This window comes from Sceloporus occidentalis, unplaced genomic scaffold, assembly GCF_023333645.1.
Source record: "Sceloporus occidentalis isolate IW3139 unplaced genomic scaffold, rSceOcc1.0.p SCAF_41, whole genome shotgun sequence".
NCBI lineage: Eukaryota > Metazoa > Chordata > Lepidosauria > Squamata > Phrynosomatidae > Sceloporus > Sceloporus occidentalis.
This window is the reverse complement of record NW_028317021.1, coordinates 8,276,602-8,392,500: the sequence shown is the minus strand read 5'-3', so window position 1 is coordinate 8,392,500 and position 115,899 is coordinate 8,276,602. Positions and strand designations below refer to the sequence as shown.

Below are 115,899 nucleotides of genomic sequence, written 5' to 3'. Positions count from 1 at the left end.
AAAGAAATGATTATGGATACTAAATGGTATAGATATAGAGATGTATTGGAAGCAAATGGGGATAAATTAATTCTAACATCGAAAGAGAAACTTAACAAGGAGGGTTGGAAAATTAACTGGTTTGCATATAATCAAATTTTGGTGAGATATAAATATGATCTTAAAGAACAAAAGGTAGAGGTGTCCCAAGGAAATTCAGATTTAGGAAAAGTACTATTGGAAGACAATGGGAAACTAATTGGGAAAATTTATAAAATTTTATTAACCTATGAGATGGAACAGGAGGTCGTGAAAGTGATGAAGTGGGCGAGGGAGATAGGTCAACCAATTGAAATGCTTCAGTGGGAGAAAACATGGAAAAACAACTATGAACTCACAGTTTCTCAAAGTATAAGAGAAAACTTCTATAAGATATTTTATCACTGGTATATAACACCAGTAAAGATTGCAAAAAATTATAAACTCAACAATAATTTGTGCTGGAAATGCAAATGGTGGTCATGTAAAGAGGCCAAGAAATATTGGAAAATGATAAGTAGTCAAATCGATATCATTATAGGGAAGAAAATACAACTGAGACCGGAGATTTATTTGTTGGGTATTTTTGATGATTATATAAAGGGAAGTGAAAAGAAAATTTTATATTATTTAACTACACTTGCTCAAATCTGTTTTGCCCAAAAATGGAAGAGTGATAATTGTCCAAGTTTGGAAGATTGGTTAATGAAACTTTATGAAGCTATTATGATGGATAGCCTAACTCAAGCACTAGAAATGATGTAAAGAAACATACAAAAGACGAATAGAAGAAAGTCATTAAATTTCTGGAGACAAAATGGGGTGAAACAGCGGTGATGTCATTAAAATAATACTGAACTTAGGCTCGTTTAGAGATATGGGACCTGAATTACATATTAGAATAAGAGAAAACTTTGGTAACTGAGGAAAGTTGGATCCACTTTGGAAAATGTTTGTTAACAGAAAGTCAAACATATTGAAGAAGACTGAGGTAGGAGGAAGTCAGTATATATGTGTGTCGTTAGGAATGAAGTGGTGATGTGTATGTACCGAAACTATAGAAGAGCAAGGATAAAAGGATAGTAAAATAAGTAGCTGGAGGGACATTGTAGGTGAAGAATGTAAGAGTAGGTAGGTAGATTTACATTTAGGTATAGAAGCAAAGAGATACAGATTAGTTAGAAGGATTATGAGAGAAGAAGGAAGTAGAAAGATATATTAGAAAGGAAATAGGAAGGGATCGCTTAAAGGTAGCTCTTTAAATTGGATTGGCACAAGAAATTGTAGTACATAAAGGATAAGAATGTGAATGTGGTGTAAGAATGTATATTGTAGTTAATTGTAAGTATGTATGTACCTGTACGTCTATTTTTTGTTATAATTGTATATATTTTAATAGTAAAAATTTTAAAAAAGAAAAGAAAGAAAAAAAAGGAGAGAAGGAAGATAGGAAGGAAGGAAGGAAGGGAAAGAAAGAGGGAAGGAAGGAAGGAAGAAGGAAGGAGAGAAGGAAGGAAGGAAAGAAGGAGAGAAAGGGGGAATGAAAGGAAAGAGGGAAGGAGAGAAGAAAGGAAAGAAAGAAGGAAGGAAGGAAAGGAAAGAAAGGAGGCGGGAAGGAAAGGGAAGAAGGAGGGAAGGAGGGATGTTAGGATGATGAAGGAGGAATGGAAAGGGAGGAAGAGAGGAAGGATAGAAGGAAGGAAGGAAGGAAGGAAGGAAGGAAGGAAGGAAGGAAGGAAGGATAGAAAGAAGGAAGGAAGGGAAGAGGAACTCACCCAAAAACAAATGCAATGCCTACTATATATATAGTATAGTATAGTCAAGTGTGTGTGTGTGTTATTCTTCCTTGCTTTGAAATGGGAGCAATAATAAATTCCTTGTGAAACAGCGCCACCTGCTGCCCCAAAATATCATTTCTCTGATTTTATTTAATTATTTTTTAAAAATTAGTTTTTATTTAATTATTTATTTTTTAAATTTTTCTACATTTATTTTGGGTTCGAAAACACTTTTAAAAATTCCTTCTTAATAATAATATAATGAAAGGAGCCCTGGTGGCGCAGTGGTTAAATGCCTGTACTGCAGCCGTTCACTCAAAACCACAAGGTTGCAAGTTCAAGACCAGCAAAAGGGCCCAAGCTCGACTCAGGCTTGCATCCTTCCGAGGTCGCTAAAATGAGTACCCAGACTGTTGGGGGCAAATTAGCTTACTTGCTAATTAGCTTACTTGCTGTTCACCGCTATGATCTTTGGAATAGCGGTATATAAATAAAACAAATTACTATTCTTATTATTAATAATAATAAAAGGCATTATTATTAAATAATAATAATAATAATAATAATAATAATAATAATGGCTGATTTTATAAATATATTTATCTCCCTGAAAAAAAAGTGAGCAAAGTAATTTTGTTCCTGGGAATATTATTATTATTATTATTATTATTATTATTATATTTTAGTATTATATTTGTTTTATTATATTTGGCATTATTATTATTATATTTAATATTATTATATTTTAGAATAATAATAATAATAATAATAATAATAATAATAATAATAATAATAGGTTTTATTTATATACTGCCCAATCACTGGGAATCCGAGCGGTTTACAATAGAGGGGATAACCGACAGTTCCCTGCCCACAGGCTTACAATCTAAAAGACACGACACAAAAGGAGAAGGGAATGGTGAGGGGGGAGGGAATCAGGTCCAGCATTCTTCTCTCCCTCTGAGGCCTGGACCAAGGCAGATGGACCGGAGGGAGGGCTCTTCTTCTTCAGGCTAGCCCCTGATGGAACTGGGCCAGCCTACTCTCTCCCTCAGAGGCCGAAAGATGACAGTTAGGGAGGGAGGAGCCTCTTTCTTCAGGCCAGCCCTTGATGGTACTGGGCCAGCCTTCTCTCTCCCTCAGAGGCCGAAAGATGACAGTTAGGGAGGGAGGAGCCTCTTTATATATTTGATTTTATTATATTTGGCATTATTATTATTATTATTATTATTATTATATTTTAGTATTATATTTGTTTTTATTATATTTGTCATTATTATTATTATTATTATTATTATATTTATTATTATATTTGAGTATATTTCTTTTTATTATATTTGTCATTATTATTATTATTATTATTATTTAACGGAAAATTGCGCACGAGGAAATGCCGTTGCTGCCGATTGCGACAGCTTCGCCAACCGAATGGATCCAAAATGGAGGTTGTTGTTCTTGTCACTTTATTGCAAGCAGCCGTCGGAGATGATAATAATAACGTGACACACTAAAAGCGCGCAAATGCGCCAAAAGCATGCCAAAAACATGGGTAAAGAGAGAGATCGACGCACGATTTGCGCATTGTGCCTCATTGCTGTATGTGCCGGAGGGACTGCGCTTGGAAATTCGGCGCATGGGACCCCAGTTCGCGGAAACGCTTGTATTCACCGCCATGGCGGTCGCTCACCACGTACTGGTATCCGGGAAACTGGGAGCAGACCCAGCTGCGGGAAATAAGGAGGAAATGGGGAGGAAGTAGGAAGTAGGGAGGATGTAGGGGGAAATGGGGAGCAAATTTCTTTTTCTCCGCCCTCCACAACTGCCATCTGCCAGCCTGAGAGGGAGTTGGCCAGGCAAGTCCAGCTCCATCAGGACTAAGCCTGAAGGAAGGAGACTCCGCCCTCCACAACTGCCATCTGCCAGCCTGAGAGGGAGTTGGCCAGGCAAGTCCAGCTCCATCAGGACTAAGCCTGAAGGAAGGAGACTCCGCCCTCCACAACTGCCATCTGCCGGCCTGAGAGGGAGTTGGCCAGGCAAGTCCAGCTCCATCAGGACTAAGCCTGAAGGAAGGAGACTCCGCCCTCCACAACTGCCATCTGCCGGCCTGAGAGGGAGTTGGCCAGGCAAGTCCAGCTCCATCAGGACTAAACTGAGGTTCAAATTAAGCCAGTAATGCATCATCTAGGAGGAATTGGTGATGAATTAATGGATAAAATCTGAAAAATAAAAATTGAAATGAAGCTAGAAATGCATCTACTAGGAAGAATTGAAGAGGAATTAATGGATAAAATCTTAATAATAATAAAGATTCAAATTAAGATATAAATGCATCTACAGTGGTGCCTCGGGTTACGAAATTAATTCGTTCCGCTGTCAATTTCGTAACCCGAAAGGCTTTCGCAAGCCGAATCCCCATAGGCGCTAATGGGGAAAAGCCGCGATTTGGTGTGAAATCGCGCCGAAAAGCACCAAAAGTTTTTTCGTAACCCGAAAAAACTTTCTTAACCCGGAAAATTTTTTTTAAATTATTTTTTTTCGTATCCTGAAAATTTCGTAACCTGGGTATTTCGTATCCCGAGGTACCACTGTACTAGGAAGAATTGATGATGAATTAATGAATAAAATCTGAAAAATAAAAATTCAAATGAAGCTAGAAATGCATTTACTAGGACGAATTAATAATGAATTAATTGATAAAAATCTTTAAAATTAACATTCAAATAAAGCATGTACTTGGAAGAATTGACGAAGAATTAATAGATAATATCTTCAAAAATTAAGATTCAAATGAAGCCAGGAATGCACCTATTGGCAAGAATTGATGAGGAATTAATGGATAAAATCTATTAGTATTTTGGGGAGATTTTCATGGGATACAGAATAGAAACTGCAAAGCTCAGTGTTCACTTCAGCTTTGGGCTGTGGGTCATGGGTTCGAGAGTATTGTCTACTTAAAAAGGACATTGTTTACTATTAAGAAAGTGATGACTCTGGAAAAGCCACACATTCCTGTCCCCCTTTGTGTCCCGAACGGTATAAAACGCCGGAGGATTTGTTACTGCTCCGTTTGTATCTGTTTTGCAAGGCTTTGGACGGAGGCGGCCATGTCTGAACCCGGCCCCGGGTTCGAAAGGAAGGGGAAGAGCAGCCCCACGCCGTCTGCCGACTCTTCTTTGCCCAAATCCGACGGCCAAGGGGAAGAGGAATCACAATGGGGAGCTTTCAGGGTAACGATCAGGGTTCTATGTATTCCTGCATGGCAGAAAGTGGGTTTGCACCATAGGACCCTTAGTAGTCCCTTCCGACACTAGTTTTCTATGTATTCCTGCATGGCAGAAGAGGGTTGGACTCTATGGCCCTTAGCAGTCCCTTCCTAATGACCTTTCGTCTCTCTTCCTCTGTTCTGCCCCTTTTTCATTCCCTTCTTTCTCCAGATCATGGTCTTTGACCAGGAGAACTTCCAGGGGCAGCGGAGGGAATTCATGGGCGAATGTCCAAACTTGGGTGATCACGGGTTCGAATGAGTCCGGAGCATCATTGTCACCTCTGGACCGTAAGTGGACTCTGCCAGGAAGAAGGGAGGAATGAAAGAAAGAAGGGAAAGAAGAAAGGGGTGGAAAGGGAAGGAAGGAAGGAAGGAAGGAAGGAAGGAAGGAAGGAAGGAAGATAATAATAATAATAATAATAATAATAATAATAATAATAATGATATGTTTATTTTTATACCGCTTTTCCGAGGTGATCAAAGCAGTTCACAAAATCATTTAAAACTTACACATCATAAAAACAACCTCACAAAATCCAATAAAAATCAAACAACATGCAATAAAGACAAGCAAGATGGCGGTCGGGAGGAGGGCTTGTCTTCTTAGCAGGCAGAGGCCTGTTGTTGCTGGCCTGCTTCTCTCCCCCTCAAGATGGCGGTCGGAAGGAAGGAAGGAAGGAAGGAAGGAAGGAAGGAAGGAGGGAGGGAGGGAGGGAGGGAGGGAGGGAGGGAGGGAGGGAAGGAAGGAAGGAAGGAAGGAAGGAAGGAAGGAAGGAAGGAAGTCCATGAATCAGATGATGGATGGATGGAAGGGAGGGAGGGGAGGCGTCCGGCCATCTCCTGGATGACCGCCTCATTGCCCAGCGCTCCTCTTCCTCCGTAATCCTTTTGTCCTCCTTTTGTCCTCCTAGTTGGGTGGCCTTTGAACAGTCCGGTGTCCGCAGGGAGACGTTCGTCCTGGAGAAGGGGGGTGGGACGCTTGGTCCAGCAGTGGCCGCAGCGACTGCCTCCGGTCCCTCAGGCCCATCAGGATGGTAAGGCCGGCCATTGAGGATGACCATAGAGAAACGCCCCTGGAGGACCCACAGATTCCTAGAGAGGCCCCGTCTCTAGGCCAACCAGTGCAGCTCTATAGCCCACATTCACTACAATTAACCATAGCATTGTATTGGAGGGCCTACAAATGCCCAGAGAGGCCCTTTCCCCTATGGATCCCTCGGTCCTCCAGTGCAACTCTATGGTCCACATTCACTACAAATTGACCATAGATGTCTATTGGAGGGCCTACAAATGCCTAGAGAGGTGTCCTCTCTAGGGATATCTAGTTCCTCCAACGCAACTCTATGCTCCACATCTTACTTCCTGCCTGTCTTCCTTCCAGAAGGAAGCGCAAGAGAAGATGATCCTCCTCTTCGAAAGCTCTACGTTCAAGGGCAACAAGATGGAGGTCCAGGAAGACGACACGCTGAGTCTCTGGGTCTGCGGCTTCTGCGGCCGTGTCAGGAGCGTGAAAGTGACCAGCGGGACGTAGGTCGGGGTCCTATGTATTCCTGCAAGGCATAAAGTAGGTTGGACCTTATGGCCCTTAGTAGTCCTTTCTAATTCTAGTCTCCTATGTATTCCTGCATGTTAGAAAGTGGGTTTGCACTATAGGACCCTTAGTAGTCCCTTCCGACACTAGTTTTCTATGTATTCCTGCATGGCAGAAGAGGGTTGGACTCTATGGCCCTTAGCAGTCCCTTCCTAATGACCTTTCGTCTCTCTTCTTCTGTTCTGCCCCTTTTTCATTACCTTCTTTCTCCAGATCATGGTCTTTGACCAGGAGAACTTCCAGGGGCAGCGGAGGGAATTCATGGGCGAATGTCCAAACTTGGGTGATCACGGGTTCGAATGGGTCCGGAGCATCATTGTCACCTCTGGACCGTAAGTGGACTCTGCCAGGAAGAAGGGAGGAATGAAAGAAAGAAGGGAAAGAAGAAAGGGGTGGAAAGGGAAGGAAGGAAGGAAGGAAGGAAGGAAGGAAGATAATAATAATAATAATAATAATAATAATAATAATAATATGTTTATTTTTATATCGCTTTTCCGAGGTGATCAAAGCGGTTCACAAAATCATTTAAAACTTACACATCATAAAAACAACCTCACAAAATCCAATAAAAATCAAACAACATGCAATAAAGACAAGCAAGATGATGGTCGGGAGGAGGGCTTGTCGTCTTAGCAGGCAGAGGCCTGTTGTTGCTGGCCTGCTTCTCTCCCCCTCAAGATGGCAGTCGGGAGGAGGGCTTGTCTTCTTAGCAGGCAGAGGCCTGTTGTTGCTGGCCTGCTTCTCTCCCCCTCAAGATGGCGGTCGGAAGGAAGGAAGGAAGGAAGGAAGGAAGGAAGGAAGGAAGAAAGGAGGGAAGGAAGGAAGGAGGGAGGGAGGGAGGGAGGGAGGGAAGGAAGGAAGGAAGGAAGGAAGGAAGGAAGGAAGGAAGGAAGGAAGACCACTGATCAGAGGAAGGAAGGGAGAGAGGAAGGACGGATATAAAGAAGGACAGAAGGAAGAAAGAAAGAAAGAAAGAAAGAAAGAAAGAAAGAAAGAAAGAAAGAAAGAAAGGGAGAGAGAGAGAGAGGACCCCATGGCTAGTGTCCTATGTATTCCTGCAAGGCAGAAAGTAGGTTGGACCCTATGGCCTTTATTAGTCCTTTCTAATTCTAGTTTCCTATGTATTCCGGCATGGCAGAAGGAGGGTTAGACCCTATGGCCCTTAGTAGCCCTTTCTAATTCAAGTGTCCTAGGTATTCCGGGAGGGCAGAAATTTGGTTGGATCCTATGGCCCTTAGTAGGCCTTTCTAATTCTAGTGTTCTATGTATTCCTGGAGGGCAGACACTGGGTTGGACCCTATGGCCCTTAGTAGGCCTTTCTAATTCAAGTGTCCTAGGTATTCCTGGAGGGCAGAGACTGGGTTGGACCCTATGGCCCTAAGTAGGCCTTTCTAATTCTAGCGTGCTAGGTTTTCCTGCAGGGCAGAGAGTGGGTTGGACCCAATGGCCCTGAGTAGGCCTTTCTAATTCTAGTGTTCTATGTATTCCTGCAGGGCAGAAAGTGGGATGGACCCTATGGCCCTGAGTAGGCCTTTCTAATTCTAGTGTTCTATGTATTCCTGCAAAGCAGAAAGTGGGTTGGACCCTATGGCTTGTAGTAGGCCTTTCTAATTCGAGCGTCCTCTGTATTCCTGCAGGGCAGAAAGTGGGTTGGACCCTATGGCCCTTAGTAGCCCTTTGTAATTCTAGTGTTCTATGTATTCCTGCAGGACAGAAAGTGGGTTGGACCCTATGGCCCTAAATAGGCCTTTCTAATTCTAGCGTCCTAGGTTTTCCTGCTGGACAGAAAGTGGGTTGGACCCTATGGCACTGAGTAGGCCTTTCTAATTCTAGCGCCCTCTGTATTCCTGCAGGGCAGAAAGTGGGTTGGATCCTATGGCCCACAGGAAGCCCTTCTAATTCTAGCGTTCAATGTATTCCTGCAGGGCAGAAAGTGGGTTGGACCCTATGGCCCTTCGTAGCCCTTTCTAATACTAGTGTTCTATGTATTCCTGCAGGACAGAAAGTGGGTTGGAACCTATGGCCCTGAGTAGGCCTTTCTAATTCTAGTGTTCTATGTATTCCTGCAGGGCAGAAAGTGGGTTGCACCCTATAGCCCTGATTAGGCCTTTCTAATTCTAGTGTTCTATGTATTCCTGCAAGGCAGAAAGTGGGTTGGACCCTATGGCCCTGAGTAGGCCTTTCTAATTCTAGGGTCCTAGGTATTCCTGCAGGGCAGAAAGTGGGTTGGACCCTAGGATCCCTAATAGGCCTTTCTAATTCGAGCGTTCTAGGTATTCCTGCAGGGCAGAAAGTGGGTTGGACCCTATGTCCCTGAGAAGGCCTTTCTAATTCTAGCGTCTTAGGTATTCCTGCAGGGCAGAAAGTGGGTTGGACCCTATGGCCCTGAGAAGTCCTTTCTAATTCTAGCGTCTTAGGTATTCCTGCAGGCCAGAAATTCGGTTTGACCCTATGGCCCTTAGGAGGCCTTTCCAATTCAAGCGTCCTAGGTATTCCTGGAGGGCAGAGAGACTGGGTTGGACCCTATGGCCCTGAGTAGGCCTTTCTAATTCGAGCGTCCTAGGTATTCCTGGTAAGCAGAAATTGGGTTTGACCCTATGGCCCTGAGTAGGCCTTTCTAATTCTAGTGTTCTATGTATTCCTGCAGGGCAGAAAGTGGGTTGCATACTATGGCCCTGAGTAGGCCTTTCAAATTCTAGTGTTCTATGTATTCCTGCAGGGCAGAAATGGGTTGGACCCTATGGCCCTGAGGAGGCCTTTCTAATTCTGGTGTCTTAGGTATTGCTGCAGGGCAGAGAGTGTGGTGCAACCTATGGCCCTGACTAGGCCTTTCTAATTCGAGTGTCCTAGGTATTCCTGGTTGGCAGAAATTGGGTTTGACCCTATGGCCCTTAGTAGGCCTTTCCAATTGAAGCGTTCTATGTATTCCTGCAGGGCAGAAAGTGGGTTGGAACCTATGGCCCTGATTAGGCCTTTCTAATTCTAGTGTTCTATGTATTCCTGCAGGGCAGAAAGTGGGTTGGACCCTATGGCCTTGAGTAGGCCTTTCTAATTCTAGTGTTCTATCTATTCCTGCAGGGCAGAAAGTGGGTTGGACCCTATGGCCCTGAGTAGGCTTTTCTAATTCTAGTGTTCTATGTATTCCTGCAGGGCAGAAAGTGGGTTGGACCCTATGGCCCTGAGTAGGCCTTTCTAATTCAAGTGTCCTAGGTATTCCTGGAGGGCAGAGACTGGGTTGGACCCTATGGCCCTAAGTAGGCCTTTCTAATTCTAGCGTGCTAGGTTTTCCTGCAGGGCAGAAAGTGGGATGGACCCTATGGCCCTGAGTAGGCCTATCTAATTCTAGTGTTCTAAGTATTCCTGCAAAGCAGAAAGTGGGTTGGACCCTATGGCCCTGAGTACGCCTTTCTAATTCTAGCGCCCTCTGTATTCCTGCAGGGCAGAAAGTGGGTTGGATCCTATGGCCCACAGGAAGCCCTTCTAATTCTAGCGTTCAATGTATTCCTGCAGGGCAGAAAGTGGGTTGGACCCTATGGCCCTTCGTAGCCCTTTCTAATACTAGTGTTCTATGTATTCCTGCCGGGCAGAAAGTGGGTTGGAACCTATGGCCCTGAGTAGGCCTTTCTAATTCTAGCGCCCTCTGTATTCCTGCAGGGCAGAAAGTGGGTTGGATCCTATGGCCCACAGGAAGCCCTTCTAATTCTAGCGTTCAATGTATTCCTGCAGGGCAGAAAGTGGGTTGGACCCTATGGCCCTTCGTAGCCCTTTCTAATACTAGTGTTCTATGTATTCCTGCAGGGCAGAAAGTGGGTTGCACCCTATGGCCCTGATTAGGCCTTTCTAATTCTTGTGTTCTATGTATTCCTGCAGGGCAGAAAGTGGGTTGGACCCTATGGCCCTGAGTAGACCTTTCTAATTCTAGCGTTCTATGTATTCCTGCAGGGCAGAAAGTGGGTTGGACCCTATGGCCCTGAGTAGACCTTTCTAATTCTAGCGTTCTATGTATTCCTGCAGGGCAGAAAGTGGGTTGGAACCTATGGCCCTGAGTAGGCCTTTCTAATTCTAGTGTTCTATGTATTCCTGCAGGGCAGAAAGTGGGTTGCACCCTATGGCCCTGATTAGGCCTTTCTAATTCTAGTGTTCTATGTATTCCTGCAAGGCAGAAAGTGGGTTGGACCCTATGGCACTAAGTAGGCCTTTCTAATTCTAGTGTTCTATGTATTCCTGCAGGGCAGAAAGTGGGTTGCACCCTATGGCCCTGATTAGGCCTTTCTAATTCTTGTGTTCTATGTATTCCTGCAGGGCAGAAAGTGGGTTGGACCCTATGGCCCTGAGTAGACCTTTCTAATTCTAGCGTCCTAGGTATTCCTGCAGGGCAGAAAGTGGGTTGGACCCTATGATCCTTAATAGGCCTTTCTAATTCTAGCGTGCTAGGTTTTCCTGCAGGGCAGAAAGTGGGATGGACCCTATGGCCCTGAGTAGGCCTCTCTAATTCTAGCGTCTTAGGTATTCCTGCAGGGCAGAAAGTGGGTTGGACCCTATGGCCCTGAGTAGGCCTTTCTAATTCTAGTGTTCTATGTATTCCTGCAGGGCAGAAAGTGGGTTGCACCCTGTGGCCCTGATTAGGCCTTTCTAATTCTAGTGTTCTATGTATTCCTGCAAAGCAGAAATGGGTTGCCCTGAGGAGGCCTTTCTAATTCTGGTGTCTTAGGTATTGCTGCAGGGCAGAGACTGTGGTGCAACCTATGGCCTTGAGTAGGCCTTTCTAATTCGAGTGTCCTAGGTATTCCTGGTTGGCAGAAATTGGGTTTGACCCTATGGCCCTTAGTAGGCCTTTCCAATTGAAGTGTTCTATGTATCCCTGCAGGGCAGAAAGTGGGTTGGAACCTATGGCCCTGATTAGGCCTTTCTAATTCTAGTGTTCTATGTATTCCTGCAGGGCAGAAAGTGGGTTGGACCCTATGGCCTTGAGGAGGCCTTTCTAATTCTAGTGTTCTATGTATTCCTGCAGGGCAGAAAGTGGGTTGGACCCTATGGCCCTGAGTAGGCTTTTCTAATTCTAGTGTTCTATGTATTGCTGCAGGGCAGAGAGTGGGTTGGACCCTATGGCCCTAAGTAGGCCTTTCTAATTCTAGCGTGCTAGGTTTTCCTGCAGGGCAGAAAGTGGGATGGACCCTATGGCCCTGAGTAGGCCTTTCTAATTCTAGTGTTCTATGTATTCCTGCAAAGCAGAAAGTGGGTTGGACCCTATGGCTTGTAGTAGGCCTTTCTAATTCGAGCGTCCTCTGTATTCCTGCAGGGCAGAAAGTGGGTTGGACCCTATGGCCCTTAGGAGCCCTTTCTAATTCTAGTGTTCTATGTATTCCTGCAGGACAGAAAGTGGGTTGGACCCTATGGCCCTAAATAGGCCTTTCTAATTCTAGTGTCCTAGGTTTTCCTGCTGGACAGAAAGTGGGTTGGACCCTATGGCCCTGAGTAGGCCTTTCTAATTCTAGCGCCCTCTGTATTCCTGCAGGGCAGAAAGTGGGTTGGATCCTATGGCCCACAGGAAGCCCTTCTACTTCTAGCGTTCAATGTATTCCTGCAGGGCAGAAAGTGGCTTGGACCCTATGGCCCTTCGTAGCCCTTTCTAATACTAATGTTCTATGTATTCCTGCAGGGCAGAAAGTGGGTTGGAACCTATGGCCCTGAGTAGGCCTTTCTAATTCTAGTGTTCTATGTATTCCTGCAGGGCAAAAAGTGGGTTGGAAGCTATGGCCCTGATTAGGCCTTTCTAATTCTTGTGTTCTATGTATTCCTGCAGGGCAGAAAGTGGGTTGGACGCTATGGCCCTGAGTAGACCTTTCTAATTCTAGCGTTCTATGTATTCCTGCAGGGCAGAAAGTGGGTTGGAACCTAATGCCCTAAAGAGGCCTTTCTAATTGTAGTGTTCTATGTATTCCTGCAGGGCAGAAAGTGGGTTGCACCCTATGGCCCTGATTAGGCCTTTCTAATTCTAGTGTTCTATGTATTCCTGCAAGGCAGAAAGTGGGTTGGACCCTATGGCACTGAGTAGGCCTTTCTAATTCTAGCGTCCTAGGTATTCCTGCAGGGCAGAAAGTGGGTTGGACCCTATGATCCTTAATAGGCCTTTCTAATTCGAGCGTCCTAGGTATTCCTGCAGGGCAGAAAGTGGGTTGGACCCTATGTCCCTGAGAAGGCCTTTCTAATTCTAGTGTTCTATGTATTCCTGCAAGGCAGAAAGTGGGTTGGACCCTATGGCACTGAGTAGGCCTTTCTAATTCTAGCGTCCTAGGTATTCCTGCAGGGCAGAAAGTGGGTTGGACCCTATGATCCTTAATAGGCCTTTCTAATTCGAGCGTCCTAGGTATTCCTGCAGGGCAGAAAGTGGATTGGACCCTATGTCCCTGAGAAGGCCTTTCTAATTCTAGCGTCTTAGGTATTCCTGCAGGGCAGAAAGTAGGTTGCACCCTATCGCCCTGAATAGGCCTTTCTAATTCTGGTGTTCTATGTATTCCTGCAGGGCAGAAAGTGGGTTGCAATCTATGGCCCTGAGTAGGCCTTTCAAATTCTAGTGTTCTATGTATTCCTGCAGGGCACAAATGGGTTGGACGCTATGGCCCTGAGGAGGCCTTTCTAATTCTGGTGTCTTAGGTATTGCTGCAGGGCAGAGACTGTGGTGCAACCTATGGCCCTGAGTAGGCCTTTCTAATTCGAGTGTCCTAGGTGTTCCTGGTGGGCAGAAATTGGGTTTGACCCTATGGCCCTTAGTAGGCCTTTCCAAATGAAGCGTTCTATGTATTCCTGCAGGGCAAAAAGTGGGTTGGAAGCTATGGCCCTGATTAGGCCTTTCTAATTCTAGTGTTCTATGTATTCCTGCAGGGCAGAAAGTGGGTTGGACCCTATGGCCTTGAGTAGGCCTTTCTAATTCTAGTGTTCTATGTATTCCTGCAGGGCAGAAAGTGGGTTGGACCCTATGGCCCTGAGTAGGCTTTTCTAATTCTAGTGTTCTATGTATTCCTGCAGGGCAGAAAGTGGGTTGGACCCTATGGCCCTGAGTAGGCCTTTCTAATTCGAGTGTGCTAGGTATTCCTGCAGGGCAGAATGTGGGTTGGACCCCATGGCCCTTAATAGGCCTTTCTAATTCCAACGTCCTAGGTATTCCTGCAGGGCAGAAAGTGGGTTGGACCCTATGGCCCTGAGTAGGCCTTTCTAATTCTAGTGTTCTATGTATTCCTGCAGGGCAGAAAGTGGGTTGGACCCGATGTCCCTGAGAAGGCCTTTCTAATTCTAGCGTCTTAGGTATTCCTGCAGGGCAGAAAGTGGGTTGGACCCCATGGCCCTGAGAAGTCCTTTCTAGTTCTAGCGTCTTAGGTATTCCTGCAGGGCAGAAATTGGGTTTGACCCTATGGCCCTGAGTAGGCCTTTCCAATTCAAGCGTCCTAGGTATTCCAGGAGGGCAGAGAGACTAAGTTGGACGCTATGGCCCTGAGTAGGCCTTTCTAATTCTAGTGTTCTATGTATTCCTGCAAAGCAGAAAGTGGGTTGGACCCTATGGCTTGTAGTAGGCCTTTCTAATTCGAGCGTCTTCTGTATTCCTGCAGGGCAGAAAGTGGGTTGGACCCTATGGCCCTTAGGAGCCCTTTCTAATTCTAGTGTTCTATGTATTCCTGCAGGACAGAAAGTGGGTTGGACCCTATGGCCCTAAATAGGCCTTTCTAATTCTAGTGTCCTAGGTTTTCCTGCTGGACAGAAAGTGGGTTGGACCCTATGGCCCTGAGTACGCCTTTCTAATTCTAGCGCCCTCTGTATTCCTGCAGGGCAGAAAGTGGGTTGGATCCTATGGCCCACAGGAAGCCCTTCTAATTCTAGCGTTCAATGTATTCCTGCAGGGCAGAAAGTGGGTTGGACCCTATGGCCCTTAATAGGCCTTTCTAATACTAGCGTCCTTGGTATTCCTCCAGGGCAGAAAGTGGGTGGGAACCTATGGCCCTCAGTAGCCCTTTCTAATTCTAGCGTCCTAGGTATTCCTGCAGGGCAGAAAGTGGGTTGGACCCTATGGCCCTTAGTACCCCTTTCTAATTCTAGTGTTCTATGTACTCCTGCCGGGCAGAATGTGGGTGGGACCCTATGGCCCTTAGTAGGCCTTTCTACTTCGAGCGTCCTAGGTATTGCTGCAGGGCAGAGAGTGGGTTGGACTCCATGGCCCAAAGTAGCCCTTTCTAATTCTAGCGTTCTAGGTTTTCCTGCAGGGCAGAAAGTGGGTTGGACCCTATGGCCCTGAGTAGCCCTTTCTAATTCTAGCGTCCTAGGTTTTCCTGCAGGGCAGAAAGTGGATTCACCCTATGGCCCTGAGTAGGCCTTTCTAATTCTTGTGTTCTATGTATTCCTGCAGGGCAGAAAGTGGGTTACACCCTATGGTCCTGAGTAGGCCTTTCTAATTCTAGTGTTCTATGTATTCCTGCAGGGCAGAAAGTGGGTTAGACCCTATGGCCCTGAGTAGGCCTTTCTAATTCTAGTGTTCTATGTATTCCTGCAGGGCACAAAGTGGGTTGGACCCTATGGCCCTGAGTAGGCCTTTCTAATTCGAGCATCCTAGGTATTCCTGCAGGGCAGAGAGTGGTTTCGACCCTATGGCCCTGAGTAGCCCTTTCTAATTCTAGCGTCCTAGGTTGTCCTGCAGGGCAGAAAGTGCATTGGACCCTATGGCCCTGAGTAGGCCTTTCTAATTCTTCTGTTCTATGTATTCCTGCAGGGCAGAAAGTGGGTTGCACCCTATGGCCCTGAGTAGGCCTTTCTAATTCTAGTGTTCTATGTATTCCTGCAGGGCAGAAAGTGGGTTGGACCCTATGGCCCTGAGTAGGCCTTTCTAATTCTAGTGTTCTGTGTATTCCTGCAGGGCAGAAAGTGGGTTGCACCCTATGGCCCTTAGTAGGCCTTTCCAATTGAAGCGTCCTAGGAATTCCTGAAGGGCAGAGACTGGGTTGGACCCTATGGCCCTGAGTAGGCCTTTCTAATTCTAGCGTCCTAGGTATTCCTGGTGGGCAGAAATTGGGTTTGACCCTATGGCCCTGAGTAGGCCTTTCTAATTCTAGCATTCTATGTATTCCTGCAGGGCAGAAAGTGGGTTGGAACCTATGGCCCTGAGTAGGCCTTTCTAATTCTAGTGTTCTATGTATTCCTGCAGGGCAGAAAGTGGGTTGGACCCTATGGTCCTTAATAGGCCTTTCTAATTCTACCGTCCTAGGTATTCCTGCAGGGCAGAAAGTGGGTTGGACCCTATGTCCCTGAGAAGGCCTTTCTAATTTTAGCGTCTTAGGTATTCCTGCAGGGCAGAAAGTGGGTTGGACCCTATGTCCCTGAGAAGTCCTTTCTAATTCTAGCGTCTCAGGTATTCCTGCAGGGCAGAAGTTGGGTTTGACCCTATGGCCCTTAAGAGGCCTTTCCAATTCAAGCGTCCTAGGTATTCCTGGAGGGCAGAGACTGGGTTGGACACTATGGCCCTGAGTAGGCCTTTCTAATTCGAGCGTCCTAGGTATTCCTGGTGAGCAGAAATTGGGTTTGACCCTATGGGCCTTAGGAGGCCTTTCCAATTTAAGCGTCCTAGGTATTCCTGGAGGGCAGAGAGTGGGTTGGACCCTATGGCCCTGAGTAGGCCTTTCTAATTCTAGCGTCCTAGGTATTCCTGCAGGGCAGAAAGTGGGTTGCACCCTATGGCCCTGAATAGGCCTTTCTAATTCTAGTGTTCTATGTATTCCTGCAGGGCAGAAAGTGGGTTGGACCCTATGGCCCTTAGTAGGCCTTTCTCATTCTAGTGTTCTATGTATTCCTGCAGGGCAGAAAGTGGGTTGCATCCGATGGCCCTGAGTAGGCCTTTCTAATTCTAGTGTTCTATGTATTCCTGCAGGGCAGAAATGGGTTGGACCCTATGGCCCTGAGTAGGCCTTTCTAATTCTGGTGTCTTAGGTATTGCTGCAGTGCAGAGACTGTGGTGGAACCTATGGCCCTGAGTAGGCCTTTCTAATTCGAGTGTCCTAGGTATTCCTGCTGGCCAGAAATTAGCTTTGACCCTGTGGCCCTTAGTAGGCCTTTCCAATTGAAGCGTCCTAGGTAATCCTGGAGGGCAGAGACTGGGTTGGACCCTATGGCCCTGAGTAGGCCTTTCTAATTCTAGCGTGCTAGGTATTCCTGCAGGGCAGAGAGTGGGTTGGACCCTATGGCCCTGAGTAGGCCTTTCTAATTCTAGTGTTCTATGTATTCCTGCAGGGCAGAAAGTGGGTTGGACCCTATGGCCCTTAGTAGGCCTTTCTAATTCTAGTGTTCTGTGTATTCCTGCAGGGCAGAAAGTGGGTTGCATCCTATGGCCCTGAGTAGGCCTTTCAAATTCTAGTGTTCTATGTATTCCTGCAGGGCAGAAATGGGTTGCACCCTATGGCCCTGAGTAGGCCTTTCTAATTCTGGTGTCTTAGGTATTGCTGCAGGGCAGAGACTGTGGTGGAACCTATGGCCCTGAGTAGGCCTTTCTAATTCTAGCGTCCTAGGTATTCCTGCAGGGCAGAAAGTGGGTTGGACGCTATGGCCCTGAGAAGGCCTTTCTAATTCTAGCGTCTTAGGTATTCCTGCAGGGCAGAGACTGGGTTGGAACCTATGGCCCTTACTAGGCCTTTCTAATTCGAGTGTCCTAGGTATTACTGGTGGGCAGAAATTGGGTTTGACCCTATCACCCTGTGTAGGCGTTTCTAATTCTAGCATCTTAGGTATTACTGCAGGGCAGAAATTGGGTTTGACCCTGTGGCCCTTAGTAGGCCTTTCCAATTGAAGCGTCCTAGGTATTCCTGGAGGGCAGAGACTGGGTTGGACCCTATGGCCCTGAGTAGGCCTTTCTAATTCGAGCGTCCTAGGTATTCCTGGTGAGCAGAAATTGGGTTTGACCCTATGGCCCTTAGTAGGCCTTTCTAATTCGAGCGTCCTAGGTATTCCTGGTAAGCAGAAATTGGGTATGACCCTATGGCCCTTAGGAGGCCTTTCCAATTGAAGCGTCCTAGGTATTCCTGGAGAGCAGAGACTGGGTCGGACCCTATGGCCCTGAGTAGGCCTTTCTAATTCGAGCGTCCTAGGTATTCCTGGTAAGCAGAAATTGGGTTTGACCCTATGGCCCTTAGGAGGCCTTTCCAATTGAAGCGTCCTAGGTATTCCTGGAGAGCAGAGACTGGGTTGGACCCTATGGCCCTGAGTAGGCCTTTCTAATTCTAGCGTCCTAGGTATTCCTGCAGGGCAGAAAGTGGGTTGCACCCTATGGCCCTGAATACGCCTTTCTAATTCTAGTGTTCTATGTATTCCTTCAGGGCAGAAAGTGGGTTGGACCCTATGGCCCTTAGTAGGCCTTTCTAATTCTAGTGTTCTATGTATTCCTGCAGGGCAGAAAGTGGGTTGCATCCTATGGCCCTGAGTAGGCCTTTCAAATTCTAGTGTTCTATGTATTCCTGCAGGGCAGAAATGGGTTGGACCCTATGGCCCTGAGTAGGCCTTTCTAATTCTGGTGTCTTAGGTATTGCTGCAGGGCAGAGACTGTGGTGGAACCTATGGCCCTGAGTAGGCCTTTCTAATTCGAGTGTCCTAGGTATTCCTGCTGGGCAGAAATTAGGTTTGACCCTGTGGCCCTTAGTAGGCCTTTCCAATTGAAGCGTCCTAGGTATTCCTACAGGGCAGAGACTGGGTTGGACCCTATGGCCCTGAGTAGGCCTTTCTAATTCTAGCGTGCTAGGTATTCCTGCAGGGCAGAAAGTGAGTTGCACCCTATAGCCCTGAGTAGGCCTTTCTAATTCTAGTGTTCTATGTATTCCTGGAGGGCAGAAAGTGGGTTGTACCCTATGGCCCTGAGTAGGCCTTTCTAATTCTAGTGTTCTATGTATTCCTGCAGGGCAGAAAGTGGGTTGGACCCTATGGCCCTTAGTAGGCCTTTCTAATTCTAGTGTTCTGTGTATTCCTGCAGGGCAGAAAGTGGGTTGCATCCTATGGCCCTGAGTAGGCATTTCAAATTCTAGTGTTCTATGTATTCCTGCAGGGCAGAAATGGGTTGCACCCAATGGCCCTGAGTAGGCCTTTCTAATTCTGGTGTCTTAGGTATTGCTGCAGGGCAGAGACTGTGGTGGAACCTAAGGCCCTGAGTAGGCCTTTCTAATTCGAGTGTCCTAGGTATTCCTGCTGGTCAGAAATTGGGTTTGACCCTGTGGCCCTTAGTAGGCCTTTCCAATTGAAGCGTCCTAGGTATTCCTGGAGGGCAGAGACTGGGTTGGACCCTATGGCCCTGAGTAGGCCTTTCTAAATCTAGCTTCCTAGGTATTCCTGGAGGGCAGAGAGTGGGTTGGACCCTATGGCCCTGAGTAGGCCTTTCTAATTCTAGTGTTCTTTGTATTCCTGCAGGGCTGAAAGTGGGTTGCACCCTATGGCCCTGAGTAGGCCTTTCTAATTCTATTGTTCTATGTATTCCTGCAGGGCAGAAAGTGGGTTGGACCCTATGGCCCTGAGTAGGCCTTTCTAATTCTACTGTTCTGTGTATTCCTGCAGGGCAGAAAGTGGGTTGCACCCTATGGCCCTTAGTAGGCCTTTCCAATTGAAGCGTCCTAGGAATTCCTGAAGGGCAGAGACTGGGTTGGACCCTATGGCCCTGAGTAGGCCTTTCTAATTCTAGCGTCCTAGGTATTCCTGGTGGGCATAAATTGGGTTTGACCCTATGGCCCTGAGTAGGCCTTTCTAATTCTAGTGTTCTGTGTATTCCTGCAGGGCAGAAAGTGAGTTGCACCCTATAGCCCTGAGTAGGCGTTTCTAATTCTATTGTTCTATGTATTCCTGCAGGGCAGAAAGTGGGTTAGACCCTATGGCCCTGAGTAGGCCTTTCTAATTCTAGTGTTCTATGTATTCCTTCAGGGCAGAAGGTGGGTTGGACCCTATGGCCCTGAGTAGGCCTTTCTAATTCTAGTGTTCTATGTATTCCTGCAGGGCAGAAAGTGGGTTGGACCCTATGGCCCTGAGAAGTCCTTTCTAATTCTAGCGTCTTAGATATTCCTGCAGGGCAGAAATTGCGTTTTGACCCTATGGCCCTTAGGAGGCCTTTCTAATTCGAGCGTCCTAGGTATTCCTGGTGAGCAGAAATTGGGTTTGACCCTATGGCCCTTAGTAGGCCTTTCTAATTCGAGCGTCCTAGGTATTCCTGGTAAGCAGAAATTGGGTTTGACCCTATGGCCCTTAGGAGGCCTTTCTAATTGAAGCGTCCTAGGTATTGCTGGAGAGCAGAGACTGGGTTGGACCCTATGGCCCTGAGTAGGCCTTTCTAATTCTAGCGTCCTAGGTATTCCTGCAGGGCAGAAAGTGGGTTGCACCCTATGGCCCTTAGTAGGCCTTTCTAATTCTAGTGTTCTATGTATTCCTGCAGGGCAGAAAGTGGGTTGCATCCTATGGCCCTGAGTAGGCCTTTCAAAGTCTAGTGTTCTATGTATTCCTGCAGGGCAGAAATGGGTTGGACCCTATGGGCCTGAGTAGGCCTTTCTAATTCTGGTGTCTTAGGTATTGCTGCAGGGCAGAGACTGTGGTGGAACCTATGGCCCTTAGTAGGCCTTTCTAATTCGAGTGTCCTAGGTATTCCTGCTGGGCAGAAATTGGGTTTGACCCTGTGGCCCTTAGTAGGCCTTTCCAATTGAAGCGTCCTAGGTATTCCTGGAGGGCAGAGACTGGGTTGGACCCTATGGCCCTGAGTAGGCCTTTCAAATTCTAGTGTTCTATGTATTCCTGCAGGGCAGAAATGGGTTGGACCCTATGGCCCTGAGTAGGCCTTTCTAATTCTGGTGTCTTAGGTATTGCTGCAGGGCAGAGACTGTGGTGGAACCTATGGCCCTGAGTAGGCCTTTCTAATTCGAGTGTCCTAGGTATTCCTGCTGGGCAGAAATTAGGTTTGACCCTGTGGCCCTTAGTAGGCCTTTCCAATTGAAGCGTCCTAGGTATTCCTAGAGGGCAGAGACTGGGTTGGACCCTATGGCACTGAGTAGGCCTTTCTAATTGTAGCGTGCTAGGTATTCCTGCAGGGCAGAGAGTGGGTTGGACCCTATGGCCCTGAGTAGGCCTTTCTAATTCTAGTGTTCTATGTATTCCTGCAGGGCAGAAAGTGGGTTGCACCCTATGGCCCTGAGTAGGCTTTTCTAATTCTAGTGTTCTATGTATTCCTGCAGGGCAGAAAGTGGGTTGGACCCTATGGCCCTGAGTAGGCCTTTCTAATTCTAGTATTCTATGTATTCCTGCAGGGCAGAAAGTGGGTTGGACCCTATGGCCCTTAGTAGGCCTTTCTAATTCTAGTGTTCTGTGTATTCCTGCAGGGCAGAAAGTGGGTTGCATCCTATGGCCCTGAGTAGGCATTTCAAATTCTAGTGTTCTATGTATTCCTCCAGGGCAGAAATGGGTTGCACCCTATGGCCCTGAGTAGGCCTTTCTAATTCTGGTGTCTTAGGTATTGCTGCAGGGCAGAGACTGTGGTGGAACCTAAGGCCCTGAGCAGGCCTTTCTAATTCGAGTGTCCTAGGTATTCCTGCTGGGCAGAAATTGGGTTTGACCCTGTGGCCCTTAGTAGGCCTTTCCAATTGAAGCGTCCTAGGTATTCCTGGAGGGCAGAGACTGGTTTGGACCCTATGGCCCTGAGTAGGCCTTTCTAATTCTAGCGTCCTAGGTATTCCTGGTGGGCATAAATTGGGTTTGACCCTATGGCCCTGAGTAGGCCTTTCTAATTCTAGTGTTCTGTGTATTCCTGCAGGGCAGAAAGTGAGTTGCACCCTATAGCCCTGAGTAGGCGTTTCTAATTCTATTGTTCTATGTATTCCTGCAGGGCAGAAAGTGGGTTAGACCCTATGGCCCTGAGTAGGCCTTTCTAATTCTAGTGTTCTATGTATTCCTTCAGGGCAGAAAGTGGGTTGGACCCTATGGCCCTGAGTAGGCCTTTCTAATTCTAGTGTTCTATGTATTCCTGCAGGGCAGAAAGTGGGTTGGACCCTATGGTCCTTAATAGGCCTTTCTAATTCTACCGTCCTAGGTATTCCTGCAGGGCAGAAAGTGGGTTGGACCCTATGTCCCTGAGAAGGCCTTTCTAATTTTAGCGTCTTAGGTATTCCTGCAGGGCAGAAAGTGGGTTGGACCCTATGGCCCTGAGAAGTCCTTTCTAATTCTAGCGTCTTAGATATTCCTGCAGGGCAGAAATTGCGTTTTGACCCTATGGCCCTTAGGAGGCCTTTCTAATTCGAGCGTCCTAGGTATTCCTGGTGAGCAGAAATTGGCTTTGACCCTATGGCCCTTAGTAGGCCTTTCTAATTCGAGCGTCCTAGGTATTCCTGGTAAGCAGAAATTGGGTTTGACCCTATGGCCCTTAGGAGGCCTTTCTAATTGAAGCGTCCTAGGTATTCCTGGAGAGCAGAGACTGGGTTGGACCCTATGGCCCTGAGTAGGCCTTTCTAATTCTAGCGTCCTAGGTATTCCTGCAGGGCAGAAAGTGGGTTGCACCCTATGGCCCTGAATAGGCCTTTCTAATTCTAGTGTTCTATGTATTCCTGCAGGGCAGAAAGTGGGTTGGACCCTATGGCCCTTAGTAGGCCTTTCTAATTCTAGTGTTCTATGTATTCCTGCAGGGCAGAAAGTGGGTTGCATCCTATGGCCCTGAGTAGGCATTTCAAATTCTAGTGTTCTATGTATTCCTCCAGGGCAGAAAGTGGGTTGCATCCTATGGCCCTGAGTAGGCCTTTCAAAGTCTAGTGTTCTATGTATTCCTGCAGGGCAGAAATGGGTTGGACCCTATGGGCCTGAGTAGGCCTTTCTAATTCTGGTGTCTTAGGTATTGCTGCAGGGCAGAGACTGTGGTGGAACCTATGGCCCTTAGTAGGCCTTTCTAATTCGAGTGTCCTAGGTATTCCTGCTGGGCAGAAATTGGGTTTGACCCTGTGGCCCTTAGGAGGCCTTTCTAATTGAAGCGTCCTAGGTATTCCTGGAGAGCAGAGACTGGGTTGGACCCTATGGCCCTGAGTAGGCCTTTCTAATTCTAGCGTCCTAGGTATTCCTGCAGGGCAGAAAGTGGGTTGCACCCTATGGCCCTGAATAGGCCTTTCTAATTCTAGTGTTCTATGTATTCCTGCAGGGCAGAAAGTGGGTTGCACCCTATGGCCCTGAGTAGGCCTTTCTAATTCTAGTGTTCTATGTATTCCTGCAGGGCAGAAAGTGGGTTGGACCCTATGGCCCTGAGTAGGCCTTTCTAATTCTAGCGTCCTAGGTATTCCTGCAGGGCAGAAAGTGGGTTGGACCCTATGGTCCTTAATAGGCCTTTCTAATTCTAGCGTCCTAGGTATTCCTGCAGGGCAGAAAGTGGGTTGGACCCTATGTCCCTGAGAAGGCCTTTCTAATTCTAGCGCCTTAGGTATTCCTGCAGGGCAGAAAGTGTGTTGAACCCTACGGCCCTGAGAAGTCCTTTCTAATTCTAGCGTCTTAGGTATTCCTGCAGGGCAGAAATCGGGTTGGACCCTATGGCCCTTAGGAGGCCTTTCTAATTCGAGCGTCCTAGGTATTCCTGGAAAGCAGACATTGGGTTTGACCCTATGGCGCTTAGGAGCCCTTTCCAATTGAAGCGTCCTAGGTATTCCTGGAGGGCAGAGACTGTGTTGGACCCTATGGCCCTGAGTAGGCCTTTCTAATTCTAGCGTGTTAGGTATTCTTACAGGGCAGAAAGTGGGTTGGACCCTATGGCCCTGAGTAGGCCTTTCTAATTCTAGCGTGCTAGGTTTTCCTGCAGGGCAGAAAGTGGGTTGGACCCTATGGCCCCGAGTAGGCCTTTCTAATTCCAGTGTTCTATGTATTCCTGCAAGGCAGAAAGTGGGTTGCACCCTATGGCCCTGAATAGGCCTTTCTAATTCTAGTGTTCTATGTATTCCTGCAGGGCAGAAAGTGGGTTGCATCCTATGGCCCTGAGTAGGCCTTTCAAATTCTAGTGTTCTATGTATTCCTGCAGGGCAGAAATGGGTTGGACCCTATGGCCCTGAGTAGGCCTTTCTAATTCTGGTGTCTTAGGTATTGCTGCAGGGCAGAGACTGTGGTGGAACCTATGGCCCTTAGTAGGCCTTTCTAATTCGAGCGTCCTAGGTATTCCTGGTGAACAGAAATTCGGTTTGACCCTATGGCCCTTAGTAGGCCTTTCGAATTGAAGCGTCCTAGGTATTCCTGGAGGGCAGAGACTGGGTTAGACCCTTTGGCCCTGAGTAGGCCTTTCCAATTGAAGTTTCCTAGGTATTCCTGGAGGGCAGAGACTGGGTTAGACCCTATGGCCCTGAGTAGGCCTTTCTAATTCTAGTGTTCTATGTATTCCTGCAGGGCAAAAAGTGAGTTGCACCCTATAGCCCTGAGTAGGCGTTTCTAATTCTATTGTTCCATGTATTGCTGCAGGGCAGAAAGTGGGTTAGACCCTATGGCCCTGAGTAGGCCTTTCTAATTCTAGTGTTCTATGTTTTCCTGCAGGGCACAAAGTGGGTTGGACCCTATGGCCCTGAGTAGGCCTTTCTAATTCTAGTGTTCTATGTATTCCTGCAGGGCAGAAAGAAGGTTGGACCCTATGGCCCTGTGTAGGCCTTTCTAATTCTAGCGTGCTAGGTTTTCCTGCAGGGCAGAAAGTGGGTTGGACCCTATGGCACTGAGTAGGCCTTTCTAATTCTAGTGTTCTGTGTATTCCTGCAGGGCAGAAAGTGGGTTGCACCCTATGGCCCTGAGTAGGCCTTTCTAATTCTAGTGTTCTATGTATTCCTGCGGGGCAGAAAGTGGGTTGGACCCTATGGCCCTGAGTAGGCCTTTCTAATTCTAGCGTCCTAGGTATTCCTGCAGGGCAGAAAGTGGGTTGGACCCTATGGTCCTTAATAGGCCTTTCTAATTCTAGCGTCCTAGGTATTCCTGTAGGGCAGAAAGTGGGTTGGACCCTATGTCCCTGAGAAGGCCTTTCTAATTCTAGCGCCTTAGGTATTCCTGCAGGGCAGAAAGTGTGTTGAACCCTATGGCCCTGAGAAGTCCTTTCTAATTCTAGCGTCTTAGGTATTGCTGCAGGGCAGAGACTGTGTTGGAACCTATGGCCCTTAGTAGGCCTTTCTAATTCGAGTGTCCTAGGTATTCCTGCTGGGCAGAAATTGGGTTTGACCCTATGGCCCTGAGTAGGCCTTTCTAATTCTAGTGTTCTATGTATTCCTTCAGAGCAGAAAGTGGGTTGGACCCTATGGCCCTTAGGAGGCCTTTCCAATTGAAGCGTCCTAGGTATTCCTGGAGCGCAGAGACTGTGTTGGACCGTATGGCCCTGAGTAGGCCTTTCTAATTCTAGCGTGTTAGGTATTCTTACAGGGCAGAAAGTGGGTTGGACCCTATGGCCCTGAGTAGGCCTTTCTAATTCCAGGGTTCTATGTATTCCTGCTGGGCAGAAAGTGGGTTGCACCCTATGGCCCTGAATAGGCATTTCTAATTCCAGTGTTCTATGTATTCCTGTAGGGCAGAAAGTGGGTTGGACTCTATGGACTTGAGTAGGCCTTTCTAATTCTAGCGTCTTAGGTATTCCTGCAGGGTAGACAGTTGGTTGGACTATAGGACCCTTATTAGTCCCTTCTGACTGGTGTTATATGTGTTCCTGCATGCCCTTCTCCTACTTCCATAGGTGGGTGGGATACCAGTATCATGGCTACAGGGGCTACCAGTATCTCTTTGAACCCGGAGACTTCGGACACTGAAAGGAGTGGTCAGCCTTCCATCCAGAGGTCAAGTCCATCCGCCGCATCCGCGACATGCGCTGCGGACACGGGGGACGCTTCAACGTGACGGAGGCCTCCACCACTGCTGCCAACTGAGGACACGCCTTCACACGTCTGCGCCAAGAGGACTAGTGCAAGGAAGACGCTTGCACATTCGTCCTCGCACACTCGTTTCACGACTAGTAAAAATATGCCAAAGGACTTTGAAAAAACAAAGGTGTGTCTGTTTTATTATTCGTACGCACGTTTCACGTAGTGAAAATACGTTTAAAAGCATTTGTTATAATTTGCACACTTGTTCACTAATGGAAATATATATTAAAAAATAAAATAGCAAATATAAAATAAAGAATAAAATATAAAATATAGAATAATATAGAATATAGAATAAAATATATAATATAGAATAAAATACAAAAATATAGAATAAAATATAAAATACAGAACGTAGAATAAAATCTAAAAATATAGAATAAAATATAAATTTTATAAAAATATAGAATAAAATTTAAAATATAGAAAATATAAAACACAAAATATATCATGTCTGTTTACATATAAATATTTATTCATATTATATTTTATGTGTGTGTGTATATATATATATATAGAGAGAGTATAATTCTACAATTTTACAATAATCGATATATATATATATATAATATAATAATTTATATATAATTAAAATTATACAATATATATATATATATATACACACATAAAATATAATATAAATAAATATTATTTATATGTAAACATTATATATAATTAATAATATATATATAATGATACATTAAATATTACATGTATATTATTGTATGTGTGTATATATATATATATTATATATATATAAAACAAAAACACAAATATATTATATATAATTAATTATATATAAAATATATACATACTATATTAAATATAATATTTAATATTATATCGTTAATATAATATATTATATATATATATTATATACTTTTAATAATATATAATATATAAATACTATAGTATGTATAATATATGTATGTATGTATATGTGTGTGTGTGTGTATATATATATATATATATATGTATGTGTATATATCACAATACCTCAGTTCCCATCAATATATTTGCGCCACGTAATCCTTCCGTTGAGACACGGTGCCGTTGTGCAACTCAATTACTATTTTTGCACAATTAATTAATTAACCTCCAGCACATTAAGGACAACATTATTATGATGAGGACAACAGAACAAAGTCCCGGGTGCGAATTGCGCAAGAGGGGTAATTGAGTAACATGCCGGAACTCGACGGTAATTAATGGCGAATGGCGGACGGTGTCGAGGACGAAAAAGACGAGAGAAACCCGTCTTTCGTGCGTGGCAAACATTGCCATGGATGATGGGAATTGTAGCTTCCAAAAAGACTAATCAAAGGGTGCTTTGCGCACTTGCGCCACAAGATGGCGATGGAGGCTCTTACGTCCCTTTTCTCTACCTCCTTTTCTTCTGCCTCCTTCCTCCTCTTTTTTTGTTTCACTCCTCCTTTTTTACTCGTTCAGTGACGTTTCTGGGAGGGAAAGGAAGCGGCCGGAGAGATGGACAGATAGCCGGATAGCCCTGTCCAAGGCCACCCGGGTGGTCAGTTGTCCAGCCGGCTGACCGTCTCTAGGGAGCCCTGCTTCTTCTGGACCCCGAAAGGGGGCGGTAAGAGGATCTTTGGGGGGGTCCATTAGGGCCGCCCATGATGTCCCGGTTCGGTTTTTGGGGTCCTCCGAAACCCCTCGTTCTACTCGACACAACGCCCCCGTCCTCATTTTGCAGGGCCCGTCCTCCATTTTAGCTCCCTGTCCCTTCAGGGGTCCCAAAAGTGTCCTCCAGACGCCAGAGACCGAGGAGTAGGATGCTTCGGGCCACGTTCATGGTTGCAGACTGGACCCCCTTTTAGGTACTATCCCCTATATATATATATATATATATATATATGGAAACATAAGTGAATTTTGTATATTGGATCCTATCCCTAATATATGAATGTGTATATATATATATGTATATATATGGAAACATAAGGGAATTTTGTATTTTATATATTGGGTCCTATTTCTAATATATAAGATTTCAATATATATATATATATATATATATATATATATGGAAACATTATTATATTATATATTTAATATATATAAATGTATATATTATTATTAAATTAATTTTGTAGTTTGACATGTGGCATATATATATATATATATGTATCATATATAACATGTATATGTTATACATTATATACATATTTTATTATATATATATATATATTATAATACATATTTTTATATTTATTATAAAGAATTTTTTATATTTATATTTATCTATTATATCTAATGGAAATATTTATATTTATTTAATTGGTATATATGGGGAAACGCAGGATAAAAATAAAGAAGTAAATTATTTATTTGCCTGTTTGTTTATTTATTTTTATCCCGCGTTTCTCCCAAAAATATTTAATATTATTTAATTAATATTATACACATTATAGAAATATTATAAATATAACAAATTATATTTTAGTTATCTTTATTTATTTAATGAAATATTTATATTTATTTAATTAGAATATTAGGGAGAAATGTGGGATAAAAATAAATTATTATTATTATTATATTTTTATCCTGCTTTTGGGACCCAAATATTCTAGTTAAATAAATAGAAATAGTCTGTTAAATAAATATAAATATTCCAATTAAATAAACAGAAATATTGCAATTAAATAAATAGAAATATAACGTTAAATAAATATAAAATATAATTTTTAATATCTGGGTCTCACTTTGGAAGAAACACTGAATAAAAACAAACAAACAAACAAACAAATAATAAGTGGGATCCAGATAATATGAATTGTATTTTATATTTACATTTATTTAATGGAATATTTATATTCGTTTAATTCGAATATTTAGGTCCTGATCGCAGTATAAAAATGAAATGAAACAAAATAAATACTTAATAATAATAAAAATAATAATACGTAAATACATATTATTATTATTATGTATTTATTTTATTTTTAATTTTTATTAATAATTACTATTTTAAGGGACTGTTTTGTACTTTTGCAAAAGAGTGCTTTGATGAAATGGGAGTCAAAAAGCTTAATTATAGCTTTCAAAATGTGGGTTTTGAGGTTGCAAAATGGAGGCGCTTCAGCTTGCTTTCGCACACAGTTTCCTGTTTGCAAAACGCGCAACAGAAAGAAGGTTAAGAAACCATTGAAACGTTTGCTTATTTCAATTTCGGACTGGGACTCGGGTTCGAGTCTCATGTGGGGGGGGAATAAAACTCATGAACGGTTCCACTACAGGGTGAGTAATAAAAATTACAATTAAAATTAAAATTAATTAAAATTAAAATTAATTAAAATTAATTAACAAAAAGGAACATGAAAATTAATTAAAATTAAAAATAAAATTAATTAAAATTAAAACTAAATAATTAAAATTAAAATTAATTAAAATTAAAATTAATAAAAAGGAAAATGAAATAATAATTAAAATTAAAATAATGGTTGTTGTTTTTTTGCCTTGCTGTCTACGTTTTGTAATTTTTAATTAAAATTTAGAGTTAATAAAAATTAGTAAATATTTAAAAATAGCCTCTGGGAAAATACATATATACATTATATATTTATAATGTAATATATACTATTATATTATTAATATATTTAATACATAATAAATTATTAATAAATGTTAATAATATATATATTAATATATATACATACACACACACAGAGAGGCCATTTTGACTGGATGCTTATCAACCGCCAGAACGTTCTAGAACTATTCTAGAACCCCGGCCATTTTCTTCTCCGTTCCGGCCTTTCGTCCGAAACAACTGTTGGCGCCTCGGCTTTCTGACGGTACGGTGTTCACTCAAATTAATGAATAATATTAATTAGTATTAATAATGATAATATTAATAATTAAACGGAGCCTATTATTATTATTATTTAATAGAAGCAACTGAGAAAGAGGGAAATTGGAGCCAACAATTCATCATTCATGACTATTATAATATTATATATATATTATATTATTATAATTATATTATATATTTTATTATATAAACTTTTATATATACATATATATATATAAAATATGTGTGTATGTGTGTATATATATATATATATATATATATATTATATATAATATACTATGTATTCCATACCTAAATATATATATGATATACAGATAGTAATATATATATTATTAATATTGATATTAATAACCAAAGGACACATATAATTTATATTTTATAATACATAATATACAATATATTATGTGTAATATATACACATATATTCTATATATATATATATATATATTACATGATATATAATATAATAAAATATATGATATCTATAGTGTGTGTGTGTGTGTGTGTGTGTGTGTGTGTATACCTCCCTTGATGATAATAATAATAATAATAATAATATGTTTTATTTTTATACCGCTTTTCCGAGGTGATCAAAGCGGTTCACAGAATCATTTAAGAGCTTACACATCATAAAAACAACCTCACAAAAACCAATAAAAACCGAACAACATGCAATAAAGACAAGCAAGATGGCGGTCGGGAGGAGGGCTTGTCTTCTTAGCAGGCAGAGGCCTTCTGTTGCTGGCCTGCTTCTCTCCCCCTCAAGATGATGTATTCAAGAGGAATTTGAAGACCTTCCTATTCCACCAGGCTTTGCCCCATGTGCCTTAATGTTATCTTTTGTCTCCCTTTGATGATGTATACTGTTCAATCCAGCTATTTGTTATATTTTTAATGCTTTGTAATCATTGGTTTTAGATGCTGTATAGTTTTACAGTGGATCCTTGTTATACGCTGGGGTTTGGTTCCAAGATCCCCCGTGTATAACAAAATCCGTGTATGCTCAAGTCCCATTAAGTATAATTACATAGCAAAATGGTGTCCCTAATAAAAAATGGAACATCAAGGTAAATTTATACTTTTTTGGAACATTTTCAAACCGTGTATGCTTAAATCCGTGTATAAAAAATCCGTGTATAAGAAGGGCCGACTGTAATTGCTATGGGTGGTTGGTTTGTACACTGTTGGGGATATATGCTGCTTATAATTGTTTTTGTTGCAATTTGTTGTTGGAATCCGCTATGATATACACAGGAATAGCGGTATATAAATAAAATTATTATTATTATTATTATTATTATTATTATTATTATTATTATTTGTTTATATTATACATTATATACGTATTTTATAATATATATGTATATATAATTTTATGATATATATTAAAATATAGTATATATATATTATACATATTGTTTATTATATATTATATCATATATTATGTATACATATTATATTACATATTATATATGTTATAAAACATAATATATAATGTAGAATATATTGTGTATAATATATATATTATAGGCGGGTTATAGACCGCCAATTTGGGGCGGTCTGCACCCGCCCCTTTCCCAGGTGTATCGGGGCCTCAAGCGGCTAGAATGGCAGCCGCTGAGGCCCCGATCTGTCGCTTTTCAGGCTGCGGGGAAGCAGCAAAACGCCGCTTCCCCGCAGCCTGAAAAGGGGTGTCCTTGGGGCTTCAAGCCCCAAGGACACCCTGCGGCGGCAGGGAGGAGGAGAAAGGGGCCGCTTGGCCCCTTTCTCCATTGCTTCGCTGGGCGTAGCTGTCTGAAGGCTGCGCCCAGCGAAGCAAAGCTCCGCCGCAAACCAGGAAGGAGCTCCGAAATGGAGCTCCTTCCTGGTCCGCGGAAAGGGCGCCCTAGGCGCCCTGGCGCGGAGTGAGGACGTTACGTCCGCACTGCCCCGAGTAGAGGCGGCGCGGCCGTGACGTCCTCATGACGGCGGCCGTCTGGAACGGCCGCCGTCATTTTTACGTGCGGAGCGCGTATTAGGGTTAGGGAGGTGCGGAAGCACCGCACCTCCCTAACCCTAGTACGCGCTCCGCGCGTACTTTAATGGCGGTTTGTAACCCGCCATATATATATTTACATATAGTATATAATAATATTATATTCATAATATTAATATATATATATAGAATAAATGATGTATAAAATATTATATATATGTATATATAATTGTGTGTGTATTATATATATATATACAATATTATATAATAAATATGATAGATAGATAGATAGATAGATAGATAGATAGATAGATAGATAGATAGATTAAACATATTTACATAAAAATCAGTCTCACTGAACAGAATGGGATTCATTTGTTTTTGTTTTGTAAACAACCTTTAGGTATTATTATCTCCCTTGGTCCTGAACAAGGACTTTCATAGAGATATATATTGGTTTAATCTTTCTGCCGTCCTTGAAATATCTATGTCTCTATTTTGTTTTTCCCTAGCAATTCGGAAAGGTCTGGGTTGGTTATTTGGTCTTTCCTGCGTGGAAAACGCCACTTCCTGCACAGAAAACGCCACTTCCTGCGCAAACAACGACACTTCCTGAGCAGAAAATGGTCTTTCCTAGACAGATAATGCCATTTCTTTCCAGAAAATGGTCTTTCCTGTTCAGATAACGCCACTTCCTGTGCAGAGAATGCCACTTCCTGCGTAGAAAATGCAACTTCCTGCATGGAAAACACCACTTCCTGCGCAGAAATTGTCTTTCCTACACAGATAATGCCATTTTTGATCAGAAAATGGACTTTGAAAATAACGCCTCTTCCTGCACATAAAACATTTGTTCCTGCGCAATGAATGCCATTTCCTGCGCAGAATATGCCCTTTCCTGCGAAGAGAATCCCATTTCCTGCGCAACAATGCAATTTCCTGTGCAAAGATCGCCATTTGCCGCACAGGTAATGTTCTTTCCTGTAGAGAGAAAGGAATTTTCTGCGCAGGAAGTGGCGTTTTCTGCGCAGGAAGTGGCTTTTTTCACAACAAGTGGCACTTTCTGCGCAGGAAGTGGCCTTTTCTGCACATGAAGCGGCCTTTTCTGTGCAGGAAAAGGCGTTTTCTGCGCAGGAAGTGGCAACCATGCGCAACGACTTTCGTTTTCTTCTCTCCTCCTCCTCCTCCAGGTAGTAGCCCCGGCTGCGGATGCTGACAGTGCACGGCGGCGGCAGCGGCAGCAACCCCCCGGCGTGGATGGGGCGAGGATGCGGGTGACGATGCGACGGCTCCTTCTCGGGGCGGGCTTCGCGGTGGCGCTGATGGTCTCGGCGCACCTTGGCGCACAGATGCTGCAGTGCCATCATATGCTTCGGGGGTCTGGCCGCGCCGCGCAGATGCGCCCCGAGAACGAGGAGCTGGTCATGCTGGACACCAACCGTGTTGAGTACCGCTACAGCAAGGAGATGCCACTCATCTTCGTTGGCGGCGTCCCCCGCAGCGGCACAACTTTGATGCGCGCCATGTTGGACGCCCACCCGGAGGTGCGCTGCGGCGAGGAGACACGCATCATCCCCCGTGTCCTGGCCATGCGCCAAGCGTGGTCCAAATCCGGGCGCGAGAAGATGCGCCTGGACGAGGCTGGCGTGACCGACGCCGTCCTGGACGCTGCCATGACGGCGTTCATTTTAGAAGTTATCGCCAAACACGGCGAGCCGGCGCGGTTTCTTTGCAACAAGGACCCCTTTGCCTTGAAGTCGTCCGTCTACTTGGCGCGGCTTTTCCCGAATGCCAAGTTCCTCCTGATGCTGCGCGACGGCCGCGCATCGGTCCACTCCATGATCGCGCGCAAGGTGACTATTGCTGGGTTCGACCTGCGCAGTTACCGCGACTGTTTGGCAAAGTGGAACAAGGCCATCGAGGCGATGTACGCGCAGTGTGTCGAGGTTGGGCGCCGGCGCTGCCTCCCTGTGTTTTACGAACAGCTGGTCCTGCACCCGCGACGCTCCATGCGTGACGTCATGGCGTTCCTTGGAATCGCGTGGAGCGATGCAGTCCTCCACCACGAAGACCTCATCGGGAAACCCGGCGGCGTCTCGCTTTCGAAGTGCGTCCTGCAACGGCAACACTTTTATGATAGATAAAGCCTAACAATAGTGTTCTTCGCCTTTTTGTACCAATGCTAACCTTTACGCGTTTTCATTTTTCTCTCCGTCTTTTCCGCCCCCGTTTAGGATCGAGCGCTCGACGGACCAAGTGATCAAGCCGGTGAACACGGAGGCACTGACAAAATGGCTGGGGCACATCCCGGAGGACGTTGTCCGCGACATGGCGCAGCTGGCGCCCATGTTGTCGCGGCTCGGGTACGACCCTTACGCCAACCCTCCGAAGTACGGAGACCCCGACCCTTTGGTCATCAACAACACCCAACGCGTACGTAAACCGCTCGCGTTCGCTGGATCTGGCCGCCTGCGCAGTCTTCCTGCACCGCGGCTATATGGTAACCGTAGAGTTTCGCCGCTCATAGTGATGGTGATGGTTATTTCCTCCTCCTCTTCCTTTCTCAGGTCCTGAGCGGCGATTTTAAAACGCCAGCCAACCTGAAAGGACACTTCCAGGTGAGTGAGCGGGACATGGCCTTGGATCCAAGTCCCTACACTCCTTTTTTACTAACTTCTGCCTTTCTTCATCCTTCCTTCTTTCCTTCCTTCCCTCCCTCTTTCATTCCATCTCTCTTCTCACTATCCTTCCTTCAGTCACACTTTCAATTCCTTTCATCCCTCTTCTTTCTTCCTTCCTTAACTCAGTCTTTCATTTCCTCTCTTCCCTCCTTCTCTCCTTCCTTCCTTTCCCCTCTTTCTTTCATCCTCACTATCCCTCCTTATCTTTCCTTCCTTCCTTCCCTCTTTCATTTCATATCTTCTCACTATCCTTCCTTCCTTCCCTCCTTCACTAACCTTCCCTCAGTCTTTCATTTCCTCTCTTCCCTCTCCTTCCTTCCTTAACTCCCTCTTTCATTTCATATCTTCTCACTATCCCTCCTTATCTTTCCTTCCTTCCTGATCTCCTCCTTCCTTCTTTCTATCCTTCCATATCTTTCCTTCCTTCCCTCCTTCCTTTCTTCCCTCCCTCTTTCATTTAATCTCTTCTCACTCTCCTTCCTTCCCTCACTCTTTCATTTCCTCTCTTCCCTCCTTCCCTCCCTCCTTCCTTCCCTCTTTCATTTTATCTCTTCTCACTATGCTTCCTTCCTTCTTTCCTTCTGCTTCCCTTCCCTTCCTTCCTTTCATCTTTTCTCTTTCCGTATCCTTCCTTCCTTCCTTGCCTCAGTCTTTCATTTAATCTTTTCTCACTATCCTTCCTTCCTTCCTTTCATCTCTTCTCACTATCCTTCCTTATCTATCTTCTCACTATCCTTCCTTTGCTTTATTTCCTTCCTTATCTCCTCACTCCCTCGTTCATTTCCTCCCTCTTCATTCTATCCTTCCACAGCTCCTTTATCACCTTCCTTCCTTCCTTCCTTCCTTCCTTTACATATGAAATTATAGGTCGTTATCGATAAATTGAAATATGATTACCGATTATCGATCGTTATGTATAATTGCATATCAATCGAAAGAGATCGAATTATCAATCGTCATATATATCATGATATGTCAATCCAAATATATTGACTGTCAATCATGACATGTAAACCGGATGTATTGCATTATCAATCATTATTAATCATTATATATCAATCCGAATAGATAGAATTATCAATCCTTGATGTCTTTGGCATATCAATCAAAATATATTATATTATATTAAATTAAAATATTATGAATATGTATATATATGTATATAGTATAAATAACATAGATCGATAAATAAATATTGATTTATCATTATATATCATCTCAATAATTATAAATCATATATATATATATATTAAATTATTACATTATGTAAAGTATTATATATATATTTATACACCATAAATAAATAAATATTGATTTATCATAATATTTCAATAATTATAAATAATTATATATATATATAAAATATTATTTTTATATATATATATATATATATATACACACACCACATATATATATATATATACACACACCATAAATATATCTATATATCTATATCTATATATCTATATATATAGATAGATATATATATTAAAATACCATAAATAAATAAATATTGACTTATCATTATATATTATATATCATTTCAATAATTATAAATCATAATATATATACACACACACATACCATAAATATATCAATCAAAATATATTAAATTTTATATATATATATATATATATATATACACCATAAAAAATAAATATTGATTTATCATTATATATTATGTATCATTTCAATAATTATAAATCATTATATATATATCAATCAAAATATATTAAATTATTATATTATATTAATATATATATATATATTTATATATTTAAATACCATAAATAAATATTGATTTATCATTATGTATTATATATCATTTCAATAGTTATAAATTATATATATATATATATATATATATATATATATATATATTATATTAAATTATTATATTATATTATTTTATATTATATTAAAATTATACACACACACACACACACCATAAATAAATAAATATTGATTTATATATATATCAATCAAAATATATTATATTAAATTTTATATATATATATATATGTATATATAATATTGATTTATCATTATATATATCAAAAAATATTAAATTACTATGATATATATATATATATAAAATAAATATTGATTTATCATTATATATCAATTGAAAGATATCGAATTACCAATCCATCGATCAGCTTTAAAAATCAGAATAAAAGAACAAAATTATATTGCAAGGAAGTACATAACGAGATTAGGAAAATAGTTAAAATTAGAGGAAAAGCCAATCCCAAGGTATATCTCTTAAACATGACAGACACTTTAGATTCGGACAAAGGAAATGAGAAACTGCTTTTCTATCTGATTGTTGCGGCAAGAATGTCGTTCGCTAAATATTAGAAAATAGAGGAAATACCGTCTATAGAGGAATGGAGACTGAAAGTCATGGAATACTATGAAATGGACAAACTGACTACAATAAAGACTGGGAACCAAGGAAGATGTATATGCAGAAAGAAAGAAAAGAAATCATGTATACGGTGTTCGAAACATAATCAGGAAGAACAGGAATAGTTAGACACGGGGTGTGATAAAAGAAACATGGAAAGGTTAGATATGTTAGGATTCCCTAATACTGCATAATGGATTCTATGGAAAGTATATAAAGAAATCATATAAGAGTTAGTTTATAGATTAAATAGGTTTATTGGAGGAAAGTGGTTCGGCCTTAGGAAGGGTTAGGAAGAAGATATTAAAGAATAGAAGATGTTATAGTGTTTTAGGTATGGGTGATAATAGAATTTTTTGTTTCGGTTTGTGTATTGGTTGGTATATTTTTATGTATATATGTATAGAGAAACGGAATAAAGTTTTTTAAAAATCAGAATAATAGAACCGCAGATCGGACCAAATATCGAAACTTAATTTATCCTTTCTTGGTTTTGAATGGAAATAAATTAATAATCAACATATATATATATATATATATATATATATAGAATAGAATAGAAATTTATTGTTAAAAGCTAAAAGCTGTCACAATATAAAATATCCAAACAGTAAATACAAAAACAGTGTTTAAAAACAACAATACCAAAGCATAAAAATCACCAAAAACAACATGGTAAAGTTAATAAAAGAGATCCATCAACAAAAAACCAATAATACATCATAAATGATAAAATCATAAAACCTTAAAACTTGAATGGATCTAGCCGTCATTGCGATCAAGAAAGCTAATCCTAATCTTGCTAGCAGCTAAACCAAATTATGCTACCATAGAAGTAATATATATATATATATATATTTGGATTAATTGCAGGTTACTCAAAATACTACGGCTTTTCATTGATAAGAAAAACTTACGATTTCCAGGTAAGTAAATTCATACGAATTTGGCGCAAAAATGCTCATAATTTCGTCCTCCGCAGCTGCAAAAAAGCAAATTAAAAATTAAATAATTAAGTAAATATATTAATCTATCGGTTTGCAGTGATCAAAATAATAATAATAATAATAATAATAATAATAATAATAAACAAACCGTGGATTAATATGATTTTTTAAATTTTAATTTAATCTTTTAATTTAAATTTTGATTTAATTTTAATTTTACTTTTACTTTTAATTTAATTTAAAGTTAATTTAATGTAATGTAATTTAATTTTGATTTAATTTTAAACGTAATTTAATTTAATCTTTTAATTTTAATTTACTTTTTACTTTTACTTTGAATTTAATTTTAATTTAAAGTTAATGTAATGTAATTTTAATTTTTATTTATTGTAATTTAATTTTAATTTAGTTTGAATTTAATTTAATTTTAATTTAATTTTGATTTAATTTGATTTTAATTTTAATTTAAGGTAACTTAAATTTAATTTAATTTAAATGTCAATGTAATGTAATTTTAATCAAATGTAATTTTAATTTAATTTAAATTTAATTTTACTTTAATTAATTATTTTTTTCTCTCTTTCTAGATGCAAATCAGCTTCTCGTTTTATTCGGACGAAGAAACAGAAGAACGAACTTGCAATAAACAATCGTTTGCAAAATGTGGAAATCTGCAATCCAAGCATATTGCTTGCTTAACGGTTTCTTTGCCCAAATCCAAGTGCTTTATTTCGTTCGTTAGACTCTTTTTCACGTTCGTTTGCCAAATTAGGATTTAATTCCTTTATTTTCCCCCTCCTTTATGGTTAAAAAAAAAAAGAATTAATTAATTAAGAATTAATTAAATGAATTTGGGAAGATTTTTATCAAAGGGATTTTTTTCTTGGTTCCCCTGATTTGCAAAGACCTCAAAATATATTGGTTAATTAATATAGCCTTGTTAGGCTTAATGATCCGAAAACCTTTCTTTGTAAGTCGCAAATAAGGGGGGGGGGGGAATTAAATAAAATAAATCAATCTATAGATTTATTTATTAATTCTTAAATAAAACGGCTCCTTCTAAGGTTTGTCTCTCTTGGTTTTATTGCATTTATTAATAATTAATAATTAATTAATATTGTATATAAATTATATATATATATATATATATATATATATATATATATATTGCACTCCCTAAAGTGCATCCACATATTATATATATATATATATATATGAATGCATATATATATAATATATATAATTTTTAGCAATATGCATCTCTCTATATATTTATTTTATTTATTATTATTAATATTATATATATATATATATATAATATTTATTATATATGTATCTCTTTAGCTCTCTATATATTTATTTATTAAAATAAATATATATATATAGAGAGAGATAAAGAGATACATATTGCTAAAATTATATATATATATATATATATACACACACACATACTTATTTTTGCAATATGCATACATGTATGTGTGTGTGTGTGTGTGTGTGTGTGTATATATATATATATATATAATTATTTGCAGTATATATACATATACACATACGGCAAAAATATTGTATCTATATGCACACTGCCAAAATATTACACACACACATATATATATATTGCAGTATGCCGTATTTATATGTATACATATATATGAATATTACACACACACATACATACATATTTACTAATAATACTTATATATACATATATTGCATATACATATATGCAATATACATATATACAATATACATACATATATATATATATATACACATATATACATATACTGCATATTCATATATTGCATGTACATATATACAACATACAATAATACATACATATATATTGCGCATATATATATATATATATTCACATATACATATATATATATATATATATATATATATACACACACACACACACACATACATGAATATTACAATATACATCTAAACTTTTAATTCCATTCTCCAAGTTCTTTTAATGGGTTTATGGGGAGAAAGGCATATATATATATATATATATATATATAGTGTGAGTTTTTGTTTAGCTCTGTGTGTGTGTTTGTGTGTATAGTGTGTGTTTGTTTAGCTGTGTGTATATATAGTGTCTTTAACTCTGTGTGTGTGTACATATATATATAGTGTGTCTGTTTAGCTGTGTGTATATATATATAGTGTGTGTTTGTTTAGCTCCGTGTGTGTGTATATATAGTGTTTGTTTAGCTCTGTGTGTGTGTGTGTATATATATATATATATATATATATATATAGTGTGAGTGTCCCTTTAGCTCTGTGTGTGTGTGTGTGTGTGTATATATATATATATATAGTGTGAGTGTTTAGCTCTGTGTGTGTGTGTGTAGTGAGTGTTTGTTTAGCTCTGTGTGTGTGTGTAGTGTGTTTGTTGTAATCCAATGGAGAAGGAATGTAGTCACAGGGTTTTTTTACCTCAGCAACTTTTCACAGACATTTTTACTCTGGAAACCAACAAATTTAATGGCGTTTTGTGGCTCAAAAAATGCCCTCAGCTATCCCTCATCTTTAAATAACATCGTCTGCACATGCTCAGGGGCCTTCATTTTCTCACCTCACTCAATTCACCCCTTCATGATCATAGAGTCGCGGAGCCAGAGCGGCCAAAACTGCGGCTATTCCCCGCCCGCCATTTTGTTTTCCCTCTGTTACCTATTCATTCCCTCATAAACTTCAGTCCTCCTGGGTCACCGAGACGAAAACCAGAGCGGCCCTCAAGCCTATCGTTGCTTTTAACCACACACTGCTATTTGGTCCTCCATTATCATAGAGGCCGAGGGCTAGAGCGGCACTTTTTATCCGCCCGCCATTTTGCGTCTCCGTTTTCATCAATGGAGGTAACCGAGGGGAAAAAAACCAGAGCGGCAACGCATTTGCCGGAAGTTGCGCCTCAGCCAGGCGCCGTCGCCGCTGAGACGAACCGGAAGTAGCGCCATTGTACACGGAAGTAGTGTTTTGAGTGTGGTAAAAGCTTGCTTTCAACGCAGAAGGAAAGGAAAGGGGGGGAATAGTAAGTAAATAAAGGGGTAAATAAGAGTTTTGGGGAGGGTTAAGAGATTGCCATGACGACCCTGGGGCCGGGGCCATTGATTGGTATTAATTGGCATTAATTGCATTAATTATGATCTTCCTCATTGCTACTTTCATGAGGACTAAAGGGTCTATTTTTAAATAGGGGTACTATATAGTTAACTAATTGTATTTTAAATTACATTTTGTATTTAACATATTATATATTTACGAGCTAATTATACATATATATATATATGTATGTATAATTATAATAATAATTAATAATAATTAATAACAATTATGTCACTTTAAGGGCTTATGCCCTTAAAGTGACTTCATTATTATTAATTATTATTAATTATAATAATAATAATAACAATATAATAATTATTAAAATAATTATTTTAATTTTAATTAATTAATCAATCGATATAAATGAATTATAAACATTATGCATCGTGTGGTTATATAATAATAATATATTATCATTATATTTTAATTAATTATATTTTAAATTAACTTTCATTTTAAATTATATATAAAATTGTTTTATTAATTTTTGCTGTAATGAATAAAATGAGATAAATTGTATTTTAAATTGTATATAATTTTATTATATATTTTGTATATATTTATAGATAATTATAATTTAAATTGTGGGTCTTCTGGGTTGGAACGGTAGCTCGCTGGACGCAAACTCAGGGAGCTCCTGAGAGTTCGTCCGCCCTCACCGGTGGATTCCGCGCTCCGCTGATATCAACGTGGACCGGAAAAACCTCAAGCAAGGCATTGCTTGGGCGAAGAGGCTCTGCTTGCCTCCAGGACGCTGCTCCGCTGGGGAACCCTGGTCTCTCGGGTGCCCATAGGGGCAAAAGAAGAGGAGGTATTAGAGCAGTCGACGCCAGTGAGAGGAGCCTTTTTGGCACAAGAGCCGCCACCAATTTATTTTAAAATGTAAAACTACAAAGATAAAATAAGGAAACGACGAATTGTTGCTTGCTTTTTGAACTACAAGAATATCTTCATGAAGAACCCCCATAATAAGAAGCTAAAGAGCTGAAATGGAATACTAAAAGTGAGTGAACTGAACTAATTTTTGTTCTTAATAAGAAAAGAAAAGGAACTGTGGGGGAGAAATTAAAACATAATTTAAATTGAAAACAAACAGAACAAGGCAGGAGTTAAATTTAACTCCGGCAGCTGCTGCAAAGCATAAAGTGAAACAGCTGGGGAACTGTGAGGAGGGAGAGAACGCGGCTGGGTCTGGACGCTCTGAGAAGCAGTGAGAGAGACTGAGAGCAGGTTGGAAAAGAAAGGAGACCGGGTTGGAGGAAGGAAGACAAAATAGCAGGGAAGGCACAGCGGCAAAAGTCCGGAGAAATAAGGAAGACAGAAGAGAATAAAGTGCCTAAGGTTGAAGCTGTGACTGTGCTGAGAGAGAGAAGGAGATCAGGTCGAGGAAAGAAGAAAAGACAGCAGGAAAGGCACTGTAGCAAGGCACCGGAGCAACAAGGAGGACAGAGGAATAAAGTGCCCAAGGCTGAAGCTGTGATAGTGCCGAAAGGAGCGGAAGAGAAGGAGACTAGGTTGAAGAAGGAGGAAATTAATAGGAAAGGCACAGCAGCAAAGGCTTGGAGAAGCAAGGAGGACAGAAGGGAATAAAGAAATCAAGGTTGAAGAAGTACACAGTGCCGAAAGGAGCGGAAAGTGAGAAAGGAAACCAGGTCGAAGAAGGGAGAAAAGACAGCAGGAAAGGTACAGTAGCAAAGGGCTGCAGAAACAAGGAGGACAGAGGGGAATAAAGCGCCGTGAGAAGCAGTGAGAGAGACATAGAGTAAGCTGGAAAAGAAAGGAGACCTGGTTGGAGGTAAGAGGACAAAACAACAGGAAATGCACAGCGGCAAAGGTCCGGGGAATTAAGGAGAACAGAGGGGAATAAAGCGCCCAAAGTCGAAGCTGTGACTGTGGTGAGAGGAGCGGAAAGAGAGAAGGTGGCCAAGTCGGAGATAGAGAATCAGGCAGTAGAAAAGGCACAGCAGCAAAGGCCAGGAGAAACAGGAGGACAGAAGGGAATAGAATACTCAAGGTTGAAGCTGCGATAACGCTGTAAGGAGTGGAAAGAAAGAAGGTGACTAAGTTGAAGAAGAAGAGAAAAGAAAAGACAGCAGGAAAAGAAACAACAGCAAAAGACCCAGAGAAAGAAAGATATAAGCAAAATGAATACAAGGAGGGCAAAAGACTTAAACCAGCAAAGAAGAAACTCCACAGAGATTAACCCAAAAACCTCAGAACAAACAACATTATTAGAGGAACTAAAATCCTTATACACTGATATGAAAGAGGACATTAATGCAATGAAAAGAGACATGGCGGCGATGAGGAAGGAAATTAAACAAGAAATACGACAGGAGATCAGATCGGAATTAAAGGAGATCAAGGAGACATTAGGGGAAGCAACTGACGACATAAAGCAGATGGAGAAAAATGTACACAAAATAGAGGGGAAAACTGACAAAATTAATAAAAACGTGACTGAAATAGAAAAAAACTATGAAAAGGATCTCGATGAACGGGCCTTACAAGATTTGAAGCAAAGGGGAAATTGTATTAAAATCAGAGGCCTGAAAGAAAGGGAAAATGAGGATTTATATGAATATTTAACGTCTATATTGGCAAATTATATTGGAATGGATCAAGAAAAATTTCAGTGGGAAATCAATAAATTGTTTAGGATAAATTCAAAGAAGGCCGGACAAAAGAACCTTCCGAGGGACATGGTCGTTTATTTCACGAGAAAAAAGATAAGAGACGAGATAATACAGTTAAGCTACGAACAAAATTTAGAAGTGGAAGGACTGGACTTGATTATATACAAAGACATCCCAGTTAGAATTCTTAAAAAACGGTACGAATACAAACCACTGACTAATCTGTTGAAAGATAACGACATTATTTACAGTTGGGACAGATTGGAAGGCGTAATATTCAGATTTAAAAAGGAAATATTTAAAATAAACTCTATAATGAAAATGAAAGACTTCATCAAAAAATACAAAAGAGAGCTTAAAAAAAGTGATCCACAATCCGATGAAGAAGGAGAGGAAGAAGAGGAAGAAGGAAAAGAAGAGAGGCCGGGAAGCATAGAAATGTAAAGAAAATGGAGAATACAGTAAAGGCATATAAAGCGAAAATTAGAAACTGAGAGCAGTAGCCTATATGTGATAATTACTTATAGTTTTAAGTAAATAATGTGTAGAGATTAAAATAATAGAAGCAGATCCCCTATAGTGAAACATATAGAAGGTTTACCTAGAGAATTAAAACACGAAAGCTAAGCTAGTTAACTTAGTTTTAGATAATTAATATCTCTGAAATTTAAGCATGGTAATATGTTAGATAGAAAACACAGAATTATTTGTGAATAAAAATAGTTAACTTTTATGTTAGATGGGGGAACTTTGAGAGATAGGTTAAGATATTACAATACAAAATCATTAGGATCTTAAGAAAAATGCAAGTAGCAGGAAGTACTGGTTTTTATGTTAGTTGTGTTTTTAAAAAAAGTGTCAAGAGAGACAGTTTATGTTTTGTCTTATCTATATTCTTTTTCTGAAGTAACAGGACACAGGAACGAAGCAGTGGTATAAGGAGATAGTTTCAGATGAAACAAAGTTAAAAGAATACATAGAATGTAGTACAGTGGTGCCTCGGGTTACGAAATTAATTCGTTCCGCGGCGCCGTTCGTAACCCGATACATTTCGCAACCCGAAAAGGCTTTCCGTTAGCGCTGGAAGCCTATAGCATTTGAATTTCGCGCCGAAATTAATTTCGTAACCCGAAAAATATTTCGTAACCCGGAACAGTTTTTTCCAATCCAACTTTTTCGTATCCCGGAAATTTCGTAACGCGGTCATTTCGTATCCCGAGGCACCACTGTATTTGTCTGTCTGTGTGTAGGTGTAGACATGTCAATGTAGTGTAGGTGTATTGTGAATGTTAATGTGTTGTATTTATGTTGTGTTTATGGTGTGTTGTATAAAAGCTTATAAAAATTAATTTAAAAAATAATTTAAATTGTATTTAACTTAAAATATAATTGCATATAAATATATATAAAATATATAATAAAATTAAATATAGTTTTATTATATATTTTATATATTTATATGCAATTATAAATTAAATATAATTTTATTATATATATATATATATATATATATATATACACACAATTGTATTTTAAATTGTATATAATTTTTATATTTATTATATATATTTATACACATTTTAAATTATATGTAATTTTATTATCTATTTTATATATATTTATACACATATTTTAAATTACATATAATTTTATTATATATTTTATATATAATTTTATTATATATTTTATATATATTTATACATATATATATGACTTCCGGTGCGGGAGGCAACTGAGAAGGACATGGGGTAGATCAGCTCTCTGCCCTAACTATCACAGCAACAGTTCTAGGTGGAATGGGGTTGCAATTTACCCGTCCATATTCTTATTGTGATATAAGAATAACCTTGCAACTCAAGGCGGGGTCCAAAAGAAAACCCATAAGGGTGAATCTTTGGACTGCAGAGTTGTGGACTCCTGCTGCTGTAACCGTATTAATTACGGGGGAAGAAGCCTGCTGTACTTAGAAAAGCTACAACTGAGCTACATATGTAAGCAAATATACATTTGGATTTACTTACCTCTTTAGATACTCCTGGACTCTCATGGTTAAAAAACATTGTTCAGAAAAAGCTAAAAAAACAAAACTGAATCTGTTTTTGGAAGACTCCTTTAATCTTGATAATTGAAACAACCACCACCTGGTGAAAAGGACTAAAACGCTGAGCCTAGGACACAAGCCTCTGGTAATTGGACTGTAACTTACAGAGAGCGCTGAAAAGGCAGAGGCAATGGGAAAATATGGAATGGGCAATGGAATAAAAAAGGAGAGCTGAAGGAGCAAAAGCAGGAATAACATTAGAATTTGAAGCCAAAGCTACAGAGTAATAAATAGGTTTGGAGAACAATTGTGATAGACTGTTAAGCAAACTGATAAAACAACATTTTTGAGCAGTTTGTGGTAAGAGGGATAAAGGAAAGGTAAACAGCGCGCACATGCAGGTGAAGGACTGTGAAGTAAGGGGCAAGACGGGAGAACAAGGAGAGAAAAGTAACAGAGGTGCGCAGAGTGAAAAGGAGAGGCGTGTGCGACAAGGGCACACGCGGCGGAGGGAGGAAAGTGAGGGGTGACCTGGACACACGGAGAGAAAAGATGGAGATGGAGAGGAACGGAGACATGCAGAGAGGAAGGAGGGGGACGTGAGCAACGAAGTGCGGTAAAGGAGAAGTGAGAGGACACGCAAAGGAAAGGAGGGGACAGAAGGAACGCGCACTAAGAAAGATCAAAACGCGAGGTGGAATAGAGAACAGAAGGGGATTGAGAGGAAGCGAGAGAGGACAAAGAGCGCATGCGTAACAGGAGAGCTAAAAAACGGACAGAAGTGCAAAGAGAGTGGGAGACGCGGAAGGAGTGTAGGAAACGTGGAGCGAGAGGTGAGGAATAAAGAATAAAAAACCAAAGAGACAAAGTAAGACATTGAAGGAGTGTAAACACTGATGAAGGGGATACCAGAGGCAAGGAATAGAAGAAGACACACAAAAGGAAAGAAAGAGATACAGAAGGAAAGAGTGCAACAAGGAGTGCAACACGGAGTGAGAGACGATTGGTGAGAAACAAAGAACGGACTGAGATACACAGAAAGAAAAGAAGCATAGAACCTAGTGGTCTCATGACTTGATTACTGTAACGTCCTCCTGGCTGGGCTTCCTCTTTCTCACCTCTGTCCTTTAATTTCTGTCCAGCATTCAGCTGCACACATTATCACTTCCACCCACCGCTCTGACCACATCTCTCCTGTGTTGGCATCCTTTCACTGGCTCCCCCTCCCTTTCCGCATTCAGTATAAGCTCCTGCTGTCGACATTTAAAGCCCTCCATGGACTGGCCCCTCCTTACTTACCAGACCTTCTTTCTCCTCACCTTCCCACTCGGGCCCTCCTTTCTGGTAGTCAAGGTCGGCTATCCCTGCCCAGGATTTCCTCTGCCCCATCTCGGATTCGCCCCTTTTCACTCGCTGCCCCTCACTCCTGGAACCTTCTCCCCCCCCCCCCCCCCGAACAAGAGCCATCACTTCTTTAACCAGCTTCAAAACAGAGTTGAAGACCATCCTGTTCAGAGAAGTGTTCCTAGGCATTGCATAATTGTCGCTTGCTATTTGATGTTCTTTTGGTGCCTGTTTTATCAAACCATTTCCTGTATTGCTATGTACTTTATATGTACAGTGGAGCCTCGGGTTACAAAATTAATTCGTTCCGCGGCCGCTTTCGTAACCCGAACGGCTTTCGCAAGCCGAATCCCCATAGCCGCTAATGGGGAAAAGCCGCGATTTGGTGTAAAATCGCGCCGAAAAGCACCAAAAGTTTTTTCGGGACCCGAAAAAACTTTCGTAACCCGGATCAATAATTTCCTATGGGTTTTTTTCGGGTCCCGAAAAATTCGTAACCCGGGTATTTCGTATCCCGAGGTTCCACTGTATTAGCCTACTAGCCCCACCACCTTTCCCTTCTCCTTTTATGTCATGTCTTTTTAGATTGTAAGCCTGAGGGCAGGGAACCGTCTAATTAAAAAGATTGTATGTACAGTGCTGTGTACATTTACAGCGCTTTATAAATAAAGGTTAATAATAAATAATAATAATAAAGGAAAAGCATAACAGTGTATATAAAAGGGGAAATTATCAGAAGACTAAAATATAACAAACAAGTAATATAGCACAAGAAATAAAGACGTGGAATTGAAAAGCAGAAAGCTAAGGCTTGTTAAAATTCAGAGACTCGATACGTGGTATCAAGAATTTATAAGATCCTGTTAAACATTGAGTTAAATGAAGAAACTGTAAAAAAAACTGTATGATAAGGTGGATGAGAGACATTGGGGAACAAATACCCCTTAACACCTGGGAGAAAGCATGGGGGAAAACTCAGAAGTTTACCAAAAGTGCCCACTTGATAGAAAACTTTTATAAACTATTTTACAGGTGGCACTTGACACCAGCTGAACTGTCAAAGATGAAGAACAGTAATAAGCCCAATAACTGTTGGAGATGTGGGGAAGAAAATGCTAATTATTTCCATATGTGGTTGTTATGTAGGGAGATAAAGGAGTTCTGGGAAGCATTACACACTAAAATGCAGAATACACTGCAAACAAAATTTAAGATCAGCCCTAAATTGTTCTTACTGAACATTACAGATGATGTGGAAGGCAAATTAAATCAAGATCAAATTGGCACTTTGCTTTACATGGTCACGGCTGCTCGCTTAATTATTGCAAGATATTGGAAAGGTGGGAATACCCATATGCTGGAGGACTGGTCTCTAAAACTACATGATCTGATGATAATGGATAAACTGACAATGCTGATTAATGGGAAATCAGAGCAACACTTTCAAAAGAAATGGGGGAAAGTTAAGGAAATGTGGATTTACTGATAAGAGGCATATCAGAGGAATTTATTGGTGTAATTTGTAATGAGGAATAGCAGACTATTTATTGTGCTGTTGGTCGGCGTTGTTGAGTACACCAGCATATATTCTGTGTTTATGTGATTAATGATTAAGGAAAGATGCTGGTGGCCCGACTGTCTGTTTGTTTGTTTATTAAAGACATAATGCTGAACAGACAGAAATACAAACCCTTAACTTGACTTTTGAAAAATCTAAACATTGATTTTAGATAGGAAAGGATTGAAGGATTAACCTTTTTTTATCAACAGAAAAGACACAAAATAGATACTCTAGAAAAAGCTAACGAAATAGAGGCAAAGCTCAAAAAGGATTATGAAGACAGCAAAGGAAAAAGAACAGAAAGAGAGCATTCAAAGAAGGAATGTAAACCAAGCAAAAATAAAGACCCAGAAAAACAAACAAACAAAGAGCAAGAAGTGGGAAGATTTAATTCACTAGAAAGAACAGAAATTGACCTGTTGACTTGGAATCAAGAGCCAACAAAGTAAAAATCTATTTACTTGGCTAGAATTGTATTGATTATTGAGAAAATATTTGCACTAAGAGAAAAAATAAAAAAGGGGTGGAAGGGGTGGAACAATATTTAAAAATAATAATAATAACAATAAATAAATAAAAACCAGACAACCGCAATGACAACTAAAATAATTTCTTGGAACGTAAAAGGGATAAACTCCAAATATAAAAGAAGCATAATTTTTCATCAACTTGAAAAGCTCAAAGGAGATATCATATGTATTCAGGAAACAAAAATTAAAACAGAAGAAAAAAAATATTTAAGAAACCCGAAACTTGGAACATGTTACAACTAATAAGAGAAAAAAAGGGGTAGCATTATATATTAATAAAAAATTTAACTCCAGGGAAATCTTTTGCGACAACAATGGAACCTTTCTCGCTGTGGAAGTTAAATTAAGAAATTTAGTTATGTTAGTAATAGGAATATATGCACCCCACGAAAATAAAGAAAACTACTTCTCAAACATACATAAAAAAATCCAAGAATTTACATATGATAATATTTTCCTTCTGGGAGATTTTAATGCAGTAATAAATCCCAAAATCGACAGAAAATCCATGACAGAAAGAAATATTAAGAAAACTAAGGGAAAATTACAGAAGACCTTTTTTATATGATGGAAGAGTTAGCTCTCTCAGATGTTTGGAGACATAAATATGGACAAACAAGAGAATTTACTTTTTTCCCCCAGATGCACAAATTTTTTTTTCAAGAATTGATTTATTCTTAGCATCTAAATCTCTGCTTCCATACATACAATCTTCTGAAATTTTGGGAAAACCGATCTCTGATCACAATCCTATTGTTATGAATATACAAGAAAAGAAATTGACGTGGACATTAAATGCTGATCTATTAAATGATGAGAAAGTGATAAATAGAGTGAAAGAAGAAATGCGATGGTACTTCACGGAAAACATAACAGAGGCCTTATCAATAAACCCGATATGGGACACAAGTAAAGCGGTAGCCAGAGGTATATTTATCAAGATGAATGCAGAACAAAGAAAAGAAAAGAAACTAGAAGAATTGCAACTACAGACCAAGTTGAAACAAAAAGAGAAGGAATGGAAAGAAGAAGGGGACAAGAAAATAAAGCTGGAAGTGGAAATTTTACAAGAAAAACTGAAAACATTAGCTATTAAAGAAATAGCGACAAAATTGAGAATAATTAAGCAACGCAACTTTCAAAGTGGAAACAAAGGTGGAAAGTTATTGGCACAAAAGATTAAAAAAATTAAAGAGAAGAAAATCATTAACGTAATATAAAAGATAATACACTACGCAAAGTGAGATTATAGAAAAATTCATAAGCTACTACAAAGAACTATATGATGACAAAACAGAAATAGAAAGTAAGAAAATAAAAATTGCGCAATACTTAAACAGAACATTAAACCAATCAAGGATTATCATAAACAAGACTTAAATAAAGACATCTCAAATATAGAAATTTTGGAAGCGATCCAAAAACAAAAATTGGAGAAAGGTGCAGGTCCTGATGGATTATCGGCTATATACTATAAAAAATTAAAGGAAGTATCGACAGAACCACTTAAGCAAATTTTTAATGAGATACATAATAATGGGATTCCCGAAACATGGAAAGAAGCATTAATAACAGTTATCCCAAAAGGAGATAAAGACCCTTTGGAAATTAAAAACTATAGACCCATATCTCTCACAAAAATTAGCTTGTATTCTGCTCAACGCAGAAAAAGCCTTTGACCAAGTAGATTGGGAATTCCTATTTGCAACTATTAGAAGAGCTATACCAGGGGTAGGCAACCTTTTTGAGCTGGGGGCCAGGTTGCTGTCCCTCAGACAACTGGGGGGCCGAAGCCAAAAAATAAAAAATAAAAATTTAAATATATAAATAAACCAGGACAAATGTAGGACAAAATTTTCAAATGGAAGACACTTTTTAAAAAAAAATGGAGGACACGCCAAAAAAAATGCTGATTTTTTAAAAAATATTAATATAAATGCATGTTTCTGAGGCTTCTATAGACAATTGCCCCCCAAAGGCCCTGGTGGCAATCGGCGGCAGGACCAGGCTGGGGCCGGTCCCAAGGCCTTGCCGGGCCGCATCCGGCCCGCGGGCCGCAGGTTGCCTACCCCTGAGCTATACTATTATGCTACCTGTCTTAACTGGATAGAAGAATGTATTATGATGAAAGATGAGAATTTGCTGAACTTGGAAAGCTCTAATCTAAGTTTGGGAATTCATGCATATATGTGGTATATAAAGCCTAAAGACAATAATATTTTCAATCATCACATTGTAAGAAGATCATTATTAAAGGTGTGGTACAAAGTGAAACAACAATTTTATAAGTTGATTCCCCCATGGGTGTCTTTACAAGAAGCATACTATGGAAGAATAAAAAACAAAAATTCGCAATGGTTAAGATATGGAGAACTAATAAATCAGAAGGGAAATATACTATGAAAACGTACGAAGAACTAAATGAGAAAGGAAAAATGCTAGACTGGTTTTTATATAACCAACTAAAGAGTCGCTTTAAGATAGATAATGAAACACCTGGTCTGACCACAGACAACAATGAAATAGATAAAATAGTGATGGATAAACAAGGGAAACATATAGCCAAGTATTGTAAGCTATTAAAAGAGAGAGATCTTGAAAATGAAATCATTTAGCATAGTATGATAAGATGGGCACAGGATACAAAAAAAATGGGAGAAATTGTGGAAAGGAACCAATAAATTTATGCTTTGCCAACATTACAAAGAAAACTACCTTAAAATGTTATACAGGTGGTATCTAACCCCTCAAAAGATACATCAAATCTATAAAACTGGCAACATCAAGTGTTGGAAATGTGAGAAACCAGAGGGAAATTTCTACCGTATGGGTATGCGCTAAAGCTAGAGAATTTTGGCAAATGATCCATGAAACAATTGAACGCATTCTGGAAATAAACATCCCTTTCGAACTACATTTATTCTTATTGAACATGACCCACAATGTAAAAAATGCAAAGTACAATAGAATTATTTTATACATGGTTACATGTGCTAGAATATTATTTGCACAATATTGGAAAACACAGAAGAATGGCTGACTAGACTATATGAAGCCAGAAACATGGACATATTATCTGCTTTAGTAAAAGGAAAATCAAAAGAAAGTCTGGAAAAAGAGTGGTGTGTTTTAAAAACTTTTGAGGAAAAGGATATAATACATACTTAAATAACAGTAAAGATTGATACTAAATGGAAGAATTTAAAGATACCATGAGAACTTAGCATGTCAGGTCATATAATAGGAGTAAACAAGTAATTTACAACATGCAGTAATATCCAAATGTAAAGGAAGAAGAACTAGAAAGATAATGATATTGATGCTCTTATGTAAATATATGTTTGTCCATCAAGAGTTCGTTTGTATAGTTAATGTTTAGTATAATTATATGGTTTCTTATTCTTTCTTTATTCTTTATTTGTTATATCTTATTCTAAATAAACTTTAAATATATATATATATATATATATATATATATACACACATATATATTTTTATACATATAATTTTATTATATATTTTATGTATATTTATACACATATTTTAAATTACATATAATTTTTATATATTTTATATATATTTAGACAAATTTTAAATTACATATAATTTTATTATATATTTTATATATATTTATACACATATTTTAAATTACATATAATTTTATTATATATTTTATATATATTTATACACATATTTTATATATAATTTTATATATAATTGTATTTTTAATTATATATAATAATTTAAGAAGTTAAAGTTTTAATTTAAGAAGCTCAGGTTCATGAAAGGTGACTTAAATTATAGGATATATATATATATATATAATTAAATTATATATTGTAAATTACATTTTAAAGCATATATAAAATTATATTATAATATAATATTATAGTTTATATATAATTTATCTATAATTTAATTATATATGTGTGTGTGTGCATATAAATATTTAATTGTGCGTGTGTGTATATTATGATTTAATTATATAATTAAATGTAATTGTGTAATTTAAATTATATATAATTAAATTATATATGATTATAAATTATATTTTAAGTTAAATTGTATTTTAAAGTATATATAAAATTAAATTATAATGTAATTATAATATATATAATTGTAGTTTATATAAAATATATCATATATATACATATACATATACATATACATATATATATATATATATGCATATAAACAATTATAATTTAAATTTTAAACCATTAATCCTCTCTCTCCTCCTCGCTTTCAGCGTCTTCTTCCTCTGTTCCGGCACCATGTCGCTCTCGCACCTTTACGGGAAGAGTGACCCCGCGCTGTGTGAAGGCGTCTGTGGCGATGACGACGTGGAGATGGAGAAGTTCGAAATCACAGACTGGGACCTGCAGAACGAGTTCAACCCCAACCGCCAGCGCCATTGGCAGACCAAGGAGGAGGCCACCTACGGCGTGTGGGCTGAGCGCGACTCCGACGACGAGCGGCCCAGCTTTGGCGGCAAACGGTACACCATTTTGGGGGCCAGCATTACACTGGAGGACCAAATGAGATATATTCTCACTCTTTTTCATTTCCTTCCTTCCTTCCTTCCCTTCTTCTTTCATTTAATCTCGTCTCACTATTTCCTTATCTTTCCTTCCTTCCATCCATCCATCCATCCCTTTCATTTCCTCTTTTCTCACTATCCTTCCCTATCTTTCCTTCCTTCCCTCCCTCCCTTTTTCATTTCATCTCTTCTCGCTATCCTTCCTTCCTCATCTCTTTCCTCTCTCTTTCATTTCCTTCCTCCTTCCTTTTTATCTCCTTCCTTCCTTCCTTCCTTCCCTCCTTCACTATCCTTCCCTCACTCTTTCATTTCCTCTCTTCTCTCCTTCCTTCCTTCCTTCCTTCCTTCCTTCCTTCCTTCTCTCTTTGATTTCACTTTATCTCACTATTCTTCCTTCCCTCCCTCTTTCATTTCATCTCTTCTCACTATCCTTCCTTACCCTTCCTTCCCTCTCTTACTCTTTCATTTTCTGTCTTCTCTCCTTCCTTCCCTCATTCATTTTATCTCTTCTCACTATGCTTCCCCCTTCCTTCCTTCCTTCCTTCCTTCCTTCCTTCCTTCCATCTCTTCTCACTATTCTTCCCTTTCCCTCCTTCCTTCCTTCCTTCCTCTTTCATTTCCTCTCTTCCCTCTCCTTCCTTCCTTCCCTCCCTTTTTAATTTCATCTCTTCTCACTATCCTTCCTTATACTTCCTTCCCTCTCTCACTCTTTCATTTCCTCTCTTCTCTCCTTCCTTCCCTCCTTCATTTTAATAATAATAATAATAATAATAATATAGTTTATTTGTAACCCGCTTTTCCAAAATTTGATCAAAGCGGCGAACAATTATGTATAAGAACATTCCAATAAAATCAATTAAAAACAGCATTAAAAACATCATAATAATAGTAACAACAAAAGGGCCAGATAGAGGGGGAAGTCGATAGATACATTCCAGGGTCATCACTGAAAAGGGATAAGGGGAAAAGATTTTTCACGGTTGGAAGGCTTGGGAGAAGAAATACGTCTTCAGATTCTTTTTAAAAAGAGCTAAGGATGTGGTGGAGCGGAGCTCATCTGGGAGACTATTCCAAGATCTAGGGGCCACGATAGAGAATGCCCTCTGTGAGGTCCTCGCATAGCATGTCGCTGGGACCTCCAACAATTTCTTCCCTGTTGATCTGAGTGTGCGGGGCAGATTATATGGGGAGAGGCGGTCCTCTAAGTACCCTGGGCCCAAGCCATTTAGGGCTTTATAGGTCATTACCAACACCTTATATTGAACCCGGAAGCGAATAGGCAGCCAATGAAGATTTTTCAAGATGGGTGTTATATGGTCAGACCTGGAACAACCAGCGACCACTCTCGCTGCCATATTCTGCACTAACTGTAGCTTCCGGGTTTGGTACAAGGGTTGCCCCATGTAGAGCGCATTGCAGAAATCCAATCGAGAGGTTACCAGAGCATGTACTACAGTTTCAAGGTCTCTCCCGTCCAGGTAGGGACGCAGCTGGTGTATCAGCCGAAGCTGATAACGAGCGCTCCTGACCGTCGCATCCACCTGACATGTTAGCTGGAGCGACGAATCCAGGAGCACTCCCAAGCTGCGAACCGAGTCCTTCAAGGGGAGCGTGACCCCGTTCAGGACCGGGTGGCAAATCTCACCACCCAGACCCGGGGAACCTATCGCCAGTACTTCCGTTTTCTCTGGATTCATACTGAGTTTGTTTTCCCTCATCCAGCCCATTACCAACTCCAAGCAGGCATTTAGAGGAGAGATACCATCCCTAGTCACTGCATCAGTCGGGGACACAGAGAAACATATTTGGGTGTCCTCAGCGTAATGATAACACCGCGCCCCGTGTCTCCGGATGATCTCTCCCAGCGGTTTCATGTAAATGTTAAATAGCATGGGAGACAGAATGGCTCCTTGAGGGACGCCAGATGTAAATTCCCTCTTATCGGAGCAGACATCCCCCAGCTGCACCATCTGGAATCTACCCGAGAGGTAGGAACGGAACCACTGGAGCGCAGTGCCTCCGATACCTAACTCCCTCAGGCGTTCCAGAAGGATACCATGGTCAATGGTATTGAAGGCCGCTGAGATGTCCAAAAGCACTAACAGGGACACGCTTCCCCTGTCCATGCCCAGACGGAGATCATCAACTAAGGCGACCATGGCAGTCTCAACTCCATAGCCCGCCCGGAAGCCGGTTTGAAATGGGTCCAGAAAATCCGTTTCATCCAAGATCGATTGAAGCTGGAAGGCGACCACTCTCTCGATCACCTTCCCCAAAAATGGCAGCAGCGATATAGGCCGGTAGTTGTTATAAGTCAGGGGGTCTAGAGAGGGTTTTTTTTAGCAGGGGTTTAACCACTGCTAATTTTAATTTAGATCAGGGGTAGGCAACCTGCGGCCCGCGGGCCAGATGCGACCCGGCAAGGCCTTGGGACTGGTCCCAGGCTGGTCCTGCCGCTGATTGCTGCCGGAGCCTTTGGCCTATCAGGAGGAGGCAGGCAAGGGGGGGCAAGCGGCAGGCAAGGGGGACAACTGTCTATAGAAGCCTCCGAAACATGCATTTATATTAACATTTTTTAAAAATCAGCCAATTTTTTTGCGTGTCCCCCAATTTTTTAAAAAATGTGTCCTCCATTTGAAAATTTTATCCTACATCTGTCCTGGTTTATTTATTTATTTAATTATTTTTTAAAAAATTATTTATTTATTTTTTGGCTTTGGCCCCCCAGTTGTCTGAGGGACAGCAACCCGGCCCCCGGCTCAAAATGGTTGCCTACCCCTGATTTAGATGGAAATTGTCCCTCTCTTAAAGATGTATTAATTATGCGGTGCAACATAGTTAGCACCGCATCCCCCCCCCCGGGCCGCCAGCCACGAGGGACATGTCTTCTCACTATGCTTCCCCCTTCCTTCCTTCCTTCCTTCCTTCCTTCCTTCCTTCCTTCTTTCATTCCATCTCTTCTCACTATCCTTCCTTATCCTTCCCTCCTTCCTTCCTTCCTCTTTCATTTCCTCTCTTCCCTCTCCTTCTTTCCTTCCCTCCCTTTTTCATTTCATTTCTTCTCACTATCCTTCCTTATCCTTCCTTCCTTCCTTCCTTCCCTCCTTCCTTCCTCTTTCATTTCCTCTCTTCTCTCCTTCCTTCCTTCCTTCCTTCCTTCCTTCCCTCTCTCTTTCATTTCCTTTTATCTCACTATCTTTCCTAGGCATTTATAGACTCCGGTGCAACTCTATGGTCAGTTTGGGCCATAGAGTTGTGCCGGAGGACCTACAGATTCCTAGAGAGGACACTTCTCTAGGCATTTGCTAGTCCTCCGGCGCAACTCTATGGTTGATTTCTGTATCTATGAATCCAGGTCGCGCGATTACTCCGCCCCGGTGAACTTCATCAGCGCCGGGCTGAAGAAACCTGCGGTGGCCGCGGCAGATGAGACAACAGACGAGGACTCGGACGCGGGTGAGAAGCCGGCGAAACAGGAGGAGGCCGCTGCCAAGCCCTTCATCCCGAAGAAGCTGAAGACGGTGGGTATGGCTTTAGCAGTTTAGTGGGTCTTTTGTCGTACTGTTTTAGGGCCCAGTCCGAGGGAACCATAGAGTTGCCCTGGAGGACCGAGAGATTTCTAGAGAGGACACGCCTGGCGTGTCTCTGACCATAGAGTCTTTCTATTCCTCTCCCAGGGAGGCAACTTCAGGCCCAGCCAGAAGGGCTTCGTTGGAGGGACCAAGGGCTTCCTGGACTTCGGAAGCTGGGAACGCCACACGAAGGGCATCGGCCAGAAGCTGCTCCAGAAGATGGGCTACGTCCCTGGGAGGGGCCTGGGGAAGAATGCCCAAGGTAAGGAGTGACCGGTGGGGCGTCCAGTGGAGTCCTGTCCTGGGCCTAGTGTCCAGCAATAGCTCCTCTTCTCCTTCGTCCTGGAGAGGAGTGACAGGTGGGGTGTCCAGTGGGGTCCTGTCCTGGGCCCAGTGTCCAGCCATGGCTCCTCTTCTCCTTTCTCCTGGAGAGGAGTGACCGGTGGGGCGTTCAGTGGGGTCCCGTCCTGGGCCCAGTGTCCAGCCATGGCTCCTCTTTTCTTTCCTCCTGGAGAGGAGTGACCGGTGGGGCGTCTAGTGGGGTCCCGTCCTGGGCCCAGTGTCCAGCCATGGCTCCTCTTCTCCTTCCTCCTGGAGAAGAGTGACCGGTAGAGCGTCCAGTGGGGTCCCGTCCTGGGCCCATTGTCCAGCCATGGCTCCTGTTCTCCTTCCTCCTGGAGAGGAGTGACCGGTGGGGTGTCCAGCAAACGCGTGTTAACTGCCTCCGCTCTTTGCGCAGGGATCATCAACCCCATTGAGGCGAAGCAGAGGAAGGGCAAGGCAGCCATCGGCGCGTACGGATCGGAGCGGACTGCGCAGTCCCTGCAGGACTTTCCCGTCGCCGACTCGGACGAAGAGGCAGAAGAGGTACAGCTTAATAGTCCTCTATGGCCATCTGTCGGTCCTCCAGTGCAACTCTATGGTTGTCAACGCCTACCATAGAGTAGCGGCCATAGATTCCTAGAGAGGCGCCCTTGCCACATTTTCCCGGCGCTGACGCTCGTCTCTCTTGCACCCGGATCCTGCAGGACTTCCGGAAGGAGCTGAGCCAATGGCGCAAGGACCCTTCCGGCGGGAAGAAGAAGCCAAAGTACGCCTACAAGACGGTGGAGGAGCTCAAGGCGAAGGGCCGCGCCGGGAAGCAGCTCTCCGCGCCGCAGAAGGAAGCAGCACAAGTCAAGGTGAGGCAGCAATCTCCCGAAAAACACATGTTTAACGCAGGTTTAATGTTAAATGATAATGAAACATAGCCGGCAAATAAAAATATAAATATAATAAATTGTATATAAATAATTGATTTATATATTACGTTTGTAATATAAATATATAATTATAATTATATTTTATATAATTTTATTATATTTGTAATATAAATATAAATTTATGATTTATAATTATAATGTATAATTATAAATTATATATTATATTGTATTTATAATATAAGTATAAAGATATAATGTGTAATTACAATTTCTGTATGCTTTATTACATTTATAATATAAATAAATAATTATAATTGTATTTTATATTTTATTACATTTGTAATATAATTATATATAACTTTATAGTATAAATATACAATTATAATTATATTTTATATAATTTATTAGATTTATAATATAAATACACATATTTTATGTTATTTATTATATTTTAATATAAATATATTAAAATTTTATATAATTTATTAGATTTATAATATATTATTTTATATAATTTATTAAATTGTATAATATAAATATATAATAATTGTTTTATATAATTTTTTACATTTATAATATAAATATACGAGTATAATTATATTTTATATAACTTATTACAATATAAATATACGATCATAATTATATTTTCTACAATTTATTACATTATAATATAAATGTTCAATTATATTTTGCATAAGTTATTACAATATAAATATGCAATTATAAATATATTTTACATAATTTATTACATTTATAATGTAAATATTCAATTATAATTATATTTTATATAATTTATTATAAAATTATATAAAATATAATTGCATATTTTTATTATAAATATAATAAATTATATAAAAACAGGAGTGAAGCTGAGGGAGGAACAGCGGTCTTTTCCAGCCATTTCCTTCCTTCCGATGCCAATGCCGCTCGAAAACGCTCGCAGCTGGATGGAGGACGAGGACGAAAAATTTTCCCCCCGTTTTTTTCTTTCCGAAGGTGATTGACATGACCGGCCGCGAGCAGAAGGTCTACTACAGCTACAGCCAGATCAGCCAGAAGCACAACGTGCCGGACGACGGCGCACAGATGCCATCTGCGCCGGGCAAAGACGCCAAGTCAGTGCCACCGCCATGTTTTTCTTTGCCGGAGCTGGAGCACAACCTGCAGCTGCTGATCGACTTGACGGAGCAGGAGATCATCCAGAACGACCGCCAGCTGCAGTACGAGCGCGACGTGGTGGTGGCCCTGGGCCACGAGATCGAGAAGACATCGGCGTCCCTGGAGCGCGAAGAGGGCGAGATCCGCAACCTGAGCAAGGTGCTGTCGCTGGTGGAGGAGTGCGAGCGGCGCTCCCGGCCCTCCTGCGCCGACCCCCTGACGCTGGCGGAGTGCGCCCGTGTCTTCGAGACGCTCCAGGAGCGCTACTATGAAGAGTACCGCATGGCCGACCGCGTGGACCTGGCCGTCGCCATCGTCTTCCCCCTCGTCAGGGAGCACTTCCGCCAGTGGGACCCCCTCAAGGTAGGCCACACGTAACACTTCCTCTTCCTCTTCCCTCTCTTCCTCCTCTACCTGCTTTCCTTATTCCTTCTTTCATTCACTTTCCTCCTCCTTCCCCTTCCTCCTCCTCTTCTTCCTCTCCTCCTCCTTTCATCCTCTTCCACTTCCCCTTCTTTCTTCCTCTTCCCTCCCTCTTCCTCCTCCTCATCTTCCCCTCCTCTTCCTCTCTCACTCCCTCTTCTTCCTCCTCCTCTTCTTTCATCCTCTTCCCTCCTTCTTCCTCCTTCCCCTCTCACTTCCTCTTTGTCTTCCTCCTTTCATCCTCTTCTCCCCCTACTTTTGTCCTCTTCCTCTCTCATTCCCTCTTTCTCTTCCTTCTTTCATCCTCTTCTTCCCCTTCTTTCCTTTTCCCTTCCTCTTCCTCCTCCTCATCTTAACCTCCTCTCCCTCTCTCACTCCCTCTTTGTCTTCTTTCTTTCATCCTCTTCCTCCTTCCTCTCCCTCTCTCCCTCCCTCTTCCTCCTTTCATCCTCTTCTTCCACTCCCTTTCTTCCCTTCTTCTTTTCTCTTCTTCCCTCACTTCCTCTTTCTTTCCTCCTCTTCCTCCTTCTTCTCCCTCACTCCCTCTTCCTCCTTTCCTCTTCTTCTTCCTCTTCCCTCTTTCTTCCTTTCCCTTTCTTCCCTTCTTCTCTTCCCCTTTTCTCTCCTTCTCTCACTCCCTCCTTTCTGCCTGTTCTTCCTTCTCTTCCTCCTCTTCCTATTCCTTCCTTTCTCTCCTTCTCTCACTCCCTCCTTCTTTCAGCCCCTACTTCCTCCTCTTCCTATTCCTTCTTTTCTCTCCTCCTCTCACTCCCTCCTTCTTTCTTCTCTCTTCCTCTTCCTCTCTCACACCCTCTTCCTCCTTTCTTCCTCTTCTTCCTCTTCCCTCTTTCTTCCTCTCTTTTTCTTCCCTTCTTCTCTTCTCTCCTTCTCTCACTCCCTCCTTCTCTCTTCCTCTTCCTCTCACACCCTCTTCCTCCTTTCATCCCCTTCTTCCTCTTCCCTCTTTTCCCTCTCCCTTTCTTCCCTTCTTCTTTTCTCACCTTCTCTCACTCCTTCTTTCATCCACCTTTTCATTCTCTCTTCCTCCTCCCTCACTTCCTTTTCCTTCCTTCCTTCCTTCCTTCCAGGACTGTACCTACGGAACCGAAATCCTCTCAAAATGGAAGACCCTCCTGGAGAACGACCGGCTCCTCTCCCACGGCGGCCAGGACCTCTCTTCGGACGCCTTCCACAGGTGAGCCTGCTTGGCGTGACACTGTGGCGCAGGAGGCGAACACGATCCCGGCTTCCATTACTGAGAATTAAGTCTGCCAATGTCTTTCTCCTTCCTCCCCTGCGCAAGGTTGATGTGGGAGACGTGGATGCCCTGTGTGCGGAGCGTGGTGGCAGCCTGGCAGCCACGGAACTGCATCGCAATGGTGGACTTCTTGGACGCCTGGGCGCACATCATCCCTGTCTGGATCCTGGAGAACATCCTTGACCAGCTCATCTTCCCAAAGCTCCAGAAGGAGGTAGGAGGACCTATGGATTCCTAGAGAAGCCTTCGCGGCTCCTCCGGCGCAACTCTATGGTCAGTGTCTGTCGGACGTAGACCTTAGAGTTGCACTATGGAGTCCTAGAGAGGCATTTATAGCTCCTCCAGCACAACTCTATGGTCATATGTCTGGCAGATATTGACCATAGAGTTGCACTGGAGGACCTAGAGATTCCTAGAGGCCTTTGTAGTTCCTCCATTGCAGCTCTATGGTCAGTGTCTGTTGGATGTTGACCACAGAGATGCACTGGAGGACCTAGAGATTCCTAGAGAGGACACTCTGCTAGGCCTTTGTAGCTCCTCCAGGGCAACTCTATGGTCAACTTTAACTAAAAGTGGCACTGAAAGGCCTAGAGATTCCTAGAGAGGATGCTCTGCTAGGCCCTTGTGGCTCCTCCAGAGCAACTCTATGGTCAACCTTAACTAAAAGTGACACTGAAAGGCCTAGTGATTCCTATGGAGGTCTTGGAATCTCTGCTCCTATTTAATTCAGTACGGAATCGTATTGGCCTCATTTGCTGCAGAATCACGACCCATTCAACAGCGATTTCTCTCTTCTCTATGGTCTCGGAAGGTGGAGAGCTGGAACCCGCTGACGGACACGGTCCCGATCCACTCGTGGCTGCACCCGTGGCTGCCGCTGATGCGCTCACGCCTGGAGCCCCTCTACTCGCCCATCCGCAACAAGCTGGCCAACGCCCTCCAGAAGTGGCACCCCAGTGACGCCTCCGCCAAGCTCATCCTCCAGCCCTGGAAGGAGGTCTTTACCCCGGGGTCCTGGGAGGCCTTCATGGTCAAGAACATCGTCCCCAAGCTGGGTGAGTGGATGAAGGGATGGACGAAGCTCTGGGGTCAGCGGGGAGGCCATTTTGAGAACGGAGAGAGCTTTGTTTCTGCCGCTCCGGAGAATCGGAGGCCATTTTGAGGGACGGAGGGAGCTTCGGAGAACAGGAGGCCATTTTGAGGGACGGAAGGAGCTTCGGAGAACAGGAGGCCGTTTTGAGGGACGGAGCGAGCTTCAGAGAACAGGAGGCCGTTTTGAGGGGCGGAGCGAGCTTTGGAGAATAGGAGGCCATTTTGAGGGATAGAGAGAGCTTTATTTCTGCCACTCGAGAGAATAGGAGGCCATTTTGAGGGACGGAGGGAGCTTCGGAGAACTGGAGGCCGTTTTGAAAATACACATATACGTTTACAACAGGTCTGTGCCTGAACGAACTGGTCATCAACCCACACCAGCAGCACATGGATGCCTTCTTCTGGGTGACGGACTGGGAAGGCATGGTCTCGGCCTCCAGCCTGGTCTCCCTCCTGGAGAAGCACTTCTTCCCAAAATGGCTGCAGGTCCTCTGCTGCTGGCTGAGCAACAACCCCAACTACGAGGAGATCACAAAATGGTACCTCGGGTGGAAGTCCATGTTCTCGGACCAGGTCCTGGCGCACCCGTCCGTCAAGGAGAAGTTCAATGAGGCCCTGGACATCATGAACCGCGCAGTCTCCTCCAGCGTCGGTACGTAAACACGGTGGCAGCAGCGGCGAGCGGGGTTTCTCTATGGACCTCCATGTTTTAGAGTTCCTGCATGGCAGGGCATTGGAACAGACGGCCCTTCTTGGGCTCCCTCCCAACTCTGTGGTTCTCTATGGTTATATCAGGAAGGTTTGAACCCAATGTTGACTATAGTTGCCCTGGAGGACCTAGGCGTTCCTAGAGAGGACACTTCTCTAGGCATTGCTACGTCCTCCTTTAGAAGTCTGTGGTCAGTGTCTGGCCGATGCTGACCAGAGATGCTCTGGAGGACCTAGAGGGTCCTAGAAAGAACATCTGGCAGGTATTGACCATAGAGTTGAACTGGAGGACCTAGACATTCCTAGAGAGGAACCTGAATTTGTCTGTTCCCAGGGAGTTAGACAAGTGCTTTCTCTAATATCCTCTAGGCTTTCCAGTGCAACTCTGGTCAGTGTCCGACAGAGTGGCACAGGAAGACATAGATTCCTAGAGAGGGACCCAAACCTCTATATTCCCAGGGAATATTCTCTAGGCCCTCCAGCGCAAGTCTGTGGTCAGCTTGAACTAAAAGTGGCACTGAAAGGCCTAGAGATTCCTAGAGAGGACACTGCTAAGCCTTTGTAGCTCCTCCAGAGCAACTCTATGGTCAACCTTAACTAAAAGTGTCACTGAAAGACCTAGAGAGGACACTCTACTAGGCCTTTGTGGCTCCTCCAGGGCAACTCTCTGGTCAACTTTAACTAAAAGTGGCACTGAAAGACCTAGAGATTCCTAGAGAGGATGCTCTACTAGACCTTTATGGCTCCTCCAGCGCAACTCTTTGGTCTTTTCCAGGGGGCTACCTGCAGCCTGGTGCGAGGGAGAACATTGCCTACCTGACGCACACCGAGCGCCAGAAGGACTTCCAGTATGAGGCCATGCAGGAACGACGCGATGCAGAGAACATGGCACAGCGCGGCATCGGCATGGCGTCCGGCGGCAGCGGCGCGGTGCCCATGAACTTCAAAGACCTGATCCAGGCGAAGGCGGAGGAGCACAACATCGTCTTCATGCCGGTCATCGGCAAGCGCCACGAGGGCAAGCAACTCTACACCTTCGGGCGCATCGTCATCTACATCGACCGCGGCGTCGTTTTCGTGCAAGGCGAGAAGACCTGGGTCCCCACCTCCCTCCAGAGCCTCATCGACATGGCCAAGTGACCGGCGTCAACGCCGCCATGGTGCGGTATCGCCCGCGGAGGGGTTTCGTAAGGTGAATAAAGTGAGTGAGTGATGCAAACGTGACCTGGGTTCCTTCGCGTCAATTCGCAAAGATAGCAGCCACTCTCGCATTTTTCGTTTAGGGCTTTTATTTATTACATACATATGCACACATATATATGAGCGGCCCCTGACCCTTCTGGACCCTTCCCAGTCACACTGACCCTTTGATCTGCCCAATCATATTCTCCTTCGCCACCGCAGTGTCACACATTCGGTTTACAGTCATTTTCCGTATCTAGTATTCAGCACTAAGCCAAACGGCGATCGTATTCAGCTTCTCCGCCGCAGCATCACGCCTTCTTTCCACGCAAATATGGCGTCCGACCGGCCTCCGTCCCGCGCGCTTTTGGCAGGGAGGCGTCAGGGCTCCTTCCGGACGATCTCCAGGTCCTCCGTTTCATAAATGGGTTCCTCTGGTGACGTCCACGTTTCTGGCGGGAGGCCCCTCAGCTTCGATGCCGGGAAACAATGGACGGCGGTGTCGCTAAACACGTCCTGGAAGCGCGGGTCTGGCGGGAACACGGCTTCGTCGGTTGCGGGCGAAACCTGGAACGTGAAACCAGAAAGAGCAAGAAGGATCAGATGACAAACGCCAAGAGCGCAACGCTGTGGCACAAAAAAATTGACGTAACCCGTCGCAGCAGGTATACCTTCGCGATGTAGCCGTACTCCTTTTCGAACGTCCTTCTTGGCATCCTTTTGGGGAGAAAAAGGGGAAAAATATTTCAAAATGGCCGCCGTTTCGACGCCACGACATCCAGCGGCCATTTCGAGAATGTTTCAAAATGGCAGTGGCGGCAGCCATTTATTCCTAGTCTAAACAATCGAGGCCAAACAACTTGAGTTTTGCCATCTCAAAATGGCCGCCTTTAACGCCCGTTTACCTTTCCGCGACACTGCGGAAGCTGTTCCCGACGACAGCCATCTTGGCGAGGGCCTCCGGTCCCCAGTTGCGCCAGAGGAGGTTGTTGTACAAGGCCTTGCCACAGTGGATCATGTAGAACACGGTCGGGCTGTGTACGCGGCGCTTCCCTTCCTGCGGAAGGAAGGACGTCTGGGTCCTCCGGTGCAACTCTATGGTCAGCGTCTGAATTTGACCATAGAGTAACGCTGGAGGACCTACAAACGCCTAGAGGGGTGTCCTGTCTAGGAATCTAGGTCCTCCAGTGCAACTCTATGGTCAATGTCTGAATTTGACCACAGAGTAACTCTGGAAGACCTACAAACCCCTAGAGAGGCGTCCTGTCTAGGAATCTAGGTCCTCCAGTGCAACTCTATGGTCAACGTCTGCCAGAATCTGACTCTGGAGGACCTACAAACGCTCTCTAGGTCCTCCAGCGCAACTCTATGGTCAGATTTCCCTGTAATCAATCTCTTCTTACAACAAACCTCGTTTTCCGCGACGACGGCAAAACCGAGGCGTTCGAGGGCCCCGACTTCCGTGGCAGAGAACGCCGGGTCAAAGACGCGACAAAGATGGCGGGGGATCTGGAGTTCCTCCAAGAGCGCCATCAGGAAGGCCATCTGGTATCGCGCGGCGGCGCAAGAGGAGAAGCTGCCGGCGCCGTAACACACGCAATGCAAGCCGCGGCCTTCCTCGCTTTCCTGGGGTTCGGGTTGTGCGAGGTGCAGGTTTTCGAAGGTGGGGAGTGGCACCAGGTGATCCCTGATGCGCTTCAAGACGGTTCCTGGGAAAGAAGCATTTACGGATAAATGACTGTGTGGTTCCTTCGGTATTTGCGTGTTCCTAAACCCACAACAGATTCAAATTTCAAAATGGCTTACTTTTTGCCGAATCCCAGAAGTCTGATGTTTGCAGTTCTGTACTGAAAGATCAATAACATTTAAATTGATTATTGGTATTATTATTATTAGCAGTAAGTGAATATTTTTTTATTCATGGTTAATATTGATAATAATAATTAATAAATAAAATTAATTGATTTATTGTTAACATTGATCATCGTAACCAATAAAATAAATTGATTCAATACTGATATAATAAATAAAATAAATTTATTGATTACTGATATAATAAATAAACAAAATAAATTTATTTATTAAAATAAAATAAATTTATTGATTACTGATATAATAAATAAACAAAATAAATTTATTCGTTACTGATATAATAAATAAATTTATTTATTGTTGAAATTGATAATCATATTAAAACAAAATAAATTTAATTATCAATCACATAATTAATAAATAATATAAATTTATTTATTGTTAACGATAATCCTAATAAACCAATAAATAAATGTATTTATTATTTACATAATTAATAAATAATATAAATTTATTTATTAACATTGATAATCATAATAAACCAATATAAAATTTATTTATATACTAGTATAATAAATCAATAAAATAAATTATCAATAAAATGATTTTTATTTGTTGTTAATATTGATGATAATAATAATAATCATAAATAAATGAAATAAATTATCATAATAAAACCATAAAATAATTTTATTTATTATTGATATAATAAATAAATGAAATAAATGTATATATTGTTAATATTGATAGTCATAATAAAACAATAAAATAAAATAAATTTATTTATTACTGATGTAATAAATAAATCAATAAATAGATTTATTGTTAACATTTAGTCATAAGAAAACAATAACATAAATTTATTTATTATTGATATAATTAAAATAAATTTATTATTGATATAATAAAAAATAAAATGAATTTATTTATCGTTAACATTGATAATCATAATAAAAATAAATAATTAGTAATATAATAAATCAATAAAATAATTATAAAATATTTAAAGTTAATATTGATAACAATAATAAATAAAATAACATTGATACATAATAAAATAATAATAAATATATTTTATTATTAATATCAAAAACAATAATAAATGAATAAAATTTATTATTGATAATAACAAATAAAGTAAATTTAATAGTACTGTATAATGATAACTAATATTTAGTAACTAATTTATTGTTAATAATGATAATAAACAGATAAGATTTATTTATGTATTTTTAATATTGATAGTAATAATAAGAATATATCAATAAAATAAATTATTTTATTTAATATTGAGAAGAAATCAATTTTATTTATTTATTATTGATACTGGCAATAATAAATAAATGACATAAATTTATTTATTCATATTAATAGTAATAATATATATAAAGTTTATTATTAATCAATAAAACGAGGTAGACTGCTCTTGTAGCAGGAGGCTCCATTTTTAAGAGGTACCTCGCCTCCAGCAGCCTCTCTTCCACCACTTCCGGCCCCTTTTCCTCCTTTTCCTTCCTCTTCCTCCTCTTTTTCCTTCCTTTTCCCTGGGAAACCCAGCCAACGTCTCCTCCATTGGGCTCCATGCTGAAAAAGGAGAGAGGAAGAGCGGTTTGTGGGGAATTCAGTCCTTCCGGGGCTGCTGTAGGCCCGTTTTAGGAGGATGCAATAAGGTCTCTCCGCGGCCACCGTAGTGGGCCTGCTTTAATTTAAGGGCTGATTTAATATCAAGGCCTATCTGTTGTGGATAGGGAAGTCCTTTTGCGGCCACCGTAAGTCTTGTTTGCCTGAGAGGAACTCAATAGAAACGGACTACTTGGGCCTAGTAGTTTTATTTAGCGGAATGAAATGATAAAAGGCGTGTCTTTCCGCGGCCGCCGTAGGTCCATTTAGATGACCGGGAGGTAATAAAAACGGCCTTTTTGGGCACCGTAGGTGCGTTTAGCAAACGAAGGTAATGTAAATGCCCTTCCGCGACCACCCAAGAATGGGTTTCTTCGGCCGCCGTAGATTTATTTTGTCGAGCGGACATGGACAATAAAGGGTTTCTTCAGCCGCCGAAGATATAGTGTGTTGAAGCGTTATAGTATTGTCTTTCGGCGGCAACCGTAGACCCATTTAGACGAAAGACGCGTTATAAAATTGTTTCCCTTAGGCCACCGTAGTAGGTTATAGAGACGTAATAAGGCCGCTGTTGTATGCGGGTCAGGTGACGATGCGCACGCATGCGCAAAAGGACAACAATCCGGAAGTGGCCAAAGCCGGAAGGGCCTCGTTTGAAATAAACAAGGAGGGGGGAGCTAGAGATCCTCTGAGCGTGTGCAGAGTGCTTTCTATCCCAGGAGCCCCCGCCATATGGCAGCGGTGACAGAGCATCATGGGAGTTGTAGTCTTAATTATTAAAAAACCTTAATCCTGCTTAGTTGTTCCCTTCACAACAACCCTGCCAGGTAGGCCAGGACGAGACCAAAAATCTTAATTAGTTGAAATTAAAAATTAATTCCATTCTAATTTAATATATATATTATATATATTATTTAAATATTATATTTAAATAATATATATAATATAAATAATTATATACATTAAAAATTATATTTAATGTATTAATTTTAATATATTAAAATTAAACATATTATTGAATTATATGAATTTAACTAATTCCGATTAAATATATCATTTATATAATTTAACTAATTAAGACTAAATATATAATTAATAGTTAATTCTAATTTAATATATGTAATTTTACATATATATTCTAATTAAGGTTATATAATTTTATTATATAATTTAACTAATTAAGCTTAAATATATAATTAAAATTAATTTAACTCCAGTTTATTTTATATAATTTTATATGATGATAATGATGATCGTGATCTAGCTGCACATCTTTGCATAATTTGCCATAGGTTGGCAAACAACAGTTTAACAATTATCAGCAACATCTTGAGGGGAGAGAAGCAAAGTCATGATGTGCTATGTATTGTTAATCTGATATTGGAAACCGCTTTGATCATCCACGGAAAAGCGGTATACAAATAAAGCTTATTATTATTATTATTATTATTATTATACAGATTTTAATTAAGATGAAATATAGGTATATAAATTAACTAATTAAAATTAAATATATAATTTAATTATATAATTTGACTAATCTGGATTAAATATATAATTAAAATTAATTCAATTCTAATTCAATATGTAGAATTTTATATATACACTAATTAAAATTAAATATATTATTTAATTATATAAATTTAACAGATTAATATATAATTTAACTAAATAATTTGACTGTTAAATATATAATTAAAAATTAACTCTAGTTTAATATATATCTTTAATAATATTTATAATTAAACATATGTGTGTGTGTGTATATATATATATATATATATATATATATATATTATAATAATAATAATACATTTTATTTATATACCGCTTTTCCACAGATCAAAGTGGTGTACAGACAATTACAACCATACAGGCATTTCATAAAAGGATAAAACCTCATAATAAAACCATACAATTACAGAACTCTAAGCACAATCATTCGCCTTCAAGGGTAAGCAGGGAATCGATGGCAACAGGGTAGATAACTTCATTCTTTGGGGGGAAGGCTTGACAAAAAAGAAGAGTTTTAAGCCTCTTTTTGAATGTTTCTCGGGGGGGTTGTCAGACGGAGCTCCTCGGGAAGACTGTTCCAGATTTGTGGGGCCGCTACTGAGAAGGCCCTCTGGGATGTAGTAGCATACTTAGATGATGGAATTTCTAGCAAGGTCTTCCCGGTTGTTCTGAGTGTGCGGGACTCACATATGATGCGGTCCCTCCAGTAACTCGGGCCCAAGCCATGTAGGGCTTTATAGGTGATAACCAACACCTTGTATTGCACTCGGAAACGAATGGGCAGCCAGTGGAGATCTTTCAGAATAGGTGTTCTATGGGCAAACCTGAATGCTCCGGTGACCAGTCTGGCTGCCATATTTTGTACTAACTGAAGCTTCCAGACTTGGTACAAGGGTAGCCCCATGTAGAGCGCATTACAGAAATCTAAGCGAGAGGTTACCAGAGCATGTACCACTGTTTCAAGGTCCCTTTGGCCCAGGTAGGGTCGCAGTTGGCGTATCAACCGAAGCTGATAGAAAGCATTTCTGACCGTCGCATCTACTTGAGATGTTACCTGCAGGAACGAATCCAGAAGTACTCCTAAACTGCGAACTTCGTCCTTATGGGGAAGTGTGACCCCGTCCAGGACAGGTGGACAAATTTCGTTCCCCGGGCCTGAGGAACCTATCACGAGTACTTCTGTTTTCTCTGGATTCAGTCTGAGTTTGTTTTCCCTCATCCAGCCCATTACCGACTCCAGGCAGGCATTCAGAGGAGAGACTCCATCCTTAGTCACTGCATCAGTCGGAGACACAGAGAAACATATTTGGGTGTCATCAGCATACTGATAACACCACACCCCGTGTCTCCGGATGATCTCTCCCAGTGGTTTCATGTAAATGTTAAACAAAGCGGGGACAAAATAGCTCCCTGAGGGACACCAGATGTAAGTTCCCTCTTAGAGGAGCAAATGTCCCCCAACTGCACCATCTGGAATCTGCCCAAGAGATAGGATCGGAACCACTGGAGCGCAGTGCCCCCGATACCCAATTCCCTCAGGCGTTCCAGAAGGATACCATGGTCAATGGTATCGAAAGCCGCTGAGATGTCCAAGAGCACCAACAGGGTCACACTTCCCTGGTCGATGCCCAGACGGAAATCATCGACTAAGGCAACCATGGCAGACTCAACTCCATATCCCGCTCTAAAGCCGTTTTGAAATGGGTCCAGATAATCAGTTTCACCCAAGACTGCTTGGACTTGGAAGGCGACCGCTCTCTCGATCACCTTACCTAAGAATGGCAACAAGGAGACCGGTCTATAATTATTTCTCACCAGGGCATCCAGGGAGGGTTTTTTAAACAACGGTTTAACCGTTGCTAGTTTTAGACTTGATGGAAACTTTCCCTCCCTGAATGATGCATTGATTATACATTGTAACAGTAATGTTATAGCATCACCACCCTGGACGGTCAGCCAAGAAGGACAGGGATTGAGAGAGCATGTCGTCTTCCTAACACTTCCAAGAAGCTTGTCCACTTCATTGGTATGAACAAACTCAAAGTGATCCAGTTTAACAGAGTCCATGGAAGCTCTAGACACCTATAGTTTCTGTTGAAATGCCAGCGTCGAGATCAGCCCTTATTCGAGAGATTTTATCTGCAAAGAAGTTGTTAATATCGTCACAGCAGGCTATAGTTGGTTCTAAAATAGGGTTCAGGGTGGGGGGAAGCTGAGTCAGTTCCCTGACCACCCTGAACAGCTCTGCTGGACGTGACTCCGCAGACGCAATACGCGCAGCATAGAAGGAGTTCATTGCTGCGTCTATTGCCACTCCATATGACTTCAAAAGAGCCTCATGGAGTGTCTTGTCAGACAAGCGCTGGTGTCTCTGCCAGCTGCGTTCCAGTCATTGCGCAGCCCGCTTCATTTCCCGGAGATCTTCTGTATACCATGGTTTTCTATTGGAAGCAGGCCGGAAAGGATGCTTAGGAGCAATACTATGGCCTGTTACGGACTGCCAAAATAAAGCTGCTTTGGGTCTCTTTGGAGGTGTGCTATTTAAATGATGTCCGAAGGTCGCGCCAAAGCCACGATCTAGTCCTAAGCACTGGAGTGCAGCTTTGGTGCAGCTTCCGGATTCTTGGGGTGCATGCATAATTTAAACAGCATACCTCCAAAGAGTCCCGAAGCAGCTTTATTTTGGCAGTCTGTAACAGACCTAAGTATAGTCCTGGAAAGGTCAGTGTCCCAGATGTTAGTCAGGGCATCAACAGAGTCGCCGTCAGATCCAACCTTAAGCCCTTCTAACGCTTCTTGGAACCTTTTGGGTCCCATCTGCCTTCGAGGGTGGACCATCCTAATCGGTCCTCCACCCCGGGGGGATTTGGGTAGTTGCCTTAAGTCAAACCTCACCTAGGAAATGGTCCGTCCATGACAGAGCAGAGGTACTTGCGTACCTCTGCCCACGGAGTGTCCCAGTCCATACTAAAGACAACATCGAGCGTATTACCTGCGCAGTGCATCAGACCCGAGACTAACGGATAGGCCCATGGCCATCATGGAATGATATAATTATATAATTATAAAATTAATTCAATTCTAGTTTTATACACACACATATACGTACATATATATATTAAACTAGAACTAATTTTCAATTATATGTATATATAATTATATATAATTATATATATAATATGTTTTATAAATATATATTTATACACACACACACTTATATTTTATATATGTGTGTGTGTGTGTGTGTGTATGTATATTGCCTCAGGAAAATAAAATCTTTATAAATAATAAATAAAAAATTAAAATTAAAAAATATTAAAATATTCCTTAATAAAAAAATCCTTTATTCCTTCTCTTTCTCCCTATTTTTAGCCACCAAAAATAGACAAAAACGCGACCTAATTGCGCAAAGTCACGTGCTCTATGGCATAGATAATTTTAACACACGGATAATCGATTTGTCTCTCTTCCATTTTTCAGCCTAGGAAAACAGTCACAAGGCGACGCTTCTGAGAGGAAGAGGAAAAAGTGAATGAATTAAAGGCATTAAGGGGAATTACGTAAGAACGGCGCCGTTCGCGGAGGGAGGATATTCGCTGGTCCCGAGTTCAAGGAGGAGAGACTTAAAGCAGGACAAGCATTAAAAGATGGTCGCTCAATGACAGGGTTTTTTCGCTTCCGCAGCGCCAAGTCGGTAAGGTTGAAAATCTGAATAAAATGGCCGCCACTGCCACGTCTGAGGCAGCACCAAGTAACTGGTGAGTAGCAATAAACACAATTTTGTTGCCTTCCTTGGGCATTTATACACACACACACACACATACACACACACATATATATTAAAATGGAATAGAATTTTAGCACACAAAATAGATTACATATATATATATATATGTAAAGAAAAAGTGTTAATATATATATTGTGTTCTAATATACTGTATCTATTTTGTGTTCTAAAATTCAATTCTATTGTAATATATATATATATATATATATACACACACACACATAAAGAAAAAGTGTTAATAATATATATTGTGTGTATTACTTTTAATAAGCAATCTATTTTGTGTTCTAAAATTCAATTCTATTTATATAGATACACACACATACATACATAGATGTATATATGTGTATATATATATATATATATTCCAGACATTTATATATATAGAACTGTATATTATATTTTAAATATATAGTTCAATATATATATATATATATATAGAGACAGAGAGAGAGTGTTTTATTCTTTTAATAAGTTATCTATTTTGCATTCTAAAATTCAATTCTGTTAATATATATGTATATATATATATATACACACACACACACATATATATATGTAATTTTAAATATATTGTATGTTGTATTTTCAATAAGTAATATTAGTGTTGTAAATTTCAATTATATATATATATATATATATATATATATATAGTATTTTTCATACATTATTTATATATATACACACACACACAGACAAACACACACACACATAGTATTTTATTCCTGTAATCATGAATCTATCTATCTATCTATCTATCTATCTATTATGATATTCTATACATGTATACATTTATTGCAGTTTTTTAAACAAGTAAATCATTTTATTGTTGTAAAATTCAATATATGTGTGTGTATATATATATATATATATATTACTTTGCAGATGTATATATGTGTGTGTGTGTGTGTGTATAGTATTTCATTCTTTTAATAAGCAATCTGTTTTAGTGTTGTAACATTCAATTCTATTTCATTGTAAATATATATATATTTGTGTGTGTGTGTGTGTATATATATATATATATATATATAAAAATACAAAAAATACTATTTTAATTGTTAATAAATCTTAATTAATCACGTTTCCAGGTGGAACTGCTTCTTCCTCTACGACGACTCCAAAGTCAAAAACGAAGCCGACCCAACGCGCAATGGCATCTGCTACTTCCACCCGCGCCAGGTGTGCAAATCCCGTGGACGACGCCATCTTTGGCAACGTGCGGGAAGTCGCCGCCGCACCTTTAACGCGTCTTTCATTTTTTGGCGCAGACCCCCTCAGACCAACAGGAGCTGCTCTGCGGACAGATCGCGGGGATGGCACGCTGCGTGGCAGAGGTCTCCGGATCCGCGCCGGACCTGATACGCCTGCGGAGGCTCAAGTTCGCCGTCAGAGCAGACGGTGGTTACCTCTGGGTACGGAATTGGTGGTGGGTTTCGCACGCTGTGCCAAGGCCATAGAGTTGCGCTGGAGGACCTAGAGAGGCTCTGCTAGGCCTTTGTGGCTCCTCTGGAGCAACTCTACGGCCGGCGTCCATTTTAAAACGCCGTTCTACCGTTCCAGGTCCTCGGCTGCGCGACCGACCTCCCCGACGCCAGCTGCCATCTTTTCCTGAAGGGCCTGATCGGACTCTTCCACTTCTACCACGGACCCGTCCGCCGTGCGTACGCTGTGAGTATCCGAACTCGCGGCGGAGGACACTCCAATAAATACGCGATGCCATTTTGGATGTTTGCGGTCATGTGTTTCCAAGCACGTTTTGCGTTTCTTTCCGCAGGAGCGAGTGAAGGAGGACTTGGGTGCCGACTGGGACCGTTTCGTGGCGCACTTCCTGCGCAACACCAGCGGCCTCCATCGTGTCTTCGGCTCCCTCTGGGCCTTGGACAAGACCAAAGTGGACCCCCTGTTGCTCCTGAAGGCGGCCCTTGTCCTCCAGAGCTGCCAGAGGGTCCTCCATGTCCTCGCAGGTTGCGTCCTCTACAGGGGAATGTGAGTATTACGATGCTGCCATGCAGGAATACATAGAACACCCCGTTGCTGCCATGCAGGAATGCATAGACCCACAAAACCATAGAGTTTCGTTTCCTTTGTGCCAGGGTGGTCAGTACGCAACTCCCGCCGGACGTTGCCGCCAAGGTTTCGCTACAGGAAGCGGACGCGGATGCGAAGGTACGTACCCCCTGGTATTTGCTGATTCGCGAATCTTCATTAATGCGACATCTCTAGAAATATTTAGGTCCTCCAGCACAACTCTATGGTCAGTGTCCGTCGGATGCTGTCCATAGAGTTGCCCTGGAGGACCCAGAGATTCCTGGAGAGGCTTTTGTCGCCGCTCTGGTGCAACTCTATGGTCAGTGTCTGTGGGATGTTGACCATAAAGTCGCCTTGGAGGACCTATACATTCCTAGAGAGGACCTTTGTAGCCCCTCTGGTGCAACTCTATGGTTGGTGTCTTGTGGGATTCTGACCATAGAGTTGCCTTGGAGGACCTATACATTCCTAGAGAGGACCTTTGTAGCCCCTCTGGTGCAACTCTATGGTCAGTGTCTGTGGGATTCTGACCATAGAGTTGCCTTGGAGGACCTATACATTCCTAGAGAGGACCTTTGTAGCCCCTCTAGGGCAACTCTATGGTCGGTGTCTGTCGGATGCTGGCCATCGAGTTTATTTAATTATTTATATCCTGCTCTTTTCCCAGGACTGGGACTCAGAGCGGCTTCATAGCAATTAAAAAACAAACAAACAAACAAAAAGTACAATTAAAACATTTTAAAAATAAATAGATAAATGATATTCATTAACAGAATGATTAAACTAGTCCAGCATTCCTGCCTGTTCTTATAGTGATTCCTTAAATGCCTGTTTGAACAGATAGGTCTTCACCTGCCGTCGGAAAGCCATCAAGGAGGGAGCCATTCTTATCTCCCTGGGCAGGGAGTTCCAAAGTCTAGGGGCAGCCACCGAGAAGGCCCTCTCTCGCGTCTCCACCAAACATGTTTGTGAAGGTGTTGGGATAGAGAGAAGGGCTTCTCCAGAGGATCTCAGAGTCTGTGCAGGTTCATACCAGGAGAAATGGTCTGCCAAATAATGTGGACCTGAGCCATGTAGGGCTTTGTAGGATATAACCAGTACCTTGAATTGTGCCCGGAAACAAACTGGCAGCCAATGAAGCTGTTTCAACAGGGGAGTTCTATGGGCTCTGTAATCGGCGCCTGTTAACAGCCTGGCAGCAGCTCTTTGAACCAGTTGAATTTTCCAAACACTTTTCAAAGGCAGTCCTATGTAGAGCCCATTACAGTAGTCCAAACGGGATGTAACCAAGGCGTGTACCACCGTGGCCAGATCTGGCTTCTCAAGGAACGGGCGCAGTTGGCGCACAAGTTTTAAATGTATGAAAGCACTCCTGTTCACAGCAGAGACCTGGGCCTCCAAGTTTAAAGCTGAGTCCAAGATTACCCCCAAACTGCGAACCTGTGTCTTCAGGGGGAGTGTGACCCCATCTAACACAGGCTGGATCCCTGTTCCCTGATCTGCCTTCCGACTGACCAGGAGCACCTCTGTCTTGTCTGGATTAAGTTTCAACTTGTTTGCCCTCATCCAGTCCTTTACTGAAGACAGGCACTGGTTTAGAACCAGGACTGCCTTTTGGATTGAGGTGGGAAGGAGTAGTAGAGTTGAGTGTCATCTGCATATTGATGACATCGCACCCAGAACTTCGGACAACCTCTCCCAGCGGTTTCATGTATATGTTAAACAGCATAGGGGACAACACAGAACCTTGAGGGACCCCACAGGTCAATGGCCAAGGGGTCGAACAGGAGTCCCCCAGTACCACCTTCTGAGTTCGCCCCTCCAGGAAGGAACGGAGCCACTGTAGAACAGTACCTCCAAGCCCCATCCCAGAGAGGCGGTCTAGGAGGATACCATGATCGATGGTATCAAAAGCTGCTGTGAGGTCCAGAAGAACCAACAGGGACACACTCCCTCTGTCCAGTTCCCTGCATAGGTCATCCACCAAGGCAATCAAGGCTGTCTCTGTTCCATAGCCAGATCTGAAACCAGATTGAAATGGATCTAGATAATCCGTTTCATCCAGAAACCCCTGGAGTTGGGAAGCCACCACATGTTCCAGAACCTTGCCTAGAAATGGTAGGTTAGACACTGGCCGATAGTTATTCATTATTGTGGGATCCAATGATGACTTTTTTAACAGAGGCCTCACAACAGCCTCCTTTAGGCAGGATGGAATTCTGCCTTGTTGTAGGGAGGCATTGATTACTTCCTTTACCCACTCAGTCCCTCTCTGGCCTGTTTAATAAGCCAAGAAGGACAAGGGTCCAAGACATGTGGTGGTTCTTTATCTTTCCAAGGATTCTGTCCACATCATCAGGCTGCACAAGTTGAAAAGTATCCATTAACACTGGACCAGTAGGAGCCAAGGTAACATCCACTGACATTGTATTAATTGTAGCATCCAATTTGGATAGAATCTGAGTGATTTTATCTGCAAAATGCTGAGCAAATTCTTCACAGCAAGCCTTTGAGTGGTCTGCATTTTCTACTTGAGGGTGAGTGTGTAAAAGACCCTTGACCACTCGGAACAGCTCTGCTGACCGGCTCCTTGCAGATGCAATGCTGGTAGCAAAAAATAATTTCTTTGCTGCCCGCATTGCCAAAGAGTAGGCTTTCAAATAGGATCTAGCCCGTATTCGATCAGATTTACTCCAAGTCTTCTGCCAACGTCGCTCTAGTCTCCTTCTCATTCGCTTCATCAACATCAAATCCCTAGAGAACCAGGGGGCTGGTTTGGCTCCACTCCGTGAGAAGGTACGCTCAGGAGCGATTGTGTCCACTGCTCTGGCCATTTCCCCATTCCAAAGGCTGGCCAGGGCTTCAACAGAATCGCCTGCCAAGGTGACAGGAAACTCCCCAAGAGCCCTCAGGAATCCATCTGGATCCATCAGCCTCCTGGGGCGGACCATCCTAATCGGTCCCCTCCCCCTGCAGAGGTTCTGAGTCCCAGTAAGTCTAAACCTGACCAGATAATGATCTGTCCATGATAATGGAACTGTGGAGAGTTCCACCACACCAAGATCATCATCATCCCACCCAGCACAAAAAACAAGGTCCAGGGTGTGCCCAGCAGCATGAGTAGGGTCAGATACTACTTGGGATAGACCCATGGTTGTCATGGAGTCCATGAAGTCCTGAGCCACTCCTGAAAGGGAAGTCCCAGCATGGATGTTGAAGTCCCCTAGCACTAATAGACGTGGAGATTCCAATACCAACCCCGAGACCACTCTGGTCAGTTCAGGAAAGGAGACTGTTGTGCAGCGGGGTGGGTGGTACACCAACAGAATCCCTATTCTGTCTCGGCTACCCAATTTTAAATAAACACATTCAAAACCCGTAGATTGTGTGAGGGGGCATCTGGTCAGGGGGATGGAATCACGATATAGAACTGCAACTCCACCTCCTCACCCTCCAGATCTCGCCTGATGTTGCACAGAGAAACCCAGTGGGCAAAGCTGAGATAGATTAACTCCTCCATCCTCATTCAACCAGGTCTCTGTTATACATGCCAGGTCAGCTTGTTCTTCCAGGATCAGGTCCTGAATGGCAGCTGTTTTACCATTCACTGACCTGGCATTGAGCAGCAGTAGCTTCAACTCCGGGAGACTGTCAACAAGGCTATACATACTATTTAGACTGGGAGACACTTTGGGGACCACAAGCACCCTCTTGAGCTCCCCTCTTCCTTGGTGTTTTGTCTCCTCTCTCTGTATCTACCTCTGCCTTGAATGACTCCAATGGCTGCTCCCTGACTGTATATCCCTTTCTCCCTCAGGAAAAAACATGCTTCCTATTGAATTGACAGGAACAGGAAAAGAAAAACAAACAAAAAAGGACAGGTAGCAAATAAATCGGGATGTGGTCTGGTGAGTCTCCTGTAGAAGTCCCAGCCTTATACCTCAGGCAGGCAAAGCAACAGTGCTGGATGAAACAGTGCCTGCTGAGTCAAGGCCCAGTCCTGAAAGAGCTCAGTCCAGAAAGGGAAGCAGAGGTCCACGCAGCAGGAATAGAAGCTTCTTCTCCCAACAGCCTCTAGATAGAACCTGTGGGCCTCTGTCTCTTCCCAGATGTTGTCTCCTTCCCAGATGTTATCAGGGAAGGCTTGCTCTGAGTTGCACTGGAGTACCTAGAGATTCCTAGAGAGGACCTTTGATCGGCATCTCTAGATACATCATTATTATTCCTATTCCAGGGGGAGGCAGAGACCATAGAGACGGCGCAAAACGGAGCAGGAAGTCTCCCGACGCCGGGACCCGCTTTGCCGCCAGGGGTCCGGATACTTCATGTTTTCCTCTCGGAAGAGGAAGCCGCGTTGCTGCGCGAATTTCCCGTCGAATGGGCGCCAAGGTGAGATGGGGGAAGCGCACTAATTTCACACCTGCATCAGTCGGACACCATTTTAATGTCCATCCTCTTTCTCTTCAGGGTCCGGAGCTGCGGCGAAGACGGTCCATCGGGCGAGGTTCACAACGATGTCCTGCGCGACGGCGACAGCAGCCCGTCTCTTTCACGTATGGCACTGTACGTCCACCACGTCCGCGGCTTGGCGCTGTGCCTGGTGGCGGAGGAAGCATTCGCTGCATCCGGAGACTGCGTCGAGGAAGTGGTAAGAAGAGCGTATCTCCCTATGTCTCTCTTCCGTTGATTTCCCTCTCTCCAGCCCTCCATCTTCTGAAGCTCATTTCTTCCTCCTTTCCTCCCTTCCTTCCTTGTCTCCCTCTTTCCTTCTTTCCCTGCTTCCTTCATTTTCTTCGTTTAATCCATCCTTCCTTCCCGTCTGCTTCCCTCTTTCTGTCCCTTCCTCTTTCCTTCCTTCCCTCCTGCCTTTCCTCCCTTGCTCCTTCCTTCCTTCCTTCCTTCCCTCTCTCCATCCCTCCTCTCTTCCTTTTCTTTCTCCTTCTTTCCTTCCCTCCGCTCATTCTTCCCTTGCTCCTTCCTTCCTTCCTTCCCTCTCTCCCTCCCTCCTCCCCTTCTTCTCTTTCTCCTTCTTTCCTTTCTTCCACTCATTCTTGCCTTGCTCCTTCCTTGCCTCCCTCCCTCCCTCCCTTTCTTCTCTTTATCCTTCTTTCCTTCCCTCCGCTCATTCTTCCCTTGCTTCTTCCTTCCTTCCTTCCCTTCCACCCCCTCCCTCCTCCCTTTCTTCACTTTCTCCCTCTTTCCTTCCTTCCACTCATTCTTCCCTTGCTCCTTCCTTCCTTCCTTCTCTCCCTCCCTCCTCCCTTTCTTCTCTTTCTCCTTCGTTCCCTCCTTCTGCTCATTCTTGCCTTGCTCCTTCCTTCTTTCTTTCCTTCCTTCCTTCCTTCTTTTCCTCTCTCCCTCTCTCCTCCCTCTCTTCTCTTTCTCCTTATTTCCCTCCTTCCACTCATTCTTCCCTTGCTACTTCCTTCCTTCCTTCCTTTCCTCTCTCTCTCCCTCTTCCCTCTCTTCTCCTTCTCCTTCTTTCCCTCCTTCCACTCATTCTTCCCTTACTCCTTCCTTCCTTCCCTCTCTCCCTCCCTCCTCCCTCTGTTCTCTTTCTTCTTTCCCTCCTTCCACTCATTCTTCCCTTGCTCCTTCCTTCCTTCCTTCTTTCCTTCCTTCCTTCCCTCTCTCCCTCGCTCCTCCCTTTCTTCTCTTTCTCCCTCTTTCCTTCCTTCCATATTCTTCCCTTGCTCCTTTCTTCCTTCCTTCCTTCCCTCTCTCCCTCCCTCCTCCCTTTCTTCTCTTTCTCCCTCTTTCCTTCCTTCCACTCATTCTTCCCTTGCTCTTTCCTTCCTTCCTTCCTGCCTTCCTTCTTTCCCTTCCTCCCTCCCTCCCTCCCTCCCTCCCTCCTCCCTTTCTACTCTTTCTCCCTCTTTCCTTCCTTCCGCTCATTCTTCCCTTGCTCCTTCCTTCCTTCTCTCCCTCCCTCCTCCCTTTCTTCTCTTTCTCCTTCTTTCCTTCCTTCCACTCATTCTTCCCTTGCTCCTTCCTTCCTTCCCTTCCTCCCTCCCTCCTCCCTTTCTTCTCTTTCTCCCTCTTTCCTTCCTTCCGCTCATTCTTCCCTTGCTCCTTCCTTCCCTCTCTCCATCCCTCCTCCCTTTCTTCTTTTTCTCCTTCCCTTGCTCCTTCCTTCCTTCCCTTCCTTTCCTCTTTCCCTCCTTCCACTCATTCTTCCCTTGCTCCATCCTTCCTTCCTTCCTTCCTTCCTTCCTTTCCTCTCTGCCTCCCTCCTCCCTCTCTTCTCTTTCTCCTTCTTTCTCTCCTTCCACTCATTCTTCCATCCCTCCCTCCCTTTCTTCTCTTTCTCCCTCTTTCCTTCCTTCTGCTCATTCTTCCCTTGCTCCTTCCTTCCTTCTTTCCTTCCTTCCTTCCCTCTCTCCATCCCTCCTCCCTTTCTTCTTTTTCTCCTTCTTTCCTTCCTTCCAATCATTCTTCCCTTGCTCCTTCCTTCCTTCCCTTCCTTTCCTCTTTTCCTCCTTCCACTCATTCTTCCCTTGCTCCATCCATCCATCCTTCCTTCCTTCCTTCCTTCCTTTCCTCTCTGCCTCCCTCCTCCCTCTCTTCTCTTTCTCCTTCTTTCCCTCCTTCCACTCATTCTTCCCTTGCTCCTTCCTTCCCTCCCTCCCTCCCTCCCTCCCTCCCTCCCTCCCTCCCTTTCTTCTCTTTCTCCCTTCCTTCCTTCCTTCCTTCCTTCCTTCCTTCCTTCCTTTCCTCTCTCCCTCCTGCCTCCCTTTCTTTACTTTCTCCTTTCCTTCCTTACATGCATTCTTCCCTTGCTCCTTCCTTCCTTCCTTTCCTCTCTCCCTCCCTCCTCCCTTTCTTCTCTTTCTCCTTCTTTCTATCCTTCCACTCATTCTTCCCTTGCTTCTTCCTTCCTTCCTTTCCCCTCTCGCTCCCTCCTCCCTTTCTTCTCTTTCAACTTCTTTCCTTCCTTCCACTCATTCTTCCATTGCTCCTGCCTTCCTTCCTTTCCTTCCTCCCTCCCTCCTCCCTTTCTTCTCTTTCTCCTTCTTTCCTTCCGTTCACTCATTCTTCCCTTGCTCCTTCCTTCCTTCCTTCCTTCCTTCCTTCCTTCCTTTCCTCTCTCCCTCCCTCCTCCCTTTCTTCTCTTTCTCCTTTCCTTCCACTCATTCTTCCCTTGCTCCTTCCTTCCTTCCTTCTCTCCCTCCCTCTCTTCCCTTGCTCTTTTCATCCATCCTCCCTTTCTCCCTTCCTTTTTTCCTTTCTTCTCTTGCTTTTTTAATCAGTCCTCCTTCTCTCTCTCTTCCTTCCTTCCTCCATTCATTTTTCTTCCTTTCATCCATTCTTCCTTCCCCTTTGGCTTCCTTATTTGTCTCACCTTCCTTCCTTCCTTCCTTCCTTCCTTCCTTGCTTCCTTCCTTCCTTCCTTCCCTTTCTGCTTCCTTCCCTCCTTCCGCTCTTTCCTTCCTTTCCTCCCTTTGTTCCCTTGTACTGTTCAACCATCCTTCCTTCCCCCCTTTCTTCCCTCGCACCTTCCTTCCATCCTTCCTCCTTTCCTCCTTTCTTTCCCCTCCTTCTCCCCTTCCCTCCTTCCCTCTTCCTTTCAGTGTGGATTACAAGAGACAAAATGGCCGCCTTTCTCTTCCTCTTCCTGGTCAGTTCCAGAGCAGCTTGGCCTCCCTGAATGGTCTGGAAGTCCACCTCAAGGAGACCATCCCCTCGGACAGCCCTCCGGCAGCCACTAAGGCCACCTACGTCTTCGCCAGATATGACCCCCTCCAGAAGGTCATGGCCAGTGAGTGACCGCTGCAGACGAAAAGGGATGGGGGACAGAGGGAGGACGGAGGCGGCCAGAGAAGGGAGAGGGCCCCTCAGGGGTTTTGATCAGTGAGTGACCGCTGGGGAGGAAGTGGACGGGGGACGGAGGGAGATCGAAGGCAGCCGGAGAGGGGAGAAGGCCCCTCAGGGGTCTTGGTCAATGAGTGACCGCTGGGGAGGGAAGTGGACGGGGGACGGAGGGAGATTGGAGGCGGCCAGAGAGGGGAGAAGGCCCCTCGGGGGTCTTGGTCAGTGAGTGAATGCTGGGGAGGGAAGTGGACGGGGGACGGAGGGAGGATTGGAGGTGGCCAGACAGGAACCAAGACCCCTTGGGGGTCAATGGCTATTGCACTGACCACTGCCCTCTCTTCTTTCTGTCCATCCTTCCTTCCTTCCCCCTCTACCACTTATTCCTTTCTTTTTGGCCCCTTCCATCCTTCCTTCCTTCCTTTCTCCCTTTTTTCCTTCCTTCCTTCCTTCCTTTCCCCCTTCCTTCCTTCCTTCCTTCCTTTCCCCTCTCCTTTCCTCTCCCTTCTGACCTCTGCTTCCTTCCTTCTCTACTTCCTTTCTTCTTTCCATCCTTCCTTTCTTCCTTCCTTTCCCCTCTCCTTTCCTCTCCCTTCTGACCTCTGCTTCCTTCCTTCTCTCCTTCCTTCCTTCCATCCTTCTTTCTTCTCTACCTTCTCCTTCCTTTCCTGCTCTCCCATCTTTCCTTTCCTCCTTCCTTCATTCTTTCCTTCCTTCCTCATCTCTCTCACATTTCTCCTTTCTTCCTTCGTTTCATTTACTTCCTGCCTTCTTCCTTCCTTCCACATCTTTCTCCTTTTCCCTATTTGCCTTCTCCTTCCTTCCTTCTTTCCACTTTTTCCTTTACCTTCTTTCCCTTTCCTTCCTTCCCTCTCCCTGTCATTTCTTCCTTTTATCCTTCCATCCTTCCTTCTTTCTAACTCTCCCCCTTTCCTTCCTTCCCTCCTTCCATCATTTTTCTTCCTTTTATCCATCTTTCCTTCTCTCTTTCCCTCCTTCATCCTTTCCTTCCTTCCTTTCCTCCCTCCCTTCCTTTTTCCTCCTCTTATCCTTCCGTACTTCCTTCCCCTTCCCTTTTTCCCTCCCTCTTTCTCTCCCCCATACCTTCCTTCCTTTCTTCCCTCACTCCTTCCATCCATCCATCCTTTCATTCCTTCTTTCCCCTTTCTCTCCTTCTCTCCTTCCCTCTTTTCCAGCCAACTTCCTTCCTGCTGCCGGACCGCAAGACCAGCCTTTCCTCCGGTCGGTCAGCCGCATCCATGCCACCTTTGACCAGCTGCCCGCTGTGTCCGAAATGACCGTCAGGTAAGGTCCGGAGAGGAAGAGTTAGCGACAAAATGGCCGCCGATTTCCAAGGTTCGAATCCTGGCTGAGTCACAAAACGGCAAAATGTTGACCATAGAGTTGTGCTGGAGGACCTGGAGATTCCTAGAGAGGACACTTGTCTAGGTGCTCTCTTCCAACTCTATGATTACGATAATCATAACTTGTTTTAATTACCAAACTTTCTCGCCTGCGCAGGAACGCCGCCGCTGCCATCTACGCCTGCCGCAACGCTGTCCACGAGACCTACTTCCAGCACATCGGCTCGCTGCAGCGCAACTCTGGCGCACCGAATCCCCACGACAGCGCCTTTGGGTTGCCTGGGAAGGCCAAACAGAAGTTGTTGAAGCATGGCGTCAACCTTCTCTAAAAAAGACCCCCCCCCCCCCGATAGCGGCAAAATTAGCACCAAACCTCCTCTCAGGAACGAACGAGCGAGATTTCTGTCAGGAGTAAACGAGCGAGGTTCCCAAAATTAACCGATAAGATTCCCATCAGGAATGAATAAGTGAGATTCCCATCAGGAATAAACGAGCGAGGTTCTCGTCAAGAATGAATGAGCGAGATTCCCGACAGGAATGAACGAGCGAGGTTCCCGTCAGGAATGAACGATCAAGGTTCTCGTCACGAACGAACGAGAGAGATTCCCATCCGCAATAAATGAGCAAGATTCGCGACAGAAATGAACGAGCGAGATTCCCAACTAGATTAGATCCCATATTGATGTTATCGCCACTAAAATCCCGACAGGAGCAAAAATCCCATCCTGAAAGCGTACAGGGTTCTAAAACTTCTTTAAAAACACATTTTGGGGTATTTTCCGGGGAGATAATTATTCGTATCAGTGGGTTTGAGCCATACAAAAATTGTCGAATTACGGCATGAAACTTCTCTATCGGTTAAATCCTGATAGCGGCGAAACCGTCGCCAAACTCCCGATAAGAGCAAGATTCCAACATAAAAGTCTATTTCTCTCTAGGAATTTATTTCTCTTTTTAATAATATTTCTTTGACATAAGAAACTTTATTTGGGCCAAACATAAAATGGCCGCAGCACTTAGTGAACTTTCTCCAAAACGAGCGACAATCCCATCACCAAACGAGACTCCATTTTGTATTTGCGCAAACCTCTTAAAACCTCTCTATATTTTATATATATATATATATATATAATTTTGATATTGTTGTAGAAAGCTTTTTTCCGGTAGGCTGTTATCCCTCGTTTTTTTTAACGCTGTGCGCTTTTTTCCAGCGTATTTACCAAAGAAAAGCGGTAATTTTTTCACATCTGTTATTTTTATGGGATCGAGTTGGTGGTGGTCTCGATCGGCCGAATTTCCTCACACCCTGTTTTACCCCCGTTAGGTCAGTTTGGTGGTAGGAAGCGCCGTGGACGAGCCTGTGCCGTTTATCCGAAACCCGTTTGTTAACTCCGGAATAAAGTAAGCCTTTTGAAACAATTGGATTCGTCCGATTTAATCACTCAACTAATCTGCTCCACTGAGTATGAACCAACCTGGTTCCAAGTTTTACTTCCGTTTACTTTTAATTTACTCGTTCATCTCGTATTACTTTTCAGCCGAAATGGGGGTCACCTCGTTCTTAGGTCCGCCCCCGTATTTATGCAAAACGGCAGGATTTTGGGGAACCATTTTGGCCCTCTGTGGGACATTTTGGGGCCTCGTTCTCATTAACCTAGTTAAAATACGCTCGTTAACAATCCCTAAAAAGAGGGAATTCCATGTTTTACGTACAGCGAAGACCATGTTTGCGCCAAGAAATCAATGAGGGCGGGATATTTACCCCCCAAAATGTCCCACCATTGCCATAAACCCTATGAATTGTAAGATGGCCACCCAACTTAGGAAATGTATTTGCAGGATGGCTGCCGAACTTAAGAATTGTAATTGTAAAATGGCCACCCAACGTTGGAGTTGTAATTGCAAGATGGCTGCCCACCTGGGAGTTGTAATTGTAAGATGGCCGCCCAACCTAGGATTGTAATTCTAAGATGGCTGCCCAACCTACGAATTATAATCGCAAGATGGCCACCCAGCCTAGGAATTGTAATTACAAGATGGCTGCCCAACCAAGGAAATATAATTACAAGATGGCCACCCAGCCTAGGGAGTGGAATAGCAAGATGGCTGTCTAACCTAGTAATTGTAATTGCAAGATGGCTGCCCTACCTAGGAATTGTAATTGTAAAATGGCTGCCCAATTTAGCAATTGTAATTGCAAGATGGCCACCCAACCTAAGAATTGTAATTGCAAGATGGCCGCTCAACCTAGGAATTGAAATTGTAAGATGACCACCCAACCTAAGAATTGTTTGCAAGATGGCCTCCCTACCTAGAAATTGTAATCGCAAAATGGCCACCCAATTTAGGAATTGTAATTGCAAGATGGCTGCCCTTACTATCAGGAAATTCTTCCTAGTTTTTAGGTGGAACTTCGTCTCATTGAATTATTGAATCATAGAGTTGGAAGGGAATATATATTGCAATATAGGAACAAAACTCCACAGACCTTCCCTCAAAAAGAGCCACTAAGCAATCGTTCCGCAATAAGGGTTTTATTACAAAGTCATTTGAGTTAATTTGCAAACGGTGGTTCCGTCATTCGAGAAAAATTGGGGGGATAAAAAAATCTCTCAACATTTCCCCCCGCTCTCTTTCCTTCACATCCCCGGATTAAACTTTTGCTACAGAGCGTCATAAAACGGCGCTCCTTTGTCGCCTTTTCGACGACGACAAACAAGCGGATCACTCTCGCACCCCACAAAAACGGAGACATTGACTATTTCCTACTCGGCTTCGTGAACGACAGCTCCGACGTTCCAGAAAAATCAGGGGGAAAAACATCTCTCGCTAGTTTTTCCTCACATCCCTGGATTAAATTTTTTGCTATGGAGCGTCGTTTCGACGACGAGCTTTTCCTCACATTCTTCCGGACTTTGTGTGTGGTTGTGTGTTTGTGTCTTTGCGTACACAGAGTAAAACACAAAAACGTGGCCGAACTCGTCGGGAACGATAACGCTGCCGGATCGTCCTGAGTCTCTAGAAAGTTCTGCACAAGTTACTGACAGCTCGATTTTTAGAAACACACACAGAACACACTTGTCTCGAGAACCACAGAGCTGTCGAGTCGTTAAAAAAGACGCACACGCACACACACAAAAAAAAGTGCGGCGCAAGGGTCGAAAACGGCATCCCCGTTTCCTCCCTCCGCAAGCGAAAAGGACGAAAAGCAGCACAGAGTTGCAAAAAAAGGTAGAAAAATTGCGCCGTGAAACACTTTGCGTGTGTATAATGTGTGTGTGATTGTGTGTTGGTGCACTATTGGTCAATAAGGTTGGCAAGCTTTGAGCAGACGCCACGCCTGCGACGTATTCTCTGACTCGTTTCGACCGCCGTTTTCACCGAGAATAAATGGGGATCGTCACCGTCCCGGCGCAAAGATAAAATCGAGAGCTTGGCGTTCAGCAGCGGCAACATTCGGATGCCAGAGGTCCACCATGAAGACGACGCGGGGACCTTCCTCGGGAAGACCTGCATGAAAAAAAACAAGAGACGGCGAAGAAAAAACTGTGAGTACCGATAGTTGGGGACGGAGTTACAATCATAGTAATAGTGTAACGCTCCTGACTGGATAGTGTTTTGTGAATACGGTAGTGAAAATAACGATGGGATCCTACGTATTCCTGCATGGCAGAAGGACTTTATGATCCGTGGTAGTTCCTTCCAATTCTAGGATCCTAGGTATTCTTGCATGGCAGAAGAGGGCTGGACTATCTGGCCCTTAGTAGTCTCTCCTGACTCTAGTGTCCTATGTATTCCTGCTTGGCAGAAAAGGGCTGGAATATATAACCCTTAGTAGCCCCTTCTGACTCTAGGATCCTATGTATTCTTGCATGGCAGAAGAGGGCTGGACTCTATGTATATATATTTGGGGACGTACCTCCATGGTACGCCGTGTGTAGAAAGGAGTCGTCAAAAAGGAGGCAACGCCCTTCCGCCCAACATTGGGGTTCGCCGCCTACGACCAGCTCACAATTGCTAGGAGTCTTCAATCCTGTTGAGGGAATAATAATAATAATAATAATAGTATCATCCTAGAATCCTATGTATTCCTGCATGGCTGAAAGTGGGTTGGACTCTATGGACCTTAGTAGTCCCTTCCAGCTCTAGCATCCTATGTATTCCTGCATGGCAGAAGGAGGGTTGGACTCTATGGCACTTAGTAGTCCCTTCCGACTCTAGGATCCTATGTATTCCTGCATGGAAGAAAGAGGGTTGGACTCTATGGCCCTTAGTAGTCCCTTCCGACTCTAGGATCCTATGTATTCCTGCATGGCAGAACGAGGGTACGACTATATGGCCCTTAGTAGTCCCTTCCGACTCTCGGATCCTATGTATTCCTGCATGGCAGAAGGAGGGTTCGACTCTATGGCCCTTAGCAGTCCCTTCTGACTCTAGGATCCTATGTATTCCTGTATGGCAGAAGGAAGGTTGGTCTCTATGACCCTTACTAGTCCCTTCCGACTCTAGGATCCTATGTATTCCTGCATGGCAGAACGAGGGTACGACTATATGGCCCTTAGTAGTCCCTTCCGACTCTCGGATCCTATGTATTCCTGCATGGCAGAAGGAGGGTTGGACTCTATGGCCCTTAGCAGTCCCTTCTGACTCTAGGATCCTATGTATTCCTGTATGGCAGAAGGAAGGTTGGTCTCTATGACCCTTACTAGTCCCTTCTGACTCTAGGATCCTATGTATTCCTGCATGGCAGAAGGAGGGTTGGACTCTATGGCCCTTAGTAGTCCCCTCCGACTCTAGAATCCTATTTATTCCTGCATGGCAGAAAGAGGGTTGGACTCTATGGCCCTTAGTACTCCCTTCTGACTCTAGGATCCTATGTATTCCTGCATGGCAGAAGGAGGGTTGGACTCTATGGCCCTTAGTAGTCCCTTCCGACTCTAGGATCCTATGTATTCCTGCATGGCAGAAGGAGGGTTGGACTCTATGGCCCTTAGTAGTCCCCTCCGACTCTAGAATCCTATTTATTCCTGCATGGCAGAAAGAGGGTTGGACTCTATGGCCCTTAGTACTCCCTTCTGACTCTAGGATCCTATGTATTCCTGCATGGCAGAAGGAGGGTTGGACTCTATGGCCCTTAGTACTCCCTTCCGACTCTAGGATCCTATGTATTCCTGCATGGAAGAAAGAGGGTTGGACTCTATGGCACTTAGTAGTCCCTTCCGACTCTAGGATCCTATGTAATCCTGCATGGCAGAAAGAGGGTTGGACTCTATGGCCCTTAGTAGTTCCTTCTGACTGTAGGGTCCTATGTATTCCTGCATGGCAGAAGGAGGGTTGGACTATCGGACCCTTAGTAGTCCCTTCCTACTCTAGGATCCTATGTATTCCTGCATGGAAGAAAGAGGGTTGGACTCTATGGCACTTAGTAGTCCCTTCCGACTCTAGGATCCTATGTAATCCTGCATGGCAGAAAGAGGGTTGGACTCTATGACCCTTACTAGTCCCTTCTGACTCTAGGATCCTATGTATTCCTGCATGGCAGAAGGAGGGTTGGACTCTATGGCCCTTAGTAGTCCCCTCCGACTCTAGAATCCTATTTATTCCTGCATGGCAGAAAGAGGGTTGGACTCTATGGCCCTTAGTACTCCCTTCTGACTCTAGGATCCTATGTATTCCTGCATGGCAGAAGGAGGGTTGGACTCTATGGCCCTTAGTAGTCCCTTCCGACTCTAGGATCCTATGTATTCCTGCATGGCAGAAGGAGGGTTGGACTCTATGGCCCTTAGTAGTCCCCTCCGACTCTAGAATCCTATTTATTCCTGCATGGCAGAAAGAGGGTTGGACTCTATGGCCCTTAGTACTCCCTTCTGACTCTAGGATCCTATGTATTCCTGCATGGCAGAAGGAGGGTGGACTCTATGGCCCTTAGTAGTCCCTTCCGACTCTAGGATCCTATGTATTACTGCATGGCAGAAGGAGGGTTGGACTATCGGACCCTTAGTAGTCCCTTCTGACTCTAGGATCCTATGTATTCCTGTATGGCAGAAGGAAGGTTGGACTCTATGACCCTTAGTAGTCCCTTCCGACTCTAGGTTCCTATGTATTCCTGCATGGGAGAAGCAGGGTTGGACTCTATGGCCCTTAGTACTCCCTTCCGACTCTAGGATCCTATGTATTCCTGCATGGAAGAAAGAGGGTTGGACTCTATGGCACTTAGTAGTCCCTTCCGACTCTAGGATCCTATGTAATCCTGCATGGCAGAAAGAGGGTTGGACTCTATGGCCCTTAGTAGTTCCTTCTGACTCTAGGATCCTATGTATTCCTGCATGGCAGAAGGAGGGTTGGACTCTATGGCCCTTAGTAGTCCCCTCCGACTCTAGAATCCTATTTATTCCTGCATGGCAGAAAGAGGGTTGGACTCTATGGCCCTTAGTACTCCCTTCTGACTCTAGGATCCTATGTATTCCTGCATGGCAGAAGGAGGGTTGGACTCTATGGCCCTTAGTAGTCCCTTCCGACTCTAGGATCCTATGTATTACTGCATGGCAGAAGGAGGGTTGGACTATCGGACCCTTAGTAGTCCCTTCTGACTCTAGGATCCTATGTATTCCTGTATGGCAGAAGGAAGGTTGGACTCTATGACCCTTAGTAGTCCCTTCCGACTCTAGGATCCTATGTATTCCTGCATGGCAGAAGGAGGGTTGGACTCTATGGCCCTTAGTAGTCCCTTCCGACTCTAGAATCCTATTTATTCCTGCATGGCAGAAATAGGGTTGGACTCTATGGCCCTTAGTAGTCCCTTCTGACTCTAGGTTCCTATGTATTCCTGCATGGGAGAAGCAGGGTTGGACTCTATGGCCCTTAGTAGTTCCTTCTGACTCTAGGATCCTATGTATTCCTGCATGGAAGAAAGAGGGTTGGACTCTATGGCACTTAGTAGTCCCTTCCGACTCTAGGATCCTATGTATTCCTGTATGGCAGAAAGAGGGTTGGACTCTATGGCCCTTAGTAGTTCCTTCTGACTCTAGGATCCTATGTATTCCTGCATGGGAGAAGCAGGGATTGAGTCTATGGCCCTTAGTAGTTCCTTCTGACTCTAGGATCCTATGTATTCCTGCATGGAAGAAAGAAGGTTGCACTCTATAGACCTTAGTAGTTCCTTATAACTCTAGGATCCTATGTATTCCTGCATGGCAGAAGGAGGGTTGGACTATCGGACCCTTAGTAGTCCCTTCCTACTCTAGGATCCTATGTATTCCTGCATGGAAGAAAGAGGGTTGGACTCTATGGCACTTAGTAGTCCCTTCCGACTCTAGGATCCTATGTAATCCTGCATGGCAGAAAGAGGGTTGGACTCTATGACCCTTACTAGTCCCTTCTGACTCTAGGATCCTATGTATTCCTGCATGGCAGAAGGAGGGTTGGACTCTATGGCCCTTAGTAGTCCCTTCCGACTCTAGGATCCTATGTATTCCTGTATGGCAGAAGGAAGGTTGGACTCTATGACCCTTAGTAGTCCCTTCCGACTCTAGGATCCTATGTATTCCTGCATGGCAGAAGGAGGGTTGGACTCTATGGCCCTTAGTAGTCCCTTCCGACTCTAGGATCCTATGTATTACTGCATGGCAGAAGGAGGGTTGGACTATCGGACCCTTAGTAGTCCCTTCTGACTCTAGGATCCTATGTATTCCTGTATGGCAGAAGGAAGGTTGGACTCTATGACCCTTAGTAGTCCCTTCCGACTCTAGGATCCTATGTATTCCTGCATGGCAGAAGGAGGGTTGGACTCTATGGCCCTTAGTAGTCCCTTCTGACTCTAGGATCCTATGTATTCCTGCAAGGAAGAGGGAGGGATGGACTCTATGGCACTTAGTAGTCCCTTCCGACTCTAGGATCCTATGTATTCCTGTATGGCAGAAAGAGGGTTGGACTCTATGGCCCTTAGTAGTTCCTTCTGACTCTAGGATCCTATGTATTCCTGCATGGGAGAAGCAGGGATTGAGTCTATGGCCCTTAGTAGTTCCTTCTGACTCTAGGATCCTATGTATTCCTGCATGGAAGAAAGAAGGTTGCACTCTATAGACCTTAGTAGTTCCTTATAACTCTAGGATCCTATGTATTCCTGCATGGCACAAGGAGGGTTGGACTCTATGGCCCTTAGGAGTCCCTTCTGATTCTAGGATCCTATGTATTCCTGCATGGAAAAAAGAAGGTTGGACTCTATGGAACTTAGTAGTCCCTTCCAGCTCTAGGATCCTATGTATTCCTGCATGGCAGAAGGAGGGTTGGACTCTATGGCACTTAGTAGTCCCTTCCGACTCTGGGATCCTATGTATTCCTGCATGGCAGAACGAGGGTAGGACTATATGAGTAGTCCCTTCCTACTCTAGAATCCTATGTATTCCTGCATGGCAGAAGGAGGGTTGGACTATTGGACCCTTAGTAGTCCCTTCTGACTCTAGGATCGTATGTATTCCTGCATGGCAGAAAGAGGGTTGGAGTCTATGGCCCTTAGTAGTTCCTTCTGACTCTAGGGTCCTATGTATTCCTGCATGGCAGAAGCAAGGTTGGACTATATGGCCCTGAGTAGTCCCTTCCTACTCTAGGATCCTATGTATTCCAGCATGGCAGAAGCAGGGTTGGACTCTATGGCCCTTAGTAGTCCCTTCCTACTCTAGGATCCTATGTATTCCTGCATGGCAGAAAGAGGGTTGGACTCTATGGCCCTTAGTAGTCCCTTCCTACTCTAGGATCCTATGTATTCCTGCATGGCAGAAGGAGGGTTGGACTATATGCCCCTGAGCAGTCCGTTCCTACTCTAGGATCCTATGTATTCCTGCAGGGCAGAAGGAGGCTTGCACTATATGGCCCTTAGTAGTCCCTTCTGATTCTAGGATCCTATGTTTTCTTGGATGGCAGAAGGAGGGTTGCACTATATGGCCCTTAGTAGTCCCTTCGGACTCTAGGAACCTATGTATTCCTGCATTCTAGAAGAGGGTTGGACTCTATGGCCCTTAGCAGTCCCTTCTGACTCTAGGATCCTATGTATTCCTGCATGGCAGAAGGAGGGTTGCACTCTATGGCCCTCAGTAGTCCCTTCCGACTCTAGGATCCTATTTATTACTGCATGGCAGAAAGAGGGTTGCACTCTATGGCCCTTAGTAGTCCCTTCTGACTCTAGGGTCCTATGTATTCCTGCATGGAAGAAAGAGGGTTAGACTCTATGGCATTTAGTAGTCCCTTCCGACTCTAGGATCCTATGTATTCCTGCATGGCAGAACGAGGGTACGACTATATGGCCCTTAGTAGTCCCTTCCGACTCTAGGGTCCTATGTATTCCTGCATGGCAGAAGCAGGGTTGGACTCTATGGCCCTTAGTAGTTCCTTCCGACTGTAGGGTCCTATGTATTCCTGCATGGGAGAAGCACGGTTGGAATCTATGGCCCTTAGTAGTCCCTTCCGACTCTAGGATCCTATGTATTCCTGCATGGCAGAACGAGGGTACGACTATATGGCCCTTAGTAGTCCCTTCCGACTCTAGGGTCCTATGTATTCCTGCATGGCAGAAGGAAGGTTGGTCTCTATGACCCTTAGTAGTCCCTTCTGACTCTAGGTTCCTATGTAGTCCTGCATGGCAGAAAGAGGGTTGGACTCTATGGCCCTTAGCAGTCCCTTCTGACTCTAGGATCCTATGTTTTCTTGGATGGCAGAAGGAGGGTTGCACTATATGGCCCTTAGTAGTCCCTTCGGACTCTAGGAACCTATGTATTCCTGCATGGCAGAAAGAGTGTCGGACTCTATGGCCCTTAGTAGTTCCTTCTGACTCTAGGGTCCTATGTATTCCTGCATGGCAGAAACAGGGTTGGAGTCTATGGCCCTTAGTAGTCCCTTCTGATTCTAGGATCCTATGTATTCCTGTATGGCAGAAGGAAGGTTGGACTCTATGGCCCTTAGGAGTCCCTTCCGACTCTAGGGTCCTATGTATTCCTGCATGGAAGAAAGAGGGTTGGACTCTATGGCCCTTAGGAGTCCCTTCTGACTCTAGGATCCTATGTATTCCTGCATGGCAGAAGGAGGGTTGGACTCTATGGCCCTTAGTAGTTCCTTCTGACTGTAGGGTCCTATGAATTCCTGCATGGGAGAAGCACGGTTGGACTCTATGGCCCTTAGTAGTCCCTTCCGACTCTAGGATCCTATGTATTCCTGCATGGAAGAAAGAGGTTTGGACTCTATGACCCTTAGTAGTTCCTTCTGACTGTAGGGTCCTATGAATTCCTGCATGGGAGAAGCAGGGTTGGAATCTATGGCCCTTAGTAGTCCCTTCCGACTCTAGGATCCTATGTATTCCTACATGGAAGAAGGAAGGTTGGTCTCTATGACCCTTAGTAGTCCCTTCTGACTCTAGGTTCCTATGTATTCCCGCATGGCAGAACGAGGGTAGGACTATATGGCCCTTAGTAGTCCCTTCCGACTCTAGGGTCCTATGTATTCCTACATGGAAGAAGGAAGGTTGGTCTCTATGACCCTTAGTAGTCCCTTCTGACTCTAGGTTCCTATGTAGTCCTGCATGGCAGAAAGAGGGTTGGACTCTATGGCCCTTAGTAGTCCCTTCTGACTCTAGGTTCCTATGTATTCCCGCATGGCAGAAAGAGGGTTGGACTCGATGGCCCTTAGTAGTCCCTTCTGACTCTAGGGTCCTATGTATTCCTACATGGAAGGAAGGTTGGTCTCTATGACCCTTAGTAGTCCCTTCTGACTCTAGGATCCTATGTATTCCTGCATGGCAGAAAGAGGGTTGGACTCTATGGCCCTTAGCAGTCCCTTCTGACTCTAGGTTCCTATGTATTCCCGCATGGCAGAAAGAGGGTTGGACTCTATGGCCCTTAGCAGTCCCTTCTGACTCTAGGTTCCTATGTATTCCCGCATGGCAGAAAGAGGGTTGGACTCGATGGCCCTTAGTAGTCCCTTCTGACTCTAGGATCCTATGTATTCCTGCATGGAAGAAAGAAGGTTGCACTCTATGGACCTTAGTAGTCCCTTATAACTCTAGGATCCTATGTATTCCTGCATGGCAGAAGGAAGGTTGGACTCCATGACCCTTAGTACTCCCTTCCGACTCTTAGATCCTAGGTATTCCTGCTTGGCAGCAGGAGGGTTGGACTCTATGGCCCTTAGCAGTCCCTTCTGACTCTAGGATCCTATGTATTCCTGTATGGCAGAAGGAAGGTTGGACTCTATGACCCTTAGTAGTCCCTTCCGACTCTAGGATCCTATGTATTCCTGTATGGCAGAAGGAAGGTTGGACTCTATGACCCTTAGTAGTCCCTTCCGACTCTAGGATCCTATGTATTCTTGCATGGAAGAAAGAGGGTTGGACTCTATGACCCTTAGTAGTCCCTTCCGACTCTAGGATCCTATGTATTCTTGCATGGAAGAAAGAGGGTTGGACTCTATGACCCTTAGTAGTCCCTTCCGACTCTAGGATCCTATGTATTCTTGCATGGAAGAAAGAGGGTTGGACTCTATGACCCTTAGTAGTCCCTTCCGACTCTAGGATCCTATGTATTCTTGCATGGAAGAAAGAGGGTTGGACTCTATGACCCTTAGTACTCCCTTCTGACTCTAGGATCCTATGTATTCATGCATGGAAGAAAGAGTTTTGGACTATCGGACCCTTAGTAGTCCCTTCCGACTCTAGGGTCCTATGTATTCCTGCATGGCAAAAGGAGGGTTGGACTCTATGGTCCTTAGTAGTCCCTTCTGACTTTAGGGTCCTATGTATTCCTGCATAGCATTTTTGCATTTTGAGCCTGAAAAGCCCAAACGAATCGATGATTATGACACCTGATGACGCAAACACAGACAGAGGAGGCCTCCTTTTGTCGGTTTCCATGGCAGCGTCTCGGCCGAACAAGCAATTAAGCGTAACGAGGGCAATGGTTGTGCAAATGCGAGCAATCGGGGCGGGGAACTCGAAGCGCAATTGCATGCAGCATAAAACATAGAATGAGAGAATGAGAAAAAGGATGGAATAAATGAAATATTAAAATGTTTACAAACCCTAGTATTGCAAATTCCAGAAGCCAAAATAAATAAACGAATAAATAAAGCGCGACACAATTTATTGTAAAAACTGAGACGTGTTGTGACAATGATAGTAAATGTGTATTTTAATAATAATAATAATAAATAAAATAATAACTAATATTATTATTATTCTGAACCTTTGTGACTGAAGAGCGGGGCATAGAAACTGTAAATAAATTATATATATTTATATAATTTATATTTATAATATTCAATTATAAAATTAAATTTATTTCAAATTTAATTTTATAATTGCCAAATTATTTTTATTTATAACTAATTCATATTTAATTTCAAAATTAATTTTATGTATAATTAATTTATTTTCAATTATAAATTTAATTTTAGTTATAAATGATTTATATTTAATTGTCAAATTATTTATATTTATAATCAATTCATATTTAATTTTAGTTATAAATAATTTATATTTAATTGTCAAATTATTTTTATTTATATTTAATTTATATTTATTTTCAAAATTAATTTTATTTATAATTTATAATTATAAAATTTATTTTGCTTATAATTAAATTATCATTATATAATTAATTTTATTTATAATTAATTTATAATTATAAGATTAATTTTATTTACAATTAATTTATAATTATATTTGTTTTATTAATGATTAATTTATAATTATATTAGTTATTTTAATTTTTAATTTAATTCATAAAGGAAGAAGGAAAGAAGGGGAAGAATAGAAGGAGAAAAGGGAAGAGGGAGGGAAGAGGAATTAAGGAAGAGGAAGAATAGAAGGGGAAGAAGACATTTGGGAAAGAAGAGGAAAAGGAGAAGGAAGAGGAGGAGGATGAAGTCATGGAGGAGGCTGAAAAGAAGGAAGGAAAGAAGGAGGAAGAAAAGGAAGGTAGAAGAAGAGGAAGATGAGGAGGATAGAGAAGAAAGGGAAGAGAAAACAGGAAAGAAGAGGAGGAAAAAGAAGGAAGAAGAGGAGGAAGAAGACATGGAGGAGGCTGAAGAGAAGGAAGGAGATAAGGAGAAAGGGAAGGAAGAAGAAGAGGAAGAGGAGGAGGAAGAAGACATGGAGGAGGCTGAAAAGAAGGAAGGAAGGAAGGAAGGAGGAAGAAAAGAAAAGTAGAAGAAGACCAGGAGAGAGAAGAAGACCATCAAGAAAGGAAGAGGTGGCGGCGACGCAGGTGTCTCCCCCAAAATGGCTACCTACCCAGGTGGCACCGTATGCGGATGTTGGTCGGCCCGTAATGCTCTGCGATGGCGGTCCCGGGCGCAAGTACGGAGATGCACGCGTTCCCAAAGATGTTGTTGGAGACGCAGGTGCGCAGGCTTCCGAGGAGGCGGTAGGTCCGGGGGCAGCGGCGGCAGTTCCTGGGGACACAGGACCCCTGGCTGACCAGATCGAAGGTCAGCCACTCCCCGCTGGACGTCCCATTGACCTTCCACCCTGTCGGCGGCGTTGGCGTCCCTTGGTCGGTGGCGGAGAAGGCCTTGTAGAGGGACTCGAACTCGCCGGCGATGGTCTGAAAGTTGCGCTCGAGGAGCTCCACGTCGTGCTTCTGTGCCTCGCGCGAAAAATACGGCGCGGTGGGAAGGTCTGGGAGGAAGAAGACCTCCGGACGCTGGATGGATGGGTGGCCGGTCAAGTAGCGGCCTTGTTCACGGATCCCTTTGTGAATCCGGCCCATTCCGGACCACGAGTAGCGCTTGGCGTACTCCTGGAGGTTGTGGTAAAGCCTCTGGTTCAAGGCCTCGCCGCCACCGCCAATATGGACGCAGCGGACACAGTCCGGCGAGAGGCAGTGCGCGTATCCGTTTGGGAGCCCGTCGGCGACCGTTCGGGACAGAGAGTTCACGACAGAGTACGGGCGAGACAGCTGTTCGCGGCCGACGTGGTAACAGTACCAGACGAAGAGCGCCGAGAGGACGGCCACCGTGCCCAAGGCAGCGGCGTTGCAATTGCGCACGGATTGGATTCCCGTCGCGATGAAATCCCGCAGGCCATCCAAGGAGGTGCGCCAGGTCGCGGAAAAGACGGCGGCCATGGGTACGTCCTTTTTTTTAGCCAATCACCGTCGATCCAGATGAGAATCTTCCCGTCGTTTCGGTTGGATGCCGGACCGCCGCAAAGTCCTCCTCGGAGGGGATCATTCTAGAATGAATGGGGGATCATCGAAGGAAATGTCTGCTTTTCATTGAAAGGTCTGAAAGGAAAAAGGAGAGTAAATTATCAATGCCGAATGTATTTATTTACGTTTCCTCCTTCTCCTCATATACAACATATACAGTGGGGCCTCCGCATACGTGGACTTTTTATAAGCGGCTTTGAGCGTACGCGCTCAAGCCGCTGGGCGCGCGCGGGGCACAAAGGGCGACGCATCCCAGTTGAATAGGCGCATGTGCTTGTTGCGCCGCGCGTGCGCCCGTTGCGCCCCGCGCACCTCCAAGCCGCTGTGCACGAGCCCCATTGTTTACAATGGGGCTCGAGCATAGGCGGAAATCGCCATACGCAGCGGGATCCGCAACGGATCCCCCGCGTATGGCGAGGTTCCACTGTATGATGTTCTCATATATGTTCCCACTTTCTGATCTCTTATATAGTTATATCATCTATGATCACCTTCGTCACTATAGATAATGTCAATATTTATACAGATTCTCCATCTTTAGAGCTCTTCATAGAGGGGTCACATGACCATATTTCGGGAATGATTGGGTTGTGTATTCCTGCATGCCACCTTCATCACTATAGATAATGTCCATATTTATGCAGATTCTGATTCTCCATCTTTAGAGCTCTTCATAGAGGGGTCACAGGACCATGTTTCAGGAATGATTCAGTTTTGTATTCCTGCATGGCAATATGTTGTGTATTCCTGCATGCAAGTATTCTCCATCGGGGGGCCCTTCCAACTCAGTGGAGTCTATTCAGTCTCTTCTCCATTGTCCGGTGCTCTTCAAACAAAGATTGGGCAGTCATCTCTCTCTCTCAGGAGTGTTTTGTGTACTCCTGCATGGCATAAAAGGGTTGGATTATATAACCTTTGAGTTAAGGCTTTGTTACTTCAGTTCAAAATGGCGGTTTTGTTCTTGTGTGTTGGTCAGTTTAACAATCGGGAGGATGTTCTTGTTTCTTAAATGGGACACAGCCTGAGGCAACGTTGCATAACTTTCCTCTCCAAAACCACTGTAAGATTCTATGTAATCCTGCATCGCAGAAGGAGGGTTGGACTCTATGGCCCTTAGTAGTCCCTTCTGACTCTAGGATCCTATGTATTCCTGCATGGCAGAAGGAGGGTTGGACTATATGGCCCTTCGTAGTCCCTTCCAACTCTAGGATCCTATGTATTCCTGCATGGCAGAAGGAGGGTTGGACTCTATGGGCCTTCGTAGTCCCTTCTGACTCTAGGATCCTATGTATTCCTGCATGGCAGAAGGAGGGTTGGACTATATGGCCCTTCGTAGTCCCTTCCAACTCTAGGATCCTATGTATTCCTGCATGGCAGAAGGAGGGTTGGACTCTATGGGCCTTCGTAGTCCCTTCTGACTCTAGGATCCTATGTATTCCTGCATGGCAGAAGCAGGGTTGGACTATATGGCCCTTCGTAGTCCCTTCCAACTCTAGGATCCTATGTATTCCTGCATGGCAGAAGCAGGGTTGGACTATATGGCCCTTCGTAGTCCCTTCCAACTCTAGGATCCTATGTATTCCTGCATGGCAGAAGGAGGGTTGGACTCTATGGCCCTTAGTAGTCCCTTCTGACTCTAGGATCCTATGTATTCCTGCATGGCAGAAGGAGGGTTGGACTATATGGCCCTTCGTAGTCCCTTCTGACTCTAGGATCCTATGTATTCCTGCATGGCTGAAGGAGGGTTGGATTATATGGCCCTTCGTAGTCCCTTCCAACTCTAGGATCCTATGTATTCCTGCATGGCAGAAGCAGGGTTGGACTATATGGCCCTTCGTAGTCCCTTCCAACTCTAGGATCCTATGTATTCCTGCATGGCAGAAGGAGGGTTGGACTCTATGGCCCTTAGTAGTCCCTTCTGACTCTAGGATCCTATGTATTCCTGCATGGCAGAAGGAGGGTTGGACTATATGGCCCTTCGTAGTCCCTTCTGACTCTAGGATCCTATGTATTCCAGCATGGCAGAAGGAGGGTTGGACTATATGGCCCTTCGTAGTCCCTTCCAACTCTAGGATCCTATGTATTCCTGCATGGCAGAAGGAGGGTTGGACTCTATGGGCCTTCGTAGTCCCTTCTGACTCTAGGATCCTATGTATTCCTGCATGGCAGAAGGAGGGTTGGACTATATGGCCCTTCGTAGTCCCTTCCAACTCTAGGATCCTATGTATTCCTGCATGGCAGAAGCAGGGTTGGACTATATGGCCCTTCGTAGTCCCTTCTGACTCTAGGATCCTATGTATTCCTGCATGGCAGAAGGAGGGTTAGACTATATGGCCCTTTGTAGTCCCTTCTGACTCTAGGATCCTATGTATTCCTGCATGGCTGAAGGAGGGTTGGATTATATGGCCCTTCGTAGTCCCTTCCTAGTCTAGTGTTCTATGTATTCCTGCATGGCAGGAGGAGGGTTGGACTATATGGCCCTTCGTAGTCCTTTCTGACTCTAGGATCCTATGTATTCTTGCATGGCAGAAGGAGGGTTGGACTATATGGCCCTTCGTAGTCCCTTCTGACTCTAGGATCCTATGTATTCCTGCATGGCAGAAGGAGGGTTGGACTATATGGTCCTTTGTAGTCCCTTCTGACTCTAGGATCCTAAGTATTCCTGCATGGCTGAAGGAGGGTTGGACTATATGGCCCTTCGTAGTCCCTTCCTAGTCTAGTGTTCTATCTATTCCTGCATGGCAGAAGGAGGGTTGGACTATATGGCCCTTCGTAGTCCCTTCTGACTCTAGGATCCTATGTATTCTTGCATGGCAGAAGGAGGGTTGGACTATATGGCCCTTCGTAGTCCCTTCTGACTCTAGGATCCTATGTATTCCTGCATGGCAGAAGGAGGGTTGGACTATATGGCCCTTCGTAGTCCCTTCTGACTCTAGGATCCTATGTATTCCTGCATGGCAGAAGGAGGGTTGGACTCTATGGGCCTTCGTAGTCCCTTCTGACTCTAGGATCCTATGTATTCCTGCATGGCAGAAGGAGGGTTGGACTATATGGCCCTTCGTAGTCCCTTCCAACTCTAGGATCCTATGTATTCCTGCATGGCAGAAGCAGGGTTGGACTATATGGCCCTTCGTAGTCCCTTCTGACTCTAGGATCCTATGTATTCCTGCATGGCAGAAGGAGGGTTAGACTATATGGCCCTTTGTAGTCCCTTCTGACTCTAGGATCCTATGTATTCCTGCATGGCTGAAGGAGGGTTGGATTATATGGCCCTTCGTAGTCCCTTCCTAGTCTAGTGTTCTATGTATTCCTGCATGGCAGGAGGAGGGTTGGACTATATGGCCCTTCGTAGTCCTTTCTGACTCTAGGATCCTATGTATTCTTGCATGGCAGAAGGAGGGTTGGACTATATGGCCCTTCGTAGTCCCTTCTGACTCTAGGATCCTATGTATTCCTGCATGGCAGAAGGAGGGTTGGACTATATGGTCCTTTGTAGTCCCTTCTGACTCTAGGATCCTAAGTATTCCTGCATGGCTGAAGGAGGGTTGGACTATATGGCCCTTCGTAGTCCCTTCCTAGTCTAGTGTTCTATCTATTCCTGCATGGCAGAAGGAGGGTTGGACTATATGGCCCTTCGTAGTCCCTTCTGACTCTAGGATCCTATGTATTCTTGCATGGCAGAAGGAGGGTTGGACTATATGGCCCTTCGTAGTCCCTTCTGACTCTAGGATCCTATGTATTCCTGCATGGCAGAAGGAGGGTTGGACTATATGGCCCTTCGTAGTCCCTTCTGACTCTAGGATCCTATGTATTCCTGCATGGCAGAAGGAGGGTTGGACTATATGGCCCTTCGTAGTCCCTTCTGACTCTAGGATCCTATGTATTCTTGCATGGCAGAAGGAGGGTTGGACTATATGGCCCTTCGTAGTCCCTTCTGACTCTAGGATCCTATGTATTCCTGCATGGCAGAAGGAGGGTTGGACTATATGGCCCTTCGTAGTCCCTTCTGACTCTAGGATCCTATGTATTCCTGCATGGCAGAAGGAGGGTTGGACTATATGGCCCTTTGTAGTCCCTTCTGACTCTAGGATCCTATGTATTCCTGCATGGCTGAAGGAGGGTTGGACTATATGGCCCTTCGTAGTCCCTTCCTAGTTTAGTGTTCTATGTATTCCTGCATGGCAGAAGGAGGGTTGGACTATATGGCCCTTTGTAGTCCCTTCTGACTCTAGGATCCTATGTATTCCTGCATGGCTGAAGGAGGGTTGGACTATATGGCCCTTCGTAGTCCCTTCCTAGTCTAGTGTTCTATGTATTCCTGCATGGCAGAAGGAGGGTTGGACTATATGGCCCTTTGTAGTCCCTTCTGACTCTAGGATCCTATGTATTCTTGCATGGCAGAAGGAGGGTTGGACTATATGGCCCTTCGTAGTCCCTTCTGACTCTAGGATCCTATGTATTCTTGCATGGCAGAAGGAGGGTTGGGCTATATGGCCCTTCGTAGTCCCTTCTGACTCTAGGATCCTATGTATTCCTGCATGGCAGAAGGAGGGTTGGACTATATGGCCCTTCGTAGTCCCTTCTGACTCTAGGATCCTATGTATTCCTGCATGGCAGAAGGAGGGTTGGACTATATGGCCCTTTGTAGTCCCTTCTGACTCTAGGATCCTATGTATTCCTGCATGGCTGAAGGAGGGTTGGACTATATGGCCCTTCGTAGTCCCTTCCTAGTCTAGTGTTCTATGTATTCCTGCATGGCAGAAGGAGGGTTGGACTATATGGCCCTTCGTAGTCCTTTCTGACTCTAGGATCCTATGTATTCTTGCATGGCAGAAGGAGGGTTGGACTATATGGCCCTTCGTAGTCCCTTCTGACTCTAGGATCCTATGTATTCCTGCATGGCAGAAGGAGGGTTGGACTATATGGCCCTTTGTAGTCCCTTCTGACTCTAGGATCCTATGTATTCCTGCATGGCTGAAGGAGGGTTGGACTATATGGCCCTTCGTAGTCCCTTCCTAGTCTAGTGTTCTATGTATTCCTGCATGGCAGAAGGAGGGGTGGACTATATGGCCCTTCGTAGTCCCTTCCTAGTCTAGTGTTCTATGTATTCCTGCATGGCAGAAGCAGGGTTGGACTATATGGCCCTTTGTAGTCCCTTCTGACTCTAGGATCCTATGTATTCCTGCATGGCAGAAGGAGGGTTGGACTATATGGCCCTTCGTAGTCCCTTCCTAGTCTAGTGTTCTATGTATTCCTGCATGGCAGAAGGAGGGTTGGACTATATGGCCCTTTGTAGTCCCTTCTGACTCTAGGATCCTATGTATTCCTGCATGGCAGAAGGAGGGTTGGACTATATGGCCCTTCGTAGTCCCTTCCTAGTCTAGTGTTCTATGTATTCCTGCATGGCAGAAGGAGGGTTGGACTACATGGCCCTTCGTAGTCCCTACTGACTCTAGGATCCTATGTATTCCTGCATGGCAGAAGGATGGTTGGACTCTATGGCCCTTCGTAGTCCCTTCCAACTCTAGGATCCTATGTATTCCTGCATGGCAGAAGGAGGGTTGGACTATATGGCCCTTCGTAGTCCCTTCCAACTCTAGGATCCTATGTATTCCTGCATGGCAGAAGGAGGGTTGGACTCTATGGCCCTTCGTAGTCCCTTCCAACTCTAGGATCCTATGTATTCCTGCATGGCAGAAGGAGGGTTGGACTATATGGCCCTTAGTAGTCCCTTCTGACTCTAGGATCCTATGTATTCCTGCATGGCAGAAGGAGGGTTGGACTCTATAGCCCTTCGTAGTCCCTTCTGACTCTAGGATCCTATGTATTCCTGCATGGCAGAAGGAGGGTTGGACTATATGGCCCTTAGTAGTCCCTTCTGACTCTAGGATCCTATGTATTCCTGCATGGCAGAAGGAGGGTTGGACTCTATAGCCCTTCGTAGTCCCTTCTGACTCTAGGATCCTATGTATTCCTGCATGGCAGAAGGAGGGTTGGACTATATGGCCCTTAGTAGTCCCTTCTGACTCTAGGATCCTATGTATTCCTGCATGGCAGAAGGAGGGTTGGACTATAAGACCCTTAGTAGTCCCTTCTGACTCTAGTGTTCCATGTATTCCTGCATGGCTGAAGGAGGGTTGGACTATAAGACCCTTAGTAGTCCCTTCTGACTCTAGTGTTCCATGTATTCCTGCATGGCTGAAGGAGGGTTGGACTATAAGACCCTTAGTAGTCCCTTCTGACTCTAGTGTTCCATGTATTCCTGCATGGCAGAAGGAGGGTTGGACTATATGGCCCTTAGTAGTCCCTTCTGACTCTAGGATCCTATGTATTCCTGCATGGCAGAAGGAGGGTTGGACTATAAGACCCTTAGTAGTCCCTTCTGACTCTAGTGTTCCATGTATTCCTGCATGGCTGAAGGAGGGTTGGACTATAAGACCCTTAGTAGTCCCTTCTGACTCTAGTGTTCCATGTATTCCTGCATGGCTGAAGGAGGGTTGGACTATAAGACCCTTAGTAGTCCCTTCTGACTCTAGTGTTCCATGTATTCCTGCATGGCTGAAGGAGGGTTGGACTATAAGACCCTTAGTAGTCCCTTCTGACTCTAGTGTTCCATGTATTCCTGCATGGCAGAACGAAAAACCTCAGAAAACCCCAATTTATCCCTTTTTTCCCCACCCCGAATCCTTTCAAAATTGGAAATTGAGGACCCGGACCACATTCCCTTTGCCTCAGCTCCCTCTTTAACCCCAAAATTTGGGGGGGAGGTTTCCCCAAAACCTAATCCCCCCCAAAAAAAACCCCACGATAAACACGCCATTTCCTCCATTTTGTCTCCATGTTTTCTTTCCTTCCTTCTCCGGAGCATGTGCAGAGTGCTCTTTTGCATTCATGAGGGCCTAAAATTGGGGGGCTAAGATGGGGGGTCCCCCTTTTTTCATCCCATTCATTTAATTGGGAGGGAAGGAAACATCCCAAATTTGCATCCTTGTCGAAGGCTCCTGGATTCAAATGATGACGGTTCTCCCTCCATATCCCATCCATGGACCCTGTAGACCCCCCCCCCCAAAACCATAAATACCCCCAAGTACCCCTAAAACACCCCAAAATACAAACCTGGTGCTTCTGCTGATTCCTTCATCGATCCTGATTTCTTCGTGCAACAACAGCAACATATGCCTCCCCCTCTTCCCTTTCCTTCCTTCCTCTCCCTTGCAAAAACTACAAGTCCCATCGTCCTGGGATTTCTGGTGACGTTAGACGAAGGGGTCCCCCTCGAATAGGGCTTGAAACCTGGTCCCAAAACCCCGTCGGGAGCGCGCATGGGAGGCCCGGATCGAGAGCGCCCCCCCATTGAGTAACATGGGCGACGCCTGCCTTGCAAAGAGAGAGCATTGGCTCCGATGCAAGAAGGAAAAGGGGGGTATTTTGCATCCCTTTTGGGGGGGTCCTTCCAGAATAAAAATTGGGGGGGGGGTTGGTCAAAGGGGAGGAAGAGGAAGGAATGGGGGTCCCTATTGGGAGGCAAAGGACCCCTTAGCATGGACAGAGGGCCCTGGGAAAGCATTGCGAAGGAAGGAAGGAAGGAAGGAAGGAAGGAAGGAAGGAAGGAAGGAGGAGGCTATTTGCATGGCTTTTTTGGGGGGGTCCTCCGTAAATTTGGGGGGATGTTTGGGGGTCTCCTTCCTTGTTTTTTCCTTCTCCTTTCCTTTTTACTATCCTTCCTTCCTTCTTTCTCCTTTCCTTTTCCCTTCTTTCTGTTTACTTCCTTCACTCTTTCCTTCTCCTTTCCTTTTTGCTCTCCTTTCTTTCCTTCCCTCCTTCTTTCCTTCTTTGTTTTCACTCTCCTTCTTCCCTTCCTTCCTTCCCTTCTTCCTTCTCCTATCCTTTTCACTCTCCTTCATTCCTTAATTCCTTCCTTCTTTTTTTCTTCCCTTTCCTTCTTTTCTACCTTCTCTTTTCCTTTTCACTCTCCTTCCATCCTTCTTTTCTTCTTTCTTTCCCTTCCTTTCTTTTCTTCTCCTTTCCTTTTTTCTCTCCTTCCTTCCCTTTCCTTCTTGGTCTCCTTCCTTCCTTCCTTCCTTCCTTCCTTCCTTCCTTCCTTCTCCTTTCCCTTTTGCTCTTCCTTTCTTCCTTCTTTCTTTCCTTTTCACTCTCCTTCTTTCCTTCCTTCTCCTTTTCACTCTTTCTTTCCTTCTCCTTTCCTTTTTTGCTCTCTTTCCCTCCTTCTCCTTTCCTCTCTCCCTTCCTTCCTTCCTTCTTTTCCTTTCTTCTCCTTTCCTTTTTGCCTTTGTTCTCCTTCTTTCCTTTCTCCTTTTCACTCTCCTTTCCTTTCCTTCCCTTCTTCCTTATTTCCTTCCTTCCTTCCCCATTCCTTTTTGTCCCTTCATTCCTTCCTTTTCCTTTTGCAAAGAAAGAAGGGGGATTAAAAGGGTTTTTTGGGGTTCCTCCTTCAATTTGGGGGGATGTCGGGGGTCCCTATGATTAGACAGAGACCCCTGAAGATATGCAGAGTGCAGCTTTTCCTTTCCTTTCCTTTCCTTTCCTTCCTTCCTTCCTCCTTTTGCACCAAAGGCAAGGAAAGCATTGCAGAGAAAGAGGATTTTTTTGGGGGTCCCTCCATAAAATTGGGGCGAGTTAAGCCTGAGATTGAATCTTGCAAAGAAGGAAAGAAAGAAAGAAAGAAAGAAAGAAGGAAGGAAGGAAAGAATTAGGGATTTGCGCAGCAATTCATTAAAAGTGGGTCAAGCTCCAGAAATACAGAAAATGGAGAGAAGGAAGGAAGGAAGGAAGGAGAGCAAGAGAGAGGAAGGAAGGAAAGAGAGCATGGGAGAAGAAGGAAGGAAGGAAGGAAGGAGGGATTTGCGCAGAAATTCATCAAAAGTGGGTCAAGTTCTAGAAATACAGAAAATGGAGAGAAGGAAGGAGAGCAAAAGAAGGCAGGAAGGAAGGAAGGAAGGAGAGCAAAAAAGAGGAAGGAAGAAAGGAAGGAAGGCGAGCAAGAGGAAGGAAGGAAGGAAGGAAGGAAGGAAGGAAGGATGTGCACAACAATTCATCAAAAGTGGGTCAAGCTCCAGAAATAGAGAAAATGGAGAGAAGGAAGGAAGGAGGGCAAAAGAGAGGAAAGAAGGAAGGAAGGAAAGAAGAAAGGAGAGCAAGAGAGAGGAAGAAAGGAAAGAGAGCACGAGAGAGGAAGGAAGGAAAGAAGAAAGGAAGGAAGGAAGGAAGGAAGGAAGGGAGAGGAAGGAAGCAAAGAAGGAAGGAAGCAAAGAAGGAAGGAGGGAGAGCAAGAGAGAGGAAGGAAGGAGAGCAAGAGGAACGAAGGAAGGAAGGAGAGTAAAAGGAAGGCAGTGGGTCAAGCTCCAGAAATAGAGAAAATGGAGAGAAGGAAGGAAGGAAGGAGAGCAAAAGAGAGGAAGGAAGGAAGGAAGGAAGGAGAGCAAGAGGAAGGAAGGAAGGAAGGAAGGAAGGAAGGAGAACAAGAGAGAGGAAAGAAGGAACGAAAGCAAGAGAGAGGAAGGAAGGAAGGAAGGAAGGAGAGCAAGAGAGTGGAAGGAGGAATGGAAGGAAGGAAGGCGAGCAAGAGGAAGGAAGAACGGAAGGAATGAAGGAGGGATTTGCACAGCAATTCATCAAACGTGGGTCAAGCAGAAATAGAGAAAATGGAGAGAAGGAAGGAAGGAAGGAAGGAAGGAAGGAAGGAGAGCAAGAGAGAGGAAAGAAGGAAGGAAAGAATGAGAAAAAGAGAGAGGAAAAAAGGAAGGAGGTGAGCAAGAGGAAGGAAGGAAGGAAGGAAGGAAGGAAGGAGAGCAAGAGGAAGGAAGGACGGAAGGAAGGAAGGAGGGATGTGCACAGCAATTCATCAAAAGTGAGTCAGAATCCAGAAATAGAGAAGATGGAGAGAAGGAAGGAATGACGGAAGGAGAGCAAGAGGAAGGAAGGAAGGAAGGAAGGAAGGAAGGAGAGCAAGAGAGAGGAAGGAAGGAGAGTAAGAGAGAGGAAGGAAGGAAAGAGAGCACAAGAGAGGAAGGAAGGAAGGAAGGAAGGAAGGAAGGAAGGAAGGAAGGAAGGCGAGCAAGAGGGAAGGAAGTAAGGAAGGAAGGAAGATAGGAAGGAAGGAGAGTAAAAGGAAGGCTCCAGAAATAGAGAAAATGGAGAAAAGGAAGGAAGGAAGGAGAAGAGAAGAAAGAAGGAAGGAAGGAAGGAAGGAAGGAGAACAAGAGGAAGGAAGGAAGGAAGGAAGGAAGGAAGGAAGGAAGGAGAGCAAGAGAGAGGAAGGAAGGAAGGAAGGAAGGAAGGAAGGAAGGAAGGAAATAAAGAAGGAGGAATTTGCGCAGCAAATCATCAAAAGTGGGTCAAGCTCTAGAAATATAGAAAAGGGAGAGAAGGAAAGAAGGAAGGAGAGCAAAAGAGAGGAAGGATGGAAGGAAGGAAGGAAGGAAGGAAGGAAGGAAGGAAGGAGAGCATGAGAGAGGAAGGGAGGGAGGAAGGAACGGAGGAAGGAAGGAAGGAAGGAAGGAAGGAAGAATTTGCGCAGCAATTCATCAAAAGTGGGTCAAGCTCTAGAAATAGAGAAAATGGAGAGAAGGAAGGAAGGAAGGAAGGAGAGCCAAAGAGAGGAAGGAAGGCAAGAGAGAGGAAGGAAGGAAGGAAGGAAGGAAGGAAGGAAGGAAGGAGAGTAAAAGGAAGGCAGTGCGTCAAGCTCCAGAAATAGAGAAAATGGAGAAAAGGAAGGAAGGAAGGAGAACAAATGAGAGGAAGGAAGGAAGGAGAACAAGAGGAAGGAAGGAAGGAAGGAAGGAAGGAAGGAAGGAAGGAGAGCAAGAGGAAGGAATGAAGGAGGGAGAGAAAGAGAGAGGAAGGAAGGAAGAAAGGAAGGAAGGTAGGAGAGTAAAAGGAAGGCAGTGGGTCAAGCTCCAGAAATAGAGAAAATGGAGAGAAGGAAGTAAGGAAGGAGAGCAAAAGACAGGATGGAAGGAAGGAAGGAAGGAAGGAAGGAAGGAGAGCATGAGAGAGGAAGGAAGGAAGGAAGGAAGGAAGGAAGGAAGGAAGGAAGAATTTGCGCAGCAATTCATCAAAAGTGGGTCAAGCTCTAGAAATAGAGAAAATGGAGAGAAGGAAGGAAGGAAGGAAGGAGAGCCAAAGAGAGGAAGGAAGGCAAGAGAGAGGAAGGAAGGAAGGAAGGAAGGAAGGAAGGAAGGAGAGTAAAAGGAAGGCAATGCGTCAAGCTCCAGAAATAGAGAAAATGGAGAAAAGGAAGGAAGGAAGGAGAACAAATGAGAGGAAGCAAGGAAGGAAGGAGAACAAGAGGAAGGAAGGAAGGAAGGAAGGACGGAAGGACGGACGGACGGAAGGAGAGCAAGAGAGAGGAAGGAAGGAGGAGAGCAAGAGAGAGGAAGGAAGGAAGGAAGGAGGGAGAGCAAAAGAGAGGAAGGAAGGAAGGAAGAGGAAGGAAGGAGAGTAAGAGAGAGGAAGGAAGGAAAGAGAGCACGAGAGAGGAAGGAAGGAAGGAAGGAAGGAAGGAGGAATTTGCGCAGCAATTCATCAAAAGTGGGTCAAGCTCTAGAAATAGAGAAAATGGAGAGAAGGAAGTAAGGAAGGTAGGAGAGCAAAAGAGAGGAAGGAAGGAAGGAAGGAAGGCAAGAGAGAGGAAGGAAGGAAGGAAGGAGGGATGTGCACAGCAATTCATCAAAAGTGAGTCAAAATCCAGAAATAGAGAAAATGGAGAGAAGGAAGGAAGGAGAGCAAAAGAGAGGAAGGAAGGAAGGAAGGAAGGAAGGAAGGAAGGAAGGAAGAGAGAGGAAGGAAGGAGAGCAAGAGAGAGGAAGGAAGGAAGGAAGGAAGGAAGGAAGGAAGGAGGAATTTGTGCAGCAATTCATCAAAAGTGGGTCAAGCTCTAGAAATAGAGAAAATGGAGAGAAGGAAGTAAGGAAGGAAGGAGAGCAAAAGAGAGGAAGGAAGGAAGGAAGGCAAGAGAGAGGAAGGAAGGAAGGAAGGAAGGAAGGAAGGAAGGAAGGAAGGAGAGTAAAAGTAAGGCAGTGCGTCAAGCTCCAGAAATAGAGAAAATGGAGAAAAGGAAGGAAAGAAGGAAAACAAATGAGAGGAAGGAAGGAAGGAGGGATGGAAGGAAGGAAGGAAGAAGAACAAGAGGAAGGAAGGAAGGAAGGAAGGAAGGAAGGAAGGAGAGTAAAAGGAAGGCAGTGGGTCAAGCTCCAGAAATAGAGAAAATGGAGAGAAGGAAGGAAGGAGAGCAAAAGAGAGGAAGGAAGGAAGGAAGAAAGGAAGGAAGGAAGGAAGGAAGGAAGGAAGGAAGGAAGGAGAGCAAGAGGAAGGATGGAAGGAAGGAAGGAGAACAACAGACAGGAAAGAAAGAACGAAAGTAATAGAGAGAAAGGAAGGAAGGAAGGAGAGCAAGAGAGTGGAAGGAGGAATGGAAGGAAGGAAGGCGAGCAAGAGGAAAGAAGAACGGAAGGAATGAAGGAGGGATTTGCGCAGCAATTCATCAAACGTGGGTCAAGCAGAAATAGGGAAAATGGAGAGAAGGAAGGAAGGAATGAAGGAAGGAGAGCAAGAGAGAGGAAAGAAGGAAGGAAAGAATGAGAAAAAGAGAGAGGACGAAAGGAAGGAGGCGAGCAAGAGGAAGGAAGGAAGGAAGGAAGGAAGGAAGGAAGTAGAGTAAAAGGAAGGCAGTGCGTCACGCTCCAGAAATAGAGAAAATGGAGAGAAGGAAGGAAGGAAGGAAGGAAGGAAGGAAGGAGAACAAGAGGAAGGAAGGAAGGAAGGAAGGAAGGAAGGAAGGAGGAGAGCAAGAGAGAGGAAGGAAGGAAGGCGATTAAGAGGAAGGAAGAAAGGAAGGAAGGAAGGAAGGAAGGAAGGAAGGAGAGTAAAAGGAAGGCAGTGGGTCAAGCTCCGGAAATAGAGAAAAGGGAGAGAAGGAAGGAAGGAGAGCAAAAGAGAGGAAGGAAGGAAGGAAAGAAGGAAGGAAGGAAGGAAGGAAGGAAGGAGACCAAGAGGAAGAAAGGCAGAAAGGAAGGAAGGAGAACAAGAGAGAGGAAAGAAGGAACGAAAGCAAGAGAGAGGAAGGAAGGAAGGAAGGAAGGAAGGAAGGAAGGAAGGAAGGAAGGAGAGCAAGAGAGTGGAAGGAAGGATGGAAGGAAGGAAGGCGAGCAAGAGGAAAGAAGAACGGAAGGAATGAAGGAGGGATTTGCGCAGCAATTCATCAAACGTGGGTCAAGCAGAAATAGAGAAAATGGAGAGAAGGAAGGAAGGAATGAAGGAAGGAGAGCAAGAGAGAGGAAACAAGGAAGGAAAGAATGAGAAAAAGAGAGAGGACGAAAGGAAGGAGGCGAGCAAGAGGAAGGAAGGAAGGAAGGATGGATGGAAGGAAGGAAGGAAGGAAGGAAGGAAGGAAGGAAGGAAGGAGAGCAAGAGAGAGGAAGGAAGGAAGGAAGGCGAGCAAGAGGAAGGAAGGAAGGAAGGAAGGAAGGAAGGAAGGAAGGAAGGAGGTATTTGCGCAGCAATTCATCAAAAGTGGGTCAAGCTCTAGAAATAGAGAAAATGGAGAGAAGGAAGGATGGAAGGAAGGAAGGAGAGCAAAAGAGAGGAAGGAAGGAAGGAAGGAAGGAAGGAAGGAAGGAAGGAAGGGAAAGGAAGGAGGGAGAGCAAGAGAGAGGAAGGAAGGAAGGAAGGAAGGAAGGAAGGAAGGAAGGAAGGAAGGCGAGCAAGAGGAAGGAAGGGAGGAAGGAAAGAAGGAAGGAAGGAAGGAGGGTAAAAGGAAGGCAGTGGTTCAAGCTCCAGAAATAGAGAAAATGGAGAAAAGGAAGGAAGGAAGGAGAACAAAAGAGAGGAAAGGAGGAAGGAAGGAAGGTAAGAAGGAAGGAAGGAAGGACGGAAGTAGAGCAAGAGAGAGGAAGGAATTAAGAAAGGAAGGAAGGAGAGCAAGAGAGAAGAAGGAAGGAATGAATGCATGAATGAATGAATGAATGAAGGAAGGAAGGAAGGAAGGAAGGAAGGAAAGCAAGAGAGGAAGGACGGAAGGAAGGAAGGAAGGAAGGAAGGAAGGAAGGAAGGAAGGAGAGCAAGAGGAAGGAAGGAGAACAAGAGAAAGGAAGGAAGGAAGGAAGGAAGGAAGGAAGGAAGGAAGGAGAGTGAGAGAGAAGAAGGAAGGAGAGTGAAAAGAAGAGAGGACAGAAAGGGACCAAATAACAAAAGAACAGAGAAGGAAGGAAGGAAGGCAAAAAGAAAAGGGAGGGAGGGAAGCAACAAGGAGGAAAGAAGGAAGGAAAGAGAGAGAAGGAACAAAAGAAAGGAAAGCAAAAAGTATAGAAAAAGGAAGGAAGGATGGAAGGATGGAAGGAAGGAAGTCAAATCCTAAAGGGAGGGAGGGAAGCAACCAGGAGCGAGAGGAACCAAGGAAGGAAAGAGAGAGAAGGAAGAAAAGAAGGAAGGAGGGAAAGAAGGAAGGAAGGCAAAAAGGAGAGAAGAAGGAAGTAGAGCAAAAAAGAAAAGCAAGGGAGGGACGGAGGGAAGCAACAAGGAGAGAGGAAAGGAAAGAAGGATGGAAAGAAGAGAGAAGGGAAGGTAGAAAGGAAGGAGAACAAAAAAGAAAAGAGGAAGGAAGAAGGAAAGCAAAAAAAGAGGGATTGAAGAAGGAAGGAAAGCAAAAAAGAAGAAAGAGAGAGGAAGGAATGGAGTGAAAAGGAAAGAGAGGAAGGAGACACAAAAAGAAAAGGAAGTAAAGAAGGAAGGAAGGAAGGAGAGCAAAAATAAAAGAGGGAGAGAGGAAGGAAGGAAGGAAGGAAGGAAGGAAGGAAGGAAGGTAGGAAAGAGAGTGAAAAGGAAAGAGAGGAAGGAAGGAAGGGGCAAAAAGGAAAAGAAAAGAAAGGCAAGAGAGCCCAAAGCCGCTGAGGTTCCTTGTCGGTCTCCCATCCAAGTCCCATCCAGGGCTGGCCCTGCTTAGCATACAAGTCCAAAAGGAATATATAGCATTTTGGGCCCATTTAGGCCTTCCTAAAACCCTTCAAACCACCTATTCATATCTTAATATGGTTTCCTTAGTCCTCGTTTGTTGTTTGTCGTTACATTCCAATACAGCGACCAAAGGTTTTCCCGATTCCTATATAATTTACATGTATTCCTCTCTCTCTCTCTCTCTATATATATATATCCTAAATAGATATATATAGATATATTACATGGATCTTTAGGCCTCTATTCCTCCTTTACTTCTTTTTCCCCTTTTTTCGTTCTTTCTTTTCCTCTTCCTCTCTTTATTTTTCTGTTTTTCAGACTAGGAAGATAAATACATAAATAAACAAATAAATAAATATTTCTTGTTTTTCTTTTTGTTTCGGTCTAAGTCATCTCTGAGTCATCTTCCGGGAAAAGAAAGAACGAAAAAAAGAAAGAGTGAAAGAGTGAAAAAAAAGAAGTGAAAAAAAAGAAGGCCTCTCTCTCTCTGTTTTATTTATCTCTGTTTTTAATGCCTTCAAACCAAACTTTGGATTTATTTAATTAAAAAAATAATTAGCCAAATAAATCATTTAATAAAAATAAATTTAATTTAAAGTTTTTTAAAAAATTAATACCCACTTTGCAATTAAAAATTAAAAATTTTAATCAGCAAATAAAATACCAGTAAAACCCACAATTAAGTGTGTGTGTGTGTGTGTGTGTGTATATATATAATTTAAATATATAAAATATTATATATATATATATATATATATATATTAAATATATAACATATATTTATACACACACACACACACACCATACTTTATATAAAAACTGCTTTGCAATTAAAAAGGACTTTTTTAAATTAATTAAATTCCCAGCAAAAAGAACCCCATTTAATTAAATATATCTTGTATAATATTTATATAATGTAATTATATATTTAAATTTTATATATATATGTATATATATATATATATAAAAATTAGGTTTTATATTTTATATAAATATAAAAAATTATATATATATATATATATATATACACACACACACACACACACACCATTATATATATATATATACAATATATACAAATTACTTAATATATAATTAAAGGCTGTAAGAGTAGAAATGTCACGGATCTCCTTTGGCAGGTCATTCCATAGCTTCGGAGCTGCAACGGAAAAGGCCCTCTGGGTGACTGAAGTTAGCCTAGATTTTATTGGCTGAAGTAGATTCTTCCCCGAGGACCTTAGAGTGCGGGACGGACAGTATGGAAGTAGGCGATCTCTTAAGTATTCTGGACCCAAGCCATGTAGGGCTTTGAAGGTAATCACCAACACCTTGTACCTTGCCCGGAAACTAATTGGCAGCCAGTGAAGGGATTTCAAAACTGGTGTTATGTGATCGGTACAACGAGTACCTGTAATTAACCTGGCTGCCATATTTTGTACAAGTTGAAGTTTCTGAACTTGGCACAAGGGTAGCCCCATGTAGAGCGCATTACAGAAGTCCAATCGAGAGGTGACCAGCGCATGTACAACTGTTTCAAGGTCTCCCTGCTCCAGGAAGGGGCGCAGCTGGTGTATCAGCCGAAGCTGATAACAAGTGCTCCTGACTGTCGCATCTACCTGAGCTGTCAGGTGAAGCGACGAGTCAAGGAGCACCCCCAAGCTGCGGACAGAGTCTTTCAGGGGAAGTGTGACCCCATCCAGAACTGGCTGACATAATTCCATACCTGGGCTTGGGTTTCCTATAACAAGTACCTCCGTCTTACCTGGATTCAGCTTGAGTCGGTTTTCCCTCATCCAGTCCATTACCGCCCCAAGACAGGCATTCAGAGGAGAGATGCCATCCATAGACACTGCATCAGTTTGAGACATAGAGAAATATATTTGGGTGTCATCAGCGTACTGATAACATCCTGCCCCATGTCTCCGGATGATTTTTCCCAGCGGTTTTATGTAAATGTTAAACAGCATAGGAGACAATATTGCGCCCTGGGGTACACCAAATTTTAGCTCTCTTTTAGAAGAGCAACTGTCTCCTAGTGCCACCATCTGGAATCTGCCTGAAAGGTAGGACCGGAACCACTGTAGAACAGTGCCTCCGATACCTAACTCTCTCAGGCGTTCCAGAAGGATACCATGGTCGATGGTATCGAAGGCCGCTGAGAGGTCTAAGAGCACCAGCAGGGTCACGCTTCCCCTGTCGATGCCTAGACGGAGATCATCGACTAAGGCGACCAAGGCCGTCTCAACTCCGTATCCTGCCCTGAATCCGGTTTGAAATGGGTCCAGATAATCAGCTTCATCCAAGACTGCCTGTAGTTGATTGGCGACCGCCCTCTCGATCACCTTGCTCAAGAATGGCAACAACGAGACTGGCCTATAGTTATTTCTATCCAGAGGGTCCAGGGAGGGCTTTTTTAAGAGTGGTCTGACCACTGCCTCCTTAAGACAAGAAGGCAGGGTACCCTCCCTGAAGGATGCATTGATTATATTTTTCAGCATCAATTTGACTATATCACCCCCCTGGACAGCCAGCCAGGATGGGCAAGGGTCAAGAGGGCAAGTCGTTTTTTTCAGACTACTAAGGAGCTTGTCCACGTCCTCATTACTTACCGACTCAAATTGATCCAGTCTAACAGTAATGGCGGAGGCGTTGGATGCCTCTCTCATTGCTTCTGACTTAAAGTTGGCATCCAAATCAGCTCTTATCCGAGAGATTTTATCTGTGAAATAATCATTAAAAGCATTACAGTAAGCTATGGTTGACTCTAATAGAGGGTTCTGGGTGGGAGGCAGTTGTGTTAAACTCCTTACCACCCTGAACAGCTCAGCTGGGCGAGATTTCACAGACGCAATAGATGCAGAGTAGAAAGATTTTTTGGCTGCATCTATCGCCACTTGATAGGACCTAAGAAAAGTCCTATGAAGTATCTTATCAGATATGAGTTGATATTTCAGCCAACGCTTCTCTAGTCGTTGTCCAACCCGCTTCATTTGTTTAAGCTCTTCAGTGTACCAAGGGTTACGGTTTTTAGTGGGTTGGAAAGGACGC

At 43.4% G+C, this 115,899-nt stretch overlaps 5 protein-coding genes and 2 pseudogenes across 17 annotated transcripts; 4 read left to right on the top strand and 3 right to left on the bottom strand.

Annotated features, from left to right (window-relative positions):
* The first annotated feature begins 4,900 nt into the window (after positions 1-4,900).
* On the top strand, positions 4,901-25,649 carry LOC149290136 (beta-crystallin B1-like; annotated as a pseudogene).
* LOC149290135 (protein-tyrosine sulfotransferase 2-like) lies at positions 6,966-38,429 on the top strand. Of its 6 annotated transcripts, none has more exons than XM_089490030.1 (6): positions 26,890-27,136; positions 27,289-27,377; positions 32,537-33,453; positions 33,581-33,779; positions 33,914-33,964; positions 37,972-38,429. In XM_089490030.1, exons 3-6 carry the CDS (start codon positions 32,615-32,617, stop codon positions 38,161-38,163), a joined length of 1,281 nt encoding a protein of 426 aa, XP_089346156.1. In that variant the 5' UTR covers positions 26,890-27,136; positions 27,289-27,377; positions 32,537-32,614; the 3' UTR covers positions 38,164-38,429. The 6 variants fall into 6 exon arrangements, with proteins under 6 accessions (XP_089346153.1, XP_089346156.1, XP_089346155.1 ...); XM_089490029.1 differs by having other exon boundaries at positions 27,254-27,377; XM_089490027.1 differs by lacking the exons at positions 26,890-27,136; positions 27,289-27,377 and adding an exon at positions 6,966-6,984.
* Positions 38,430-40,356: 1,927 nt separating this feature from the next.
* LOC149290134 (tuftelin-interacting protein 11-like) lies at positions 40,357-63,793 on the top strand. Of its 3 annotated transcripts, none has more exons than XM_089490019.1 (12): positions 40,357-40,430; positions 52,866-53,114; positions 56,512-56,677; positions 56,834-56,990; positions 57,468-57,595; positions 57,757-57,909; positions 58,927-59,451; positions 60,600-60,706; positions 60,815-60,983; positions 61,581-61,824; positions 62,205-62,513; positions 63,345-63,793. In XM_089490019.1, exons 2-12 carry the CDS (start codon positions 52,891-52,893, stop codon positions 63,707-63,709), a joined length of 2,547 nt encoding a protein of 848 aa, XP_089346145.1. In that variant the 5' UTR covers positions 40,357-40,430; positions 52,866-52,890; the 3' UTR covers positions 63,710-63,793. The 3 variants fall into 3 exon arrangements, with proteins under 3 accessions (XP_089346145.1, XP_089346146.1, XP_089346144.1); XM_089490020.1 differs by lacking the exon at positions 40,357-40,430 and adding an exon at positions 41,077-41,507; XM_089490018.1 differs by lacking the exon at positions 40,357-40,430 and adding an exon at positions 44,856-46,187.
* Positions 63,794-63,840: 47 nt separating this feature from the next.
* On the bottom strand, positions 63,841-67,225 carry LOC149290133 (SRR1-like protein). Its single transcript, XM_089490036.1, has 6 exons — positions 67,022-67,225; positions 65,558-65,598; positions 65,162-65,460; positions 64,657-64,808; positions 64,423-64,468; positions 63,841-64,318 (listed from the first exon to the last, which is right to left on the bottom strand). The coding sequence occupies exons 1-6, from the start codon at positions 67,144-67,146 to the stop codon at positions 64,133-64,135; spliced, it is 849 nt and encodes a 282-aa protein (XP_089346162.1). The 5' UTR covers positions 67,147-67,225; the 3' UTR covers positions 63,841-64,132.
* A 23-nt stretch (positions 67,226-67,248) lies between these two features.
* LOC149290131 (BLOC-3 complex member HPS4-like) lies at positions 67,249-85,108 on the top strand. Of its 5 annotated transcripts, XM_089490025.1 has the most exons (13): positions 68,519-68,596; positions 69,025-69,137; positions 72,179-72,456; positions 73,577-73,667; positions 73,757-73,900; positions 74,049-74,156; positions 74,263-74,474; positions 74,582-74,654; positions 78,751-78,905; positions 78,984-79,164; positions 82,140-82,275; positions 83,522-83,630; positions 83,847-85,108. In XM_089490025.1, the coding sequence occupies exons 3-13, from the start codon at positions 72,416-72,418 to the stop codon at positions 84,016-84,018; spliced, it is 1,422 nt and encodes a 473-aa protein (XP_089346151.1). In that variant the 5' UTR covers positions 68,519-68,596; positions 69,025-69,137; positions 72,179-72,415; the 3' UTR covers positions 84,019-85,108. The 5 variants fall into 5 exon arrangements, with proteins under 5 accessions (XP_089346150.1, XP_089346152.1, XP_089346149.1 ...); XM_089490024.1 differs by lacking the exons at positions 68,519-68,596; positions 69,025-69,137 and adding an exon at positions 67,249-67,332; XM_089490026.1 differs by lacking the exons at positions 68,519-68,596; positions 69,025-69,137 and adding an exon at positions 67,389-67,464.
* Positions 76,900-78,184, bottom strand: LOC149290132 (uncharacterized; annotated as a pseudogene).
* Positions 85,109-86,216: 1,108 nt separating the features above from the next.
* LOC149290130 (aspartate beta-hydroxylase domain-containing protein 2-like) lies at positions 86,217-105,071 on the bottom strand. 2 transcript variants are annotated; one of them, XM_089490034.1, is made up of 4 exons: positions 104,998-105,071; positions 96,963-97,956; positions 87,609-87,722; positions 86,217-87,199 (listed from the first exon to the last, which is right to left on the bottom strand). In XM_089490034.1, exons 2-4 carry the CDS (start codon positions 97,795-97,797, stop codon positions 87,090-87,092), a joined length of 1,059 nt encoding a protein of 352 aa, XP_089346160.1. In that variant the 5' UTR covers positions 97,798-97,956; positions 104,998-105,071; the 3' UTR covers positions 86,217-87,089. The 2 variants fall into 2 exon arrangements, with proteins under 2 accessions (XP_089346160.1, XP_089346161.1); XM_089490035.1 differs by lacking the exon at positions 104,998-105,071 and adding an exon at positions 98,373-98,450.
* Positions 105,072-115,899: the final 10,828 nt, after the last annotated feature.

What these genes read in the sequence shown, in the direction of transcription:
- LOC149290135 (XM_089490027.1), top strand. Translation starts at nt 32,615, where the DNA reads ATGCGGGTGACGATGCGACGGCTCCTTCTCGGGGCGGGCTTCGCGGTG. An exon ending in GGCGGCGTCTCGCTTTCGAA is followed by an intron (nt 33,454 to 33,580) that starts GTGCGTCCTGCA and finishes GCCCCCGTTTAG; the next exon opens with GATCGAGCGCTCGACGGACC. An exon ending in ACCTGAAAGGACACTTCCAG is followed by an intron (nt 33,965 to 37,971) that starts GTGAGTGAGCGG and finishes CTCTCTTTCTAG; the next exon opens with ATGCAAATCAGCTTCTCGTT.
- LOC149290134 (XM_089490018.1), top strand. Translation starts at nt 46,078, where the DNA reads ATGAAGGGGATACCAGAGGCAAGGAATAGAAGAAGACACACAAAAGGA. An exon ending in AGGAAGCAGCACAAGTCAAG is followed by an intron (nt 57,910 to 58,926) that starts GTGAGGCAGCAA and finishes TTCTTTCCGAAG; the next exon opens with GTGATTGACATGACCGGCCG. An exon ending in CGCAGTCTCCTCCAGCGTCG is followed by an intron (nt 62,514 to 63,344) that starts GTACGTAAACAC and finishes GGTCTTTTCCAG; the next exon opens with GGGGCTACCTGCAGCCTGGT.
- LOC149290133 (XM_089490036.1), bottom strand. Translation starts at nt 67,146, where the DNA reads ATGGAGCCCAATGGAGGAGACGTTGGCTGGGTTTCCCAGGGAAAAGGA. An exon ending in TTCCGCAGTGTCGCGGAAAG is followed by an intron (nt 64,469 to 64,656) that starts GTAAACGGGCGT and finishes TCTCCCCAAAAG; the next exon opens with GATGCCAAGAAGGACGTTCG. An exon ending in AGTACGGCTACATCGCGAAG is followed by an intron (nt 64,319 to 64,422) that starts GTATACCTGCTG and finishes TTCACGTTCCAG; the next exon opens with GTTTCGCCCGCAACCGACGA.
- LOC149290131 (XM_089490024.1), top strand. Translation starts at nt 72,416, where the DNA reads ATGGCCGCCACTGCCACGTCTGAGGCAGCACCAAGTAACTG. An exon ending in TGCGTCCTCTACAGGGGAAT is followed by an intron (nt 74,475 to 74,581) that starts GTGAGTATTACG and finishes CCTTTGTGCCAG; the next exon opens with GGTGGTCAGTACGCAACTCC. An exon ending in GAGACTGCGTCGAGGAAGTG is followed by an intron (nt 79,165 to 82,139) that starts GTAAGAAGAGCG and finishes CTTCCTGGTCAG; the next exon opens with TTCCAGAGCAGCTTGGCCTC.
- LOC149290130 (XM_089490034.1), bottom strand. Translation starts at nt 97,797, where the DNA reads ATGGCCGCCGTCTTTTCCGCGACCTGGCGCACCTCCTTGGATGGCCTG. An exon ending in CCGCATACGGTGCCACCTGG is followed by an intron (nt 87,723 to 96,962) that starts GTAGGTAGCCAT and finishes TTCCCTCAACAG; the next exon opens with GATTGAAGACTCCTAGCAAT. An exon ending in ACACACGGCGTACCATGGAG is followed by an intron (nt 87,200 to 87,608) that starts GTACGTCCCCAA and finishes TTTTTCATGCAG; the next exon opens with GTCTTCCCGAGGAAGGTCCC.